The sequence below is a fragment of the Ranitomeya variabilis genome, chromosome 5 (genome assembly GCF_051348905.1).
Source record: "Ranitomeya variabilis isolate aRanVar5 chromosome 5, aRanVar5.hap1, whole genome shotgun sequence".
Classification (NCBI taxonomy): domain Eukaryota; kingdom Metazoa; phylum Chordata; class Amphibia; order Anura; family Dendrobatidae; genus Ranitomeya; species Ranitomeya variabilis.
The window spans coordinates 386,265,032-386,409,210 of record NC_135236.1 but is presented as its reverse complement, the minus strand read 5'-3'; the positions used below and the strand labels follow the sequence as shown (position 1 = coordinate 386,409,210).

Below are 144,179 nucleotides of genomic sequence, written 5' to 3'. Positions count from 1 at the left end.
TTTTGTCAAAAAAAGACAAAAGCATTCTAAAAATGATACCTGCATTGTCCAAGCAGAAGAATTAACAATAATTACAATTGTAAGTTCTTGTGGGCAGAGGTCTTGATGCTTCTGACCCTAAGAAAGTTTGCAGTTGCCCTTTTTAGCATACCAGCTAGCATTTCAATGGAGCTAATGTAATCCACACAATAACCCTAGAGAATTGACTGAACTACTCTCTTAAGGTATTATCTGAAGGTTTTGAGCAAAGCGTTGTTCCAACTTTGCAATGCTGAGATATATTTTATGTTGGGATTTCAATGTCATAGAAGAATCACAATCCTCACCTCGCCCCCTATCTGTCGGAGTCCCCCAAGGTTCAGTCCTTGGGCCCCTGCTCTTCTCCATTTACACCTTTGGCCTGGGACAGCTCATAGAATCTCATGGCTTTCAGTATCACCTCTATGCTGATGACACACAGATCTACATCTCTGGACCAGATATCACCTCCCTACTAACCAAAATCCCTCAATGTCTGTCCACTATTTCATCCTTCTTCTCCGCTATATTTCTCAAACTTAACATGGACAAAACAGAATTCATCATCTTTCCCCCATCTCACGCGACCCCCCCAAGAACCTATCCATTACAGTAAATGGCTGGCCACTCTCCCCAGTCCCACAAGCTCGCTGCCTCGGGGTAATCCTTGACGCTGATCTCTCCTTCAAACCACATATCCAAGCCCTTTCCACTTCCTGCCGACTTCAACTCAAAAATATTTCACGAATCCATTCAATCCTCAACCAAGAATCTGCAAAAACCCTAGTCCATGCCCTCATCATCTCTCGCCTCGACTACTGCAACCTCCTGCTCTGTGGCCTCCCCTCGAACACTCTCGCACCCCTCCAATCTATTCTAAACTCTGCTGCCCGACTAATCCTCCTGTCCCCCCGCTATTCTCCAGCCTCTCCCCTCTGTCAATCCCTTCACTGGCTCCCCATTGCCCAGAGACTCCAGTACAAAACCCTAACGATGACATACAAAGCCATCCACAACCTGTCTCCTCCATACATCTGTGACCTCGTCTCCCGGTACTTACCTACACGCAACCTCCGATCCTCACAAGATCTCCTTCTCTACTCCCCTCTTATCTCCTCTTCCCACAATCGTATACAAGATTTCTCTCGCGTATCACCCCTACTCTGGAACCTTCTACCACAACACATCAGACTCTCGCCTACCATCAGAATCTTCAAAAAGAATCTGAAGACCCACCTCTTCCGACAAGCCTACAACCTGCAGTAACCACCGATCAACCAACCGCTGCACGATCAGCTGTATCCTCACCTACTGTATTCTCACCCATCCCTTGTAGATTGTGAGCCTTCGCGGGCAGGGTCCTCACTCCTCCTGTACCAGTTATGACTTGTATTGTTTAAGATTATTGTACTTGTTTTTATCATGTATACCCCTCCTCACTTGTAAAGCGCCATGGAATAAATGGCGCTATAACAATAAATAATAATAATAATAATAATGTAATGGTTTTCGGATCAATTCCCTAGTCATATCATTACTTATATTTACCTTTGCAATACACCTTAATGCGTAGCTGTAGTTATAATTGCATAAATTGGTAGGACATATGTACTGTATTTATTATGTATTTAAGTCTAGTTTCTCTAGTTTTCCCAACATGAAAGCACACATTAACTGTTTAGAAGCCTAATTATCATGAAAACTTATAAACTCCAAGCATTTGTTAGTGCTTGGAGATTTAGTTGTTGTTGACTCAGCTGCATGATTTACGGCTGCTAGCCAGCCTGAGTACATGTGGGGGTTGCCTGGTTGCTAGGGAATCCCCACATGTATTCAAGCTGTCCAGCAGCCGCAAATCATGCAGCTGAGGAGACGAAAACTAAATGTGCTTAGGAGAGAAAGATAGGAATAGCATGCAGAATCCTGGACTCGATCTTCCTGCAAGCAGGAAGTGCCTGACTAACACATGAAAGTCTGACTACATTTTTGGCAGAAGTTTCAACTATCACGAATGCCAGACCATTGACTGCACTTTCTGGTGACTTTGAAGATTAGACTATTCTCACTCCTGCCATGTTCCTAACTCAGAAAACCAAAGCTCCAAGGGCTTCTCTTTGAGAAATCAGTGACAAAGACATCTACAGACAGCAATGGAGGCAGGTGCAGAGTGTCTCTAATAATTTCTGGGACAGATAGAGAAAGCAGTATCTCTCTACCTTACAACCAAGAAATAAGTGGTAGACTGACAAACCAAACATCAAACCAGGTCATGTTGTACTCATGAAATACAGCCAGTCACACCAGAATGAGTGGCCACTAGGCCTCGTTACCAAAACATTTTCATGTGCAGTCTTGTTTTCACATGTACAATCTCCATTTTGCTGTGTACTTTCACTGCAGTATTAATTGTAAATGTCATAGTTCAATACTTATCCCTTTTATTTGTATTCTTGTAGTTTTACCAAACATATACATTTTGATTCATATCTATCAACCTGTTGACCAACAAATAAGTTAGACTACAGAATGGTCTGCTTATTTTGAAAGACAGAGAAGGTTTAAGCTATATCTCAGATTGCACAATGTAAGAACGTATAAGAAGACAGAACATTCTGTGTAAGCAAGGCAGGCCACAGGATCCTTTCATCCAGAGGCCTGCTTGGAGGATGGCACCATGCAGGTGATGTTGTTTTAACAATTAAGTATGATGGATCCTCCCATATAGTATGATGGTCCCCCCACAGCTCTCCACATAGTATGAGTGTCCCCACAGCTCAAATATAGTATGATGGCCCCCACACATTGATAGTCATCACTGCCCCCCCAAGCATGATTGTCTCCTCAGCCCTCCACAAGGTATGATGGTTCTCCCACCCAGAATAATGGTCCCACCTCTGTGCCCCACAAAGTATAATGGTCTCCACAGCCCCCCTCCGCACAGTATGATTGTTCCCCACACAGGATGATGGTCCCAACATAGTCCCCCACACAGTATGATGTTCTCTTGGTCTCCACAGCCCCCTCACACAGTATTATGGTTCCCCTAAACAGTATGATGGTCCCCGTTGCCCTGATATTATTAGTATTATTATTTATTATTATAGCACCATTTATTAAATGGCGCTTTACATGTGAAAAGTTGTATGCATAATAAAATACAAGTGCAATAATCCTGAACAATGCAAGGCACTGACTGGTGCAATAAGAGAGGACCCAGCCCGTGAGTGCTCAAAGTCTTCATGGGAAGGGTGAGGATACAGTTGGTAAGGGAAGAGCTGGCCATGCAGCGGTATAATACAATGAGGGTTACTGTAGGTTGTAGGCTTGATGGAAAAAGTAGGCTGTGATGTCCAACTGTGCAGTGAAGAAGCAAATGATGGAGGAATCCATCCTGGATCAGCTCAGTAGCCACACAGTGGCCATGGCTGACAATGGGGACTTCAATGGATATCTGTGATGTCTGTAACTTTTTGGAATAAATTATATCATCCAGCGCATAAAAAGTGTTTTTACCTTTGCAGTTGATAGATGGATGTATGCTGTAAATTTGATGATCAATTGGGATCCCACCTGATAGATGGAAGCATCTCTGGAATTTCTGTTCTGTTTGCTTCTACTTGGATTTGTGGTTACGCCAGGATAAGCACATCTCCATGCATCTCGGATGAGTGGCATACAGTAGTGGAGGATCCCCTCCATCTCTGCAAAACCCAGTCTAGTGTTGTGCCTATCTTACATAACTATCTCAGGTGAGTGTTCACACATGTATTACCAACATCTTTACTATTTATACTGCGCTTAGGTAGCACTCTTTTGTATTCCCTTCAATAAGTCTCCTGCACAAGAAGGAGGCACAGTGGAGGGGGATTTTTACAAGGAGGCACAATGAGGAATAATTATCATTATAAGGAGAGCACAGAGGGCATTATCATTATTATTATAAACCACCTTGGAGTTTGTATTGTTATAAAGAGATATATGGTCATATATTAAGGGGAAAGAGTCGAAAGTCTACACTGGGTAACTGCTTCATTCTAATTCTACAGGCCTATTGTGATTTCATTAGGCGAATATGGAGTTATTGTACATCCTAGCTGTATACCGGTCACATTTTTGAGATCTCAGGAAAGGGCTGAATGTCTGCCAGGGTCTTGATCCGTTCTAGCACCCCAGGGTGGGGAATTATGCAGAATGACTTTCAAAAGCAAGTTAGGAAAACCGATGGTGCTAAAACCGCCGCTGTATGACCTTCTGTGGGAAAGTGTTGATTCATCATGGGTTTTGGAGCTTCAGCTACAAAATCCCAGGGGAGGGGGGTTTAGGAACATCCCAGAGGACCATGTTCAGCTGCCTCTCAACAAATTAGAATATCATCAAAAAGTTAATTAATTTGGGTGCTTCAAAACAAAAAGAGAAATTCAAATACTGTATTATATAGAGTCATTACAAACAGAGTGATCTATTTCAAGAGTTTATTTCTGTTAATGTTGATGATTATGGCTTACAGCCAATGAAAACCCAAAAGTCATTATCTCAATAAATTAGAATAATTAACAAAAAACACCTGCAAAGGTTTCTTGAGTGTTTAAAAAGGTCCTTTTCAGTAGGCTCCATAATCATGGGGAAGACTGCTGACTTGAGAGGTGTCCAGAAGGCAGTCATTGACACACTCCACAAGGAGGGTAAGCCACAAAAGGTAATTGCTGAATATGCTTAGATACAATATGTTGTATCTAAGCATATTAATAGAAAGTTGAGTGGAAGGAAAAAGTGTGGTATAAAAAGGTGCACAAGCAACCGGGAAAACCGCAGCCTTGAAAGATTGTTAAGAAAAGGCTATTAAAAAATATGGTGGAAATTCACAAGGAATGAACTGCTGCTGGAGTCATTGCTTCAAGAGCCACCACATACAGACGTATCCATGGCATGGGTTACAAATGTTGCATTCCTTTTGTCTAGTTCCTCATTATTATAGACAATTCTAGAAGTGTCTTATCTGGGCCAAGAAGAAAAAGAATTGGACAATTGCTTAGTGGTCCAAGGTGTTGTTTTCAGATGAAAGTTAATTTTGCATTTCATTTGAAAATCAAGGTCCTACAGTCTGGAGGAAGAGTGGAGAGGCACACAATCCAAGCTCCTCGAGGTCTAGTGTGAGGTATCCACTATCCGTGATGGTTTGGGGAGCCATGTCATCTGCTGGTGTAGGTCCACTGTGTTTTATCAAGACCAAAGTTAATGCCTCTGCCAAGCTTTTTAGAGATGAAAATGTCATCCTCCAGCAAGACTTTGCACTTGTCCACACTACCAAAAGTACCAATACCTGGTTTAAAACAACTGTATCACTGTGTTTGATTGACCAGCAAACTTGCCTGACCTTAACCTCATAGAGAATCTATAAGGTATTGTCAAGAGGAAGGTGAGAGACACCAGACCCGACAATGCAGACAAGCTGAAGGCTGCTATCAAAGCAACCTTGGCTTCCATAACACCTCAGCAGTGCCACAGGCTGATTGCCTCCATGCCACGCCACATTGATGCAGTAATTGATGCAAAAGGAGCCCCAACCAAGTATTGAGTGCATTTACTGAACATACATTTTAGTAGGCCAACATTTCGGATTTAAAAATTATTTTTCAAGCTGATGTTATAAACCCTTGAAATAGATCACTCTGTTTGTAATGACTCTATGTAATATTTTTGTATTGAAGAACTGAAATAAATTAACTTTTTGATGATATTCTAATTTTGTGAGAAGCACCTGAATATGCATTGTGTATATAGTGTTTTGTCTAGTGTGCCCTTAAGGCGATACAGTATCTACATTACCCTTGGGCTGCTCTTTTATCTTGAAGACAAAAAGAGAAATTATCCAGCTGGAGGTGGAGGCAGTTCAGACTTTGTGAGACTTTATTAGACAACTAAAGTGATAAATAGTTCTTCAAAAAGAAAAATCTTTACATAGCAAATACCTGGCACACCAGTGAGGAGGATCAACGTGTTCCAACTATGAAGTCTTACTTTTTTATCTTGATCCACAAATCCACACATCCATGTTCATAGTTTAACATCAAAAGTTCCTAACTGTCGTCGCACAGGCGGGTGCCATGGGAGGATGGATTAGAGTGATCAAGGGGGGCTCATGGAACCAGACAAACTGTTAGTGAAAGTGTAGGAGCCAAGGGACAAACGGAGGAGGACGAGGAGTAAGAGGTGATGGACATGCAAGAGTTAGAAGATAAAGGGGAGGATGATCACTTCTCTGTTGTTGTCTGTTGTTGGCGGAAGTGGACAGAGGAAGAAATCTTGAATGTTACCTCACCACCAACCCACAATGGTCTTGAACTCATGGAAGCGCCAAACATATAAGCGCCTTCTTGTTGCACTATCTTCAACATTATTACCATATTCTTAGGGTTACAAATACTGCTGACTACTAGGTTGCCACTCTGTTAGATCCACGGGACAAGAGTAAATTTTGCCAGGTGCTTTCCCCCTGGAAATGATTTCCCCCTGACATGCTGAACTATCAAAACATGCTTGTAGACAATCTTAAGAGAGCTTTTTCTCAATACTGCAGCGAGGGACACAGTGTGCATCACAGTTCTAGACTTCCAACACCAGGAATGTCAAGGCGTCACGGCAAAAACATTATCATCAGCATTGGCCCGCAGATGATGCCTTGGTCAAATGGGTATGAGTGTTTGGGGTGGAGTCTAATGTATAAAAGACCCCCAGCGGTGCACGCAGGCACGCTGGTGTCATTTTATGCGTGGCTATGTGAGTGGAAACTCTTCCACTCTGTCTGCATGTGTGTATGTCTGTCTAGCTTTTGCACTGTACACGTAGGCAGGCAGCTAGCATCAGTGGGGCAATTAGCCGTTGGGCTTAGCATCTGTTACCTACATGTGTGCGGTTAGCACAGTAGAGTTTCAGAGTAAGCTCAGCCCTCATCTGTTTCGTTCCTGTGTGTGATTGTCATGGGTCAGTTGCAGTGCGAGTTCAGTTCATGTGCTTGTCCTGTGACGTTTAACAGGACATTGCACTTAGTACTCATTTGTACTGTTCCTTCATGTGGAGTAACAGAGCTTGGAACTTAGCGTTCTGTTCACACTGAGCGGCATAAACTCAGTGTGTACAAGTTATCGATCACCATGTGTTCCGTCATTGCTCACTAGCAGCTGCTTTACATCTCTGCACAGTGGACCTCGGGTTGCGATTGCACTTTATTATTTATTTTATTTAGTGCAATCCACCAACCTTAACAGTGTGACAATAGTATTTTGAAATGTGGAGACTCCAAGTTTAGTCTCCATCTATTGGGTTGCCTATTGTGGAAGAGATGTTGGAAGCCCATTATACTATTTCTACTCAGCGGACATTGATAGCGGACATTGATGTCACTTTAGTGGTATGTGACAATAATTTTTTGAAATGTGGAGACTCCAAGTTGGGTTTCCATCTGGTGGGTTGCCTGATGTGTCAGGGGTGTCAGAGGCCCATTATGCTGTTTCTGTTCTGTGGAAATTTATATCACTTTAGTGTTGTATGACAACATTTTTTTGAAGTGTGGAAACTCCAAGTTGCGTCTCCATCTGATGGGTTGCCTATAGTGGAAGGTGTCAGAGGACCATTGTTCTGTTTCTTACATAGTTACATAGTTAGTTACATAGTTATTAAGGTTGAAGGAAGACTGTAAGTCCATCTAGTTCAACCCATAGCCTAACCTTACATGCCCTAACATGTTGATCCAGGGGAAGGCAAAAAAACCCCATGTGGCAAAGAGTAACTCCACCATGGGGAAAAAAATTCCTTCCCGACTCCACATACGGCAATCAGACTAGTTCCCTGGATCAACGCCTTATCAAGGAATCTAATATATATACCCTGTAATATTATACTTTTCCAGAAAGGTATCCAGTCCCCTCTTAAATTGAAGCAATGAGTCACTCATTACAACATCATACGGCAGAGAGTTCCATAGTCTCACTGCTCTTACAGTAAAGAATCCGCGTCTGTTATTATGCTTAAACCTTCTTTCCTCCAGACGTAGAGGATGCCCCCTTGTCCCTGTCTCAGGTCTATGATTAAAAAGATCATCAGAAAGGTCTTTGTACTGTCCCCTCATATATTTATACATTAAAATAAGATCACCCCTTAGTCTTCGTTTTTCCAAACTAAATAGCCCCAAGTGTAATAACCTATCTTGGTATGGCAGACCCCCCAGTCCTCTAATAACCTTGGTCGCTCTTCTCTGCACCCGCTCCAGTTCAGCTATGTCTTTCTTATACACCGGAGACCAGAACTGTGCACAGTATTCTAAGTGTGGTCGAACTAGTGACTTGTATAGAGGTAAAATTATGTTCTCCTCATGAGCATCTATGCCTCTTTTAATACATCCCATTATTTTATTTGCCTTTGTAGCAGCTGCCTGACTTCTACTCTGTGGAAATGCATGTCACTTTAGTGGTGTGTGATAATAATTTTTTGAAATGTGGAGACTCCAAGTTGGGTTTCCATCTGGTGGGTTGCTTGTTGTGGAAGAGGTGTGAGAGGCCCATTAGGGTATGTGCAGACGATCCGGAAGTGTCAGTGCTTTGGACACAATGCATGTTCACTGTGACCAAATTGCTGCCGTCTATTGAACACAGGTCAATCTGCATGTGTTCACTGAACCATGCGGATTCACTGAGTCCAATACATTCTATTTGTGAAATTGACATGCTGCCGTTTGGAGAGACATTTCTTGAAATCCCATCCACTATGCTGTAACATCTGACAGCTGTGGGTTGGACAGTGCACAAGTACGCAGCATCCAACCCACAGTGTTTACTGATCATGTGCATATACCTTTATACTGAGTCTACTCTGTGGAAATTGATGTCACTTTAGTGGTGTGTGACAATAATTTTTTGAAATGTGGAGACTCCAAGTTAAGTCTCCATCTTTTTGATTGGTTGTAGAGGATGTGTGTCAAGGACCCATTTCACTGTTTCTACTCTGTGGAAATTCATGCCACTTTAGCGGTGTGTGACAATCATTTTTTTGAAATATGGAGAATTCAAGTTGGGATTCCTTCATATGTGTTGCTTGCAGCAGTAGTGTTCCCAGACTGGCAGGCCTGCACTTACTTTCAGTCAAGTACCCGTATAACTATCCTTACATTTGTCTAATATTATTGCTCTATCAAGCTACCTGAGTGTGGCTGGGAAAAAAATTTAGCTGTTGCATGAGGTATCAGGGCTGCCTATAAACAAGACTTAGACGGCTCCCTTACCCACCTTGTCTTAATTGAAATTTTAATTTAAAGCTTTAATTGTTATCCCAGACCCTGATACCTCATGCATGGCAAATGGCTAACTGCTTCTGTGCCATTATAATATATTCTAATAAGCTAAGTTACACGGCACTCCATGTAAAAGCAGAAAGGATACGACTCCTTAATCATAGAAACTTCAAAATTCCGGCACTCTTTATAACGTAGATTATTTTTATTATGGCAGAGAAATCCCAACAGATTCATAATGTTTCAGTGTCACATAGACCTTCTTCAGACTGGGACACAAAATAAAAAAATAGATTCAATCTCTTTTTATAACAAAAGGAACAAAAACACTAATATAGATATGTACAGCAAGAAAATAAGCACCATAGATATCCATGAGAGATACATATATACATATTTATATGTATATACAGATACATATGTAGCGCCCCCACTGCCGCAGGGCCGAGGGGTACCCGGTACCGGGCCTCTGAGTCTCTGCTCTGGGGTTGTCACGGTGGCTAGGCCCCGGTCCGTGACCCTGCCGAGGGGCGCACAGTATCTGATGATAATGATAGAAGGATGGTGGTAGTGCGGTGTTGTGGCGCAGCGCCGGTCGTAGTAAATAACGAGGACACCAGGTTGCAGTCTCTTTACCTCTTTACTGAAGATCTCTGGGTCCTCAGTCCGGAATACGGTTCACCAGGCTGTGCAAGTCCGGCCGGTCCAATGGCACCTCCAGAGTTCTCTTTGCAGGTGGAAATCTGTGCCTTCCTGCTAGCGCTATGTGTTGTGGTCCTTCCCTGCTGTGCTTACGGAAAGTCCCCACAACTGTTGTGTCTGTTTCTTAAGTTCCCTCACAACTCGATTAGATGATGTTCTGCTAATCCTCCGTCCCTCCCTGATGTTACGGTTAGGACGGCACCCATTTGACGGGTAGGCTCGGAGCTCTTCCGGGACCCTAGAGTCGCCCCTCTCCACAAGTTGCCCCCCAAGACTGCATAGGTGATTTAGGTGAGACAGCCCGCCTGAGACTGACTGTCCTGCCGTAGGTTTGAAGTATTGCCTGAAGCTGTATATAGAAATACTTCCTCGGCGTTCCGGCCACCAGTGGTTTGCGCCTCAGTAGGATGTTGCCTCGGTCTTACAGCACGACTCCTACTGGTATTCTCCTTGTTGCTTTGATCTCGTTTCTCACTCAGCACAATCTATCTCGCTTCAAATCCTTCCTTGGGCACCGCCGCTATACTGAGCAGGCATGGTCCCGTTACGTTCTTTCCTGTAGCCAGGCCTCTGTCAGGATCCCACCCCTGACAGGGACCCTACCGAATCTTCTCCCACAACACCCTCTGCCACAAGGTGTTGCCTGGTTCCAACCCAGTCAGCTTTCTCTCTAACTTCCTGCCTGACCCCCAGTTTTACCAGTATGTGAGGAGTGGCCTAATGAATAGAACCCTTAGCTCCCCCTGGAGGCCCGGCTGTGAAATGTATTGGTGTCTGTGATACCTGGTCAGATGAACTCCTTCAGTGCCATCAGATGTACCATGGCTCCCCTTAGTGGCGGAGCCACAGTACTGCAACGACCAGGACTCTGGGGCGCTGCACATATACATATAAATACATAGTTCAATTCAAGTAGAAGTAATCAAGGACATCTTACTTGTATACCGGCAATGATTATCACATCATGTAATTGGACCAAGCAGGAGTCAAAAGACATTATAATGGTATACAGACAATGATTGTCACATCATGTAACTGGACCGAGCAGGTCTTATGGGCAAGAGAGGTATGGAGGTTACGTGAAAAAAATATATGCTTTTCTAATGGCCTCATAAAGAGTAATCATAGTGCACAATAAAGAAAAATCAACCAGCTTATCGGATTGCTGTATGGTCAGTGATTCAAGAAAGAATGCAGCGCAGAGTGAGCTGTGGTGAGGGTGTTCCCTGTCGAAAGCATTGGTGTACACTGGTCTAGGGGGATTTAAATACATTGTGATAGCACCTGAATGGTATGAGGCTGCAGACAAGCGTGACTGGAAAAAGGCACTGATGCAATGGTGGAATGCAAGCGGTGGAACGCACCAGAAATAAGTCACGGTAAATGGCCGGAACCGGACGTGCCAACAGTGAATGAGGTGAAACCAAGCCATGGAAGAGATCTGAGGTAACATAAGATGAATGTAATGAGAACGATTCCGAAAGTGCCGTGAAGTTGAATGAAGACTTAAAATAATGAGTAGCCCAAATTCATTTATAGAAGACAATGTCTCAAAAGTCATAGATAGGCTGTGGGAAAATCCAAAGGGCAACTGTGAATGAAAATACTGGCATTAGTAAAAGAAAAACATGGATGTAAAGAGGTAACATATTGCAAAATAAAGATTGGAAAAAATTACAAAAATGAAAACAATCCTTTGGAAAAATAAGAAAAATTAACAGAAAATAAGCAAAATAAGAAAAAGTAAATTAAAAATAGTAAACTTAGAAAACTAGATTGTATAATATCTGATGATGAGAATAAACACATTATCTAAATTGCAGATAAATGATAATATTGATAAAGTAATAAACAAATAATAAAGACTCTATACCCCTCTTGTACATACAATCATTGAAGGGACTATAGAAACTGAAAGAACAAAAAGGGAAGAAGATGTCAACATTATGCGTGCATACATAGAGAAATATGCATAATTTTAAGTAAATCAATAAAAACTCATGACATCGTATTCCTTATTTAGCACTTTAGGTTCCATACTTTGTAGGTGATGGATCCAAAATGATTCAATTTGATGTGCCAACCTGGTTCCCCCCCCCTTCTATTAGCATGTACTTGTTCTAATACTAGGTACCTAAGCTGTGCAATTGTGTGTACCACAGAGTGGAGATGGTAAGGAAATGGACAAATTATGTTGTCCACAACGTATGTCAGATTTATGTTGAGAAATATGATCTTTAACAGCTTGTGTGGTTTCTCCAATAGAAATCTTGCCACAAGGGCATTTAATAGCATATACTACAAATATGGAATCACATGTGAAGAAATCCTGTATAGGGATATCAACATCTGTGTAAGGATGAGAAATTTTGTGACCTTTCAACATAGCGCATTGAGCTCATTGAAGGCATGGAAAAGTACCCCTTTTCTGTGTTTGTAGAAATGATTGTCTTGAATTTTTTAGGGCTGATGCAATGTTCATTCTAACCAATTTGTTCTTAAGATTACTAGGCCTTCTGAAATATGGTAAAAAAAAAAGTTATTCGGAATTCAGGAATCTCTGGCTAACTATTTCTTAACAAGGGCCAATGTTTACAAATTTTTGGGTGTAATCTGTAAGTGAAAGGATGAATATATGAACAAATGGAATTTTTGGTATTGTATTCTGGTTTTTAGTGGAACTTGGTGTAGTACGACAATGTTGAAGTAGTTTAAGGGGATAGCCCCTCTGTAGAAATTTCATATCCATTTCATCTAAGCACTGTGAGCATTTTTCAGAATCACTAACAATTCTCCTTACCCTCTGGAATTGAGATAAAGGAATACATTTTCTGACTGCAGTTGGATGGCAGCTCTGGTATAGAAGTGGATTATTACTGTCTGTAGTTTTAGTGAACATATCTGCTGTCAAAGTACCATGAATATCCTTAATAATCTTGGTATGGAGAAAGTTAATTTAATCAAAATTACTTACTGTGAATGTGAGCCATACATTATTAATCTGATTAAAGAAACAGTCTAAGGTTTCAGGGGTCCCATTCCATAAACAAAAAAATATTATCAATATACCTACGCCATAATAGGCAGTGGGGTTGATATAGAGAGTTAGAATAAACATATTCAGATTCAAAATCTAATATACGTATAAAGCTGAATGTGTGTGTGTATGTCCAGGATTGGCATACAGGTATATACTATATACAGGGGAGATGACATACAGGTATATACTATATAGAGGGGAGATGACAAACAGGTATATATTATATACAGGATAAGATGACACTGTGGTATATACTATATACAGGGGAGATGACATACAGGTACATACTACTGTATATACAGGGGAGATGACACACAGGTATATACTATATACAGGAGGAGATGACACACAGGTATATACTATATACAGGAGGAGATGACATACAGGTACATACTATATACAGAAGGAGATGACATACAGGTACATACTATATACAGGAGGAGATGACATACAGGTACATACTATATACAAGGGAGATGACACAAATATATATACTATATACAGGAGGAGATGGCACACAGGTATATACTATATACAGGAGGAGATGACACACAGGTATATACTATATACAGGGGAGATGACACACACATATATACTATATAGAGGGGAGATGACAAACAGGTATATATTATATACAGGAGGAGATGACACTGTGGTATATACTATATACAGGGGAGATGACATACAGGTACATACTACTGTATATACAGGGGAGATGACACACAGGTATATACTATATACAGGAGGAGATGACACACAGGTATATACTATATACAGGAGGAGATGACATACAGGTACATACTATATACAGGAGGAGATGACATACAGGTACATACTATATACAGGAGGAGATGACATACAGGTACATACTATATACAAGGGAGATGACACAAATACATATACTATATACAGGAGGAGATGGCACACAGGTATATACTATATACAGGAGTAGATGACACACAGGTATATACTATATACAGGGGAGATGACACACGTATATACTATATACAGGAGGAGATGACACACAGGTATATACTATATACAAGAGGAGATGACACACAGGTGTATACTATATACAGGAGGAGATGACATACAGCTACATACTATATACAGGAGGAGAAGACAGGTATATACTATATACAGGAGCAGATGACACACAGGTATATACTATATACAGGAGGAGATGACTTACAGGTATATATTATATACAGGAGGAGATGACATACAGGTATATACTATATAAAAGAGGAGATGACACATAGGTATATAGAGGAGGAGATGACATACAGCAGGTATATACTATATACAGGGGAGATGACATACAGGTATATACTATAAAAAAGAACAAAGCCAGCTCACCGCATATCCACTGCCGGTGCACGGAACTCCACGTAGAGGGACGCAGTCATCTTGAATAGGAAACGAAAAAAACTTGTTCCAGCACCAATTGAATAAAATCCAGGCTTGTAGCTTTATTGTTGCCAATATAAAAACAGTGGTAACACGCTCCTCAAAACACACCAGGGCACAAACAGGCGACGCGTTTCGATCTACTGATCTTTATCACAGCTGTGATAAAGATCAGTAGATCGAAACGCGTCGCCTGTTTGTGCCCTGGTGTGTTTTGAGGAGCGTGTTACCACTGTTTTTATATTGGCAACAATAAAGCTACAAGCCTGGATTTTATTCAATTGGTGCTGGAACAAGTTTTTTTCGTTTCCTATTCAAGGTATATACTATATACAGGAGATGACATACAGGTATATACTATATATAGGAGGAGATGACATACAGGTATATAGTATATACAGAAGAGATATAATATAAATTTATGCTGTGGACAAAGAGCACCATGCATGCTCGAAACGCATTATTGCTTCTTTTCTGGAATAGTTGTGCAGTTACTTGCAAGCAGCTTTTTCCAAATTTTAAATATGTGGAAATAAAATTGATGACTTTTACTCCGGAGCTGGATTTTTTTTTCTTTCTTACTTAATTCCCAGGGACAGGATAGTACGTCATAGGCGATCGGACGCGCTTACGGGGGGAGCACGGCCGATCGCCGCCGGGTGTCAGCTGATTTTTACAGCTGACATATGGCACTATGTGCTAGAAGCGGTCACGGACCGTTCCCGGCACAAACATGATCGCAGCGTGCCGGCGGCATAGGGAAGCATCGCGCAAGGAGGGGGTGTTGTTCATAGGGTCTCCTACCTCCTCTTTCCTGCAGGTCCCGGATCCAAAATGGTCGGGTCCTGCAGGGAGGTGGCTTGCAAGCGCCTGCTCAGAGCAGGCACCAGCAAGCCTCCCTTCAGTGCCTGTCAGATTGCTGATCTGACACAGTGCACTGCAAAGTGTAAGATAAGCGATCTGACACTATACTGTGATGTCCCCCCCTGGGGCAATGTTATAATGTAAAAAATATATATTTACATGTGTAAAAAAAAAAAACTAAATAAAGAAAAAAAATATTGCTCCAATAAATACATTAAAAGAAAACAATAAAAGTACACATATTTAGTATCATCACATCCGTAATGACCCGACCTATAAAACTGTCCCACTAGTTAACCTCTTCAGTGAACACAGTAAAAAAAAAAACAGGCAAAGAACAACGCTTTATCATCACACTGCCAAACAAAAAGTGTAATAACACACGATCAAAAAGACAGATATAAATAACCATGCTACCGCTGAAAACGTCATCTTGTCCTGCAAAAAATGAGCCGCCACACAGCATCATCAGCAAAAAAAAAAGTTATAGTCCTCAGAATGCGATGCCAAAATAATTATTTTTTATATAAAATAGTTTTTATCGTATAAAAGCGCCAAAACATAAAAAAAGATATAAATGACGTATCGCTGTAATCATACTGACCCAAAGAATAAAACTGCTTTATCAATTTTACCAAACGTGGACCGGTATAAACGCCCCCCCAAAAGAAATTCATGAATAGCTGGTTTTTAGTAATTCTGCCTCACAAAAATCGGAATAAATAGTGATCAAAAAATGTCACGTGCCCGAAAATGGTACCAATAAAAATGTCAACTCGTCCTGCAAAAAACAAGACCTCACATGACTCTGTGGACCAAAATATGTAAATATTATAGCTCTCAAAATGTGGAGACGCAAAAACAATTTTTTTGCAATAAAAAGCGTCTTTTAGTGTATGACAGCTGCCAATCATAAAAATACACTAAAAAACCCGCTATAAAAGTAAATCAAACCCCCTTTCATCACCCCCTTAGATAGGGAAAAATAATAAAATAAAAAAAAGTATTTATTTCCATTTTCCCATTAGGGTTAGGGTTGGGGCTTGTTAGGGGTTGAGTTCCCGCCTCTGCACAGGGGGAATCTCGGGCCATCTCCGCTGCGGTCTCCCATTCTTCTCCTGCCGCAGTGGAGTCTACTCAGCGGAGACGTCGGTCCCAGCGTCTCGCTCAGTCTGACTCTGTGCAAAGGGCTACTGCTGCTTTTCCAGCTTCTGCCATTGAAGCCAGTGCTGGACAGCGGCAAGCAGACGCTTTTGGGACTAAGTCCTGCTTTTCTCCTTCTGAGCATGCCCAGGGTAAGATCTCTCATTGGAGATCCAGGGTCACATGCTTGGATACTGCAGATCCAGGGTCACATGCTTGGATACTGCAGCAAAGCCCATTGGCTCTCCAGGAAGGTCCTGAAGGTGCTCAGGCTCTGTGGCAGCCTCTCATTGGTCCTTCTAGGAAGGTCTTGTACTTGCTGCAGCTATAAAAGGCTTGCATGGCCGTGCGGCCATGCGCTAGTATCAATCCAAATATGTGCTTTGGGCCAGTGTGGTTATGTATGAATGTATTCAGGGACTCGGCTGAAATAAGCCCCTAGAATACTGCCACCTCCGGTGAGGAGATTGCGTGTGAGCATAACCACTGACTGCTATCAGTTCGGCAGCAAGCTTGTGCTCCTGTTAGGCTAACAGGGTGCAGTGCTTTGCTCTCACAGCTACTCTGTGAAGTAACAGAGCTAGTCTATTCTGCCAAACAGTGCCACCATTCACTAGTAGCTAGTGTTGAGCGATACCGTCCGATACTTGAAAGTATCGGTATCGGAAAGTATCGGCCGATACCGGCAAAGTATCGGATCCAATCCGATACCGATACCCGATACCAATACAAGTCAATGGGACTCAAGTATCGGACGGTATCCCTGATGGTTCCCAGGGTCTGAAGTAGAGGAAACTCTCCTTCAGGCCCTGGGAACCATATAAATGTGTAAAAGAAAGAATTAAAATAAAAAATATCGCTATACTTTACCTCTCCGACGCAGCCGGGACCTCAGCGCAGGAACCGGCAGCGTTGTTTGTTTAAAATTCCCGCTTTTACATGGTTACGCGAACTCCCGGCTTGTGATTGGTCAGGGCGCCCATGTTGCCGGGCCGCGGACCAATCACAGCAAGCCGTGACGAAAATACGTCACGGCTTGCTGTGATTGGTCCGCGTCCCGGCAACATGGCCGCCATTAACCAATCACAAGCCGTGACGTCACGGGAGGCTGGACTTGCGCGCTTTTGAAAAAGCGCGCGTGTCCAGCCTCCAGTGACGTCCCGGCTTATGATTGGTCACGGCGCCATGTTGCCGGGACGCGGACCAATCACAGCAAGCCGTGACGAAAATACGTCACGGCTTGCTGTGATTGGTCCGCGGCCCGGCAACATGGCCGCCATTAACCAATCACAAGCCGTGACGCCACGGGAGGCAGGACAAGCGCAAATTTTAAAATTGCGCGCGTGTCCAGCCTCCCGGCTTGTGATTGGTTGATCGCGGCGCAACCAATCATAAGCCGGGACGTCACTGGAGGCTGGACACGCGCGCTTTTTCAAAAGCGCGCAAGTCCAGCCTCCCGTGACGTCACGGCTTGTGATTGGTTAATGGCGGCCATGTTGCCGGGACGCGGACCAATCACAGCAAGCCGTGACGTATTTTCGTCACGGCTTGCTGTGATTGGTCCGCGGCCCGGCAACATGGGCGCCCTGACCAATCACAAGCCGGGAGTTCGCGTAACCATGTAAAAGCGGGAATTTTAAACAAACAACGCTGCCGGTTCCTGCGCTGAGGTCCCGGCTGCGTCGGACAGGTGAGTATAGCGATATTTTTTATTTTAATTCTCTCTTTTACACATTTTAACAATGTTAAAATGTGTAAAAGAGAGAATTAAAATAAAATGTTGTTCCGATACCCGATACCCGATACCACAAGAGTATCGGAATCCCGGTATCGGAATTCCGATACAGCAAGTATCGGCCGATACCCGATACTTGCAGCATCGGAATGCTCAACACTACTAGTAGCAGGTTCCTCCTGCGCGGTGGACCCCGGGCTGCGAACGCACCATTTCTAATAAACATCTATATTTATCGATGCGTTCTGCTAGCCATAACAGGACTACAGTTAGGGTTGGGGCTAAAGTTAGGGTTAGGGTTGGGACGAAAGTTAGGGTTAGGGTTGGGGCTAAAGTTAGGGTTAGGGCTACAGTTAGGATTAGGGCTATAGTTAGGGTTGAGCTAAAGTTAGGGTTAGGGTTGGGGCTAAAGTTAGGGTTAGGATTGGGGCTAAAGTTAGGTTTGGGGCTAAAGTTAGGGTTGGGGTTAAAGTTAGGGTTAGGGTTGGGGCTAAAGTTAGGGTTTGGATTACATTTACAGTTGTGATTAGGGTAGGGATTAGGGTTAGGGGTGTGGTTAGGGTTATGATTGGGATTAGGGTTAGGGGTGTACAGGGGTTAGGGGTGTGGTTGGGATTAGTGTTAGGGGTATGTTCGGAATAGGGGTGTGGTTGGGGTTATGTTGGGATTAGGGTTAGAGGTGTGTTTGAGTTAGGGTTTCAGTTAGAATTGGGGGGTTTCCACTGTTTAGGCACATCAGGGGCTCTCCAAACATGACATGGCATCCGATCTCAATTCCAGCCAATTCTGCGTTGAAAAAGTAAAACAGGGCTCCTTCACTTCCGAGCTCTTTCGTGCATCCAAACAGGGGTTTACCCCAACATATGGGGTATCAGCGTACTTAGGACAAATTGGACAACAACTTTTGGAGTCCAGTTTCTCCTGTTACTCTTGGGAAAATAGAAAACCAGGGGCAAAAAATATTTTTTCTGGAAAAAAAAGATTTTTTATTTTCACAGCTCTGTGTTATAAACTGTAGTGAAACACTAGGGGGTTCAAAGTTCTCACAACACATCTAGATAAGTTCCTTGAGGGGTCTAGTTTCCAATATGGGGTCAATTGTGGGGGTTTCTACTGTTTAGCTACATCAGGGGCTCTGCAAATGCAACGTGATGCCTGCTGTGCAATTTGTCCTGAGTACGCTGATATCCCATATGTGGGGGTAAACCACTTTTTGGGCACATGGCAGAGCTCAGAAGGGAAGGAGCGCCGTTTGACTTTTCAATGCAATGGACCAATCCATCTATGTGTGCATTCCCAAAGGAGCTCCTTCCCTTCCAAGCTCTGCCATGTGCCCAAACTGTGGCCCCCCCCTCATATGGGGTATCAGCATACTCAGGACAAATTGGACAACAACTTTTGGAAAAAAAATATATATATTTTCACTGCTCTGCGTTATAAACTGTAGTGAAACAATTGGAGGTTGAAAGTTCTCACAACGCATCTGGGTATGTTCCTTAGGGGGTCTTCTTTCCAACATGGTGTCACTTGTGGGGTTTCAATGTTTAGGCACATCAGGGGCTCTCCAAACATGACATGGTGTCCTATCTCAATTCCAGTCAATTTTGCATTGAAAAGTCAAACGGCGCTCCTTCCCTTCTGAGCTCTCCCATGTGCACAAAAAGTGGTTTACCCCCACATATGGGATATCAGCGTACTCAGGACAAATTGCACAGCAACTTTTGTGGTCCAATTTCTCCTGTTACCTTTGGTAAAATAAAACAAATTGGAGCTGAATTAAATTTTTTGTGAAAAAAAGTTAAATGTTAATTTTTTTAAACATTCCAAAAATTCCTGTGAAACACCTGAAGGGTTAATAAACTTCTTGAATGTGGTCTTCAGCACCTTGAAGGGTGCAGTTTTTAGAATGGTGTCACAAAGTGACTTCAAATATGATGTGGTCCCTAAAAATTTTTTTAACCCTTATAACTCCCTAACAAAAAAAAAGTTTGGTTCCAAAATTGTGCTGATGTAAAGTAGACATGTGGGAAATGTTACTTATTCAATATTTTGTGTGACATACAGTATCTCTGTGATTAAAGGGCATAAAAATTCAAAGTTGGAGAATTGCAAAATTTTCAAAATTTTTGCCAAATTTCCATTTTTTTCACAAATAAACGCAGGTAATATCAAAGAAATTTTAGCACTATCATGAAGTATCATATGTCTCGAGAAAACAGAGTCAGAATCATCAGGACCCGTTGAAGCGTTCCAGAGTTATAACCTCATAAAAGAACAGTGGTCAGAATTGTAAAAATTGGCCCGGTCATTAACGTGCAAACCACCCTTGGGGGTTAAGGGGTTAAAATTTTATTATTTATAATTAATATGTTAATACTAATATAGGGCAGAATTAATTTCAGCCTATTTGTTTGGCCCTCCTCAATAGTCATAGTCTTTCATATGGGCACTCTTAAAAATTAATTGACCACTCCTGCCATATAGCTATCTAAGGAGAAAATGGGCCCCTCTTCAACCTTTCAAAATTGCTGTATATCTAAGCTATACAGCGCCTTGCGAACGTATTCAGCCCCATGGAACTTTTCAACCTTTTCCCACATATCATGCTTCAAACATAAAGATACCACATGGACATTTTTGGTGAAGAAACAACAACTAGTGGAACGCAATTGTGAAGTTGAGTGAAATGTATTGGTTATTTTAAAGTTTTGTGGAAATTAAAAAACTGAAAAGTGGGGCGTGCAATATTATTAGGCCCCTTTAACTTAATACTTTGTTGCACCACCTTTTGCTGTGATTACAGCTGCAAGTCGCTTGGGGTATGTCTCTATCAGTTTTGTACATTGAGAGACTGAAATTCTTGCCCAATCTTCCTTGGCAAACAGCTCAAGCTCAGTGATGTTTGATGGAGATTGTTTGTGAACAACAGTTTTCAGCTCTTTCCACAGATTCTCAATTGGATTGAGGTCTGGACTTTGACTTGGCCATTCTAATAGCTGATACGTTTATTTGTGAACCATTCCATTGTAGATTTTGATTTATGTTTGGGATCATTGTCTTGTTGGAAGACAAATCTCCGTCCCAGTCTCAGGTCTTTTGGAGACTCCAACAGGTTTTCTTCAAGAATTGTCCTGTATTTGGCTCCATCCATCTTCCCATCAATTTTGACTATCTTCCCTGTCCCTGCTGAAGAAAAGCAGACTAAACCATGATGCTGCCTCCACCACGTTTGACAGTGGGGATATTGTTTTCAGGTTGATGAGCTGTGTTGCCTTTACGCCAAACATATTGTTTGGCATTGATGCCAAAAAGTTCGATTTTGGTTTAATCTGACCAGAGGACCTTCTTCCACATGTTTGTGGTGTCTCCCAGGTGGCTTGTTGCAAACTTTAAACAACACTTTTTATGGATATATTTGAGAAATGGCTTTCTTCTTGCCACTCTTCCATAAAGGCCAGATTTGTGCAGGGTACGACTGATTGCTGTCCTATGGACAGACTGTCCCACCTCAGCTGTAGATTTCTGCAGTTCATCCAGAGTGATCATGGGCCTCTTAGCTGCATCTCTGATCAGTTTTTTCCTTGATTGAGATGAAAGTTTAGAGGGATGGCTGGGTCTTGGTAGATTTGCAATGGTATGATACTCCTTCCATTTCAATATGATCGCTTGCACAGTGCTCCTTGGGATGTTTAAAGTTTTGGGAATCATTTTGTATCCAAATCCAGCTTTAAACTTCTCCACAACAGTATCATGGACCTGCCTGTTATGTTCCTTGAGCTTCATGATGCTCTCTGTGTTTCAAACAGAACCCTAAGACTATCACAGAGCTGGTGCATTTATACGGAGACTTGATTACACACAGGTGGATTATAGTTATCATCATTAGGCATTTAGGACAACATTGGATCATTCAGATGTCCACAATGAACTTCTGGAGTGAGTTTGCTGCACTGAAAGTAAGGGGCTGAATAATATTGCACACCCCACTTTTCAGTTTTGGAATTTCCACAAAAATGTAAAATAACCAATACATTTCATTCAGCTTCACAATTGTGTTCCACTTGTTGTTGATTCTTCACCAAAATTTCCATTTGTTATCTTTATGTTTGAAGTATGACATGTGGGAAAAGGTTGAAAAGTTCCAGGGGGCCGAATAATTTCACAAGGCATTGTATGTCCTGGATTGCTTGTTCTGTTTACTCTTTGCTGTCATGCAACTTATTAGTTCAGGAAAATAATTTTCCTAAAACCTCACATTTAAAGAGTGATTAGCCCAAATACTCTAACGTCTCACAGTCTTCATGATTTGAAGGCACCCAAATCTACCACTGCAGACATAAAACATGTCTCAAATTGACATCCTCAGTACATCGGAAGCAAAACAGAACTAATATGAAAAACAACAGCTACAGTATAGTAAAATATCCTTTCTGGCGATCCATTCATAATTATGGTTCTACAGGGTGAGCCATGTATATGGATACACCTAAATAAAATGGGAATGGTTGAGGATATCAACTTCGTGTTTGTGGCACATTAGTATTTGGGAGAGTGAAAACTTTTTAAGATGGGTGGTGACCATGGCGGCCATTTTGAAGTCAGCCATTTTGAATCCAACTTTATTTTTTCCAATGGGAAGGGGGTCATTACATCAAACTCATTGAGAATTTCACAGTAAAAACAATGGTGTGCTTGGTTTTAATGTAACTATTCTTTCATGAGTTATATACAAGTTTCTCTTTGTTTACAGCCATTGACATGTCGCAGAGTTTAACACATGAGGAACGGATGGAAATTGTGTTGATTGTCTGGTGAATGCAGACCCGGGTCATTGCAGCAGATTTCAATGCAACACAAGAAAGCTGTCATCATTCCTATTTTATTTAGGTGTATCCATATAAATGGCCCACCCAAAAAAGTTTGCCTCATCACTGAACATAATGTTCTGTATAGATTCAGAGCGCCGATCTGGGTCATCCTCGTTGAGAAGCTGCAGCAGCTGGATATTGTAAGGGTGCCATTTGTGAGTAGCTAATATCCGCCGAAGGGATGTTTGACTGATGCCAGATTAGCACTCAGAATTTGCAGAATGGGCAAAGCAAAAATTGGAATAGGACCCTCAGATTACACAGAACATGTTCAGTGATGACGAGGCAAACTTTTTTGGGTGGGCCATTTATATGGATACACCTAAATAAAATGAGATCGATGACAGTTTTCTTGCATAGGGTGTCTTGCATTGAAATCTGCTGCAATGACCCGGGTATTGCTTTCACCAGTCAGCAGCACAATTGATATCCGCTCCTCACGTTTTAACGTCTGCGACATGTCAATGGCTGCAAACAAAGAGAAACTTGAAAATAACTCATAAAAGAATAAAGTTACATTAAAATCCAGCTTAACATTGTTTTTCTTGTGAGATTCTAAATAAGGTAGATGTGTCACATGACCCTCATCCCATAGGAAAATATAAAGTTGGATCCAAAATGGCCTACTTAAAAATGGCTGCCATGGTCACCACCCATCTTGAAAAGTTTTCCCCCTCCTATAGACTAATGCCACAAACAGGAAGTTGATATAAAAAACCAATCCCATTTTATTTTGGTGCATCCATATACATGGCCCACCCTGTAGAGTGGTGATGTTTAAAATATCTTTCATTCAGGTAGACTGGTTTAGAAATGGTGAGAAATACTTATCTTTGTTATTTATCTACTGGGCTTTTATGCATTTATTATGGCTTTATCATTTGTACAATCTGGAGACTTTGATAGTGAGTTTTAGGTAAATTTTCCAGTTATCATAAAACCAAATTGTATAACTTGTGTTGAAAACGTCATAGATTGTTTTGTGGTTGATCTTGTACTTTTATATCAAACTTCTTGCCAAGAATTATCCAGTTTAATTGTCCTTTACTGTCGGTAATAGCTTGAGATAATTAGGCATAAGAAGAGAGAAACACAACTCCAATTGTCATTATTAAATCATTAACTTAACAATAAACTTTTATTTTAAAAAAAGTCTTTTAATACCAGTATTGATGAATATATGGTCATCTTTTTACAAACACATGTAGTATAAAACTGTCCTAGATTTATAAAATGAAATATCTGTAAAGTCAGTAGAAAATGTAAGCATAATAATACTCTAAAGATATAAAAAAATCACTAAAAAAATATTTGAAATGATCCCAGAGAGACTTTTGCCGAATGTCTCTGCCTGTCCTGTTGATTGCAATGCTTGTTTCTCAACATTTACATTTTGTTGTACACATATTATATAATAAAATCCAAACCATAATGCCACTTACACAAAATTATACAAAGAACAAAATAATAAAGTCAAATGTACATTAGCATTTAAAATAGCATTTAGGACAGAAATGCTAATATTGCTTAAATATAAATATTTTATAAACTGATTAAAAAGAGATACTCTTAGTTGATGCCAGCTTCTATTCTTGCAATTATCTGTTAACAAATTTAAGGCCCTGTTTTTTCAATCTGACATTTTTTTTCAATATCCAATAAGGGGGTAAACACAGATTGATATCTCCATTCATCTATTTCTCCTTTGCTCCTATTTAATTGTAAAAGGTCTACACATTATTGGGCTGTAATGGAATCATTCCATCACATTGAGATCAAAACACAGTTTAAAGAAAACATACATTTGCCGCTTTTCTTTAATATTTTCATTTATAATTTTTTCCTCAAAAACAAGATTAGGAATTGTCTAAAAGTGTAATTAAAATTATATTAGAACCCACTTATGATATGTCTACAAAAATAGTCCAGCTGCTCAAGATGAATATTAGGAAAACATATTTCCATGTTTAATGCCTTTATATCAAGTTTGTTTTTTGGTAAAATACTAATTATATGTTTTGGACAAATTGGTTTTAAACAAAAAGAAAATGTTGCACAAAATAATAACTGCAATTAAAAATACATACTGTGGATACATATGACATTATGCACCAGTGCATTAAACACATACATTGATTTTTTTACTTATTCTTTCGATTTTTCATATTTATATGTTATTAAAATACACAGCATAAAGGTAGCTTTTCTTGTCTGCAATGAGATTTAATAAAATTAACTTTGGACTATATAAACAAATTCTAGAAACGCTTGAAATTTTCCTAAAAACAATTACAAAACTGTGAGGAGCTAAAAGTCCTTACGGAATAATTATTGCTTAAATACATAAAGTTAGAGAGAATTTTAGCTGCTAAATTGTTCCTGCCATAAGGTACCTAGAAGCCCTGGCACACTCCTAAGGGCATGTGAAATGAATAGGCTGGAGGCTTTTTTGCTTTTGGAAAGATCTCTATGGCTTTAAACTGCATAATAAATATGGACCATGCTATAAATTAAATTTGGAAAATAAATGTTTAAGACACGTTTGCTTAAATATAGCCTTTGGTATATAAAGATTTTCGCAGGAAAACGTATCACAATCTGTTTGAGTCAATTTATTCAGTTATTTCTATTGTTTTACTGAGGTTTTGGGATACTGAAGTGTTACAGTGCTTCTGTAAATCGCTGAGAAACTCTACATAGTTTATGAAATCAAGAAACAGATTTATTCTTATAGATATATTTGCATTTATTTAGAATCTCCTATTCATGAATCCATTATGTCTGCTTCCTTTTTAGCATTGGCATGAAAATGAAAGATATGATATGGAATAATGTAACAATGGCTAGCATGAAAATTTGTAAGAAAAAATGGTAATTGCTCATTTTGGGATAATGTCATAATTAAAAATTCATGATTATAACATTATACCTATCATTTGCTCAAAACCCATTTCACGCTTCAAATGACAACAAAGCACCTCGAGCAGTTTTTTTCTGAATAACGTATACAATCATTATATCTTTATATTTCTCTACATAATGCATTTGCATATACAAAATGATAGCTTTTGTTACAATTTTTGCTTGGTAAGGGTACGTGATGTATACTAACTTAGCCTCATGTCTCATGTACACAACTGTACTAATACTTGACTTAATGTATATTTCCATGTGAGGTGTTATATCTCTGATTAGTTTTTCACTAGAAGAATTAAAAATAATGCTTCTTAGGGAAAAATTATGTGATATATAATACCTAATTACACATTTGCAGTTTTGTTTATGTAGGCCCTAATAAAAAAAAATCTTTGCAAACATATAGCGATTTGCATTGCCAAACTGAAATGCATGACCAGTGTTTTCAGGGTCATGATTGTGTACGTAAGGATTAAAGCAAAGTTTATGTTAATACAGTGTATGCTATATTTCTCATACTTAAATTACTTTTTTTGTGTATTACGTATTACGGCTAGTGTTGAGCATTCCGATACTGCAAGTATCGGGTATCGGCCGATACTTGCTGTATCGGAATTTCCGATACCGAGATCCGATACTTTTGTGGTATCGGGTATCGGGTATCGCAACAACATTAATGTAATAATGTGTAAAAAAGAGAATTAAAATAAAAAATATCGCTATACTCACCTGTCCGACGCAGCCGGGACCTCAGCGAGGGAACCGGCAGCGTTGTTTGTTTAAATTTCGCGCTTTTACTTGGTTACGTGAAGTCCCGGCTTGTGATTGGTCAGGGCGGCCATGTTGCCGGGACGCGGACCAATCACAGCAAGCCGTGACGAAATTACGTCACGGCTTGCTGTGATTGGTCCGCGTCCCGGCAACATGGCCGCCATTAACAAATCACAAGCCGTGACGTCACGGGAGGCTGGACATGCGCGTATTTTGAAAAGCGCGCGTGTCCAGCCTCCAGTGACGTCCCGGCAACATGGCCGCCATTAACCAATCACAAGCCGGGACGTCACGGGAGGCTGGACATGCGCGTATTTTGAAAAGCGCGCGTGTCCAGCCTCCCGTGACGTCACGGCTTGTGATTGGTCAGGGCGGCCATGTTGCCGGGACGCGGACCAATCACAGCAAGCCGTGACGAAATTACGTCACGGCTTGCTGTGATTGGTCCGCGTCCCGGCAACATGGCCGCCATTAACCAATCACAAGCCGTGACGTCACGGGAGGCTGGACATGCGCGTATTTTGAAAAGCGCGCGTGTCCAGCCTCCAGTGACGTCCCGGCAACATGGCCGCCATTAACCAATCACAAGCCGGGACGTCACTGGAGGCTGGACACGCGCGCTTTTCAAAATACGCGCATGTCCAGCCTCCCGTGACGTCACGGCTTGTGATTGGTTAATGGCGGCCATGTTGCCGGGACGCGGACCAATCACAGCAAGCCGTGACGTAATTTCGTCACGGCTTGCTGTGATTGGTCCGCGTCCCGGCAACATGGCCGCCCTGACCAATCACAAGCCGGGACCTCACGTAACCAAGTAAAAGCGCGAATTTTAAACAAACAACGCTGCCGGTTCCCTCGCTGAGGTCCCGGCTGCGTCGGACAGGTGAGTATAGCGATATTTTTTATTTTAATTCTTTCTTTTACACATTTATATGGATCCCAGGGCCTGAAGGAGAGTTTCCTCTCCTTCAGACCCTGGGAACCATCAGGAATACCGTCCGATACCTGAGTCCCATTGACTTGTATTGGTATCGGGTATCGGTATCGGATTGGATCCGATACTTTGCCGGTATCGGCCGATACTTTCCGATACCGATACTTTCAAGTATCGGACGGTATCGCTCAACACTAATTACGGCTACTAAGGTCTGATTCTTTATGCAATAAATCAAAAAATTTGCTTAACTTTTAAGATTAGTTTTTTTTCTTGCAATGCTCTTATCTTATTTATTGTGAGTAATTGAAGTTTGTGATAATAAAACAACTTTGTATACAGAGACAAAAAGTTTTCCATCCAATACATATTTCATAAAGGCACTGATCAGCATTTGGTTGCCTTGTAACATCCAAAAAATATGTATTTAGCATTTTTAGATCACCTCTTGTTTGAATACGGTCTACATAGAATACATAGATTTAAAATATAGCTACGGTATTTTTCGGACTATAAGACGCACCGGGCTATAAGGCGCACCCAGGTTTTAGAGGTGGAAAATAGGGGAAAAAAATATTTGAAGCAAAAAAATGTGGTAAAATATTTAATAACATAAATAACATACTATTATATGTGGTGTTATTAGATATAATAGTATGTTATTATGTTGGAAGCTGCGGGACCAGTGTGGTGTCTGTAGAGTACTATATGAAGATGCTGGAGGGTGAGTATAAGAATGGGGGCACAGGGCTGATATTGAAAGCACCACTCCAGCACTGCAAAATAGCACTGGAGTGCTGCTTTAAAATCCCATGGGAGAACTATAACTCCCAGCATGTCCTGCAGATCCTATGACATGCTGGGAGTTATAGTTCACCACAGGAGTGGCAGAGTGCTTTATTGTGTATTGTAAAGACTAACCTCTTAATTGTGGCAGCCTGCCAGCCTGTGGTGAGGTAAAAGCATCCCATGACTGCACACAGAGCCCTCCCTCTTGTTGCCTCTCCACAGCACAGGTTATGAGGAAGCTGCAGATTCTGGTGGAGAGCCTGAAGGACCTGTGATGATGTCAAGAAGAGGGAGGGTTCTGAGCTGCCATGTGATGCTCCAGCCCGCCCACTCCTGACATCACACAGGTCCTGTTTGTGCACAGCAGTCGGCATCCAGGCATGGCAGGCAGGTATACAGCGATCTCCTCTCTGCTCTGGCCCCTGCTGCTGGTGCTGCCTCCTCCCCAGGACACACAAATCTCCCTAGCTGCTGCAGCAATCAGCGCTGGGGAAGCCATGCATGTCCCTGCTTAAGTGCAATATTCATTTGCTGCTCCTGGCTCACCACTCAGCTGATCGGTGGGCGGGGAGCCGCTAATGAATATTCACTGCACTTAATCATCGGGACCACATGGTTTTCCCAGCGCTGATTCCAGGCAGCGGGGACATCCTGAAGTGGGATAACAGTGCGATCCCACTCACTGCTGCCCCCCTCCCCACATGCTACATCCGTACCATAAGACGCACCCACACTTTCCTCCCAAATTTGGAGGAAAAAAAGTGCGTCTTATGGTCGGAAAAATATGGTATTTAAAAGGAATGTTTCAGTACAAAATGACCAAGCAAAGGTGCACACCTGCAGTTTACCTTCTCACATATTTCTTTTCATCTATCTCTTCCTTTTTCTGACTTCTGTAACGCCAAAGTTGTCAGTGTGGAGATGCAAAGTATGTAGGTGGGAAAGTGCTCTGAACTGTTTGGCCCCACCAAGAGTACACCGAACACTTGTGCTTGATTGTAGCAGTGATTTTGCACTGACAGGTGCCATTTAATCAAATATTGGGAAACATTTGGTCTGACAGTATAAATGTAATGGAATATCTACTAATACAGAAATTACTGCTTACATTGGGTAGTATGGGAGAGCCAACTGTTGGAATAAAACAACATGTGATAATAAACAGGGCACTTCTGGAGAAAAAGGTGCTGAAGTAGGATCCAAAGCCATTTGTTAAGATGCAAAAAGTATTGGCTCTCGTATTGATGTATTCCATGAAAATAGTATTGGTTTATTGTAGAATATTCCAGAGAAAATACGACTGAAAAGTATTTTCGCATTGGAATAAAGCATCTTCATCCAAAAATCACTTATGCCCACTCATCAGTGCAATTACAAGCTTATAGCTTATTGATAGTATTGATTTAGTGTTGGTAAAAATGGCCTACTGCCATGAATGAATTCAAAGTATTGCAGCCAAAAATATGTTTAAAAAAGCACTCCAGCATTTTTTGTTTTTGCACATATAATACTTACCATCAGTGAATTCAATGTATAATATATTTCATCACAATTCAGTTACAGCTATACATCCTTCATTATAAAAGTTGGGTCATGCGATCTCTGGTTTGATAACTAGTCCAGAGCATGAGTTAATGTGTAGACAGTAAGTCAGGTTCTCACTTTCGATGCACTTCCTTACCTATCAAATCTCCCTGGCAGTTCTCAGATTCATCTTCACCCAGCTGGGATGTACTTATACCGTCTATATGTCATCCAATAACACTAAAGATATGGGTGAAGACTTATGTCTGTCTGAAAGAAAAACTATCTTTGCTGTCAATAGCAACCAATCATAGAGCAGCTTTCATTTAACAGAAGTGCTGTGATTGATTGTAATAGGCAGCAAAGTCAGTTTTCTTTTAAACAGTTTAATAAATATACCATACTAGCTGAAGTGCCCGGCATTGCCTGGGCATAGTAAATATCTGTGGTTAGTTATAGCACCTCACTTCTCTTATTTTCCCATCAGGCCTCTCATTTAGCACCTCACTTCTCTCATTTTCCCATCACGCCTCTCATTTCCCCCCTCACATATTTCATTTTCCCCCTCACATCTCTCATTTTCTCCCTCACACCTCTATTTTTCCCCCTCACTCCTCTTATTTTCCCCCTCACTCCTTTCATTCCCCCCAACACTTGTCATTTCGACCTCACATCTGTCATTTTCCGATCATTCCACTATTTTCCCTCACTCCTCTCATTTTGCACTCACACCTTTTCATTTTCACCTCAAACCTCTCATTTTCACCTCACACCTCTCATTTTCACCTCACACCTCTAATTTTCACCTCACACCTCTCATTTTCCCCTCAGTATATACATGTTTGTCATCTCCCTTATATAGTATAAACCTGTATGTCATCTCCTGTATATAGTATATACCTGTATGTCATCTCCCCTGTATATAGTATATACCTGTATTTCATCTCCCCTGTAAATAGTAAATACCTGTTGTATGTCATCTCCTCCTGTATATTGTATATACCTATGTGTCATCTCCTCCTGTATATAGTATATACCTGTATTTCATCTTTTCTGTATATAGTGTATACCTGTATGCCACCTCCCATATATAGTATACTAGATTGTGGCCCGATTCTAAAGCATTGGGTATTCTAGAATATGCATGTCCCCGTAGTATATGGACAATGATGATTCCAGAATTCGCGGCAGACTGTGCCCGTCGCTGATTGGTTGAGGCAACCTTTATGACATCATCATCGCCATGGCAACCATTATGACATCTACATCGATACTGTGCCTGTCGCTGATTGGTCGAGGCCCAGGCGGCCTCGACCAATCAGAGACGCGGGATTTCCAGGACAGACAGACAGACAGAAAAACTCTTAGACAATTATATATATAGATACCTGTATGTCATCTCCTGTATATAGTATATGTCTTTATGTCATCTCCCCTGTATCTATATATATAATTGTCTAAGGGTTTTTCTCTCTGTCTGTCTGTCTGTCCTGGAAATCCCGCGTCTCTGATTGGTCGAGGCCGCCAGGCCTCGACCAATCAGCGACGGGCACAGCATGGCGACGATGATGTCATAAAGGTTGCCTTGACCAATCAGCGACGGGCACAGTCTGCCGCGAATTCGCCTCGACCAATCAGCGACGGGCACAGTATCGACGTAGATGTCATAATGGTTGCCATGGCGACGATGATGTCATAAAGGTTGCCTCGACCAATCAGCGACGGGCACAGTCTGCCGCGAATTCTGGAATCATCATTGTCCATATACTACGGGGACATTCATATTCTAGAATACCCGATGCGTTAGAATCGGGCCACAATCTAATATAGTATATACCTGCTGTATGTCATCTCCTCCTGAATACACTTATGCGTCATCTCCTCTTTTATATAGTATATACCTGTGTCATCTCCTCCTGTATGTAGCATATACGTGTGTCATCTCCCCTGTATATAGTATATACCTGTGTGTCATCTACTCCTGTATATAGTATATACGTGTGTCATCTCCCCTGTATATAGTATATACCTGTGTGTCATCTACTCCTGTATATAGTATATACCTGTGTGTCATCTCCCCTGTATATAGTATGTATCTGTATGTTATATCCTCCTGTATATAGTATATACCTATGTGTCATCCGCTCCTGTATATAGTATATACCTGTGTGTCATCTCCCCTGTATATAGTATGTATCTGTATGTCATCTCCTCCTGTATATAGTATATATCTGTGTGTCATCTCCTCCTGTATTATACCTCGTTCACACGTTATTTGGTCAGTATTTTTACCTCAGTATTTGTAAGCTAAATTGGCAGCCTGATAAATCCCCAGCCAACAGGAAGCCCTCCCCCTGGCAGTATATATTAGTTCACATATACACATAATAGACAGGTCATGTGACTGACAGCTGCCGTATTTCCTATATGGTACATTTGTTGCTCTTGTAGTTTGTCTGCTTATTAATCAGATTTTTATTTTTGAAGGATAATACCAGACTTGTGTGTGTTTTAGGGTGAGTTTCATGTGTCAAGTTGTGTGTGTTGAGTTGCGTATGGCGACATGCATGTAGCAACATTTGTGAGATGAGTTTTGTGTGGCGACATGCGTGTAGCAACTTTTTGTGTGTCGAGTTGCATGTGACAGGTTAGTGTAGCAAGTTGTGTGCAGCAAGTGTGGCACATGGCGAGTTATGCACGTGGTGAGTTTCATGTGTGGTGCGTTTTGAGTATGTGCAAGTTTTGTGTGAGGCAACTTTTGCATGTGTTGCAACTTTTGTGCATGTGGCAATTTTTCCACGTGTGCAAGTTTTGCCTGTGGTGGCGAGTTTTCCATGAGGTGAGTTTTGCACCTGTGGTGAGTTTTGCATGAGCCTAGTTTTGCATGTGGCGAGTTTTGCATGTGGCGAATTTTGCCCATGGTGAGTTTTGAGCGGCAACTTTTGTGTTTTGACTTTTATGTGGCGAGGTTGGTGTATGTGTGGTGAAATGTGTGCTGAGGGTGGTATATGTGTTCAAGCACGTGGTAGTGTGTGGCACATTTTGTGTGTGTGTTCATATCCCGGTGTGTGGTGAGTATCCCATGTCAAGGCCCCACCTTAGCAACTGTACGGTATATACTCTTTGGCGCCATGGCTCTCACTCTTTACGTCCCCCTTCTTCACATCTGGCAGCTGTCAATTCCCCTTCAACACTTTTCCTTTCACTTTTTCCCCATTATGTAGATAGGGGCAAAATTGTTTGGTGAATTGGAACGTGCGGGATTAAAATTTTGCCTCACAACATAGCCTATGACGCTCTCGGGGTCCAGACGTGTGACTGTGCAAAATTTTGTGGCTGTAGCTGCGATGGTGCAGATGCCAATCCCGGACATACACACATACATACATACACACACACACACACACACACACACACACACACGCACATTCAGCTTTATATATTAGATTGCCCTATTATTTCTGTTTTATATTAGAGAACAGTGATATAGTAAATGATGCATATTGAAGTTGTATATACATTACTGAATACACTGTGTGACTGTTAAAAACATCACAAGGAGCCACTGAGTCTCTAATATATACATCATAAAGGATACACTGAGACTGCTGTATAGGTATTACATGCGGTGTACACATCACATAGCATACACCGAGTCTGTGCTGCATACATCACATGGTATGCACTGAGAGTGCTATATATACATCACATAGGATACACCAAGACTATGCTATATACATCACATAGGATAGACTGAGACTGCTGTGTTTAAATTACACAGGATACAGTAATACTCTGCTGTATGTAAACCACATGTGATGCACAGAAACATTACTGTATATGTCATATAGGATACACTAAAACACTGCTCTATACCTCACTTAGAATACACTGAAACTTTTACATATAAATCACACACAGATAACTGAGACTTCTGTATACATCACATAGGATACACTGAGACTTTGCTGAAAATATTGCATTGAATACATTGAAAGTCTGCTGTATTCATGACAGAATGCAATGCAACACTGCGGTAAATATTGTGTAGGAGAAACTGAGACTCTGCTATATGCGTCACATTGGTTGCACTGAGTCACTACTGTTTACATCACATAAGTAACACTGAGACTGCTGTATACATCACATAGGATATACTGAGACAGCTGTAAACACATCACACATGATACACTGAGAATGCAGTATATATATCACATGGAACATATGGAGATTGTGCTTTATACATTAAATAGGATACACAGAATACACTAAGGCTCTGCTGTATATACAGTATATATCACATAGAAAACATAGAGGCTCTGCTGTATATGTCACTTAGGATACACTGAGACTCTTCTATATGCATCCCTTAGTATACACAAAGACTGCTGCATATAAATCACACGATACACTGAGATTTTTGTATAGGATGCACTGAGACTGTGCTGAAAATTTCACACATATTACATTGAAAGCCTGTTGTGCTATCTACATAGAATGCACCGTGACTCTGTTGAAACATCATATAGAAGATACCGAGACTCTGCTATATACATCACATTGGATGCACTGAGACACTACTATTTACATCACTTAAAGGGAACCTGTCAGCAGGATTGTGCTGAGTAGCCTACAGACACTGTCAGGTTGGCGCTGTTATGCTGATTAAAATGATACTTGTGGTTGTTTTTTAATCTTTATTTGTAGTTTTCAGTTAATGAGATTCTCGTGCTTCGGTGCGGCCTGTGATGGGGTCTTTATGTGGAGCTCTGCATACATATTCATCTGTGTGGATTCTGACAGTTCACTGATCGCTCAGTGATCTGCACCCTGTTTTATATAGTGAATATAATAATGTATTGAAAATAAAATCACATTCAGCAGGCATGGGCCAGTGCTGCAGCATGATCGCATCTATAATATGCATTAAAGTATTTTATTTAGTGATATACATTTATTCTGAAAAACAAAATTGTCTCAAAATGGTGCTGGCCATGCCTGCACAGTATCATCTATTGGCGATCCGATAGATGTTACTGCGCAAGCTCAACCGGCACCATTTTGATAGAGAGAAAAAAATTGTCTCCACCAAGATGGTGCCAGCGACGAATCACTGATAGATGTTATTGTGCAGGTGCCACCGACACCATCTTAGTGAAGACAATTTTTTTTTTCCTCTAGCAAAGTTGCACCAGCTTATTATAGATGTGATCATGCTGCAGTGCAGGCGCCACCGCCGATATCTGACTGCTGAATGTGATTTATTTTTTTCTTCAATACATATTATATGCAGTATGTAAAATAGGAGGCATGTTGCTAAGGGATCAGTGACCTGTCATAAGCCATACAAAATGCATATGAAAGCAGAGCATCACATAAAGACCACTCTGGAGCACGAGAATCTCATTAAGTAAAAACTACAAATAAAGATTAAACAACAACCACAAGATGAATTTCATCAACTAAGGTTTCACATTAATCAGTATAATGGTGCCAACCTGACACTGTCTGTAGGTAATTCAGCACAATCCTATTGACAGGTTCCCTTTAAGCAACCCTGGACTGTTCTGTATACATCACATAGGATACACTAAGTGTGCTGTTTAGAAAATAACACAGAACACACTAAGACTCTGCTGTATATATATCCCATAGGATATGCTAAGACTATGCTGTATATATCACATAAACTGTGCAGGAGGTGTGGGTTAAATCTGCGCTGCCTTAATGATGAAGTTCCAAGGATAATAAAATTAAAAGGTGGTTTATTCAACGCGTTTCAAGGGCAATGCGACCTCTTCTTCAGGAAATTCCACATACAACATACGATGTTGTATGTGGAATTTCCTGAAGAAGAGGTCGCACTGACCTTGAAACGCGTTGAATAAACCACCTTTTAAATTTATTATCCTTGGAACTTCATCATTAACCCTTATCCGGCTGAATAGGTACAATTGTAACTATTCCGTTTTAAAATTGCAATAACTTTTTTTTGAAAAGACGTAGAGGGCTGAAATTTCGTGACATCTCTACATTTTTGGTCCAGAATATATTGGCCAAATTTCAATAAAATATCTCCACCCGCTTCCGAGATAAGGGGTCGAGATCTTTTTGCATCCATAACAAGCTGCATAGGTACAAATGTACCTCATATATTTTGAATGAAGATAATGCAAGGGAAAAAGCATAAATTTTTTTTTAATGATAATGCTATTTAACTATTATAAACAAGTAAAAAACTGTTCATTTACATTATAAAAGAAAATGTAAGAAACTTTTTTTTATTGATTTTCTTTGCAAGTAATGCATGTTGGCTTTGCTACAGAGTGTTCATCGCAAATGGGTTTCACACAAACCACACAAGACTTTCTAGTCTTGCGTTGTTTTCGCCTCAGGTCTCTGCCGACATAGCAACTACCAACAACAGGGGAGGGTCCACGACTACCATGAGGTATGTTGGGGCCAGCTGCTGGCTGCGATGCTACCACAATGCATCGTCCAAGCACCATTTCTACTGCACCTCGAAGAAAATGGTTTCTCCTTATCATTTTGTTTGTACTACGATCTTCAATTGCAATCATACACAGCTGATTTGCGAGATCTTTCAGGAACTTTCTTCGTTGATCCTTTGCCCTGAAGCTTGGATTGTGTTCTCTGTAGATGATGTAGGATGCTAACCCACTGACATCAATCATATTGTAGAAAAATGCCAAAGTCCAACGTGATGTTCGTCGTTTCACAGTGTACTCTCCCAATATTTTATCCATAACATCAACGCCACCTTTTGTTATGTTGTAGTATTTTATTATCTCTGGCTTGGCTGCTAGTGTTTCTTCAACTTCTCCCGTCATGTGCATAGATGATAGAAGCACGACTGATTTGTTCTTCTTTGGTACATATGAACAGACTGTTGCATCATGATTGTAGGCAAAATTTGTCGAGTTTACAGGCCTTTCTTTGGCAGGCTGCATGTTCCTAGGTAGGAACCTTTTGTTTTTTCTTACTGTACCAACTAGTGTCATGTTCCAGGAGTTCAATACCTTAGCTAGTTCCATGGTTGTAAAGAAGTTATCGGTGGTGACATTTCTTCCAGAGCCTTTATACGAGCTCACTAGGTCCAATACTGTTCGTTCTCCAATGTTTACTTGTCGAGGACCATCAGTTGGTTTCCCAGTGTAGAGCTGACCTTGTAAAGGGTAGGCATTTGATGAGTCACAAGCCCAGAAAATCTTTATGCCATATTTAGCTGGTTTTGAAGGTATATACTGGGTAAATTTAGTATGACCTCTAAATGGAAATAATTGCTCGTCGACGGTGATACAATGATATGGCTTGTAGGCTCTCTCCAGATTACTGTTCAGCATTGTCCAGATGTCCCGTATTGGTGCAGCTTTATCTGTTTGCACACGTTCTGCACGTGTATTTTCGTTGTCAAACCTGATAAATCTGAGTATCATCTTGAAGCGGTCACGAGACATGGCTGCACGTATAAGAGGCAGAGCAGCAACATTCCACATTTCCTCCAGATTCTCTTTGTTGGCTCTGTGCACACCAGCAGCAATCAGTATGCCCAAAAATGCATGAAGTTCAGTTTCAGTAAATTGCTTGAATGTTTTTTGTGGTGGCCGTTTGGAAGAATCAGGAAAACGTTGTACCAGTTCGTTGTTGTAAGCATCACAAACTCTCTTGGCCTTTCGATTCGTTTCCCGTAATATGATGTCACACATCTCGGGAGTCATGATGGACTTGAATAGCTCTTTTGCTGTATATAGGTTGCTGATTGCTGCAGGGCCACCTCTTTGTCGTAGGACATTACGAGATTTTGTTTGTGCATTTGGCAGTGGATTACTGCACCATTGAGTTTCATCCTTAGCAGTCCAAATGTCGCCTGCACTTTGAGGCACAGAATCATCCTCAACACTTTCGTCTGATTCGTATTCATTTTCATGCTCTATGACCATTTCTTGTTCAATGTCTGAATCTTCTTCAGTAACATCCACTTGTGGTACATAGTTTTCATCATCAGATGCAACATATGGTTCATCCTCATGCTCAGAATCAGATTCTTCTAGCATTCGCATTATTTCGTCAGACGTAAATCTGTAAATATGAAAAAATGTAAAATAAATAATTTTCCGAAATACTACATTATTGGCTTTTCACAAAATTATACTAACCTGCAAACACGTTTTCTTGGATTATGGCGGAAACTAGATCCAGCATTACTATCACTCATGATGACTTGCTAGATGAATTTTGGCTTCGTATTTTGTGCTGAATATAAATAAAACATCGTAAAACAATATGTAGATACTAATTATTATCCATTTTTCGTATAAAAATTATACCTATAGTGATAAGTTTCATACAAAATATATGTAAGCCAAGTCCAGGCTGAAAGACAATTTGACTGTTCTGTCCCCACATAATGAGAATAAAGGTATAACTGGCTGTTAGATGCTGTGAGACTTTCCTACCTTCGTTTCCAAGAAATTGAAGACTTCACAAGCCTAGAAATGTGTGCTCACAGCAATGAGATGAACAGCAAAATGGCTAATGAGAGGAGGGAGGCAGGAAGACAAGTAGAAGCCACTCCCAGATTGAATTAACTTAATTGACAGCAACATAAGTGACCAGTAACAACACTGAACAATAGATATCAGCATAACATTTGTAGCTGAATGAACGTTAGTTTCTGAAACCAAGTAAAGTCTTCCCACAGTGGAGGTATATGTGAAGGTACAATTGTACCTATGCAGCCTGTTAAGGTTGTAAAATTATGCAGCCTGACAAGGGTTAAGGCAGCGCGGATTTAACCCACACCTCCTGCACAGTTTATATTTTCATACGGCCGTTGATCGGCTTGTGGATCTGCAGCAGCCGAAATCGCTACATGCTCTTCATTCAACAAAATCAGGTGAGCAATTCTAAGAAAGCTCTCTTGGTTATCTAAAGGATAAGACCCTATTTTGCGCTTTGTGTCTCCATTTTTTTCCTATAGCTGTATACATTACATAGCATACACTGAGACTGCTGTATACATCATATAGGGACACTGAGACTCAACTATATTCATCACATAGGATACACTGTTTACATCCCATAGGCTACACTGAGACAGCTGTGTACATCACATAGTACACACTGAGACACTGTTGTATATATCACATAGGATACAGTTCAGGAGGAAGGCGGAAAAAGATGGGGAGGATATGCTCTGGGCTCTACTGTATACATCACATAGGATACATTGACACTCCTGTATATATATCACATATTATATACTGAGATTGTACTGTATATTCATCACATAGGATACACTGAGACAGCCGTATATATTACATAGGATACACTAAAACTGCGATATGATGCTGACATTCTGCAGTATTCAGCACATAGGGCACACTGAGACTAAACTGTTTATCAAGGACAATAGAAATAAATAACTATATATTTATCTCTCAGATAAATTGTGTATCAACGGAAAGTGCTCAGATGAAAAATCTCGGTTGGACAGGGAATAACATACTTGGAAAAAAACACTGACAGAATACCTCACTTAATTTCCAAAAATAAATAAAAGCATTAATATTTATTGAAACATCCAGATATAAAAAATGTCATCTCTCCAAAACAGAACATCCTGGAAAAATGTAACAATGGTCTACGCATTTCAAATTAGCACATCTGTGCAGTGATCACTCATGGCATCAGGGGCTAAAAGTTTTATCTCACTGATCTATCACTGAATGCCATTAGATAGAAGAAAATTCATTATGATAAGGCTCTGGCATCACAATATATACGAGAACCATCTTAGAGGAGAAGAGGGAATCAAGACTGCAGACAACCAAGATATGGCACATTAACTAAAACTAGTATACACAAGAGATAAGAAACAACAAGCTCTATATTATCCAGTAATAATAGTCTATGCTGCACTATTTCAGGAAAAATGTTGGAGTGCTGATTTAATGTTCTCATGTTTGCTAAAGAAGTGCCATTTGTATCATTTGGCTGCAGTAATTTTCATGCATTAAACTCATTGCTTATTATCCAGTATAACAATATTGGGGACAGCAACAACACAATGGTCCCCAGATGACAATGTGCATGGAGTATAAACTAAAATGTTAATGCTGTAATGAGTTAGTCAAAACTGATTGTTCAAAACTTGTAAAATTATGTTATAGAACAGTGAAGCAGAAATATAAAATACCAATTTCTTGGTGAAAATCCGAGTCAACTATGAAATTAGAAAAATGGAAATAAGTTCTTCACATTTGAAAGGCCACAACATTTTCATTATACTGGAGTGTAAGAATAGATACTTTTTACAGTAAATATCTGTTGCGATGGTCCTTCAAAGACCCTTAATTAAATTTGCTAACAGGATGATCCATTTACTAAAGTAGCAAAATGGCAACTTAATTACGAGGGGGAAATGTTATATTATACTTTATATGCACGCAATCATTAAGGCTTTTTCATCCCATCACTAGGTGATTTTAGCCCCAAGGTAAACAACATGTTGAGCAGTATTTACTAATTGGAGCTGTAATAGTGGAAAATTACTTAGGCCCATGTAATTTAACAGGTGTAAAATATAATATATAAACATGTCACTTTGACATTTCTGTTTTAGAGAATGGAGCTGTTCATTCTGCATTTATTCCCTGCACTGAAAATTGCATTTCCTTTTAGTCTCTTTGTAAGGTATAAAACAAAAGTCGTGATACTGGATTGCTGGTTACGTGCTACTGTCTTTAGGGTCCGTACATTGAGCTCATAGTTCATCGCCATCATCTGAGCTGAAACTGCTTCTTCTGCTGCTTCCTTTGGAAAGGTCAGGTGACGTAGCAGAAAGGAAGGGGTCTGTGCCATATGGAGACATCTCTTCTAACATCTGTTCCTTTAAAGCAGCACTAAAGGATAGATCTGTAAAGTGCGAAAGAGGATCGGAAAATCCTGTTGATGCATCACATAAATCAGTTGCTTGTCCAATAGGCATTGGAAGTTGATGACCATAATCTTCTGACATATTATCTCCATATGTTTGCTGTTTGATGACTTGTGAAGCTAATTCTACAGTAGACAATGCCGGCATTGGCAAACCATGGGCTCGAGCTTGTATTTCAAGTTCCTACAATGAGAACATTATAGTACGGATTTGTTTATTTTCCTTATAACAACAACAGAATTAAGTGGTGCTAGAAACAAACTGCATCTTTTAACAAGGGTAATACATCAAAGTTTATGAACCTTCCTGTCATATCTGTTAGATATTTACCATGTCGCTAAAATGACAGTGCTGGAGAATCTTTTCCTAGAACTCCATATTGTGCCGTTCTGCTGTTAGTCCATCTGGATATTGTCAATCAATGCTGACAGTATCAGACTGGGAGTATGTTGTGCAAGATGATTATCTACAAGTAAAGGTACCTTCACACGAAACGACTTTGTAACGATATCGCTAGCGATCCGTGACGTTGCAGCGTCCTGGCTAGCGATATCGTTTAGTTTGACACGCAGCAGCGATCAGGATCCTGCTGTGATGTCGCTGGTCGCTGAATAAAGTTCAGAACTTTATTTGGTCGTCCGATCGCCGTGTATCGTTGTGTTTGACAGCAAAAGCAACGATACCAGCGATATTTTACACTGGTAACCAGGGTAAACATCGGGTTACTAAGCGCAGGGCCGCGCTTAGTAACCCGATGTTTACCCTGGTTACCAGTGTAAAATGTAAAAAAACCAAACAGTACATACTTACATTCGCATCCCCCGCCATCTGCTTCCCACACTGACTGAGCGCCGCAAAGTGAAAGTGAAAGCACAGCACAGCGGTGACGTCACCGCTGTGCCCTGTTACTGCCTGCGTTCAGTCAGTCAGTCAGTGCAGGAAGCGGACGCCGGGGGATGCGAATGTAAGTATGTACTGTTTGTTTTTTTTACATTTTACGCTGGTAACCAGGGTAAACATCGGGTTACTAAGCACGGCCCTGCGCTTAGCAACCCGATGTTTACCCTGGTTACCCGGGGACCTCGGCATCGTTGGTCGCTGGAGAGCGGTCTGTGTGACCGCTCTCCAGCGATCAAACAGCGACGCTGCAGCGATCGGCATCGTCGCTATCGCTGCAGCGTCGTTTCGTGTGAAGGTACCTTAAGGCTGTACAGTCTCACCATATTGACAAGAGGAATACTAAGGGCAGGTGCAGACAAGCTTATTTTTGGTCCAAGTGGGATCCAACAAAACATCGGATCGCAACCAAACCAAAGTTATGCATTGTCTGTCCAAGGAAAAAATTGCCGCAACCTAATATTTGATCAGATACTGCACTCGGCCATGCAAGTTAATGAGTGCATTGAAACAGATGTCATCTTGAGGGCAGTTTGATTTCCACGGCCCCACAGAATGGAGAAGATACATATTTTTTTTCCATTATATCCTCATAATAGAGAATCGGAGCACACTATGCTGACACTCTTAGCAAACTCTGATCAGAGTTTGATCATAGTGTGATTAGCATAATTTTTTTTATTTTGAATGGGGCAAAGGGGGTGAATTTGAACTTTTATGCATTTAATTTGTTCACCTTTTTTTACTTTTTATTTTTAGGAGACTTGAAGCTATCATTCAATCGCTTGTTCTACACATAGCAGGGCTTCAGCCCTGCTATGAGTGACAGAAAATATCATCGGTGGCCGCGTTCATAGGGTATCTTGTTGTGGATAATGTTTGTGGGCTCCCTCTGGTGGTTACTGCTGGTACTGGGTGACTTTGGTGGGTTGCGGCCTTTGGTTTCCACCTGTCCATCAGAGGCTGGGTGTTTCCTATTTTACCTGGCCTTTCTGTCATTCCCTTGCCGGCTATCAATGTATTCAGATGTGCTCTGTTTGGTTCCTGCCTACCTGCTCCCAGATCTTTCAGGATAAGCTAAGTGCTGATTTTCAGTTGTTTGGTTTTTTGTCCAGCTTGCTTATTATGTCTCTATGCTAGCTGGTAGCTCTAGTGGACTGAGGTTCTCCCCATGTGCCATGAGTTGGCACATGGGTTCTTGTAATCTCAGGATGGTTTTTTTGATTAGGGTTTTTTGCTGACCGCTCAGTCCCCTTTTGTATCGTTCTGCTTTCTAGTTTACAGCGGGCCTCAATTTGCTAAAGCTATATATATCATCTCTATGTGTGTGCCTTCCTCTCATTTCACCGTCAATACATGTGGGGGGCAACTATATCTTTTGGGGTCCATTCCTCTGGAGGCAAGTGAGGTCTTATTTTCTCTGCAGTGCTAGTTAGCTCTTAGGCTGGTGCGTGGCATCTAGAACCAACGTAGGCACGCTCCCTGGCTATCTCTAGTTGCGTTTGTCAGGCGTAGGGCAGCGGTCAGCCCAGGTTCCATCACCCTAGAGCTCGTCCGTTTTTTATTTGTACTTTGCTTGTCCTGTGCTATCCCTAGCCATTGGGGATTCATGACAGTATAGCCGGACCACAAAGTGTTAATTGTTTGGGCTGAAGCAGGAGAAAAAGAAGTGTTTAAGGGAAATTTTTTTTTTTTTTTTTTCTCTTCAGAGTTTTGCTGCCTAGCCCTTAATTGCTGTCTAGCTGCTTCTTACCTCCTCTTAACCCTTGAATGGCTCTGATCTTAGCTGTTTAACATGGATGTCCAGAGTTTGGCTTCCAGCCTGAGTAATCTCGCGGCAAAAGTTCAAAACATACAGGATTTTGTTGTTCACACTCCCATGTCTGAACCTAGAATTCCTATTCCAGAGTTCTTTTCTGGAGATAGATCTACCTTCCTGAATTTCAGGAACAATTGTAAATTGTTTCTTTCTTTAAAATCTCGCTCCTCTGGAGACCCTGCTCAACAGGTCAAGATTGTAATATCTTTCCTGCGGGGCGACCCTCAGAATTGGGCATTTGCATTGGCACCAGGGGATCCTGCATTACTCAGTGTGGATGCGTTTTTTCTGGCATTGGGATTGCTCTATGAGGAACCTAACCTGGAGATTCAGGCTGAAAAGGCTTTATTAGCCCTCTCTCAGGGGCATGATGAAGCGGAAATATATTGTCAAAAATTTCGGAAATGGTCGGTGCTTACTCAGTGGAATGAGTGCGCCCTGGCTGCAAACTTCAGAAATGGTCTTTCTGAGGCCATTAAGGATATTATGGTGGGGTTCCCCACGCCTACAGGTCTGAATGAGTCTATGGCTATGGCCATTCAGATTGATCGGCGTTTACGGGAGCGCAAACCCGTGCACCAGTTGGCGGTGTCTTCTGAACAGGCACCTGAGACTATGCAATGTGATAGAATTCAGTCCAGAAGTGAACGGCAAAATTATAGGCGGAAAAATGGATTGTGTTTTTATTGTGGTGATTCAGCTCATGTTATATCAGCATGCTCTAAACGCACAAAAAGGGTTGATAAATCTTTTGCCATTGGTACTCTGCAGCCTAAGTTCATTTTGTCTGTGACTCTGATTTTTTCACTGTCTTCCATTTCCGTCGATGCCTATGTGGATTCGGGCGCTGCCCTGAGTCTTATGGATTGGTCATTTGCTAAACGCTGCGGTTTTAGTCTGGAGCCTCTGGAAGTTCCTATTCCTCTGAAGGGAATTGACTCTACACCATTGGCTATGAATAAACCACAGTATTGGACACAAGTGACCATGCGCATGACTCCCGTTCATCAGGAGGTGATTCGCTTCCTTGTACTGTATAATTTACATGATGTACTAGTGCTTGGTCTGCCATGGTTACAAACTCATAATCCTGTCCTGGACTGGAAAACAATGTCTGTGTTAAGCTGGGGATGTCAGGGGGTTCATGATGATGCACCTCCGATTTCAATCGCTTCATCTACTCCTTCTGAGATCCCTGCGTTTTTGTCTGACTATAGGGATGTTTTTGAGGAGCCTAAGCTCAATTCGCTCCCTCCTCATAGAGAGTGTGACTGTGCTATAGAATTGATTCCTGGCAGTAAGTTCCCTAAGGGTCGTTTATTTAATCTGTCACTGCCAGAGCATACTGCTATGCGGAATTATATTAAGGAGTCCTTGGAAAAGGGACATATTCGTCCATCTTCGTCCCCTCTGGGAGCAGGTTTTTTTTTCGTGGCAAAAAAAGATGGTTCCCTGAGGCCTTGTATAGATTATCGCCTTCTGAATAAGATTACAGTCAAATACCAGTATCCATTGCCATTATTAACTGATTTGTTTGCTCGCATTAAGGGGGCTAGGTGGTTCACTAAGATAGATCTTCGCGGTGCGTATAATCTGGTGCGGATAAAACAGGGTGATGAGTGGAAAACCGCATTTAATACGCCTGAGGGCCATTTTGAGTATTTGGTAATGCCTTTTGGACTCTCCAATGCTCCGTCAGTCTTTCAGTCCTTTATGCACAATATTTTCCGTGAATATCTGGATAAGTTTATGATTGTGTATTTGGATGATATTTTGGTGTTTTCTGATGACTGGGAGTCTCATGTTCTACAGGTCAGGAAGGTGTTTCAGGTTCTGCGGACCAATTCTCTGTTTGTGAAGGGCTCAAAGTGTCTCTTCGGAGTCCAGAAGATTTCTTTTTTGGGGTACATTTTTTCTCCTTCTACTATTGAGATGGATCCCGTCAAGGTTCAGGCTATTTGTGACTGGACACAACCTACATCTGTTAAGAGCCTTCAGAAGTTCTTGGGGTTTGCTAATTTTTATCGTCGGTTCATTGCTAATTTTTCCAGTATTGTTAAACCTTTGACTGATTTGACTAAAAAGGGTGCTGATGTTGCTGATTGGTCTCCTGCGGCCGTGGAAGCCTTTCAGGAACTTAAGCGCCGGTTTTCTTCTGCTCCTGTGTTGTGTCAACCAGATGTTTCACTTCCTTTTCAGGTTGAGGTTGATGCTTCCGAGATTGGAGCGGGGGCGGTTTTGTCACAGAGAAGTTCTAATGGCTCGGTGATGAAGCCATGTGCATTCTTCTCTAGAAAATTCTCGCCCGCCGAGCGCAATTATGATGTGGGTAATCGGGAGCTTTTGGCCATGAAGTGGGCGTTTGAGGAGTGGCATCATTGGCTTGAGGGTGCTAAACATCGTGTGGTGGTCTTGACTGATCACAAGAATCTCATTTACCTTGAGTCTGCCAGGCGTTTGAATCCTAGACAGGCTCGTTGGTCGTTGTTTTTTTCTCGTTTCAATTTCGTGGTTTCATACCTGCCAGGTTCAAAGAATGTGAAGGCAGATGCTCTTTCCAGGAGTTTTGTGCCTGACTCTCCTGGAGACTCTGGGCCTACTGGTATCCTTAGGGATGGGGTAATATTGTCCGCCGTATCCCCAGACTTGCGACGTGCATTGCAGGAGTTTCAGGTGGATAAACCGGATCGTTGTCCACCAGAAAGACTGTTTGTTCCGGATGATTGGACCAGTAGAGTCATCTCCGAGGTCCATTCTTCTGTGTTGGCTGGTCATCCTGGAATATTTGGTACTAGAGACTTGGTGGCCAGGTCTTTTTGGTGGCCTTCCTTGTCTAGGGATGTGCGTACCTTTGTGCAGTCTTGTGAAGTGTGTGCTCGAGCTAAGCCTTGCTGTTCTCGGGCCAGTGGGTTGTTGTTATCCTTGCCCATTCCGAAGAGGCCTTGGACGCACATTTCCATGGATTTTATTTCTGATCTCCTGGTTTCACAGAAAATGTCCGTTATCTGGGTTGTGTGTGACCGCTTTTCTAAGATGGTTCATTTGGTGCCCTTGCCTAAGTTGCCCTCCTCCTCTGAGTTGGTCCCTTTATTTTTTCAGAACGTGGTTCGTTTGCATGGGATTCCGGAGAATATCGTTTCTGACAGGGGATCCCAGTTTGTGTCTAGATTTTGGCGGACGTTTTGTGCCAAGATGGGCATTGATTTGTCTTTCTCGTCTGCATTCCATCCTCAGACGAATGGCCAGATGGAGCGAACTAATCAGACCTTGGAAACTTATTTGAGGTGTTTTGTTTCTGCTGATCAAGATGACTGGGTTGCTTTTTTGCCACTGGCCGAATTTGCTCTTAATAATCGGGCTAGTTCTGCCACGTTGGTCTCTCCTTTTTTTTGTAATTCGGGGTTTCATCCTCGTTTTTCCTCTGGTCAGGTGGAGTCTTCGGATTGTCCTGGAGTGGACGTGGTGGTGGACAGGCTACATCAGATTTGGAATCAGGTGGTGGACAATTTGAAGTTATCTCAGGAGAAGACTCAGCAGTTTGCTAATCGCCGTCGCCGCGTGGGTCCCCGACTTCTTGTTGGGGATTTGGTGTGGTTGTCTTCTCGTTTTGTCCCTATGAAGGTCTCTTCTCCTAAGTTCAAGCCTCGGTTCATCGGTCCTTATAGGATCTCGGAGATTCTTAACCCTGTATCTTTTCGTTTGGATCTCCCAGCATCGATTGCTATTCATAATGTGTTCCATCGGTCGTTGTTGCGGAGGTATGAGGTGCCCGTTGTTCCTTCGGTTGAGCCTCCTGCTCCGGTGCTGGTGGAGGGAGAATTGGAGTATGTTGTTGAGAAGATCTTGGATTCTCGTGTTTCCAGACGCAAACTCCAGTATTTGGTTAAGTGGAAGGGTTATGGTCAGGAGGATAATTCCTGGGTGGTCGCCTCCGATGTTCATGCGACTGATTTGGTCCGCGCCTTCCAGAGAGCTCACCCTGATCGCCCTGGGGGTTCTCGTGAGGGTTCGGTGACCCCTCCTCAAGGGGGGGTACTGTTGTGGATTCTGTTTGTGGGCTCCCTCTGGTGGTTACTGCTGGTACTGGGTGACTTTGGTGGGTTGCGGCCTTTGGTTTCCACCTGTCCATCAGAGGCTGGGTGTTTCCTATTTTACCTGGCCTTTCTGTCATTCCCTTGCCGGCTATCAATGTATTCAGATGTGCTCTGTTTGGTTCCTGCCTACCTGCTCCCAGATCTTTCAGGATAAGCTAAGTGCTGATTTTCAGTTGTTTGGTTTTTTGTCCAGCTTGCTTATTATGTCTCTATGCTAGCTGGTAGCTCTAGTGGACTGAGGTTCTCCCCATGTGCCATGAGTTGGCACATGGGTTCTTGTAATCTCAGGATGGTTTTTTTGATTAGGGTTTTTTGCTGACCGCTCAGTCCCCTTTTGTATCGTTCTGCTTTCTAGTTTACAGCGGGCCTCAATTTGCTAAAGCTATATATATCATCTCTATGTGTGTGCCTTCCTCTCATTTCACCGTCAATACATGTGGGGGGCAACTATATCTTTTGGGGTCCATTCCTCTGGAGGCAAGTGAGGTCTTATTTTCACTGCAGTGCTAGTTAGCTCTTAGGCTGGTGCGTGGCGTCTAGAACCAACGTAGGCACGCTCCCTGGCTATCTCTAGTTGCGTTTGTCAGGCGTAGGGCAGCGGTCAGCCCAGGTTCCATCACCCTAGAGCTCGTCCGTTTTTTATTTGTACTTTGCTTGTCCTGTGCTATCCCTAGCCATTGGGGATTCATGACAGTATCTGCAATGACAAGCACAGACCCCTAGCTGTCATGACAGCCCATCAGAATCACATGAGACGAGCACCAATGGAGGGGTCTTATTATGCGCTTCTGGCACTCTCGAGTTAAAGACTGCTGTCAGTGATTGTCAGTGGCATTTAACAAGTTAACAACAGCGGGTGGATTGCGATCCCACCCGCAGCTGTTAGGGGGCACATGTCAGCTGATTAAATCAGCTTTCATGTGCCAAAAGCTGCAATAAAAGGGGGTAGATGACCTTGGATGTACCTCTACTTCCAAGGTGGTAAAGGGGTTAAACAGGCCTACCATATTTCCCATGTGCAAAGAAGGATCGGCAGTAAATTATTTGGTGTGCATGGACTGTCAATGTTCTCGGCAATAAGTAATCTTTGCACAGGACAACATGCTGCTGAGAACAATGATTTTCATGGAAACTTAAAAATCATTTCATCCAACCAATGAGCATTGGAAGACTTTATACATGGCGTATAATTGAGAAACTAGCATTCCTAGGATCACTTGTAAAATAAATTCAGCTAGTGTAAATGCATCTTAAAGGGAATATGTCCCTAATATTTTGTTGCTCCATCTGATAGGACATGTTAGAGCATGTTAGGTTAGGCTATGGGTTGAACTAGATGGACTTAAAGTCTTCTTTCAACCTTAATAACTATGTTACTATGTTACTATGATAGAAGCAAGTTGTGGGGGCAGAAACCTTTATTCCAGTGGAGTATGACTTACTGAGTTGCTTGCTGTCATTTTGATAAAATCACTATTTTATCTGTTGGAGATCTAGCAGTTATCTGAAAATTGAGCTCAGTATAACCTCACCCACACCAATGATTGGCAACCTTCTGCCCACGTACAGTGCAGACAGAAAGCTGACAATAAGTAGTGGGGGTGGTGTTATACAGAGCTCATGAAAACACTTCACTACTTGACAGATAGCCAACTAGTCCTCTAATGCTAATCTCCTGCTGATAAAATAGTGAACCAGCCCCATAAGTGGAATCAGGGAATCTGTCTCTATATTATGCAGCTCACAGATTAGATGGCAAGGGCTGATGACAGATTCCTTTTAAGTCTTTTGGCCCAGTTTCAATAAGATTGGCATTGTGCACCCCAACCTTAATCACCAGGGACTTGAGTAAGATGCACCTAATTCATTAGGAAGCGCACATGACTTAATGAATTAGATACATCAGACAAGTTCAATGTGTCTTCAACAGAAATGTAGTCCTGTCAAGCCTGGAGTATATTTCTCGAGTACATTTTTATGAGTGTCATAACTTGTCATAATATTTAAATGGGAGTAGCCATGCCCTTTCCCAGCCATGCTCTGCCCATACTGGCATAGCTAACCAGGAATAACGTGAAAACTCCAAGAGAGGCAATATTTTTTTGAGTTGCGCAAAACTATTGCAATTTATTAAATTTAATTTTATGCCAGAAATATTGCATAGACACCTTAATAAAAAAGCTCCTCTATCTTTTTTACATTTTTTTAGTATACTTATATAAATGAAGCTTAGATAACTCATCATTAGATATACTGTATAAACTTTCACATTCTTTAAAAATATAAATTACAAACTAGGTAATCAGTTAAATGACAATGTTTATGTAAACCAAAGAACCTCTGTAAGGAACTGCTGATATTCCTCTTCAATGAAAACATTTTTTCTGTATCTCATTTTATACTGTGAACAGACATAAATTGATGTCCTTGATTTTTAGCACCTAACAGGTTTCAAATTACACATCTGCTCATTCAGCAGTGTCAGAATACAATACAGCCATTTAAGCAATCTGTGTAAAAGTTTAAACATATTCTACCACTATAAATGGCTCCAGCCGGTAATTGTTCTAATAAATAAATATCTAAAAGCGGAATAGATGGGGATAATTTCCAGAACTTTAGAACTTTCTTGTACTTAACCAACCTGAATACGCAGCAGCAATCTTCTGTTGGCTTGTTCTAATTTTTTCTGTCTATGTTCTAATTCTCTGCCCCTTTGTTGTTCTTTTTGTAGCCATTTGATGTATTCAACTGAAGCTTTTAAAATAGTTCCTTTGTTCCAGCGCATATCACTGCAAAATGGCGAAATAACCTTTTCACAATTGTGCACATCAGCAGAATTCATAAGAACTTACAAAATCTTTTACATTAACCTGAAATAATGATTTACATGACTATTATTCACTGTTAGATATTATTGCTTCTGAATGGAAATTTTAATAGAATAGTTAAGAACTCCTTATATAGTAAAATTGATCCTGGAACGAAAATATGTGTCAAAAGAAACTAATAGAGAGACTTTTTGTGAGAGAGCTAAATGTATTATGATTCCACCATTACAGTTTTTATAATTTAAGTGAAAATTGCTTTTATTATTAACTTTGAGATTAAAATCTATGTGCAGTACTTATACATTAATGGAGAAGAAAATGTACATTGCCAAGGACTTCAGATTACATTTTAAAAGATCATTTTTAGTATAATATTCTTTACATTTGACTCTTTTCAGGAAAGGGAAAGTGTTTCATTGTTAAAGTAAAATAAACTGTATTCTCAGTGGTGATTCTTATTTAAAAGTGTGCAAAATATCAAAGTAGAACATCAAATAAAACTTCTATTCTGCTATTTATTTTAGCTATGTATTAAGACCATCAAATCTACCAGCTTGAATCTAATCTTATACAAACGTAATTTTCTGTACAATGAAGTGAATGCCAGGATGCAATGTGGAACCTTTATTTATAAAAATATATTGGTACTAAAAGTGTATTGTAGCATCACCAGAGCTGGAGCAAAGAGAATGCAGCTGGTGTGCAAAGGGCAGGCAGGACTGTGTAGAAGACAGAAAGTAAAATGGAAAAAATGAATATACATATATGTAACATGTATAAATAATATAAAATATACAATTATACAGTATACCGTATATACTCGAGTATAAGCCAACCCGAGTATAAGCCGAGACCCCTAATTTTGCCACAAAAAACTGAGAAAACTTAATGACTCGAGTATAAGCCTAGGGTGGAAAATGCAGCAGCTACCGGTAAATGTCAAAAATAAAAATAAATTCCAATAAAAGTAAAATTAATTGAGACATCAGTAGGTTAAGTGTTTTTGAATATCCATATTGAATCAGGAGCCACATATAATGCTCCATACAGTTTATGATGGCCCCATAAGAAGCTCCACATTAAAATATGCCCCATATAATGCTCCATAAAGTTTATGATGAGCCCATAAGATGCTCCATATTAAAATATGCCCCATATAATGCTACACAAATGTTTATTATGACCCCATAAGATGCTCCATACAGACCTTTGCCCCATACAATGCTGCACAAATGTTGATTATGGCCCCATAAGATGCTCCATAGAGATATCTGCCCAGTATAATGCTCCACAAATGCTGATTATGGCCCCATAAGATGCTCCATAGACTATTATGCCCCATATGCTGGGGCTGAAAATCTTGGCTTATTCTCGAGTATATAAGGTATATACTGTATATTTGGAATACTTTCTCAACAATGCAAATGTCAAAACTATCATATAGGTTTAAAAATACAAGCAAAAATGAATATATATCGAACAGAAAGTTGTAGGTATTAGTGCTGTTTTTTTTAAAGGGAACCTGTCAGCAGGATTGTGCATAGTAATCTACAGACATTATACTGATTAAAATGGTACCTGGGCGATGAAATCCTTAAAAAAATATCAATTTAAAAATGGCGCCAGCATGCACAATAGCAGCTATCGGATCACTTCTATGTACACCGAGAGCTGCTACTGCACAGGTGCAGCAGGCGCCATTTTAAAATTGATTTTTTCTTTCTATCTGAATAACATCAACCACATTTATCATTGGGATATTAAACATGCGATTATGCTGCAGTACAGGGGCCATGGCTGGCACCTGCCTGCAGAAGGGCTTTTTTTTCCACAGTATGTACAGATATTCATTATGTAAACTAGGGGGTAGGTCACTGAGGGATCAGTGTCAGCAGTCTGCAATAATGAATACCTAATCAGATCACCACATGAAGAACCCCACAGGCCTGTCTTGGGGCACGAGCATGTCATTAACTCAAAGCTGAAAATAAAGATTAAACAACAACCACAAGACAGATTTCATGAACCAAGAAATCATTTTAATTAGTATAATGACGCCGACCTGACACTGTCTGTAGGTTACTGAGCACAACCCTGCTGACAGGAACCCAGGAACCCGTAGAGACAAAATAGAAAAGCTACATCTAGAGCATCATTGGTTTTGTTAAAGAAGCACTCCCATCAAAGTTTTATCCTCTTATTATATTCCAATCATCATATTATATAGCACTGTGTATTTACAATTTGTAATTTTGCCTTTCTACCCAGTAAATTATTTTCTTTTCTCTTCGCTACAGTGGCATGTAAATGTGTTGACATCCCTGGTGAAAATTACTATTATTGTGAACAATTAAGCAATTATCTCTAAAAGGCCTAAAGCTAAACATGACACATTTCTTTGCATTTTAGGCTAAATATTTATATTTTTTCAGCTTTTACATTTTTAAAATTACAAAAAGGAAAATGGGTCGACAAAAGGAAATTCTCCATGTTGAAAATGGTGTCTGATCTGCAGGCAGGATGTTATAGAGCAGACGAGCTGATCAGATCGACAATCTTTTTGTGGGAAAATTTTCAGTAAAACGTGCATTTTATTCGTTGAAAGCCCTGGCATATCTATAAATAAGTTCAGTGTACAGTCATACTGTAGCTTGCCAAAGTATTCACCCCCTGTTTCAGTCTTACAGTGATTTTAGACTGGGACGGAGGTTCACGTTCTACAATGACACAAAGCATAGTGCTAAAGCAACACTCGAGTGATTTAAGGAGGAACGTGTAAATGTTCTGGAGGGGCCTAGTCAAAGTTCAGAACTTAGTCAAATTGAGATTCTAGTAGTAGTCAGACTTGAAGATTGCTTCTCACCAGAGGAAGCCATCTGACTTGACGGAGCTAAAGCAGTTTTGCATTGAGGAATGGGCAAAAATCCCAGCGGCAAGATGTGGAATCCTCATAGAGACTTATCCAAAGCAACTTTTAGCTGTAATTGCCACAAAAGGAGTATCTACAAAGTACTGATTTTAGGGGGTGAATAGTTATGCACACTGAAGTTTTTAGTTATTTTTGTCCTATTTGTTGTTTGCTTAAAAAAAAACCAAGAAAAACAAATGTTCACAGATGTAGGCATGTTCTTTACATGAACTGATGCAAACCCTCAAAAGACAGTGACATTCTAGATTGCAAGGTAGCAAAACATGAAAAATATCAAAGAGGGTGAATCCTTTCGAAAGCCACTGTATTCAGTGACTGTAGTCTTTGTTATATGACTGTTCATGTAGAGATAGCTGTCAATCACTAGTAAGGCCGCCGACTGGACTCATATACAGTGCATACAAACACCAGTGATTTCAATGAATAAAGAAGAAGTTTTACTGAATCTTTTCCAATAAACCTATATATCGTTCTGCTCAGCTTCTCCTTCTCTATACCAGGCTGTCCAAAGATCGAACTGCATGTACAATGTGACAGGTTCCATTTAAATTTATTGTGCAGATAGATGAGGTTCTTCTATGACCTGCCATCTTAGCATAAACAGAATTGAAGCAGTTTTCTCTTGGCGTAATAATAAATCTAATACTGAAACGTCAAGTATATATTAAAAATGTTCAAAATAAAGTAAGGGAATTTACTGTAAACTCACGGATCATTTGACTTTGGGATCAGTGTTCCAAGTTCTTTAATCCTGTAGTTAATATTATAACGTCTCCTCCGTTCAACTGAAAAACAATGAATATTTCATGAAGGCTTATTTCAGCCTAGATTTCCTAGATCCCTGGATATTTATCTGTAACTCAGTTAAAAATTAAAGGCAACAATTTAATAGGACATTTTAAGATGTTATAGGTTATTAACCAAAATTACATGGAAATGAAACAAACTAAATAGTGCATAAAAGTTCTGCTAAAGTTTTTGCAGAAAATCTAACAAATAAATTCCAACAAAGTGTTAATGCTGACACATTATACGCTTTGATATCTCAACAATTTAAAAGGGACAATATCCAATTTATGTATATCCTTACTAAGATTATGATTATCCTTCTTCTGTCGCTCTTTAGCCATGGCTCTTGTATTATCTAAAAAAAAAACACACACACATTAAAGGGGCATTCCTACTACGTTTAAAGGTACTAATGTAGAGCAGATATTATGCTGGAAATATTCTGAATGTAATGTCAAATGCCACTCTCCCGAATTGTAAAATCTGTGGTCACGTACTCCAAAACTGGACTGTAATGTCAAACCACAGGTCCCTTTCTGAAAGTGGTGCTTGCGCAGAGGCTCAAGTAATTGGGATAATGACAAAGTTAAAATGTCATTGAGCATGTATTACCACTAGGATCAATTATTTCACATGTATGTTACCATTGACAATGAAATGTCAAAACAGAAGAGGTGCATGAAGAACAAGCTAGGCTGTGTGCCCACTATGAGCTTTTGTCATTTTTTTTAACACTGCGTATTATTTCTGTGTCAAAAATGCCACGTTTTACAGTACCAACAAAGTGGATGAAATTTATAGAAATCTCATGCCCATTGTGCTACTTTTTATGCTGCGGAAACTGACCTCTGCAGCGTTTTTCCAATCTACAGCATGGCAATTTCTCTTGCAGGTACACTGAGTTTTCTATGTGGAATTTCCCCATAGACTAGCATTAGATGCAGAAAATGTGCAGGAAAAACGCACATGCGGTGGAAACTAATCAAAAACCCTTGTGTTCCACACCTGAGAATGTCAAATGCCAGGAAGTTTAAAAAATAAAGCAGCTTTATTTAACGCATGACACACCAAACAGAGAAAAATAACTCGGCGTCAAAAATTAGATAAAAATGCACATTAAAAACACAATGGAAAAACGGAATGAAAACACAAAAGAAGCCTAATTTACATAATTGGTGCAGAAATGGTGCAGAAATTCTGCAAAAACTCATCAAATACTAATTATGGGAATGTAACCTAAGGGTCTCATTTACAAAGGCAATATTATAGATAAAATTGTATTGCAAAGATGCTTCTGTTTACATCCTCCATTCCTTTACCACTAGTATAATGGCAAATCCCTTTTTCCTATAACCAATGCAATAGAATTGAATTATTTTATACAATGCAACCAAGAGTTCATTGTAAGATATATTGTTGTAATTGTTGTCTTTTTATATATTTAATTACTGTATTTTATAAGTACTCAGCCAGTATGTAGAATATCTAATTTATAAATTCTGTAAAGATGATTAAATTCAAAACCAAATTACATGAAAACACCTACACAGTAACTGAATCAAATTGGCACTAGCATATTGTATTAGTTATATCATCACATGATATGAAAAAAAGCAAAAACAATTGCTTGATGGGTCTTTCTATTAGCAACCCAAATGTTGTAATGCTCAAAACTGCTAATCCAACAGGGCAAAGCATTGGGTTTATAGGCAGCGCTAGCTCCTCCTAACCATGCCACTGAGAATTCACCCCTTTTAATCTCAGCTCCAATATACCAATCACGACAAAGATATCTCATATAGTGGTCTCATAATTCAACTGGCTTGACAATGGAGATGAGATTATGAGCTAAGAAAGTAACTGATAGTGAGCTTTTTTCTTGGACTGGGCATGCAAGTCACATGCTCAGTAAAAAAAAAAGCATGGTATGGCAGTGGGAGCATACTGAGACTGGCAAGGCATTACTAGTAGTAAAGAGGGCATAGTGGGTGAATGAGTAGGAAGGAATGAACAATGAGCAAGTACTGAATTAGACAACCGCGAATGCTCATTACCAGAGACAATGAGACCAGCCCATAGAGTGGACGTCATTGATAACATTTCAAATAAGACTCCTCTGCATGCTCGGGATCCAAATGGAACATCACAGTAAGGCCGGCCTCACACTTGGCGTAAGACAATACGCCACGTATTATACGTCCGTACTACGGCCGTAATACAGAGAAATGTTCCCAAAATATTGATCCGTAGTCAGGGTGTTTCAGCGTATTTTGCGCATGGCATCCTCCGTATGTAATCCGTATGGCATCCGTACTGCGAGATTTTCGCGCAGGCTTGCAAAACCGACATCTAATGGATTTATGTGCTCAAATGTTCGGGAAAACATATATACAGTATATATATATATATATATATATATATATATATATGTCATTGAGACACATATATATATTCTGTATTTAGATTTTATTCAGCGCGATATCTGTGAACAGCCGGTAATTCAATTGCCGGCTTTTAATTTCTCCTTCCCAAACCCGACAGGATATGAGACATGGTTTACATACAGTAAACCATCTCATATCCCCATTTTTTTTGCATATTCCACACTACTAATGATAGTAGTGTGTATGTGCAAAATTTCAGCGCTGTAGCTGCTGAAATAAAGGGTTAAATGGCGGAAAAAATTGGCGTGGGCTCCCGCGCAATTTTCTCCGCCAGAATGGTAAAGCCAGTGACTGAGGGCAGATATTAATAGCCAGGAGAGGGTCCATGGTTATTGGCCCCCCCGTGGCTAAAAGCATCTGCCCCCAGCCACCCCAGAAAAGGCACATCTGTAAGATGCGCCTATTCTGGCACTTGGCCACTCTCTTCCCACTCCCTGTAGCGGTGGGATATGGGGTAATGAAGGGTTAATGCCACCTTGCTATTGTAAGGTGACATTAAGCCAGATTAATAATGGAGAGGCGTCAATTATGACACCTATCCATTATTAATCCAATTGTTGGAAAGGGTTAAAAAACACACACACACATGATTTAAAAGTATTTTAATGCAATAAACACAGCGGTTGTTGTAATAATTTATTGTTCTCTCAATCCATCAGGAACACCCTCGCTTGGAAAAATAATAAACGCACAAGATACATACCTTCTGGTGAACCGTCTCGTCCCACGAAGTAATCCATCTGAAGGGGTTAACTAATATTACAGGCACGAGCCCTGCTAAATGCAGCTGTGCTCCGTGCCTGTAATCCCCGGCGAATGAATGAAATGTAGGTCATTGACCTACATTTCCTTCAGTCGCGGTGATGCGCCCCCTGGTGGATGTCCTCATATGACCTGGAGCGTGGGAAAAAGTTCCCAGGCTGCAGTTCATGAGAACATCCACCAGAGGGCGCCTCACCGCGACTGAAGGAAATGTAGGTCAATGACCTACATTTCATTCATTCGCCGGGGATTACAGGCACGGAGCACAGCTGCATTTAGCAGGGCTCGTGCCTGTAATATTAGTTAACCCCTTCAGATGGATTACTTCGTGGGACGAGACGGTTCACCAGAAGGTATGTATCTTGTGCGTTTATTATTTTTCCAAGCGAGGGTGTTCCTGATGGATTGAGAGAACAATAAATTATTACAACAACCGCTGTGTTTATTGCATTAAAATACTTTTAAATCATGTGTGTGTGTTTTTTTTAACCCTTTCCAACAATTGGATTAATAATGGATAGGTGTCATAATTGACGCCTCTCCATTATTAATCTGGCTTAATGTCACCTTACAATAGCAAGGTGGCATTAACCCTTCATTACCCCATATCCCACCGCTACAGGGAGTGGGAAGAGAGTGGCCAAGTGCCAGAATAGGCGCATCTTCCAGATGTGCCTTTTCTGGGGTGGCTGGGGGCAGATGTTTTTAGCCACGGGGGGGCCAATAACCATGGACCCTCTCCTGGCTATTAATATCTGCCCTCAGTCACTGGCTTTACCATTCTGGCGGAGAAAATTGCGCGGGAGCCCACGCCAATTTTTTCCGCCATTTAACCCTTTATTTCAGCAGCTACAGCGCTGACATTTTGCACATACACACTACTATCATTAGTAGTGTGGAATATGCAAAAAAAAAGGGGATATGAGATGGTTTACTGTATGTAAACCATGTCTCATATCCTGTCGGGTTTGTGCAGGAGAAATGAAAAGCCGGCAATTGAATTCCTGACTTTTCACTAACACCGCTGCGTATTTCTCGCAAGTCACACTGCAGGTCCGTGTGGAATCCGTATTGTTCTCGCCCCCATAGACTTTCATTAGCGATTTTTTTGCGCAATACGCTGACAAACGCAGCATGCTGCGATTTTGTACGGCCGTAGAAAGCCGTATAATACTGAACCGTAATATACGGCTAATAGGAGCAGCCCCATTGAGAATAATTGTGCCGTTTATTTTGCGAGTTTTACGGACGTAATTTCTGCGCTCTTACGTCCGTAAAACTCGCTAGTGTGAGGCCGGCCTAAGCTAAAAGCATTATGAAATTTGAAATAGATGTAAATTAAAAATATTCTTTGTTTTAAGAGGTAGAAATACAGTATTAGGTGTCAGAAAACAGTTATTATAGTAAGATATGCTTACAATGAGCCTCCAAATATTTAGCATACTTAAAATTGAAAAAAAAAGCAACATGTTTATACAGTACAACAAATTTATATCTACTTTATATATTATGAAATATGATTTATCTCAAACACTTAACCTACTGATGATACAAATATAGTAAATTAGGACAGTAAGCGGCAAAAAACATATAAAAAAGTAATACATTCTATTTATCCCATTAACCTCTAGAGCTTTTTTCGGTTTTGCATTTTTTTTTTCGCTCCCCTCCTTCCCAGAGCCATTACTTTTTTATTTTTCTGTCAATATGGCCATGTGAGGGCATGTTTCTTGCAGGATGACTTGTACTTTTGAACGACACCATATGGTTTACCATGACTTGTACTAGAAAACGGGAAATAAATTCCAAGTGCGGTGAAATTGCAAAAAAAGTGCAATGCCACACTTGTTTTTTGTTTGGCTTTTTTTACTAGGTTCATTAAATGCTAAAACTGACCTGCCATTATGATTCTCCCGGTCATTACAAGTTCATAGATACTAAACATGTCTAGGTTCTTTTTTATCTAAATGGTGAAAAAAATTCCAAACTGTTAAAAAAAAGAAATTGCGCCATTTTCCGATACTCAAAGTGTCTCTGTTTTTTGTGATCTCGGGTTGGGTTAGGGCTTATTTTTTGCATGCCGAGCTGGCGTATTTAATGATACCATATTCGTGCAGACCCTGATTTCAATGATGTATCACTTAGTGTTGTGGGTTAGGGTTGAGCGAAACGGGTTGGCAATTTTCAGAAGTCGCCGACTTTTGGCAAAGTCGGGTTTCATGAAACCCGACTCGACCCCTGTGTGGGGTCGGCCATGAAGTCGGCGATCTTCTGAATCTGGAATCGGAATTCCGATACCGATTCCCGATATGTTTAAGATATCGGGAATTGGTATCGGAATTCAGATTTAAGTGTAAAATAAAGAATTAAAATAAAAAATATCGCTATACTTACCATCTGATGCGCCCTGGTACTAACCGGGAACCTTCCTTCCTTAGAATCAGCCTTCCAGGACCTTGCGGTGACGTCGCGGCTTGTGATTGGTCGCGCGGCTGCCCATGTGACCGCTCGCGCGACCAATCACAATCACAGTCACCCTCGGTGACGTCACGGTGACGTCGCGGCTTGTGATTGGTCGCGCGAGCGGTCACATGGGCGGCCGCGCGACCAATCACAAGCCGCGACGTCACCGCGACGTCACCGCAAGGTCCTGGAAGGCTGATTCTAAGGAAGGAAGGTTCCCGCTTAGTACCAGGGCGCATCAGATGGTAAGTATAGCGATATTTTTTATTTTAATTCTTTATTTTACACTTAAATATGGATCGCAGGGCCTGAAGTAGAGTTTCCGCTCCTTCAGACCCTGGGAACCATTGGAAACCCAATGCACTGCATTGGGTTTCGAGTTTCGGCCGACCCCGACCCCGACTTTTTTATAGGATCGGCCGATTTCACTCGACCCGACTTTTGAAAAAGTCGCGTTTCGTGAAACCCGACCCGATCCTATAAATGTTAAGGTCGCTCAACCCTATTGTGGGTGCAGCAGATATGACAAAATCAGAAATCTTAGATGCATCATGAAGCAGAGCTCATAAAACTGACCACACCCACACCAGGCTCTGTATGTACATAGTCTATAGAGACTAAGCTGCTTATCACAGGAGGGGGCTGAGTGAGACCAGGAGGCATGGGACTAGCTAGTCACAAGAAATGATAATGTCCTTGTGATACAACCTTCATTGTGACTAAAAAATAGCACACAGATTGAGAAGTGACACATTAGTAAGTTCTCTGTTTTAATCCCTACCTTATGCTGTCCTCAGATTACATAGCAAAAACCCACTGCCATATTCCCTTTATATGGCAGCTAGCTTTTTTTTATTTTACATAACTTTACTAAATAAAATGAAAAAGTTATGGAACCTCATTATGCCATTACTATTGAAAATGATATACTGCCAAGTCAATGCAAAAGAGAAAAACAATTTCTATAGTTACAGATATGACCAAAACACTATGCAGTAAAACAATATCATTCAGCTTTATTCCTTGCACCCACCAAATTTATGTACACCCGCCTACAAAGGATAACATTTCCCTGCCAATTGTGAAAATAATTATACATGTAAAAAAAACATTATTTTTCCTGGGAGCTAATCAGGATGTCAAGATTTATAGTACTTTCCCATACAAAAAGTGTATTTAACCATCATCCAGTAGTGAGGGTTTTCTGCATTCCCAAGTTCAGTTGTAATCAGATTTCTTGAATATTTCCACTGAAAGAATCCTGTGTTTCCTTTTCATGACATTAATAAACAGTAAAAGGTTCATAATGTTGAGTACTAATTGAATGTAACTTTTCAAGCTGTTAATCCGTTAATATAGATACTTATTGAATGGATTTTCTGTAAGCTCTTAAAAGCCAATTGTTCTATCATGAAACACATTTAATAGGAGATAATTAATTTATGCAGTTGATCAGCAGCCAACATTTGAAAGGATCTTGTGTTTCCCAAAATAATTTGATTATGGAAATGCATGATGTTCATATTGATCACAAGGTCATCATTGTTTTTGAGCTTCTAAACTAAGAGGACAGAATAAACATGCTTGGTGATCTTTGCCCTATCTTTACCAAAATAGTAAGTGTTGTAAAACACTTGTGCCATTGTGATTGTACAATTATAAGCATTTTTTGCTGTGTAAAAATCAATATTTTGGCCGATAATGATCATTTTTGTGGATTAATTATTCGCCACACATTGTCTTTTCTAGAATTCCATCGTCTTTATTTACCACTTAAAGGGAATTCTTCATATGGCTGAGCACAAAATTAGAGTTAATAAGCATCAATTCAAATAATGGAGCCAATTAGAGATAGGAGAATCGATTCAAAGAACTCCAATCTATCCGCCAGGTCATTAAAGGGAATCTGTGACCAGTTATTTAATGTCTGAACTAAAACTAGCACCTTAATCAGCACCTATGCTGCATTCAATAAAGAGATATAATCCCCTAACTCCCCCTGTATACCCTGAAAAACCTTTTGAAATTCTCCCACGCTCTATGTTAATCCTTAAGGTCTGGTCTGAAAAGTATCCTAGCTGAGACGTCTATAACTCCTCCTGGCTGCGGATCATAGGCTTCTGACCTGATTGGTTGACCGGAGTCATGCCAATCGATCCACCCATCTCTAGAGCCAATATGTTTTACAACACTGACCTAGTCTCCCAGTATTTACCTACACGTAATCTCTGACCCTCACAAGATCTCCTTCTCTACTCCCCTCTTGTCTCCCCTTTCCACAACTGTATACAAGATTTCTCCAGTGCATCCTCCCTACTTTGGAACTCTCTAGCCCAACATGTCATACTCTCACCTACCGTGGAAACCTTCAAAAGGAACCTGAAGACCTACCTCTTCCGGCAAGCCTACAACCTGCAGTAAACATTGTGCCACTATACAGCTGCACAACCAGCTCTGCCCTCATCTACTGTATTCTCACCCATCCCTTGTAGACTGTAAGCCCTCAGGGGAAAGGTCCTCTCTCCTTCTGTACCAGTCGGTAACTTGTGTTGTTTCATGAACCTGTATTGCTTCATTATTATTGTACTTGTTTTTTATTATTTATACCCCTTTTCACATGTAAAGTGCCATGAATAAATTGCACTATAATAATAATAATAATAATAATAATAATAAAAGCATAACTCCCTTTTTTCTGATTATGTAATTCAAACTTGTCTAACAACGAATGGGTGAACTCTGAATATTGGTACTAAATTTTAAATTAATGGTGTTCAGGATTCCATTTAAAAAAGGTTATACATTGATAATCACTCTAATACATATGTGAAAAAATCTATTTAATCTATTTACAGTTAGAGCATAGCCTATTTTTATCCGTCGAAATGTAAGTATAATGGAGATAATGGGAAATATATAGCAGGAAGTTTGGGGAACATTTACTAGTATTTCTTACCAAATTCTATTATGTGCTGCAACTCACTTTGCTTATAAGCCGCTGCCCTATTATTCAGTGCACCTGATTTTTTGCTTTACTGTAAAGTGATAATTTTGGCATTTCAACTTTTTTGATTTTTTTTCAAAGGGGATAAGAATAAAAATACAATAATTTGCATATTGTTCAGATTTCTTTCCAAGGACTTTATGTGTTTGAGTTCAACATAACAAAACATCCTAATTTTTAGACAAACATTCAGTGATTATTAAAATAATTTTTAAAACCCAAATAGGACAATTTGACAAAATATACTTAATAACTAGAAATGAATTAATATATTCTAACCAAATTGAATTCTACTCGAATTTGACAAAAATCTGCAGTTTGCATCAGTCAGATTCAGCAAAATGGTGATCAGTGGCCCCCATTTTTCTGAACCATAAATGACCGGTTAGAAAGAAAATAAAATACTTATATTCATCTTATTGCTGACTTCTACTGGACCCTCGGGTCACTCTGTCAGACATCATTATAGCCAGAAATCCCTTGCTTCAAAGGCCTGGGGATTTAAGCTCTAGTGGCGGTGATCAGACAAAGACGGTAAGGAGCGGAGGGGCCAGAAAGGTGAGCAGTATATCCCATATTTTTTATTTTTATTCTTTTTTTTACATGAATATGGATCCCAGGGTCTGAAGGAGAGTCTCCTCTCCTCCAGACCCTGGGAACCATCCAGACCGCACATGCCATATAAGATGACTGGGCGTATAAGATGACCCCCATCTTATAAGGCGAGTATATCCCAAACTCCATATTTTATATGGAAAAGTTGGGGGTCGTCTTATATGCCCAGTCGTCTTATACACCAGAAAATAAGGTGTATATATATATATATATATATATATACTAGATTGTGGCCCGATTCTAACGCATCGGGTATTCTAGAATATGCATGTCCCCGTAGTATATGAACAATGATGATTTCAGAATTCGTGGCAGACTGTGCCCGTCGCTGATTGGTCGAGGCAACCTTTATGACATCATCGTCGCCATGGCAACCATTATGACATCTACGTCGATACTGTGCCCGTCGCTGATTGGTCGATTGATTTCCATTATGACATCATCGTCGCCATGCTGTGCCCGTCTCTGATTGGTCGAGGCCTGGCGGCCTCGACCAATCAGAGACGCGGGATTTCCAGGACAGACAGACAGACAGACAGACAGACAGAAAGACAGACAGACAGACAGACAGACAGACAGAAAGACAGACAGACAGACAGACAGACGGAAAAACCCTTAGACAATTATATAATTATATTAATGTATCCCATTCATCAGTACAGGCTTCAATAAATTGGGGAAATTATTGAAAAGTGTTGACCAAACCAAGGGGGGTCTGGTTCATCAAAGCAATTTTGCAAAAATTCTGGTGTGAAATACTTTGACATTTTTTGAGCAACTTAGATTTTTCACAAAAATGTCTCCCAGCTCCACCAACGTGGACTGAAATTTAGCAGGACAGGGCATTGTGAGCTGTTGCATTCTTTACATCAAAAATTGTACTCCAGTCACTGGTGAGGACACCTCTTAATGAATCTGGAGCATCTGGCTTCTTCATCACAGTGAAAATTGCTGATTTTAAGGAATCGAGGTCTAAATGCCCACACTGTTACAGATGCTTTAAAGCAGATGAAAATAACCATATCAAACAACCCCCATTTGCTTCAGAGCCCATGAAATAATTTAATAGTGCTAAATTCCATTTTCGGTAATATTATTACTGTTTGTACAATAAGCCCCATAAAAAGCTATTTTTCCATTAGCATATGCTTTTCTATGTATAACATACTTGAGTCACATGACCATATTATGGAACTATAATAAAAATAAAATTGTGACATGTATCGTGTCATGCAATTTCTAAAAATGAGCTACCCTAGTGTTAGGTGTCGAGTTTCCGCTGCTGCACAGGGGGAATCTCGAACCCTCCCCTCCCTCCCATTCTCCTCCAGCCACAGTGGAGCCTGCTGAGCAGAGATGCCGATCCCAGCGTCTGGCTCAATGCAGATACTGTGCGTTTGGTTACAGCTGCCTTTCCAGGCTCAGCCTTTGTAACCAGCATTGATCAGCGGCGAACAGATATTCCAGGGACTAAGTCCTGTTTTCTTCTACTGAGCATGCCCACGGGATGACCTCTCATTGGAGGTTGGGAGTCACATGCTCAGGTCCTGTAGCTGCTCCGACTGGATCACTTAATCATTCCCATCCCTAGTGTTGTTTAAAGTTCTTGGCTGATTGAGCTACCTAGCGCCACCAGTGCGTGTCGTGCACAACCAGTGTGCTTTCCTAGCCCTAGTTAGGGTGGCTAGTGGCGTCCGCCAGAGCGGCACTGTATGCACTCTGTGCCATAAATACTTAGTTAGTTCTGACAACCGGTCAGTGTAGGGTGGGAACTGTCGCTTGGACTCAGCATCTGACTCAGGGCGTCCTCAGGCACGGGCTCAAACGCCACCGAGGGTCCGAGTGAGTCCAATCACCAGCATAGAGGGGGTGAATCATACGGATTTCACCAGCATCCAAGGGATCCCACCAGCATCCACCAGCTGCACCCTGTGACTACTCACAGGGCACAGCATTCATTTAAGCGACTCTGTGAAGCAACAGAGTTGGCTTCCATCCACACTGGGTGAAGTCTACCCCACGTGTGAGCAAGTGTTCATCCGCCATTACTCAGCAGCAGGTTCCATCTCTGCATGGTGGACCCAGGGCTGCGAACGCACTTCATATTTCCCTTTATATTATTTGGTGCATTCCGCTAGCCCTAACACCTAGAAGCATTTATTCAATAGTAAAACATAGAGCCTTCTGGAGGTACCAGCACAAAGATTACCAAACAGGTCAGTAATCGAGGCCATAGGATCTACATGTAATGCCCTATGGACTTGTTATATGAATTTTAAAGTTTATTATATACTATACATATTCAATACAATTGTTTCACAACAGAAAGCAACCATAAGTGAATTGCCATATATAAATATATTTGCTTTAAAATATTTTGATTAATTATTCTGAAAATAATAATCAATACTGTAATATAACAATCATAAAATGAATTTTTTTTTTGTCTTTATGACCATGTATTAAAGCATGTATATTGTGAATGAGGCATTTTTTATATAAACTCATTCATTTACCTGTAACTTCACTCTTTACACCGTTACTCGCTGTACAAGATGTGTTGGACAGTCCCATCGCAGATGTGCAAATGCTTTGGTCAGTGTTATAAACATCAAAATTACCACTGGATAATGGAAGCTGAAAAAGAAAGATCCTAACTCTTAAACACTGTGATATAAACAAATTTTTATAATATTGCAACATAACATGTAAATTTTCTACAGAATAAAGATCTCATATTAATACTAACCCATTTACTATTTCTATCCTTGCTTACACAGCACAAATATATTCTGCAGTGCTTTTCAGACTTTGTAATTATTGTCTCCATTGGGATCACAATCTAATTACCCCCTATGTCTTTGGAGTGTGGGAGAAAACTGGAGAACCCGGACGAACTGACGTAAACATGGGGAGAACTTACAAAGTTCATTCAGAAAGTAAAATTTTCAAGCAAATCCTAAAGGGAAAAATAATTAACGTACATGTATTTTATTAATTCTTTTCTTTCCACTATGTTTGAAAACTATTTTAATATTTTAAAGGTTGAAGCTTTGTATCACTTAATAAGCAGGTATTTAATTATTTTTATTACTTTTTGATATTCTATATTTGATATGTAGGCAGAACCAGGACAAAGAGGCCACAGACCATGTTTTTGCTCCAACACACCAACATAAGTGGCACCAGTTCAGCACTGACACAGTCAGGGTATGTGCACACGTTTAATATTTCCAGTGTTTTTGTCATGTTTTTTCCTCGTAGATTTGTCACAAACACTGAAACATTTCCTAGTGCAAGTCAAGAGAATGGCATTCCTGAAAGCATTTCAGTTCTGCCGCATGTCAATTTTTTCAACATTTTTGCACGCTTTTCACCCTTTACAATGCACGGGAAAGAAGCACACGTGTTAAGACCTCAATGGCAGAGGGTCTCAGAAATAAATACCAAGTCTGCAAACACAAAAAACCAGCTCATAGGGCAGTGGTAACTGGGCTGACCGTATATCTAATCCTAGCACCACAAATAGCAGCAGCCGGGGAACGTGCCTACGTTGGTTCTAGACGTCTCGCGCCAGCCGGAGAACTAACTAACCCTAGAAGGGAAAAGATAGATCTTTCTTGCCTCCAGAGAAAAGACCCCAAAAGTTGGATACAAGCCCCCAACAAATAATAACGGTGAGGTAAGAAGAAAAGACAAACGTAAGAATGAACTAGGTATTTAGCAAAGAGAGGCCCACTGACTAATAGCAGAATATAGTAAGATGACTTATACGGTCAGCAAAAACCCTATCAAAATATCCATGCTGGATATTCAAGAACCCCCGAACCGTCTAACGGCCCGGGGGGAGAATACCAGCCCCCTAGAGCTTCCAGCAAAATCAGGAATCACATTTAGTACAAGCTGGACAAAAAATAAGAGCTATGCAAATAACCAAAAAGCAAGGAAGCAAGACTTAGCTTAATTAAGAACCAGGATCAGCAGACAGGAGCAAACAGAAAGGACTGATTACAACGATGCCAAGCACCAGACTGAGAATTCAGGAAGTTAATATAGCAACACCCCTGGACTAACGACCCAGGTGGGTGCCAAACTGAGGAAAGACAATCCCAGAGTCATATCACTAGTGACCACAAGAGGGAGCCAAAAAAGTCTAATTCACAACAGTACCCCCCCTTTAAGGAGGGGTCACTGAACCCTCACCAAGACCACCAGGGGGATCAGGATGAGCAGCGTGAAAGGCCCGAACTAAATCGGCCGCATGCACATCAGAGGCAACCACCCAGGAATTATCCTCCTGACCATAGCCCTTCCACTTGACCAGATACTGAAGCCTCCGCCTGGAGAGACGAGAATCCAAGATCTTCTCCACCACGTACTCCAACTCGCCCTCAACCAACACCGGAGCAGGAGGCTCAACAGAAGGAACCACAGGTACAACGTACCGCCGCAACAAAGACCTATGGAACACGTTGTGAATGGCAAACGACACCGGAAGATCCAAGCGAAAGGACACAGGATTAAGGATTTCCAATATCTTGTAAGGACCGATGAAGCGAGGCTTAAATTTAGGAGAGGAGACCTTCATAGGAACAAATCGAGAAGACAGCCATACCAAATCCCCAACACGAAGTCGGGGACCCACACCGCGGCGGCGGTTGGCAAAACGCTGAGCCTTCTCCTGTGACAACTTTAAGTTGTCCACCACATGATTCCAAATCTGCTGCAACCTATCCACCACAGAATCTACCCCAGGACAGTCAGAAGGCTCCACATGTCCCGAGGAAAAACGAGGATGGAAACCAGAGTTGCAGAAAAATGGCGAAACCAAAGTAGCGGAACTAGCCCGATTATTAAGGGCAAACTCAGCCAACGGCAAGAAGGTCACCCAATCATCCTGATCTGCAGAAACAAAACACCTCAAATAAGCCTCCAGAGTCTGATTAGTTCGTTCCGTTTGTCCATTAGTCTGAGGATGAAAGGCAGACGAAAACGACAAATCAATGCCCATCTTAGCACAAAAGGATCGCCAGAACCTGGAAACAAACTGGGATCCTCTGTCAGACACGATATTCTCAGGAATGCCGTGTAAACGAACCACATTCTGAAAGAACAAAGGAACCAGATCGGAAGAGGAAGGCAGCTTAGGCAAAGATACCAAATGGACCATCTTGGAAAAGCGATCACATACCACCCAGATGACAGACATGCCCTGAGACACCGGAAGATCTGAAATGAAATCCATGGAAATGTGTGTCCAAGGCCTCTTCTGGACAGGCAAGGGCAAGAGCAACCCGCTGGCACGAGAACAGCAAGGCTTAGCTCGAGCACAAGTCCCACAGGACTGCACAAATGACCGCACATCCCGTGACAAGGAAGGCCACCAAAAGGACCTAGCCACCAAATCTCTGGTGCCAAAAATTCCCGGATGCCCTGCCAACACCGAGGAATGAACCTCGGAAATGACTCTGCTGGTCCACTTATCAGGAACAAACAGTCTGTCAGGTGGACAAGAGTCAGGTCTACCAGCCTGAAATCTCTGCAACACACGTCGCAAATCCGGAGAAATGGCTGACAAGATTACTCCCTCTTTAAGAATACCAACTGGTTCTGCTACTCCAGGAGAGTCAGGCACAAAGCTCCTTGAAAGAGCATCAGCCTTCACATTCTTTGAACCTGGTAAATACGAGACCACAAAGTCAAAACGGGAGAAAAACAATGACCAACGGGCCTGTCTAGGATTCAGGCGTTTAGCAGACTCGAGATACATCAGATTTTTGTGATCAGTCAAGACCACCACACGATGCTTAGCACCCTCGAGCCAATGACGCCACTCCTCAAATGCCCACTTCATGGCCAGCAACTCCCGATTGCCAACATCATAATTCCGCTCAGCAGGCGAAAACTTCCTAGAGAAAAAAGCACATGGTCTCATTACAGAGCAACCAGGGCCTCTCTGCGACAAAACGGTCCCTGCCCCAATCTCAGAAGCATCCACTTCAACCTGAAAGGGAAGTGAGACATCAGGCTGGCACAAAACAGGCGCTGAAGTAAACCGGCGCTTCAACTCTTGGAAAGCTTCCACTGCTGCAGGAACCCAGTTAGCAACATCAGAACCTTTCTTGGTCATATCCGTCAAAGGTTTAACAACGCTAGAAAAATTAGCGATAAAACGACGGTAGAAGTTAGCAAAACCCAAGAACTTCTGAAGACTCTTAACTGACGTGGGTTGAGTCCAATCATGAATAGCTCGGACCTTGACTGGGTCCATCTCCACCGCAGAAGGGGAAAAAATAAAACCCAAAAAGGGAACCTTCTGTACTCCAAAGAGACACTTTGAGCCCTTAACAAACAAAGCATTCTCACGCAAGACCTGAAACACCATCCTGACCTGCTCTACATGCGAGTCCCAATCATCAGAAAAAAACAGAATATCATCCAGATAAACAATCATAAATTTATCCAGATACTTCCGGAAAATATCATGCATAAAGGACTGAAACACTGAAGGAGCATTAGAGAGCCCAAAAGGCATCACCAAGTAGTCAATATGACCTTCGGGCGTATTAAATGCAGTTTTCCATTCATCTCCCTGCTTAATGCGCACAAGGTTGTACGCACCACGAAGATCTATCTTGGTGAACCACTTGGCACCTTTAATCCGGGCAAACAAGTCTGACAACAGAGGCAAAGGATACTGAAATTTAACAGTGATTTTATTCAGAAGCCGATAGTCAATACAAGGTCTCAAAGATCCGTCCTTCTTGGCCACAAAAAAGAATCCCGCACCAAGAGGGGAAGAGGATGGACGGATATGCCCCTTCTCCAGAGATTCCTTGATATATGAACGCATTGCGGTATACTCAGGTACCGACAGATTAAATAGTCTTCCCTTAGGAAATTTACTACCTGGAATCAAATCTATAGCGCAGTCACAGTCCCTATGAGGAGGCAGAGCACTGGACCTGGACTCGCTGAATACATCCTGAAAATCAGACAAATACTCAGGAACTTCCGAAGGAGTAGAGGAAGCAATAGACACCAGCGGGGAATCACCATGAATTCCCTGACAGCCCCAACTTGACACAGACATTGCCTTCCAATCCAAGACTGGATTATGAGTCTGTAACCATGGTAGACCCAAAACGACCAAATCATGCATTTTATGCAGAACAAGAAAACGAATCACCTCCCGATGTTCAGGAGTCATACACAAGGTTACCTGTGTCCAAAATTGCGGTTTATTTTCCGCCAATGGCGTAGCATCAATACCTCTAAGAGGGATAGGATTTACCAATGGCTCTAGAACAAAACCACAGCGCCTGGCAAATGACAGATCCATAAGACTCAGGGCAGCACCTGAATCCACAAACGCCATAACAGTGTAGGAAGACAATGAGCAAATTAAAGTCACAGACAAAATAAATTTAGGTTGCAAATTACCAATGGCGACAGGGCTAACAACCCTTGTTAGGCGTTTAGAGCATGCTGATATAACATGTGTAGAATCACCACAGTAAAAACACAACCCATTCTGACGTCTATGATTTTTCCGTTCATTTCTAGTCTGAATTCTATCACATTGCATTAAATCAGGTGTCTGTTCAGACAACACCACCAGAGGATTAGCAGTTTTGCGCTCCCGCAAACGCCGATCAATTTGAATAGCCAGCGCCATGGAATCATTCAGACTTGTAGGAATGGAGAAACCCACCATCACATTCTTAATGGCTTCAGAAAGGCCATTTCTGAAATTTGCGGCCAGAGCACACTCACTCCACTGAGTAAGCATGGACCATTTCCGAAATTTTTGGCAATACACTTCAGCTTCATCCTGGCCCTGAGAAATAGCAAGCAAGGCTTTTTCTGCCTGAATTTCAAGATTGGGTTCCTCGTAAAGCAATCCGAGCGCCAGAAAAAACGCATCAATATTCGCCAATGCCGGATCTCCTGGCGCTAGCGAGAAAGCCCAATCCTGAGGGTCGCCCCGCAAGAAAGAGATAACAATTTTAACTTGCTGAGCTGAGTCTCCAGACGAACGGGGTCTCAGAGATAGAAACAATTTACAATTATTCCTGAAATTCCCAAACTTAAATCGGTCTCCAGAGAACAGTTCAGGAATAGGTATTTTAGGTTCAGACATTGGACTACTGGTAACAAAATCTTGTATGCTCTGCACACGAGCAGCAAGCTGATCCACACTTGTAATCAAGGTCTGGACATTCATGTCTGCAGCAAGCATAAGCCACTCAGAGGTAAAGGGGAGGAAGAGAGGAAAAAAAAAAAAAAAAAAAAAAAACTCAGAATTTCCTTTCTTATTATCCCACTTCTGCAATGCATTAAACATTCAATGTTGGCTTGGCATACTGTTATGACCCCAATGGCAGAGGGTCTCAGAAATAAATACCAAGTCTGCAAACACAAAAAACCAGCTCATAGGGCAGTGGTAACTGGGCTGACCGTATATCTAATCCTAGCACCACAAGTAGCAGCAGCCGGGGAACGTGCCTACGTTGGTTCTAGACATCTCGCGCCAGCCGGAGAACTAACTAACCCTAGAAGGGAAAAGATAGACCTTTCTTGCCTCCAGAGAAAAGACCCCAAAAGTTGGATACAAGCCCCCAACAAATAATAACGGTGAGGTAAGAAGAAAAGACAAACGTAAGAATGAACTAGGTATTTAGCAAAGAGAGGCCCACTGACTAATAGCAGAATATAGTAAGATGACTAGTGTTGAGCATTCCGATACTGCAAGTATCTGGTATCGGCCGATACTTGCTGTATCGGAATTCCGATACCGAGATCCGATATTTTTGTGGTATCGGGTATCGGTATCGAAACAACATTAATGTAAAAATGTGTAAAAGAAAGAATTAAAATAAAAAATATTGCTATACTCACCTCTCCGACGCAGCCTGCACCTTACCGAGGGAAGCGGCAGCGTTCTTTGTTTAAAATTCGCGCTTTTCTTTCCTTTACTGAAGTCCCGGCTTTGTGATTGGTCGCGTGCCGACCATGTGGCCGGGACGCAACCAATCACAGCAAGCCGTGACGTAATTTCAGGTCCTTCAGGATTTTAAAATTACGTTCCGGCGTTGTGATTGGTTGCGTCGCAGTCACATGGGCAACGCAACCAATCACAGCAAGCCGTGACGTAATTTCAGGTCCTTAAGGATTTTAAAATTACGTCCCGGCTTTGTGATTGGTTGCGTCGCAGTCAGTAAAATTTTAAAATGCGCGCGTGTCCAGCCTCCCGGCTTGTGATTGGTTGCGTCGCGGTCAGTAAAATTTTAAAATGCGCGCGTGTCCAGCCTCCCGTGACGTCACGGCTTGTGATTGGTTGCGTCTCCCATGTGACTGCGACGCAACCAATCACAAAGCCGGGACGTAATTTTAAAATCCTTAAGGACCTGAAATTACGTCACGGCTTGCTGTGATTGGTTGCGTTGCCCATGTGACTGCGACGCAACCAATCACAACGCCGGAACGTAATTTTAAAATCCTGAAGGACCTGAAATTACGTCACGGCTTGCTGTGATTGGTTGCGTCCCGGCCACATGGTCGGCACGCGACCAATCACAAAGCCGGGACTTCGGTAAAGGAAAGAAAAGCGCGAATTTTAAACAAAGAACGCTGCCGCTTCCCTCGGTAAGGTGCAGGCTGCGTCGGAGAGGTGAGTATAGCAATATTTTTTATTTTAATTATTTCTTTTACACATTAATATGGTTCCCAGGGCCTGAAGGAGAGTTTCCTCTCCTTCAGACCCTGGGAACCATCAGGAATACCGTCCGATACATGAGTCCCATTGACTTGTATTGGTATCGGGTATCGGTATCGGATTGGATCCGATACTTTGCCGGTATCGGCCGATACTTTCCGATACCGATACTTTCAAGTATCGGACGGTATCGCTCAACACTAAAGATGACTTATACGGTCAGCAAAAACCCTATCAAAATTTCCACGCTGGATATTCAAGAACCCCCGAACCGTCTAACGGCCCGGGGGGAGAATACCAGCCCCCTAGAGCTTCCAGCAAAATCAGGAATCACATTTAGTACAAGCTGGACAAAAAATAAGAGCTATGCAAATAACCAAAAAGCAAGGAAGCAAGACTTAGCTTAATTTTGCAAGAACCAGGATCAGCAGACAGGAGCAAACAGAAAGGACTGATTACAACGATGCCAAGCACCAGACTGAGAATTCAGGAAGTTAATATAGCAACACCCCTGGACTAACGACCCAGGTGGGTGCCAAACTGAGGAAAGACAATCCCAGAGTCATATCACTAGTGACCACAAGAGGGAGCCAAAAAAGTCTAATTCACAACACACACGCAAAAAATATCAAAAACACAAGTAAAAAACGTGACAAAACATTTGTATTTTACTAAGCGTTTTGCTGCCAACACAATAGTATTGAAAAATCTGCTGCAATTATACTGAAATTCTATTACTCATGAAGGTATATGGAATTTTACCTAACCAGGAGCTGTGCCATGGCCCATAATTTCAGGCATTTACTCCTGCATTTACTATAATTTATATGTTATTTAATCCTAACTCCTTGATGTCATTCATGGCAGAGGTGTATCTAGGGTTTCTGGCACCCGGGGCAAGAATTCATTTTGGCGCCCCCCCAGGACATATGCCCCCCGTCAGCCCCATCATTGCTCTCTCCCCATCAGCCCCATCATTGCCCTCTCCTCCTCCACCATCCCCATCATTGCTCTCTCCCTGTCAGCCCCATCATTGCCCTCTCCTCCTCCACCATCCCCATCATTGCTCTCTCCCCGTCAGCCCCATCATTGCCCTCTCCTCCTCCACCATCCCCATCATTGCTCTCTACCCGTCAGCCCCATCATTGCCCTCTCCTTCTCCCACACAGACACACGCCATTCACTTCTCTGCACATTCCCCTGCAGCGTGATACACACATACACACCCAATACTGATCAACACACACACATACACATTCACATACACACACACACATACACACACACACACACACACATTCACATATACACACACATGCACACATTCACACACCTCTCACCTCTCCTCGCACTCTGCTGCAGCATCTCATCACCTTCCTCTGACACAGCCGGCCGCTGAATGATGACATCATCCAGTGGCGCGTCTGTGTGAGAGGAAGCAGGAAGACAGATCGCTGGGCAGCGGAGCTGCGGGGATTTCTCCCTGCCCACCGCAGCCACTCTGCAGGGGCCCCCCTCCACCTCTGCACACATTGGGAGCCGTGTTATGATCCTTAGTGGTTGAGGATCACAAAATACTCCAGCTAAGTAACAAAACATAGGACAAGCTCTAGGGAGGTGGTAAACTGGACTGACCGCAAATCTGAACCTATCCAACACACTAGAGGTAGCCGGTGAACGTGACTAAAATCTTAGACGTCTCGAGCCAGCCTGAGGAACTAACTACCCCTAGAGAGAAAGAAAGACCTCACTTGCCTCCAGAGAAATAATCCCCAAAGATATAGAAGCCCCCAACAAATAATAACGGTGAGGTAAGAGGAAGGCACATACACAGGGGTGAAAGCAGATTCAGCAAATGAGGCCCACTAATACTAGATAGCAGAAAATAGAAAAGGGGTCTGTGTGGTCAGTAAAAAACCCTTACAAAATATCCACACTGAGATTTCAAGAACCCCCGCACCAACTAACGGTGTGGGGGGAGAAACTCAGTCCCCTAGAACAACCAGCAAGCGAGGAAATCACATTTTAGCAAGCTGGACAAGAAACATGATGAATGCTGATAATCAAAAAATAAACAAACAAAAACTTAGCTTGTCTTGGAGAGACTGGGAGCAAGGTAGACACAAGGAATCTGAAGAGCACTGAATACATTGAGAGCAGGCAAGGAACTGAGTATCCAGGTGAGCTAAATAGGAAACCAACCAAGGATAACGAACCAGCTGATGCTGCCAACCTGCAGAAAGACAACACTACACAGTACCGCTTGTGACCACTAGAGGGAGCACAAAAATAGAGTTCACAACAGAGGCGGCGCTCTGCAGCTTCTCTGTGCCGGCTGTCAGCTTGACAGTCAGCACAGAGAACAGCTGACTCCCAGACCAGGGGCGGCAGAATGCAGCCGCCGGGGGAGACACTGCGGACCGCCGAATTAGGCAGCCCGACTGCGCCCCCCTGCCGGCTGGGCCCGGGGCACATGCCCCGGCTGCCCCCCTAGATACGCCACTGATTCATGGTGTATGTTAGAAGGTGCCAGGAAGTATATGTTGCACGCTAAGGTGCCGAGCTTGTGCCATGTGCAGCATGTGGCTGCTGTAGTAAACAGCCTGGCTCTTCTAGCACAGCCATGGTTTATAGATCTTTCTCTTATACAATATCTAAAACTTTGTATGTAACCCCTTCTCATGTACAGCACCATGGAATTAATGGTGCTATATAAATAAATAATAATAATAATTATACTATCGCTGCACTTTTCAATGCAACTGCAGAGTGCCAAAGGTTTATCATGGCATCCATGTGTCTAATAAGGAACCCTAGATCTACCATCATATCAAATATTATTATTCCACCTCATCAAAAAAAATTAATACAACACAATAAAAAAATTGTATGTGTTCCAAAATTGTAATAATTAATGCTACAGCTCATCTTGTGAAAAAAATAATAAAAAAAAAGCCTTCACAACTTCAATGAAGAAAAAGTGTCATGAGTCTGAGAATATTAAGGCACAAAACATTTTTGGCAAAAAAAAGTTTTTAATTTTGTGAAAATAGTTGTTAGGGCTAGCGGAACGCACCAAATAATTAGAAAGATAGAGTAAGGTGCGTTCGCAGCCTGGGGTCCAGCGTGCAGAGATGGAACCTGCTGCTAAGTAATGACGGACTATATGGCGGCACAGGGCCACGGTACCGCACAAAGAGCAAAAGCAAGGAGTCACAGAACTCTACCCCTAGACCTCTTGCACTCGACATGGCAACTGGGGTGTCAGCGTAACAAAAATAATAATTTAATTGCACGGGAGTGCATGCGGTGCTGCTCTGGCAGATGCCACTAACCACCCAGGCTTGGGCAAGGAAAGCACTGTGAAAGCGCACGGTGCCTCACTGGCGGTCACAGCAATTTGACGCTGTTTTGTGTGTCACGTGCTGATAGCAAGTCGGGCGCTAGATGGCAATCATACACCTTACATGAGCAGTCATACACAAGGGAGGGGATAATTAATGAGCGACTTTCACACGTCAACACACACACGTTTACAAGTGTACACTAGCGCATGGCCGAGCGGCCATGCAAACCTTCTATAGCGGCAGTGCTACAAGACCTTCCAGATGGTCCAATAGGAGCCACAACAGGACCTGAGCATGTGACCCCCGACCTCCAATAGGAGGTCATCCAGTGGGCATGCTCAGTAAGGGAAAAGCAGGACTTAGTCCCAGAAAGACCTGCTCGCTGCTGAACATTGCTGGCTACAAGAACAGAGCCTGGAAGGGCAGTAGTAACCAGTTGTCCAATATCAGCCTGAGCTAGACGCTGGGACCAACATCTCTGCTGAGCAGACTCCACTGCGGCAGGAGAAGAATGGGAGACCGGAGCAGAGATGGTTCGAGATTCCCCCTGTGCAGAGGCGGGAACTTGACACCTAACATTACCCCCCCTCCTTGGACCTCACTATGCTCGAAGGCAGCAATGAGCTGTTGTGCTCAGCAGGCTCCCAGGACCTGTGCTCTGGGCCATAACCCTTCCAATACACCAAATAGAATTTTTTACCACCTTGTACCCCAAAATAGCGTTCGCTTCATAATCATCTGTAGGCGAACCCGATGTCCCAGCAGATGACTCGGAAATCAGGCACATCTATACGGGCTTCAAGAGGGACACATGAAAGGTGTCGGTGATACCACAGGGTTAACCTGTTCGAGGACCTTGAAGGGACCCAAGTAGTGAGGTGCAAACTTAGTGGACTCAACTCGCAGCCTGATGTTATGGGCGGAGAGCCACATCAAGTCGCCAGGAGCAAAGGTCGGAGCGGGGCACCGATGTGCATTGGCGGAGGTCCCCATTCTTTCCTTGGAGGCCCAAATGTCATCCTGAGTGTGGTTCCAAATGTCCCGTGCCTCCACAGCCCAGTCTGCCACCCTGGAGTCGGCGGAAGACACGGGCATGGGCACAGGGACACGCGGATGCTGGCTGTAATTCAGGAGGAATGGAGTCTGACCGGTGGAGTCAGCTATGTCATTGTTACGCGCAAACTCCGCCCATAGTAGCAAGGATGCCCAGTCATCCTGCCTGGCAGAAACAAAATGTCATAAATATGTGACCATGGTCTGGTTGGCCCTCTCAACCAACCCATTCGTCTCAGGATGATATGCTGAGCAGAGATTCAACTCAATACTGAGTGGATGACAAAGCTCTCTCCAGAATCGAGACACAAACTGGGGACCCCGGTCACTGACAATTTTGTCCGGCATACCATGTAGACGAAAGATATGCTTGATGAACAATGCTGCCAGAGCCCTTGCAGAAGGTAGCCGTGGAAGAGGCACCAAGTGCACCATTTTGGGAAAATGGTCGGTGATTACCCAGATAATGGTGCAGCTACGAGACTTGGGTAAGCCCACCACAAAATACATCCTGACCATCTCCCAGGGCCTGTCCGCCACCGGCAGGGGGTAAAGCAACCCAGCTGGCCATTGCCAAGGAGACTTGTTCTTGGCGCAAGAGACACACACCCGAACCTAGTCTGCGACATCACGAGCCATATGCGGCCACCAGTATGTCCTCGCCAGTAGCTCAGATGTCCTTTTGGACCCAAAATGTCCACCCACCCTGCATGAGTGAGCCCAAGAAAGAACCTCCGGATGCAGGCTGGATGGTACAAAATTCTTGCCCTGAGGCACAGACTGTAGCGAAACCGGGGCCAAAGTTCTCAGTCTCTCGGTGGGGACAATAAGTCGAGGCTCCTCTTCCTCCTCCTCAGATGATACAATGGAGAAAGAGAGAGCATCAGCATGAATGTTCTTCTCCCTGGAAAGAAAATGGAGGGTGAAATGAAACCGGGAGAAGAACAAGGACCATCTGGCCTGGCGAGAATTTAACCGCTGGGCTGTTTGCAAGTACACCAAATTCTTGAGGTCTGTGAAGACTTGGAAGAGAAAACAAGCCCCCTCCAAGAGATGTCTCCACTCTGAGAAGGCCAACTTCATGGCTAGCAACTCCCTGTCCCCGATGGAATAACTCCTCTCTGCTGGTGAGAAGGTCTTAGAAAAGAAGAAGCAAGGATGCTTCCGACCTTGAGCATCCTCTTTGAAAAGGATGGCTACAGCACAAATGGATGAGGCATCCACCTCCATTATTAATGGCTTATCTACATCAGGGCGATGTAGGATGGGAGCGCTAGCGAAGTGTGACTTAATGGAGTGAAAGGCCTTGGAGACCTCCTCAGACCACAATTTGGGATTTTCTCCCTTCTTGGTGAGGGCAACCAAGGGAGCTACCAAAGTTGAGAAGTGTGGAATGAACTGGCGATAGTAATTAATGAACCCCATAAAGTGCTGCACTGCTTTAAGAGAATGGGTTCTTGCCAGTCCATCACAGCCTGTAGTTTGGCAGGATCCATAGCCAATCCCTGGGCGGAGATAATATAGCCAAGGAAAGGTAAGGACTCCTGCTCAAACACACATTTCTCCAACTTTGCGTAGAGGGAATTTGCCCGTAAGAGGTCGAAGACTCTGCAAACATCTCTCCAGTGGGAGTCAATATCTGGAGAGTAGATGAGAATATCATCCAGATAGACTACGACCGAGGTGGAGAGCATATCCCAGAAGATGTCGTTCACAAAGTCTTGGAAAATGGCTGGGGCATTACAGAGCCCGAAGGGCATCACCAGATATTCATTGTGCCCATCCCTGGTGTTAAAAGCTGTCTTCCATTCGTCCCCCTCACGGATGCGAATCAGGTTGTAAGCACCCCGCAGATCTAATTTTGTAAATACCCTTGCTCCCCGAAGCCTATCAAAGAGCTCAGATATCAGGGGCAGAGGATACTTATTCTTAACGGTGATAGCGCTAAGACCCCTGTAATCTATGCATGGACGTAGTTCCCCGTTGTTCTTCTGCACGAAGAAGAACCCCGCCCCTGCAGGTGACACTGACTTCCTAATGAATTCTCTTGCCAGATTTTCCTGGATGTACTGTGACATTGCCTCCATCTCCGGGAGAGATAACGGATAGACTCGACCCCGAGGAGGCTCAGCACCAGACAAGAGGTCAATAGGACAGTTATAGGGGTGGTGAGGCAGAAGGGTCTCCGCAGCTCTCTTGGAGAACACGCCCGCATAGGGACAATATTGCTTGGGGAGAGAGGATAGATCTGCGGGTACCTCAGTAGTAGCAACCTGAACACATTCTGTCATGTTCTCAATGGCGAGAGAACATAGCATAAGCATATATAGGAACTAGCTCTTGGAAGATGGGAACTGAGCTGACCATGAACTAAACCTAACACACAACTAGCAGTGGCCGGGTAGCATGCCTACGTTGATTCTAGATGCCCAGCACCAGCCGGAGGACTAAATAATGCTAGCAGAGGGAAATATTAGTCCTAGCTCACCTCTAGAGAAATACCCCGAAAGGAGACAGAGGCCCCCCACATATATTGGCGGTGAATCAAGATGAAATAACAAACGTAGTATGAAAATAGGTTTAGCAAATTTGAGGTCCACTTACTACATAGCAGAAGACAGAAAGGGCACTTTCATGGTCAGCTGAAAACCCTATCAAAACACCATCCAGAAATTACTTTAAAACTCTGGCATTAACTCATAACACCAGAGTGGCAATTCCTGTTCACAAGAGCTTTCCAGACACAGTAACGAAACTACAGCTGTGAACTGGAACAAAAATGCAAAAACAAACATGGACAAGAGTCCAACTTATCTAGTAGTTGTCTAGGAGCAGGAACAAGCACAGAGAGGCTTCTGATAACATTGTTGACCGGCAAGAAACTAACAGAGCAGCAAGGTTATATAGCGACTCCCACATCTTGATGGGAACAGGTGAACAGAGAAGATGACAACACCAGTTCAATTCCACCAGTAGCCACCGGGGGAGCCCAGAATCCAAATTCACAACAGTACCCCCCCCTCAAGGAGGGGGCACCGAACCCTCACCAGAACCACCAGGGCGATCAGGATGGGCCCTATGAAAGGCACGAACCAGATCAGAGGCATGAACATCAGATGCATTTACCCAAGAATTATCCTCCTGGCCGTATCCCTTCCACTTGACCAGATACTGGAGTCTCCGTCTGGAAACACGAGAGTCTAAGATTTTCTCCACAACGTACTCCAACTCACCCTCAACCAACACCGGAGCAGGAGGCTCAACGGAAGGCACAACCGGTACCTCATACCTGCGCAATAACGACCGATGAAAAACGTTATGAATAGAAAAGGATGCAGGGAGGTCCAAACGGAAGGAAACAGGGTTAAGAATCTCCAATATCTTATACGGGCCGATGAACCGAGGCTTAAACTTAGGAGAAGAGACCCTCATAGGGACAAAACGAGAAGACAACCACACCAAATCCCCAACACAAAGCCGAGGACCAACACGACGGTGGCGGTTGGCAAAAAGCTGAGTCTTCTCCTGGGACAACCTCAAATTGTCCACCACCTGCCCCCAGATCTGATGCAATCTCTCCACCACAGCATCCACTCCAGGACAATCCGAAGTTTCCACCTGACCAGAGGAAAATCGAGGATGAAACCCCGAATTACAGAAAAACGGGGACACCAAAGTGGCAGAGCTGGCCCGATTATTGAGAGCGAACTCCGCCAATGGCAAAAAAGCAACCCAATCATCCTGGTCAGCAGACACAAAACACCTCAGATATGTCTCCAGGGTCTGATTAGTCCGCTCGGTCTGGCCATTCGTCTGAGGATGGAAAGCGGACGAAAAAGATAAATCTATGCCCATCCTAGCACAGAATGCCCGCCAAAATCTAGACACGAATTGGGTCCCTCTGTCAGAAATGATATTCTCAGGAATACCATGCAAACGAACAACATTTTGAAAAAACAGAGGAACCAACTCGGAAGAAGAAGGCAACTTGGGCAGAGGAACCAAATGGACCATCTTAGAGAAACGGTCACACACCACCCAGATGACAGACATCTTCTGAGAAACAGGCAGATCTGAAATAAAATCCATCGAGATGTGCATCCAAGGCCTCTTAGGAATAGGCAAGGGCAACAATAATCCACTAGCCCGAGAGCAACAAGGCTTGGCCCGAGCACAAACGTCACAAGACTGCACAAAGCCTCGCACATCTCGTGACAGAGAAGGCCACCAGAAGGACCTTGCCACCAAATCCCTGGTACCAAAAATGCCAGGATGACCTGCCAACGCAGAAGAATGAACCTCAGAGATGACTCTACTGGTCCAATCATCAGGAACAAACAGTTTATCAGGTGGGCAACGATCCGGTCTATCCGCCTGAAACTCCTGCAAGGCCCGCCGCAGGTCTGGAGAAACGGCTGACAATACCACTCCATCCTTAAGGATACCTGTGGGCTCAGAGTTACCAGGCGAGTCAGGCTCAAAACTCCTAGAAAGGGCATCCGCCTTAACATTCTTAGAACCCGGTAGGTATGACACCACAAAATTAAACCGAGAGAAAAATAATGACCAGCGCGCCTGTCTAGGATTCAGGCGCCTGGCGGTCTCAAGATAAATCAAGTTTTTGTGGTCAGTCAATACCACCACCTGATGTCTGGCCCCCTCAAGCCAATGGCGCCACTCCTCAAAAGCCCACTTCATGGCCAAAAGCTCCCGATTCCCAACATCATAATTCCGCTCAGCGGGCGAAAATTTACGGGAAAAGAAGGCACAAGGCCTCATCACGGAGCAGTCAGAACTTTTCTGCGACAACACTGCCCCAGCTCCGATCTCAGAAGCGTCGACCTCAACCTGAAAAGGTTGAGCAACATCAGGCTGACGCAACACAGGGGCAGAGGAAAAACGGCGCTTAAGCTCCCGAAAGGCCTCCACAGCATCAGGGGACCAATCAGCAACATCAGCACCCTTCTTAGTCAAATCGGTCAATGGCTTAGCAATATCCGAAAAACCAGCAATAAATCGACGATAAAAGTTAGCAAAGCCCAAAAATTTCTGAAGACTCTTAAGAGAAGAGGGCTGCGTCCAATCACCAATAGCTTGAACCTTGACAGGATCCATTTCAATGGAAGAGGGAGAAAAAATATATCCCAAAAAGGAAATCCTCTGTACCCCAAAAACACACTTAGAACCCTTCACACACAAAGAATTAGACCGCAAAACCTGGAAAACCCTCCTGACTTGCTGGACATGAGAGTCCCAGTCCTCCGAAAAAATCAGAATATCATCCAGATACACAATCATAAATTTATCCAAATAATCACGAAAAATATCATGCATAAAGGACTGGAAAACTGACGGAGCATTTGAAAGACCAAAAGGCATCACTAAATACTCAAAGTGGCCCTCGGGCGTATTAAATGCGGTTTTCCACTCATCCCCCTGCCTGATTCGCACCAAATTATACGCCCCACGAAGGTCAATCTTAGAGAACCACTTGGCCCCCTTTATGCGAGCAAACAAATCAGTCAGCAACGGCAATGGGTATTGATATTTTACAGTGATTTTATTCAAAAGCCGATAATCGATACATGGTCTCAAAGAGCCGTCTTTTTTTGACACAAAGAAAAAACCGGCTCCTAAGGGAGATGACGATGGACGAATATGTCCCTTTTCCAAGGACTCCTTTATATATTCTCGCATAGCAGCATGTTCAGGCACAGACAGATTAAATAAACGACCCTTTGGGTATTTACTACCCGGGATTAAATCTATGGCACAATCGCACTCTCGGTGCGGAGGTAATGAACCAAGCTTGGATTCTTCAAAGACGTCACGATAGTCAGACAGGAACTCAGGAATTTCAGAGGGAATAGATGATGAAATGGAAACCACAGGTACATCCCCATGAGCCCCCTTACATCCCCAGCTCAACACAGACATAGCTTTCCAGTCGAGGACTGGGTTGTGAGATTGCAGCCAAGGCAATCCTAGCACCAAATCATCATGTAGATTATGCAGCACCAGAAAGCGAATAATCTCCTGGTGATCCGGATTAATACGCATAGTTACTTGTGTCCAGTATTGTGGTTTATTATTAGCCAATGGGGTGGAGTCAATCCCCTTCAGAGGAATAAGAGTCTCCAAAGGCTCTAAATCATACCCACAGCGTTTGGCAAAGGACCAATCCATAAGACTCAAAGCGGCGCCAGAGTCGACATAGGCGTCCGTGGTAATAGATGACAAAGAGCAAATCAGGGTCACAGATAGAATAAACTTAGACGGTAAGGTGCAAATGGAAACAGATTTATCAAGCTTTTTAGTGCGCTTAGAGCATGCTGATATAACATGAGTAGAATCACCACAATAGAAACACAACCCATTTTTCCGTCTAAAATTCTGCCGCTCGCTTCGGGACAGAATTCTATCACACTGCATACTCTCTGGCGACTTCTCAGTGGACACCGCCAGATGGTGCACTGGTTTGCGCTCCCGCAAACGCCTATCGATCTGAATAGCCATTGTCATGGACTCATTCAGACCCGCAGGCACAGGGAACCCCACCATAACATCCTTAATGGCATCAGAGAGACCCTCTCTGAAAGTCGCCGCCAGGGTGCACTCATTCCACTGAGTAAGCACAGACCATTTACGGAATCTTTGACAGTAAATTTCCGCTTCATCTTGCCCCTGAGATAGGGACATCAAAGTCTTTTCTGCCTGAAGCTCCAAATGAGGTTCGTCATAAAGCAACCCCAAGGCCAGAAAAAACGCATCCACATTGAGCAACGCAGGATCCCCTGGTGTCAATGAAAAAGCCCAGTCTTGAGGGTCGCCCCGGAGCAAGGAAATCACAATCCTGACCTGCTGAGCAGGGTCTCCGGCAGAGCGAAATTTCAGGGACAAAAATAATTTGCAATTATTTCGAAAATTCTGAAACCCAGATCTATTCCCCGAGAAAAATTCCGGCAAAGGAATTCTCGGCTCAGATACAGGTGCATGACAAACAAAGTCTTGCAAATTTTGTACCTTCGTGGCGAGATTATTCAAACCTGCAGTTACACTCTGAAGATCCATTACAAACAGGTGGACACAGAGCCATTCAAAGATTAGAAGGAGAAAAAAAAAAAAAAAAAAATATTCTCAGCAGACTTCTTATTTCTCTCCTTTCTCAGCCAAGGATTTTAACCCTTTAGTGGGCCGGTCAAACTGTCATGTTCTCAATGGCGAGAGAACATAGCATAAGCATATATAGGAACTAGCTCTTGGAAGATGGGAACTGAGCTGACCATGAACTAAACCTAACACACAACTAGCAGTGGCCGGGTAGCATGCCTACGTTGATTCTAGATGCCCAGCACCAGCCGGAGGACTAAATAATGCTAGCAGAGGGAAATATTAGTCCTAGCTCACCTCTAGAGAAATACCCCGAAAGGAGACAGAGGCCCCCCACATATATTGGCGGTGAATCAAGATGAAATAACAAACGTAGTATGAAAATAGGTTTAGCAAATTTGAGGTCCACTTACTACATAGCAGAAGACAGAAAGGGCACTTTCATGGTCAGCTGAAAACCCTATCAAAACACCATCCAGAAATTACTTTAAAACTCTGGCATTAACTCATAACACCAGAGTGGCAATTCCTGTTCACAAGAGCTTTCCAGACACAGTAACGAAACTACAGCTGTGAACTGGAACAAAAATGCAAAAACAAACATGGACAAGAGTCCAACTTATCTAGTAGTTGTCTAGGAGCAGGAACAAGCACAGAGAGGCTTCTGATAACATTGTTGACCGGCAAGAAACTAACAGAGCAGCAAGGTTATATAGCGACTCCCACATCTTGATGGGAACAGGTGAACAGAGAAGATGACAACACCAGTTCAATTCCACCAGTAGCCACCGGGGGAGCCCAGAATCCAAATTCACAACAACATTCCCTCTGAAATCTACCCCCACAAGATTCACCCCATCCCAAAATTCTGCCTGTGGACCACTCAATATGAGGAGAGTGGTACCGTAGCCAAGGTATCCCTAAATGGACCTCATCAATTCCCTCAGGAAAGACAAGCATAGATATAATTTCCTGATGAGATGGCGACATGGACAGAGAAAAAGGGATGGTCTGGTGTGTTATCTGTGAGGGTTGTGTCGACCCATTTACCACTCGTACGGTTACTGGTTGAGCTAACATTACCAGGGGAATTGCGTGACATTGGGCGAAGGCAGAAGACATAAAATTGCCCTCCGCCCCAGAATCCATGCAGAGCTCTACCGAGTGGGTAAATGAGCCAATAGTAATTGTCAACTTAAAGGACAATTTGGAGGCAAATTTCACCATGTCTAGTGTACCTCCTCCTGCTACCACTAGATGCTGAAGTTTCCTCGACCGCTGGGGACATCTGGTGGCAAGATGTCCTGACTGCTGGCAAACATGACAAACCTGGAGGGCACGAGTGGTCCGGGACTTAGATCCCGCTCGTGACACTACCATAGCCTCATGTGACTCAAGGGCCTAGACTGGAGATTCCAAAAGTTTGTCGAAGGTAGGAACCAGCCAAAGCCTCTGCCTACACTGGGCTCGCTCTAACCTCCGCTCATGAAAATGGAGGTCAATATGAGTAGAGACAGCTATTAACTCTTCCAGTGTGGCGGGAATCTCCCTAGTGGCCAGAGAGTCCTTCACGTGGTCAGCCAGCCCCCTCCAAAATATCGGAATAAGGGCTTTATCCAACCACTCCAGATCAGATTCTAGGGTGCGAAAGTGGACGGTAAAATGGCTGACCAAGGATGAGCCCTGAGTCAATGCTAACAGTTGGAGCGCCATATCATGGGTGACAAGAGGTCCTAAAAAGACCTGTTTCAGAGTGCTCAGGAACAATGGAGCACTCTATACAACATGATCGCCACGCTCCCACAGCAGCGTAGCCCACTCCAACGCCCTGTCCAACAGGAGAGACACAATAAATCCCACCTTAGCCCGCTCTGTGGGGAAATGTGCGGCCAGAAGCTCGAGATGTGAAGAGCACTGGCTCACGAAACCCCTACAAGATTTACTATCACCAGAAAATTTTTCTGGCAGCGGGAGGCGAGATAGAGTCAGAACAGGGGTGGCAGTGGACAAGGTTGCTGCAGCCACGCTAGCAGCCTGAACAGCAACTGTGGTTACATCCACAGCTGAGGTTGTGCGCTCGAGCCGCCAACCTACCCTCCAGCTGCTGGATATACCACAAGGATTGCTGTTTGTCCATCATCACTAGCCAGACCCTGGTGCTAGTGTAATGTTAGGGCTACCGGAATGCACCAAATAATTAGAAAGATAGAGTAAGCTGCGTTCACAGCCCGGGGTCCACCGTGCAGAGATGGAACCTGCTGCTAAGTAATGACGGACTATATGGTGGTTCAATATGGATTCACACACTGGTTAACTTCACCCAGTATGAAGAAAGCGAACCCTGTTATGTCACAGGGCCGCGGTATCGCACAAAGAGCGCAAGCAAAGAGTCACAGGACTCTACCTCTAGACTCGGGATAAGAGTACAACTAGACCTCTTGCACACAACACCGCAACTGGGGTGTCAGCATAACAGAAATAATAATTTAATTGCACGGGAGTGCGTGCAGTGCCGCTCTGGCAGACGCCACTAACCACCCAGGCTTGGGCAAGGAAAGCGCTGTGAAAGCGCACGGCACCGCACTGGCGGTCACAGTAATTTGACGCTTTTTTGTGTGTCACATGCTGATAGCAAGTCGGGCGCTAGATAGCAACCATCCACCTTATATGAGCAGTCATACACAAGGGAGGGGATAATTAATGAGTGACTTTCACACGTCAACACACACATGTTTACAAGTGTACACTTGCGCATGGCCAAGCGGCCATGCAAACCTTTTATAGCAGCAGTGCGCCGCGGCAAATTTTAGGCCACGCCTCTGACCACACCCATTCATAATTAGTCACACCCATATCCACGTCCCAAGCACACCCATTTAGCACTGCTGATCACACTGTTTCATATACAATAGTTATAAACAAAAAAATATGGCCACACAGTGCTCCATACTGTATAATGACCACACATGATGCCCCATACTGTATAATGGCCACACATGACGCTCCATACTGTATAATGAACACACATGACGCTCCATACTGTATAATGACCGCATGCATACTGTATAATGGCCGCACATGATGCTCCATACTGTATAATGACCGCACATGATGCTCCATACTGTATAATGACCGCACATGATGCTCCATATTGTATAATGACCGCACATGATGCTCCATACTGTATAATGACCGCACATGATGCTCCATATTGTATAATGACCGCACATGATGCTCCATACTGTATAATGACCGCACATGATGCTCCATACTGTATACTGGCTGCACATGATGCTCCATACTGTATAATGACTGCACATGATGCTCCATATTGTATAATGACCGCACATGATGCTCCATACTGTATAATGACTGCACACACTCACACATATATACAAATACATATGATATATACACAGTAACACATATGTATATACATAGTGGACGTTAATTGAGTACTTACTGGCTGCTGTCTGCTGGTTCTGGCGGGCAGGTGTGGTGACAGTGGTGTGCAGCGGGCCAGCGGCGGTGAACCTGCCGATACGAGGGGAGATGGGGAGATCGAGATGGGCAAGTGGACGGCCGACGGCCGTGGTCTGGAGCCGGTGGCTCTGTGACTGTGACACAGACAGAGCCACCTGTGTCCTGCGAGCCGGCGGGTTCTGCGTCCGGAATTCCGCCGGGGTGCAGCAGTGGCTCGCTTCCGGGTCCAGCAAGCAACGACTGAAGGACGTTCCGCGTGGAGGGGCCGGGCAACATATGGCTGGGCGGGGCTTTCAGCGGGGACTCCGTCTCCTCCGTCCCCTCTGTCTCTGGATCGGCGAGTCGGCGGCCAGTCCCAAGTAAGAAAAAAAAAATAAAAAAAAATTGCCGTCGGATCCTGGGGGCCGGGGGGCCCCCAGAAGTCAGGGGGCCCCGGCATCTGCCCGACCCTGCCGTCCGCTGACGCCGGCCCTGAGTGCAATGGCAGGCACAGTGTAGAAGCACCAGTGTAGTAGTTGGAGAGGAAAAGGATCCTGTCTGTTGCTTTCAGGACTGACCTCGGTGAAGTGAGTTTAGTAACACGGAGACTGATTAGTAGAGCGTTGCAGTAATCCAGACGAAAATGAATAAGAGCTACTTTAAGAGTTTTTGCAGAGTTAAATGTAAGGAAAGGTAGAATTCTAGAGATGTTTTTGAGGTGTAGATAATATGAGAGAGCTAGTGGTTGGATGTTGGGAGTGAAGGAAAGATCTCTGTCAAATATAATGCCAAGACAGCTGGCATGAAGCAGGGGAGCAATGGTAGAACCACACACGGAAATAGCAATATTGGGTTTGGGAAGGTTAGCAGAGGGAGGAAATACAAGGAGTACTGTACATCTTATTGGCAAAAGATGCTGACAATACCACTCAAAGACTATACCTCAACATTTTAGATCCTTCCACAATAGTGATCCCTCATTGCTGAAGTTGAGTGGTATAAATAAGATCTGGATTAGCAAAAGAGGGGGCAAATGGATGAAACAACTGGCCCAAAAGGGAGTTAGTTGGGTCATGATCCTCAATACATTATCCCCAAATGTCTTATATGAATCAGTTTCTCTCCATTTCTATAAGTCTTCTGATCTATTTCTAATTAATAATTTCATAATTTTTAATTATGCATTTTATTACCATATTTTCCGGTGTATAAGACTACTGGGCGTATAAGACGACCCCCAACTTTTCCATATAAAATATAGAGTTTGGGATATACTCGCCGTATAAGATGGGGGTCATCTTATACGCCGGGTGTTGTCTTATACGGCGTGTGCGGTCCTGATGGTTCCCAGGGCCTGGAGGAGAGGAGACTCTCCTTCGGACCCTGGGATCCATATTCATGTAAAAAAAAGAATAAAAATAAATAATAGGGATACACTTACCTTCTGAGGGCTCCGGAGTTCTCCCGGCTCTCTGCGGTGCATGCGGCGGCTTCCGTTCCCAAGGATGCACAGCACGAAGAAACGGAGATGACGTCGCGGTCGCGTGACCGCAACGTCATGTCCGGTCCTTCGCACAATGCATTCTTGGGAACGGAAGCCGCCGCATGCACCGCTGAGAGTCGGGGGCCGTCGGAAGGTAAGTATATCCTTATTTCTTTTTTTTATTCTTTTTTCTTTACATGAATCTGGATCCCAGAGCCTGAAGGAGAGTCTCCTCTCCTCCACACCCTGGGAACCATCCAGGACCGCTCCTTGCAAACGCTGTACCCGGCGTATAAGACGACCCCCGACTTTTGAGAAGATTTTCAGGGGTTAAAAAGTCCTCTTATACGCCAGAAAATACGGTGTTTTCAATTTAATTTTATTTTGCCTTTTTTTTAGTTATTTTGCAATATATCAGAACCCTTATGTAATTCTCACCAATCAAGATAGACTCAAAGTTTACTATAGAGAAAACAGATTCTGACACAACTGGATATTGGCCACCTATCCAGGCAGATATGATTGCCGTTTATTATTTATTTATGTATTTCTTATATTATTTATCTATTATATTTTTTCATATTTATTTTTATTCTATTTTTATTACTATTTTTTACAGCTTTTCTTTATTTTTCCTTGCTGAATAATGTTTGGATATTATCCTTTGTACTTTCCCTATCTTTTGTGGTTATGATACATAATAATATTGTGATTCACACATTTATTATTCATTTGTTTGCAGCTTTTATCATTTGCACCCACACTTTTATTATTTTCACATGCACTTTCTCTTTACACTTATTTAACCAATACCGATTGTATATTTATTTATATTTACATATATATTTTTATATTTTCATTTTCACTATACACATTTGTATAATGAATTTCGCACTTTCATTTTTATTCCCTCGCCCCTTTTTCTCCCCACCCCTTTTGTTCTGGCATTTTCATTTGGTTCATAATATAAGCGCGATGCATGCGCTGTGAAGCACAGAATTGTCGTTTTGTGCCCGAAATCACATTGTCTCCGCAGTGGGGTCAAGCATAGAGCTGCACGTGGATTGACCTCCTTCTTGAGCGGCGTGCTCCTATGAGATGCGCTACTCTGGGCGGATGTAACGTCGGCTCCCCCCTTCCATGCATGGAAACACATGCTACATACCAGATATAAAAATCTCTGTTTTAATTCAAAACTGTACATGATTGGCTTATCACAGTTTAAATATCCTCACATTTCATTTCTTCCTTGTTTCCTTGTTGAAGATGTATGGCACAATGCCTGTGGTCGGCGCTCACAGCACACCTGCAATTCTGCTACATAGCAGCGAACATCAGATCGCTGCTATGTAGCAGAGCCGATCGAGTGGTGCCTGCTTCTAGCCTCCTATGGAGGCTATTGAAGCATGGCAAAAGTAAAAAAAAAGTAAAAAAAAAGTGAAAAAAATAAAAAATATATAAAAGTTTAAATCACCCCCCTTTCGCCCCAATCAAAATAAATCAATTAAAAAAAATCAAGCCTACACATATTTGGTATCGCCGCATTCAGAATCGCCCGATCTATCAATAAAAAAAAAGCATTAACCTGATTGCTAAACGGCGTAGCGGGAAAAAAATTAGAAACGCCAGAATCACGTTTTTTTGGTCGCCGTGACATTGCATTAAAATGCAATAACAGGCGATCAAAAGGATTTATCTGCACCAAAATTCTATAATCAAAAACGCCAGCTCAGCATGCAAAAAATAAGCCCTCAACCGATCCCAGATCATGGAAAATGGCGCAATTTTTTTTTTTTTTTAGCAAAGTTTGGAATTTTTTTTCACCACTTAGATAAAAAATCACCTAGTCATGTTAGGTGTCTTTGAACTCATACTGACCTGAAGAATCATAATGGCAGGTCAGTTTTAGCATTTAGTGAACCTAGCAAAAAAGCCAAGCAAAAAACGAGTGTGGGATTGCACTTTTTTTGCAATTTCACCGCACTTGGAATTTTCTTCCTGTTTTCTAGTACACGACATGGTAAAACCAATGATGTATTTCAAAAGTAAAACTCGTCCCGCAAAAAATAAGCCCTAACATGTCCAAATTGATGGAAAAATAAAAATGTTATGGCTCTGGGAAGGAGAGGAGCAAAAAACGAACACGGAAAAATGGAAAATCCCAAGGTCGTGAAGGGGTTAATGGTAGATTAATTTTGACATTGAGTGAATATCAAAAATAAAATCCAGAAAATCACATTGTATAAATTATAAAAATGTATTTGCATTTTGCAGTGAGAAATAATTATTTGATCCCCTGCCAATCATTAATTCTGGCTCCTACAGACCAGTTAGATGCTCCTAATAACCTTGTTACCTGCATTAAAGACAGCTGTCTTACATATTCACCTTTATAAAAGACTCTTGTCCACAGAGTCAATTAATCAGTCAGACTCTAACCTCTACAAGTTGGGCAAGACCAAAGAGCTTTATAAGGATGTCAGGGACAAGATCATAGACCTGCCCAAAGCTGGAATGGGACACAAAACCATACGTAAGACGCTGGGTGAGAAGGAGACAACTGTTGGTGCAATAGTAAGAAAATGAAAGAAATACAAAATGACTGTCAATCGACCGATCTGGGGCACCATGCAAACTTTTACCTTGTGGGGTGTCCTTGATCATGAGGAAGGTGAGAGATCAGTCTAAAACTACACAGGGGAACTTGTTAATGATCTCAAGGCAGCTGGGACCACAGTCACCAAGAAAGCCATTGGTAACACATTACGCCGTAAAGGTTTAAAATCCTGTAGTGCCCACACGGTCTCCCTGCTCAACCAGGTACATCTGCAGGCCTGTCTGAAGATTGCCATTGAACACCTAGATGATTCTGTGAGTGATTGGGAGAAGGTGCTATGGTCAGATGAGACAAAATTTTAGGTATTTGGCATTATCTCAACTCAACGTGTTTGCAGGAAGAGAAATGCTGCCAATGTGTCACGGAGAGACTAGGCGGGCGAGAGCTTATAACCCGGGCCGCTGCAATTTCCCTAAGACTAGGGAAATACTGACTGGCCCTCTACCTGAAGTTTACACTGATGGTGTGCATGTTCAGGCCTCGAACTTCACCCTGCCTCCTGATACAACCCTGAGCTGGAAACCTCCACCCTCCACCCAGTGAATGCAATACACCAGTACCCACAGTTAGCACAGACAAGGATAAAGGAAAATATACATCATGCTGCAGTCACTCAGGAATACACTATAAATGTGCAGGGCAAAATAAACACAAATATAGGAAGGAGTAAATAAGACAAGGGAAAATACACCACCAGCAACGATACTCCAACGACCAGCTCTCCTCTCCAGACCGAGAAAACAAATGCGCAAGACATAAGCTATAATCGGCAACACCCAATGATCAGGAGAACTATTTAAAGGCAATGGACATGGCCCAGCCTCCAATCCGAGGATCAGGTAAATTAACCCCGGAACAGCTAGACAAAATCTAGCCAACGCCAATGAGCAAATAGTGGTCAAAAGCGGAACTACCGCTGTCTGTCGGATGACCTGGTCTGAACAGCGTCCGACATGACAGTACCCCGCCTTCTACGAGGGACCCCAGGGCCCTCACGGCTTATAGGACCCAGCTTGTCCGGATGACGACGATGAAAAAACCTGATCAGCCGATCCGCATGAATGTCTGAGGCTGGTACCCAGGACCTCTCCTCAGGCCCATAACCACGCCAGTGTACCAAGTACTGTAAAGTGCAGCGCACTACACGGGAGTCACCCACCTTGGAGACTTCAAATTCCAGGTTACCATCCACCAAGACTGGAGGTGGCATAGGTGCCACGTCCACAGAACCCACCACCCTCTTCAGAAGAGACCTGTGGAACACGTTGTGTATCTTATACACTGTAGGGAGCTCCAGTCGGTACGCTACTGGGTTAATGACGACGGTGACCCTAAATGGACCAATAAACCGTGGACCCAATTTAAGGGACGGAATATTGAGTCTTATGTTTTTTGTGGATAACCACACCCAGACATCCACACTCAGGTCCGGACCTGGCACACGCCTACTGTCAGCCACACGTTTGTACCTAGCACCCACACTCAACAGGCGCTGTTTAACTCTCCTCCAGACTGACGACAATTGTGCTCCTAAGCGGTCCTCCTCCGGAACGCCGGAAGAACCCCTTTGACTCAAAGTACAAAATTGAGGATGTAGCCCGTAAACACAAAAAAAGGAGACTCCCCAGATGACTCCTGGTGATGATTATTGATGGCAAACTCAGCCAAAGGAAGAAAGGTAGACCACTCCTCCTGATTATCAGAGACAAAGCAGCGTAAGTACTGTTTCAAATTTTGGTTCATACGCTCAGTCTGACCATTTGACTGAGGATGAAACGCCGAAGAATGAGACAACTTGATCCCCAGCCGTGAGCAAAATGCTTTCCAAAATTTTGCCACAAACTGAGACCCCCTATCAGACACGATGTCAGACGGAACCCCACGAAGTCTGACCACCTCCTGCACAAATACCTGCGCCAGAGTCTTAGCGTTAGGCAACGAAGGCAAAGACACAAAGTGCGACATTTTTGAGAACCGATCAACAATCACCAAGATGACCGTGTTCCCAGCTGATGAGGGCAAATCAGTGATGAAATCCATGGAGATTTCCATCCATGACTTACTAGGTACCTCAAGAGGAAGTAGTGTGCCAACAGGACGGGAGCGAGGCGTCTTAGCCCTAGCGCACGTGGTACAAGCTGACACGTATGAGACCACGTCCTGTCGGATCTTGGGCCACCAAAACCGACGTGACACCAACTCCAAGGTACCTCTAACCCCTGGGTGGCCAGCCAGGACAGCATCATGATGCTCCGCCAAAACCTTTAAGCGGAGATGAAGCGGTACAAAAGATTTGTTGATAGGAAGCTCAGATGGTACCTCCTCCTGAGCCTCGGCAATCTCAGCCTCCACCTCGGTAGTGAGAGCCGAAACCACAACACCCTTTTGGAGGATGGGTACTGGATCCTCCCGAGGTTCTCCCCCCGGAAAACACCTGGACAGAACATCTGCCATAGTGTTTTTAGACCCCGGTCTGTAGGTGACAACAAAATTGAACCGCGTGAAAAACAATGCCCAGCGAGCCTGCCTGGGAGACAGACGCTTGGCAGACTCCAAATAAAGCAAATTCTTATGGTCGGTAACAACAGTGACCTGATGAATCGACCCCTCCAAGAAGTGTTGCCATTCCTCAAAGGCCAATTTGATTGCCAACAACTCTCTGTTGCCGATATCGCAGTTACGTTCGGCGGGTGACAATTTCTTGGAAAAATAGGCGCACGGACGCAAACCGCTCAAGGATGAGCCTTGTGACAGCACCGCCCCCACACCAACCTCAGATGCATCGACTTCCACCACAAAAGGTTTCAATACATCTGGCTGCACCAGAATGGGGGCCGAAACAAACCTGTTTTTAAGAGATTCGAATGCGCACACAGCAGCCTCAGGCCAAACGGAGAAATTGGTGCCCTTTTTAGTCATGTCAGTAAGCGGTTTAGCAATGGTGGAAAAATCCTTGATAAATTTCCTATAGTAGTTAGAAAACCCAAGGAACCGCTGAAGTGCTTTCAGGTTATCAGGCCGTTCCCAATGCAACACCGCTTGCACCTTAGCGGTGTCCATTTTAAAACCAGAGGCAGACACGATATAGCCCAAGAAAGGCAACTCCTGTACCGAAAACACACATTTCTCCAGTTTTGCATACAGCTTATTCTCTCTGAGAAGCTGTAACACCTGCCTGACATGATCTAAATGAGTGTCACGGTCGCAAGAATATATGAGGATGTCATCAAGGTACACAATAACGAATTTGACCAAAACATGCGAGAACACATCATTTATGAAATGCTGAAACACTGCAAGTGCGTTTGTCAACCCAAATGGCATCACCAAATTTTCAAAATGACCCTCAGGGTTATTAAAAGCCGTCTTCCACTCATCACCTTGACGGACTCTTATGAGGTTGTACGCCCCCTGAGGTCAAGCTTGGTAAACTACTTAGCACCTGCCATCTGGCTGAACAAATCCGGTATCAATGGCATAGGTTATGGATCACGAACCGTAATCTGGTTTAACTCCCGGAAATCCAGACACGGCTGTAGTCCACCATCTTTCTTCTTAACGAAGAAGAACCCTGCTGCCACCGGAGAGGATGAAGGCCTGATGTGCCCTTTGCTCAAACTTTCAGCAATGTAATCCTTTAGCGCTTGTCTTTCCGGACCGGAGATGTTAAACATCCTTGCTTTGGGCAATTTAGCCCCTGGTTTAAACCTGATAGTACAGTCATAGGGACGATGTGGTGGCAACTCTGAACAACCCTTCTCAGAGAACACATCCACAAAATCCAGAAGTGACTCAGGGACACTTGAAGTCACAGCAGCAACACATGTGGCCAAGCAATTCTCCTGGCAGAAATCACTCCACTGAATCATGTCCTGAGTTTTCCAGTCTATCACCGGGTTGTGTGTAGACAACCATGGAAAACCCAGAACCAATGGTGCCGGAAGACTCTTGAGCACCTTACATGTAACCTGCTCAGAATGAAGAACCCCAATGTGGAGTTTAATCTCAGACACAAACTCAGTAATCTCTCCCTGTGGGAGAGGAGCAGAATTGATAGCGACCACGCAGATAGGATGAGGCAGTTTTTCGATCCTATAACCAGCAGTGCGCGCAAACCCCTCATCAATGAGATTTGTGGCAGAACCACTATCCACAAAAACAGTGATTGGCAGCTCTCTGCCAGCAACAACAACCTTGGCAGGGAGCATGCACTGAGATACCATCATGGAGGACATACACAAGCTCAGATTGGACTCCTCCACACCCTCTGAGTTAAGAAGTCTTTCCGCCGTTGCATTTTTCTTTGACAGCAGAGGACAGATATTAATAAAATGACCAGTTTTACCGCAGAAAAAGCAGGCTCCCTGCCTCCCATGTACAGAAGCCTGATGCTTAACATGTGATACCCCTGCAATTTGCATAGGTTCCTTGGGCTCCCCTGCAGCAACCTCACGTAAACCCAAACCTCCTCCCACAGATGACGTCACATGCTCTCCCAGACGCAAACGGCGATCAATACGGACAACAAGACTCATAGCGGAATCTAGTGAAGTAGGAGTCTCGTACATCAGGAGGGCTTTTTTAACCCTGTCAGATACTCCATGAATAAAATGACTCCACAGCGGGGAATCATTCCACTGAGTGTCGACCGCCCAGCGGCGGAATTCAGAACAGTAATCCTCTGCTACTCGCTCCCCCTGGCAAATAGTGCGTATCTTAGATTCTGCTAGAGCCATTCTGTCAGGCTCGTCGTAGATGTTTCCAAGTGCAGAAAAAAAACTCTCCACAGAGTCAAAAGCAGCAGAATCAGATGGCAAAGAAAACGCCAATGCTTGGGGATCCCCGCTTAATAATGACAACACCAGGCCCGCACACTGAGCCTCATTACAGGAGGAAGTCGGATGCATCCGAAAATATAGTTTGCAAGCCTCACGAAAAGTAACAAATTTACTGCGTTCCCCAGCAAATTTTTCAGGCAATGGATACTTAGGTTCAGCAACTTTATCTGTAACAACGGCTTGCACATTAGATACTGCTATTCCCTGTTGCTGCACTGCCCCCCTCAACTCAGTGACCTGTAGGAACAGCACCCTCAACTGGTGGTTTATGGAAATCATGGGATCCATGGAAATAATGTTGGCCAATTATAATGTCATGGAGAGACTAGGTGGGCGAGAGCTTATAACCCGGGCCCCTGCAATTTCCCTAAGACTAGGGAAATACTGACTGGCCCTCTACCTGAAGTTTACACTGATGGTGTGCATGTTCAGGCCTTGAACCTCACCCTGCCTCCTGATACAACCCTGAGCTGGAAACCTCCACCCTCCACCCAGTGAATGCAATACACCAGTACCCACAGTTAGCACAGACAAGGATAAAGGAAAATATACATCACGCTGCAGTCACTCAGGAATACACTATAAATGTGCAGGGCAAAATAAACACAAATATAGGAAGGAGTAAATAAGACAAGGGAAAATACACCACCAGCAACGATACTCCAATGACCAGCTCTCCACTCCAGACCGAGAAAACAAGTGCGCAAGACAGAAGCTATAATCGGCGACACCCAATGATCAGGAGAACTATTTAAAGGCAAAGGGCATGGCCCAGCCTCCAATCCGAGGATCAGGTAAATTAACCCCAGAACAGCTAGACAAAATCTAGCCGACGCCAATGAGCAAATAGTGGTCAAAAGCGGAACTACCGCTGTCTGTCGGATGACCTGGTCTGAACAGCGTCTGACATGACACAATGACCTAAAGAACACCGTCCCCACTGTCAAGCATGGAGGTGGAAACATTATGTTTTTTGGGTGTTTCTCTGCTAAGGGCACAGGACTACTTCACCGCATCAATGGGAGAAAGGATGGAGCATGTACCGTAAAATACTGAGTGACAACCTCCTTCCCTCCACCAAGACATTAAAAATGGGTTGTGGCTGGGTGTTCCTGCAAGACTATGACCCAAAACATACAGCCAAGGCAACAAAGGAGTGGCTCAAAAAGAAGCACATTAAGGTCATGGAGTGGCCTAGCCAGTCTCCAGACCTTAATCCCATAGAAAACTTATAGAGTGAGTTGAAGATTCAAGTTGGCAGTGACAGCCTCAAAATCTTAATGATTTAGAGATGATCTGCAAAAAGGAGTGGACCAAAATTCCTCCTGACGTGCGCAAACCTCATCATCGACTACATAAAATGTCTGACTGCTGTGCTTACCAACAAGGGTTTTGCCAACAAGTATTAAGTCTTGTTTGCCAGAGGGATCAAATACTTATTTCTCACTGCAAAATGCAAATAAATTTATATAATTTTTACAATATGATTTTCAGGATTTTATTTTTGATATTCTATCTCTCAATGTTAAAACTAACCTACCCTTAAAATTATAGACTGTTCATGTCTTTGTCAGTGAGCAAACTTACAAAATCACCAAGGGATCGAATACTTATTTCCCCCACTGTACATGCGTTAAGATTTGTACTGACTTGCTTTACTGATCATTACAATGCTTAATTGACCTGTGGTTATAGCTCATCTTGCCCGTGCTGTATTTATTCTATTTATTTATCTAACTTATTGTAATGCTTTGTATATTATATGACTAGTTTTCTCTGTAGCACATGCATGTAAATATATATAGTACTATTATTGATGACATTTTCATAATTACTATATATATGTAAGTGCAGCTATATGATTATAATTATATCTAAATATTTCTATCTATTTATTAATGTATTACAGCACAGAACACTTGTTATTCCTATACAGTCATATCCCATTCCCCGTAATATATTTACATGTCTTATTTAGTTTGTATACTACTTCAAGTATCCCCACAACATGTGTATTTTTTCTTGTGAAACTATTTTCTTTTTCCCTCAAACTTTTTATCACTGTTGGTTCGATTAAATTCAAGAAAGTATTGTTTGGGCATTCTTGTTAGTTGTGTATAGGCTTGATAGTTCTCTTGGATACATAACTACCAATTGCTCCGCATGTTTATATTGAACATCTACTTACATATCAGACATACTTTTCTTGAATTTTCATGTTAATTATAAGTAACTACATCTATAGGATATTCTGATATTTTCTGTATATAAATTGCGTATTATATGGATATTGTGAAAATCTGTTCTTACCTTCTCCTTGTAGGCTGCTCTATGCTGTATCTTGAATCTTACAGCTGAGAAATGATGCTAGAATGATTTTGAGCTGTGCAGCAAAGTGAACTTTGCTTTCTTTTGAAACTCTGCTTTCCTATTGTCTCTTCTTTTTTCACTTTGCTAGGCAAATTGTGGTGTTAATGTTTGTCCAGTTGAGTGTGCAGTTGTCCTTGTAGGAACTGTGTGCGTTCTGTAATGCTAATCCTATTTATTTACTTGGCACACTTAAAGTAACATTATAGCTTTTATCAGGGTTTTAATATTCTTGTCACATATAGGTTATAGTTGTGTTTTAGATAGTTAAAACAAGATAGCCAGGAGTGTATTAGAACCAGTAGGGGGCAGCAGAAAGCAGGAGCATAATAATCTTTAACTTTCAAAGTTTTCCAATAACCCTCAACAACTCACTGGCATCAAAGTGCTAAATGCACACTAAAATAAAGCGGTCAATTATCTTGTATTTGGCAAAGCTGTAAAGTAGAAATCTGATATGTGTCCATTGTTGAATGTAATGTTTGCAGGTAAAAGTAATCTTAATTACTACAATGGTTAATGTGCAACCTCCTAAGTAACATACAAAACCTCCGACTGCAGTGTCTCATCCCCTAGCACACAGACTTAATAATTTACAGCTATCATTTTAGAATTTGATTGACTTTACAATGTCCATGGACACCAAGCCAAATACATTTTGTGGCCGTGTACTAGCATTAAAAACTAAAAGATCCACTTTCAGATGCCTGTTAATCAACATAAGAATTAATAGCTACTAATCAAGTATACTAAAGATGACTTGTCATAAGATTCAAATGGCCTGTTATTTTGCTCTTAATTCATTCTCTCTGCTCCCCTGTCGCCTCTTTTTAAAAAAAAATATATCCTACAGTTTTACAGATATAGGCATTTTTATATAGTGCTAATTTTCAGTAGCTGAATCAGTACCAAGGGGTCATGGCTGATAGGATTCTCTGTGAGTGCAGCTCTTAATAACTAATCTGTGAAGAATGCCCTTTGGCAAAGAAAATAAAATTTAGCATTTAATAAAAAGGTCCACATCTATGGCGCATTTAAAGAAAAAAAAATTGACAGCAGGAATACGATAAGAGCAAAAAATGGTCACTTTTGACCTGGTGACACGTTCTATTAAACCCCTTTCTGACATCGGAAGAAATAGTACAAAGATGTTGGACTCCCCCTGACAAATGATCTGTACATTTGACATGTGTCCGCAACAATCGCGATCCACCCACGGCTGTTAACTAGTTAAATGCCGCTGTCAATTTCTGACAGCAGCATTTAACTCGCACTACCGGAAGTGTGTCATAAATCCCACCCATTAGTGACCCTGTCACATGATCACGGGTCACCGATGGGTCTGCATGATAACCAGAGGTCTGCAGCAGACCTTTATGGTTGTCATTGCCGGATTGCAATGAGCGCCGCCCCGTGGTTGGTGTTCATAATAAGTGACTATTTATGCTATACACAGGTGATCTTATCACCTGTGTGTAGCAGAGGCAATCAAAGTACTGCAGCTTATAGTCTCCTATGGAGACTATTGAAGCATGCAAAAAGTAAAAAAATGTTTTAAAAAATATTTAATAAATTTAAAAAAATGTAAAAGTTCAAATCTCCCCTCGTTTGCTCAATTTAAAATAAAACAATATAAAAATCAAATATACACATATTTGGTAATAATGCTCCCAATCTAGCTATATAAAAAAATTAACTCACTAAACGGCGTAACAAGAAAACATTCGCTACACTGCGATAAAATGGGTGATCAAAAAATTGTGTCTACACCAAAATGAAATCAATAAAAACATCAGCTCAGTGTGCAAAAAGTAAGTCCTCACCCAACCCAAGAACATCAAAAATGGAGATGCTACAGGTCTCGGAAAACGGCGACTTTTTAATTTTTCCAAACATTGGATTTTATTTTCACCACTTAAAGGGCCACTGTCACCCCCCTCCAGCCGTTATAAACTAAAAGAGCCACCTTGTGCAGCAGTAATGCTGCATTCTAACAAGGTGGCTCTTTTAGTTTTAGGTTCAAGTATACCCCCAAAAAAGCGATTTGATACTTAGCCATAATTGGTGTCTCTAGCCACGTAGGCTGGTCCTCCCTCCCCAGTTTGAAACGCTCTTCTGCCGTCACTCACATCTTCTTAGTCTTTCTGCGCCGCCCCCTCAGCGCTGTTTACGTTTTCAAACCGGCGCCTGCGCTGTGTAGTACTGTTCTACGCAGGCGCAGTGTGAAAGCCTGGCTTGGACGGCAGACGGCCAGAGCTTACTGCGCCTGCGCAGAACAGTACTACACAGCGCAGGCGCCGGTTTGAAGACGTAAACAGCGCTGAGGGGGTGGCGCAGAAAGATCAAGAAGATGTGAGTGACGGCAGAGGAGCGTTTCGAGCTGGGGAGGGAGGACCAGCCTACGTGGCTAGAGACACCAATTATGGCTAAGTATCAAATCGCTTTTTTGGGGGTATACTTGAACCTAAAACTAAAAGAGCCACCTTGTTAGAATGCAGCATTACTGCTGCACAAGGTGGCTCTTTTAGTTTATAACGGCTGGAGGGGGGTGACAGTGCCCCTTTAAATAAAAAAGAACCTATAAATGTTTGGTGTCTATGAATGCCTAATGACATGGAGAATCATAATGGCAGGTCAGTTTTAGCATTTAGTGAACATGGTAAAAGCAAAACCAAACAACAACTGTGGAATTGCACTTTCTTTGCAATTTCACAGCAGTTGGAATTTTTTTTCTGCTTTCCAGTACATGATGTGCTAAAAACAATGGTGTTGTTCAAAGCTACAACATGTCCCACAACAAACAAGCCCTCATGTGGCCATATTGACTGAAAAATAAAAAAGTTATGGCTCTGGGAAGAAGGGGAGAAAAAAACGAAAATGAAAAAAAAGAAAATACCTCTGGTCGTGAAGGGGGTTATAGAATAGCTACAGTGCCTTGCAAAAGTATTTGGCCCCCTGGAACTTTTCAACCTTTTCCCACATATCATGCTTCAAACATAAAGATACCAAATGTAAATTTTTGGTGAAGAATCAACAACAAGTGGAACACTATTGTGAAGTTGAACTAAATTTATTGGTTATTTAAAATTTTTGTGGAAATTCAAAAACTGAAAAGTGGGGCGTGCAATATTATTCGGCCCCTTTACTTTCACTACAGCAAACTCACTCCAGAAGTTCATTGTGGATCTCTGAATGATCCAATGTTGTCCTAAATGCCTAATGATGAAAAATATTATCCACCTGTGTGTAATCAAGTCTCCGTAAAGTGCACCTGCTCTGTGATAGTCTCAGGGTTCTGTTTGAAGCACAGAGAGCATCATGAAGACCAAGGAACACAACCTGCAGGTTCGTGATACTGTTGTGGAGAAGTTTAAAGCCGGATTTGGATACAAAATGATTTCCAAAACTTTAAACATCCCAAGGAGCACTGTCCAAGCGATCATATTGAAATGGAAGGAGTATCATACCACTGCAAATCTACCAAGACTTGGCCGTCCCGCTAAACTTTCATCTCAAACAAGGAGAAGACTGATCAGAGATGCAGCCAAGAGGCCCATGATCACTCTGGATGAACTGCAGAGATCTATAGCTGAGGTGGGACAGTCTGTCCATAGGACAACAATCAGTCATACACTGCACCAATCTGGCCTTTATGAAAGAGTGGCAAGAAGAAAGACATTTCTCAAAGATATCCATAAAAAGTGTTGTTTAAAGTTTGCAACAAGCCACCTGGGAGACATTCCAAACATGTGGAAGAAGGTGCTCTGGTCATATGAAACCAAAATTGACCTTTTTGGCAACAATGCCAAACGATATGTTTGGTGTAAAGGCAACACAGCTCATCACCCTGAACACTACATCCCCACTGTCAAATATGGTGGTGGCAGCATCATGGTTTGGGCCTGCTTTTTTTCAGCAGGGACAGAGAAAATGGTTAAAATTGATGGGAAGATGGATGGAGCCAAATACAGGACCATTCTTGAAGAAAACCTGTTGGAGTGTGCAAAAGACCTGAGACTGGGACGGAGACGGAGATTTGTCTTCCAACAAGACAATGATCCCAAACATAAAGCAAAATCTACAATGGAATGGTTCACAAATAAACGTATCCAGGTGTTAGAATGGCCAAGTTAAAGTCCAGACCTCAATCCAATCGAGAATCTGTGGAAAGAGCTGAAAACTGCTGTTCACAAACGATCTCAATCAAACCGCACTGAGCTCGAGCTGTTTGCCAAGGAAGAATGGGCAAGAATTTCAGTCTCTTGATGTACAAAACTGATAGACATACCCCAAGCGACTTGCAGCTTTAATCGCAGCAAAAGATGGTGCAACAAAGTATTAAGTTAAAGGGGCCGAATAATATTGCACGCCCCACTTTTCAGTTTTTGCATTTCCACAAAAATTTTAAATAACCAATAAACTTTATTCAACTTCACAATAGTGTTCCACTTGTTGTTGATTCTTCACCAAAAATGTACATTTGGTATCTTTATGTTTGAAGCATATGTGGGAAAAGGTTGAAAAGTTCCAGGGAGCCGAACACTTTAGCAAGGCACTGTATGTATGCCTTGAAATCTAGGCATGAATTTCCCAATCATGAACAAATAGAATGGATGCAAAAAACATGTTTCATGTACCAAAATTCACAGTGGACAGCATTGTGGCTCAGTGGTTATCACTGTAGATTTGCAGCGCTGGTGTCCTGGGTTCAAATGCCACCAAGGTGAACATCTGCATGGAGTTTGTGTGTTCTCCCCGTGTGTGCATGGGTTTCCTCCCACGCTACAAAAAACATACTGATTGGGAATCTAGATTGAGAGCCCTAGTGGGGACAGTGCCAATAAAGCACTGTGAAATTTATAGTGTTATATAAGTGAGTAAAGTAAATAAATTCACCAAGATCTCATTTATGCCTTCAGGAACTGCATTAGGGACTATCTGTTAATTTTTATAATATTTTTACATTTTTACAGAAAGTGAAAAACTCATTTTGAGTTCATAAATCTTATCCACAAATACTGTTCAGAACAGCACAATAAGTCATTAGAGCATCCCCTATTAAAGTAAGTGAAGTGATGCCCATTAACAATGAGCCAATTAAGTGTCATCAGAGTGTCCTTCATTCCTGACATCCCCCCTCTTTTCTCAATATTCATCTAGTCAAGTATACCAAAGCTGTGGTTTGGGAGGCATAGTCAGTGATCAACAGCCTGAACAAAACAGCTTACAAGCAGCGCAGAAGACTTGCCTCTTCCATATTTGTAATTCTCATAAGCCAGGAGTCTCAAACACGTGGCCAGAGGGTCGCATGCGGCTCCTGAGGCTGTCAGCAGTGGTCTACAAAGCATAGTTATGACAGCAAAGACAACATACAAGATAGTGCACGCCAGCGTCCCATAATTACATCACACTGGAGCAAGGTTTCAGAGAGTGGTTTATCAGAGCAGAGGCATCTCTTTCCCATCCGCTCTGCTGGATTGCTGTTGGTGGGTAAATATGGAAAGGACTTTTTTAACCTCTTCGCGACTAGTGTTATGACCCCAATGGCGAGGGTCTCAGAGGAACGTGGAAGTCTGCAGAATACAAAAATCCAGCTCATAGGGCAGTGGTAACTGGGTTGACCATATATCTACTCCTAACGCCAACACTAGAAGTAGCCGGGGATCATTCCTACGTTGATTCTAGATGACACGCGCCAGCCGGAGAATCTAGCTACCCCTAGTAGAGGAAAACAAAGACCTTTCTTGCCTCCAGAGAAGGGGACCCCAAAGCTGGATAGAAGCCCCCCACAAATAATGACGGTGAGGTAAGAGGAAATGACAAACACAGAAATGAATCAGGTTTAGCACAGAGAGGCCCGCTTACTGATAGCAGAATAAAGAAAGGTAACTTATATGGTCAACAAAAACCCTATCAAAATCCACACTGGAAATTCAAGAACCCCCGAACCGTCTAACGGTCCGGGGGAGAACACCAGCTCCCTAGAGCTTCCAGCAAAGGTCAGGATATAGATTTGGAACAAGCTGGACAAAAATACAAAACCAAAACAAATAGCAAAAAGCAAAAGGCAGACTTAGCTGATATAACTGGAACCAGGATCAGTAGACAAGAGCACAGCAGACTAGCTCTGATAACTACGTTGCCAGGCATTGAACTGAAGGTCCAGGGAGCTTATATAGCAACACCCCTAACTAACGACCCAGGTGCGGATAAAAGGAATGACAGAAAAACCAGAGTCAAAAAACTAGTAACCACTAGAGGGAGCAAAAAGCAAATTCACAACAGTACCCCCCCCTTAGTGAGGGGTCACCGAACCCTCACCACGACCACCAGGGCGATCAGGATGAGCGGCATGAAAGGCACGAACTAAATCGGCCGCATGAACATCAGAGGCGACCACCCAGGAATTATCCTCCTGACCATAGCCCTTCCACTTGACCAGGTACTGAAGCCTCCGCCTGGAGAGGCGAGAATCCAAGATCTTCTCCACCACATACTCCAACTCGCCCTCAACCAACACCGGAGCAGGAGGCTCAGCAGAAGGAACTACAGGCACAATGTACCGCCGCAACAAGGACCTATGAAATACATTGTGAATAGCAAACGACACAGGAAGATCCAGACGAAAAGATACAGGATTAAGGATTTCCAATATCTTGTAAGGCCCAATAAAACGAGGTTTAAATTTGGGAGAGGAGACCTTCATAGGAACAAAGCGGGAAGAAAGCCATACCAAATCCCCAACGCGTAGTCGGGGACCCACACCGCGGCGGCGGTTGGCAAAGCGCTGAGCCTTCTCCTGTGACAACTTCAAGTTGTCCACCACATGATTCCAGATCTGCTGCAACCTATCCACCACAGAATCCACCCCAGGACAGTCAGAAGGCTCCACATGACCCGAAGAAAAGCGAGGATGGAAACCAGAGTTGCAGAAAAAAGGCGAAACCAAGGTGGCGGAACTAGCCCGATTATTAAGGGCAAACTCAGCCAACGGCAAGAATGTCACCCAATCGTCCTGATCAGCAGAGACAAAACACCTCAAATAAGCCTCCAAAGTCTGATTGGTTCGCTCCGTCTGTCCATTAGTCTGAGGATGGAAAGCAGACGAAAACGACAAATCAATGCCCATCCTACTACAAAAGGATCGCCAGAACCTGGAAACGAACTGGGATCCTCTGTCTGACACAATATTCTCAGGGATGCCGTGCAAACGAACCACGTTCTGGAAAAACACAGGAACCAGATCGGAAGAGGAAGGCAGCTTAGGCAAAGGAACCAAATGGACCATCTTGGAGAAGCGATCACATATCACCCAGATAACGGACATGCCCTGAGATAGCGGAAGATCAGAAATGAAATCCATGGAGATATGTGTCCAAGGTCTCTTCGGGACAGGCAAGGGCAAGAGCAAACCGCTGGCACGAGAACAGCAAGGCTTAGCTCGAGCACAAGTCCCACAGGACTGCACAAATGACCGCACATCTCTTGACAAGGAAGGCCACCAAAAGGACCTGGCCACCAGATCTCTGGTGCCAAAAATTCCCGGGTGACCTGCCAACACCGAGGAATGAACCTCGGAAATGACTCTGCTGGTCCACTTATCCGGGACAAACAGTCTGTCAGGTGGACAAGACTCAGGCCTATCAGCCTGAAATCTCTGCAACACACGTCGCAGATCCGGAGAAATAGCTGACAAGATAACTCCATCTTTAAGAATACCAACAGGATCAGCGACTCCAGGAGCATCAGGCACAAAGCTCCTAGAAAGAGCATCGGCCTTCACATTCTTTGAACCTGGTAAATACGAGACAACAAAATCAAAGCGGGAGAAAAACAATGACCAGCGGGCCTGTCTCGGATTAAGGCGTTTAGCAGACTCGAGATACATCAGATTTTTGTGATCAGTCAAGACCACCACACGATGCTTAGCACCCTCGAGCCAATGACGCCACTCCTCAAATGCCTATTTCATGGCCAACAACTCCCGATTGCCCACATCATAATTTCGCTCGGCAGGCGAAAACTTCCTAGAGAAAAAGGCACAAGGTTTCATAACAGAGCAACCAGGGCCTCTCTGCGACAAAACGGCCCCTGCCCCAATCTCCGAAGCATCCACCTCAACCTGAAAGGGAAGTGAGACGTCAGGCTGGCACAAAACAGGCGCCGAAGTAAACCGGCGTTTCAACTCCTGGAAAGCCTCCACGGCAGCAGGAGCCCAGTTAGCTACATCGGAGCCCTTCTTGGTCATATCCGTCAAAGGTTTCACAATGCTAGAAAAATTAGCAATAAAACGACGGTAGAAGTTAGCGAAGCCCAAGAACTTCTGAAGACTCTTAACTGACGAGGGCTGAGTCCAATCAAGAATAGCTCGGACCTTGACTGGGTCCATCTCCACAGCAGAAGGAGAAAAAATGAACCCCAAAAAGGGAACCTTCTGTACACCAAAGAGACACTTTGAGCCCTTGACAAACAAAGAATTTTCACGCAAAATTTTAAAGACCAATCTGACCTGCTCCACATGCGAATCCCAATTATCAGAAAAAACCAAAATATCATCCAGATAAACAATCAAAAATTTATCCAGATACTTCCGGAAAATGTCATGCATAAAGGACTGAAAAACTGAAGGCGCATTGGAGAGCCCAAAAGGCATCACCAAGTACTCAAAATGACCTTCGGGCGTATTGAATGCGGTTTTCCATTCATCACCTTGCTTAATGCGCACAAGGTTGTACGCACCACGAAGGTCTATCTTGGTGAACCACTTGGCACCCTTAATCCGGGCAAATAAGTCAGACAACAGCGGTAAAGGATACTGAAATTTGACAGTGATCTTATTTAAAAGCCGATAATCAATACAAGGTCTCAAAGATCCGTCCTTTTTTGCCACAAAAAAGAATCCCGCACCAAGAGGGGAAGAAGACGGACGAATATGTCCTTTCTCCAGAGACTCCTTGATATATGAACGCATAGCGGTATGTTCAGGTACCGACAGATTAAACAGTCTTCCCTTAGGAAACTTACTGCCTGGGATCAAATCTATAGCACAGTCACAGTCCCTATGAGGAGGCAGTGCACTGGACTCAGACTCACTGAAGACATCCTGATAATCAGACAAATACTCCGGAACTTCCGAAGGCGTAGAAGAAGCAATAGACACAGGCAGGGAATCCCCATGAATACCACAACAGCCCCAACTTGAGACTGACATAGCCTTCCAGTCCAGGACTGGATTATGGGTCTGTAACCATGGCAGCCCTAAAACAACCAAATCATGCATTTTATGTAAAACCAGGAAACGTATCACCTCGCGGTGTTCAGGAGTCATGCACATGGTAACCTGTGTCCAATACTGCGGTTTATTTGCTGCCAATGGTGTAGCATCAATACCCCTAAGAGGAATAGGATTTTCTAATGGTTCAAGAGTAAAACCACAGCGCTTAGCAAATGAGAGATCCATGAGACTCAGGGCAGCACCTGAATCTACAAACGCCATGACAGGATAAGATGACAGTGAGCAAATCAAAGTTACAGACAGAATAAATTTAGGTTGCAAATTACCAACGGTGACAGGACTAACAACCTTAGCTATACGTTTAGAGCATGCTGAGATAACATGTGTAGAATCACCACAGTAGTAGCACAAGCCATTCCGGCGTCTATGAATTTTCCGCTCATTTCTAGTCAGGATTCTATCACATTGCATTAAATCAGGTGTCTGTTCAGACAACACCATGAGGGAATTTGCGGTTTTTCTATCACATTGCACCGAATTAGGTGTCTGTTCAGACAACACCATGAGGGATTTTGCGGTTTTGCGCTCCCGCAACCGCCGGTCAATTTGAATAGCCAGTGCCATAGTATCATTCAGACCTGTGGGAATGGGAAAACCCACCATAACATTCTTAATGGCTTCAGAAAGGCCATTTCTAAAATTAGCGGCCAGTGCACACTCGTTCCAATGTGTCAGCACGGACCATTTCCGAAATTTTTGGCAATACACTTCAGCCTCGTCCTGCCCCTGAGACATAGCCAGCAAGGCCTTTTCTGCCTGAATCTCAAGATTGGGTTCCTCATAAAGTAAACCGAGCGCCAGAAAAAACGCATCAAGATCAGCCAATGCCGGATCTCCTGGCGCCAGCGAAAAAGCCCAATCCTGAGGGTCGCCCCGTAAGAACGAAATAACAATTTTTACTTGCTGAGCAGAATCTCCAGATGAACAGGGTCTCAGGGACAAAAACAATTTACAATTATTCACGAAATTCCTAAACTTAAACCTGTCTCCGGAAAATAGTTCAGGAATCGGTATTTTAGGTTCTGACCTAGGATTTCTGATAACATAGTCTTGTATGCCCTGCACACGAGTAGCCAGCTGGTCCACACTTGTAATCAAGGTCTGGACATTCATGTCTGCAGCAAGCATAGCCACTCTGAGGTAAAGGGGAAGAAGAAAAAAAAAAAAAAAAAAAAAACTCAGAATCTTCTTTCTTATAATCCCTCTTCTGCAATGCATTAAACATTTAATACTGGCCTGGCAAACTGTTATGACCCCAATGGCGAGGGTCTCAGAGGAACGTGGAAGTCTGCAGAATACAAAAATCCAGCTCATAGGGCAGTGGTAACTGGGTTGACCATATATCTACTCCTAACGCCAACACTAGAAGTAGCCGGGGATCATTCCTACGTTGATTCTAGATGACACGCGCCAGCCGGAGAATCTAGCTACCCCTAGTAGAGGAAAACAAAGACCTTTCTTGCCTCCAGAGAAGGGGACCCCAAAGCTGGATAGAAGCCCCCCACAAATAATGACGGTGAGGTAAGAGGAAATGACAAACACAGAAATGAATCAGGTTTAGCACAGAGAGGCCCGCTTACTGATAGCAGAATAAAGAAAGGTAACTTATATGGTCAACAAAAACCCTATCAAAATCCACACTGGAAATTCAAGAACCCCCGAACCGTCTAACGGTCCGGGGGGAGAACACCAGCTCCCTAGAGCTTCCAGCAAAGGTCAGGATATAGATTTGGAACAAGCTGGACAAAAATACAAAACCAAAACAAATAGCAAAAAGCAAAAGGCAGACTTAGCTGATATAACTGGAACCAGGATCAGTAGACAAGAGCACAGCAGACTAGCTCTGATAACTACGTTGCCAGGCATTGAACTGAAGGTCCAGGGAGCTTATATAGCAACACCCCTAACTAACGACCCAGGTGCGGATAAAAGGAATGACAGAAAAACCAGAGTCAAAAAACTAGTAACCACTAGAGGGAGCAAAAAGCAAATTCACAACAGACTAGCATGTAAGGTGCAGTAGGAGGTATCTATCCACAAACCGATGTACAGATACACGCGCACACAAACACAGGTGTCTGCTGTATATCATGGCTGGCAATAGTGACAGTGGTAGTTAGATGGTCATTCGAAGGAGAGGATCCCTCATTAAGGCTGCTTTCACACATCAGTTTTTTGCCATCAGTCACAATCCGGCGAATTTTGAAAAAAATGGATCTGGCAAAAGTTGCTGCCGGATCAGTTTTTTTTCCATAGACTTGTATTAGCGACGGATTGCAACGGATGGCCTCACGTTTCATCTATTTTTCACTGGATCGGTTGAATATTGTTTTTTGTGTCGGTCAAAAAAACGGACAGCAACGGATCCATCACCGTCCGTCGTTTGCCAGAATGGAACCCTATGGGGCTGGAAATGACAGAATCCGGCAACAGATTACATTTTTTTAAACTGAGCATGCTTCAATATTTGTAGGATCCAATTAGCTGGATCAGCTAACCGGATCTGTCAAAAAAATGGATCCATCGCATCAGTTTTTCATAATTTGTCACAACGCAGTAGATGCCATGGCAACCTGAGGCCAATTAATGGCTTGCATGTTAGCCTGTAAGGCCCTGTAATAAGCTGGGTCCAACAGGCAAAGTGTCAGTATAAAACTGACAGATCTAATACTTGCAGTGCAGAAGTATTACAGGATATTAGATCGGCAAGCAAGCAAAAAAAAGCCCCATAAAGGGACTATAGAAAAGAACGGCAAAAATGTAAATTATTTTGAAAATAAAGTATGAAAAAATAACAGAAAAATATTTTCACACTTAAAAATTGTCATGTAACACAAAGGCAAAGAAAAAAAGGACACCTTAGGTATCGCCACATCTGCAATGACCCTAGCTATGAAATATCACTCATACAATTAAGAACTTAAAAAAATAAATACAAAGCATGCAAAAAAATGTAGCTTTTTCATTATACTGACATACAAAAAAATGGAAAAAAAAGTAATCAAAACGTAATTTTTCTAAAAAAAAATGGTATCATCATCTCATCCCGCAACTAGTGCGGCACGTAAACTTAATTTTTTTTTCTTTGTTTAGCCATTCATCATGCTGACTTTGAGACTCCTGGAAGTGTTGAAGAATAGGCTAAGACTGCTTTACCTATATTAGAGTATATACATACATTAACAATTTGGTGCAGAATTTTCTGTACGAATTCTGATTCTCTTGGCTGGAAAAATGCAGCGTAGCATATGCACCTTTTTGCTACATTTTTATTGTATTTTTGACACATTTTTTACATGCGTTTTTGTTGCAGATTTTTGCTCACACATGAGTATGAGTGAAATCTGCAGCAAAAACTCTGAAAGAATTGACATGCTGTGGAATTAAATCTGCTCCAAATCTGCAAGTCAAAAAATAAGCAAAGTGTGCATGACACTTTAAGATTCTCTTTTACTTTGCTTAATCTTAATCTGGGCAAAAAAATAGCGACAAAAACACAATGTGCACATCCTTACAAAGTAAAGTATTGGCATTTACACTGCTTATTTCAATACATGAAATTTAAAAGTGTCCTGGAAATTAAACTATTATGAAAAGAATGTAAGTAGAGGATTATGTTAGTTTTCTTGATATAAAGTTTTCTGCGGAAGATCCTCTCTTCTTAACTCTTTATCAATGACTAGGAAAGGCTCTGCGCAACAAAGCACGGTATACAATAAATTCTAGTTTTACTTCTGTAAAGCCATTTGTTCTCTAAAGTTTAGATTATTCATGTAGAAATTGTATTAAGTTTGAAGTTTTCTAGTGGCATTAACACCTAAAGACTTTTCCAAATTTATATGATTAGATTTGACAATATGTATTAAAATGAAATGCCACTGTAGACAAAAAGTATATAATATCTTTTTTTCCAGTGTGAAAATGTCTCTGTACACTTGAGTGCACTGGTATTTGGTTTTACCTTTTTTTTGTAGCAGAATTTACTTTGAAAAAGTAAAAGTAACAGATGAGGTCCAGCATACTATATGCTGGTATATACTATATTTTCAAGGTGACTAATACATCTTCTCAGCATAATTGAAATCAACTCTATCTAAGATGACCTGTTAATTAATAATGTAAAAAAGAGGACAGAGCCACAACGGTCAGTGATAAGAAAAAACTTACAGCTTTAATCTGCCAACTGCGGCGACGTTTCGGTATAAACCTTTATCAAGCACAGTTTGACACATGTTCCAACCACCATTATATATCCCAAGCACCACCCCTCATTAGAACAAAACACCAATAGGAGTATAGTACTACAATGACACAATACATCAGTACATCAAAATACATATAAATATACAAAAAATACTTGTACAAATACATAAGCATTGACAATACAGCATCAGAAAAAGGCATACTAGTCCTGATCTCTAAAATTCAACGAACTCACCCACAAAAGTGCAAAGAAGATCGCCCTCAAACAGATGTAAACAAACGACATTCCTCCAATAGAACTATAGCATTCCCCGTAGTCAAGATACAAACCACCCCCCCAGGATGATGCCATAACGGCCGTAGTCCAATCAGATACTCCTCCACAAATCATGTGATCATGGTGATAGAAAAAATTGCTGCACAGATCCAGTCCATACATGGGAGAAGTCTCCATTGCACATAACAGGATTAGTATCCAGGATATCGATCAGCTCCCAAACAGAATAACAGTAGTCCAATGCAAAATAACAGTAGTCCAATGCAAAATAACAGTAGTCCAATGGGATCTTTGTTTACATCAGTGTGGTCACAGGGGTAAGATGAATCCCTGCGCATGTTCAGTTAGTTCACAGCAAGCATACCCACTATATATGCCACAGGCAGCGTCCATAGCGATCCAGATAAGTAGCGATATCCTGCAGACTCATCATATTCCGATAGCGTTCACCTATGCAGGCAAATGGGGACAGCAGTCCATATGTGGCAGTTGTAGGTATGCTGCAGCTTGTCCATAGTGCACACTATCCCAGCCATATATAAATATATCAAATTCAGAACTAACAGTCTATAAAAATAAAAGCAAAACATCTCTACATTATTAGGCTCAAATAATGTCACCCAGGCCTGATTCAGAACACACCCTCAATGACAATATATCAAAGACCGCCCACAAGTGTACCTCCCCCATTGGAATCTACTTCAAAACATCGACATCATATATAGAAAACAACCTTAAACTGATAACCTTTAATAGTGCAACAAACATGAAGGACCGAAGAGATCTATCATAATAGCCACACCGATATGTGCAAATAGCCCTCCTGGGGAGGAAATAAAAAGTCAGTAAACAAAAAATGCTTGACATTAAGGGAATCATTCATCATTAATATCCCCACACATAAAAATAGCTAGTTCAATGGGACAAACCCTCAATATTCTACCAGGGATTCCCAGCTAGTCTCCCATGCTGGTACTTGCCTAGCCTCAAGCTGCTTAGCATTTACAATCTGGCGAGGGCAGGCACATTCAGCCTAGAGTGGCCATATATACCATAAAAAAAAATAAAGAAAGAAGAAAGAAAAATAGGAAAACAATAATGGTTAAAAACATTATACCAGAAGATTACTGTCAGAAATATTTAGCAGATACTAAAGGCAACAGCTCTGTTGGTACTCCAAATTTAACCCCCTAGGTGACAGGGTGTCGAGCTCAAAAATCCATCTTAATTCCCTCTTTTTTAAAAGGACAACACGATCTCCCCCACGTCGCATCACTGGTACATCATCAATCACCCTGTACCTTAGTTGATTGACCGAATGTCCCTTATCGTGAAAGTGTCTTGGTACGGGCAGATCCAGTAATTTGGTCCTAATCGTACTTTTGTGTTTGCTGATTCTTGCCTTGACCTCCATTGTGGTCTCCCCCACATAGAAGAGACCACACGGACAGGTCAAGACATACACCACAAAACTGCTCTTGCATGTATACCGCCTCCTAATGTCGTATTTTTTACCAGTATAGGGGTGACAAAATGAAGCCCCCTTGAGCATGTTACCACAGCAAGCACATCCCAAACATGGAAAATTGCCAAGGCTCGGCTGACTCAATGTCATTTGTAAATCCCTTTTAGAACTTCCAATATCCGAAAGGACCAATTCATCCCTTAAATTTTTGTTCCTTCTGTATGAGAATAAGGGAGGTGCCTGAAACTCAACAACATTGGAGTGACCCTTATTCAGCAAAGACCAATATTTACGTATGATACCCGAGACCTTCGAACTCATACCATTATATGTACTCACAAATGGAATTCTTTTGTTAGTCTCTACCCTATCCTTTGGGACCAAAAGATCCTCGCGTCTGGTATCCAAGGCCCGCTGTTTATATTTAACAAGGTCACCCCTGGGATAACCCCTTGTTAGAAATTTATGGCACATATCTTCCAGTCTATCATCAACAGAAGTTTCACAGGAAACAATCCTCCTCACTCTCAACAGCTGACTCCAAGGCAGGGACTCAACCATCCTGCGTGGATGTTCACTGGAAAAGTAAAGAAGATTGTTTCTATCCGTTTCTTTCACATACAAATCAGTATGTAAGCAACCACCAAGTTTGTAGACACAGGTATCCAGAAACTGGATCCTATCCTGAGAACATTCCATCGTAAAACCAAGACCAGGATGGATGTTATTCAGATAGAAAAGAAAGGATTCCAACTCAACTCTATCCCCATCCCATACCAGGAAAATATCGTCGATGTAACGCCGCCAGCCCCTGACACAGCTCCAAAAATGCTTGCTGTGAACTAACTGAACATGCGCAGGGATTCATCTTACCCCTGTGACCACACTGATGTAAACAAAGATCCCATTGGACTACTGTTATTTTGCATTGGACTACTGTTATTTTGCATTGGACTACTGTTATTCTGTTTGGGAGCTGATCGATATCCTGGATACTAATCCTGTTATGTGCAATGGAGACTTCTCCCATGTATGGACTGGATCTGTGCAGCAATTTTTTCTATCACCATGATCACATGATTTGTGGAGGAGTATCTGATTGGACTACGGCCGTTATGGCATCATCCTGGGGGGGTGGTTTGTATCTTGACTACGGGGAATGCTATAGTTCTATTGGAGGAATGTCGTTTGTTTACATCTGTTTGAGGGCGATCTTCTTTGCACTTTTGTGGGTGAGTTCGTTGAATTTTAGAGATCAGGACTAGTATGCCTTTTTCTGATGCTGTATTGTCAATGCTTATGTATTTGTACAAGTATTTTTTGTATATTTATATGTATTTTGATGTACTGATGTATTGTGTCATTGTAGTACTATACTCCTATTGGTGTTTTGTTCTAATGAGGGGTGGTGCTTGGGATATATAATGGTGGTTGGAACATGTGTCAAACTGTGCTTGATAAAGGTTTATACCGAAACGTCGCCGCAGTTGGCAGATTAAAGCTGTAAGTTTTTTCTTATCACTGACCGTTGTGGCGCTGTCCTCTTTTTTACATTATGGATTGGACTTTTTAGCTGGGCTGACCCCCTGGCAAGGACTTGCGTCCACAGGCCTAGGAAGGCTATAAGGGACATAGGGTGCGGTTTAACCTATTTTTTGGATTTGTTGACCTGTTAATTAAGTCCTTGCGCTAACTAAAATATCTGTTCAAATGTAGTATACAAGACCAGAATGAGAAAACCAAGGGCCATAGCATTGCTTCAAGCACCATTATTAATAAGAGCTTGATCTGAGGGGCCTCAATTCTGACTCCAAAGACTCATGATTGGCTGCAGTGGTCAGATGACTACAATGTGATGTAACCATACACTCACCGGCCACTTTATTAGGTACACCTGTCCAACTTCTTGTTAACACTTAATTTCTAATCAGCCAATCACATGGCGGCAACTCAGTGCATTTAGGCATGTAGACATGGTCAAGACAATCTCCTGCAGTTCAAACCGAGCATCAGTATGGGGAAGAAAGGTGATTTGAGTGCCTTTGAACATGGCATGGTTGTTGGTGCCAGAAGGGCTGGTCTGAGTATTTCAGAAACTGCTGATCTACTGGGATTTTCACGCACAACCATCTCTAGGGTTTACAGAGAATGGTCCGAAAAAGAAAAAAAATCCAGTGAGCGGCAGTTCTGTGGGCGGAAATGCCTTGTTGATGCCAGAGGTCAGAGGAGAATGGGCAGACTGGTTCGAGCTGATAGAAAGGCAACAGTGACTCAAATCGCCACCCGTTACAACCAAGGTAGGCCTAAGAGCATCTCTGAACGCACAGTGCGTCGAACTTTGAGGCAGATGGGCTACAGCAGCAGAAGACCACACCGGGTACCACTCCTTTCAGCTAAGAACAGGAAACTGAGGCTACAATTTGTACAAGCTCATCGAAATTGGACAGTAGAAGATTGGAAAAACGTTGCTTGGTCTGATGAGTCTCGATTTCTGCTGCGACATTCGGATGGTAGGGTCAGAATTTGGCGTAAACAACATGAAAGCATGGATCCATCCTGCCTTGTATGGAGCATCTTTGGGATGTGCAGCCGACAAATCTGCGGCAACTGTGTGATGCCATCATGTCAATATGGACCAAAATCTCTGAGGAATGCTTCCAGCACCTTGTTGAATCTATGCCACGAAGAATTGAGGCAGTTCTGAAGGCAAAAGGGGGTCCAACCCGTTACTAGCATGGTGTACCTAATAAAGTGGCCGGTGAGTGTATATTCCCTGCATGATGACCCTTTTCAATTTTTTAAACACTATATTCAATTACAAGTCAAGTGAGCAAAGCAAGGGCGGACATACTATTAGTGCAGCTGCACAGAGGCCCAAGAAAATAATGAGGGCAACTTCCACCTCCAAAGCAGCTGACGTATAAATGGGGTCATTATGATGAACTATTGGACTACAAAAGGCCCGTTTACTAAATAAGAGAATAGCATCCCCATACAGGTGACAATCCAGCAGCTGTCGGCTGTACACTATAACTGACAACTTGGTGCATCAGCTACGATCAGTGTTGGCACTGTCCAAATCTGTTTAACCCCTTAGATGCTGCTGTCAATAGTGACTAAATCATATAAATGATTAACAGAGTGTGGGGGGCTTCTTCTTTAACCCCATTGGCACTCTGAGATCATGATTGCGTCATCCTGATGTTTGCCATGGTAATTCAGGGCCAAATAACGACCTTAGAGTCTGCCCGCTATAGCAGCCTGTTCAGAAGTTAGCGACATTTAGGTGGTAAAAATACACTTTTTATTTCTGTCAAGTCACTTTGTATTCATTACCGAACAGTACCGGAAAGGTTATAAACTACCTGACAACAGTTTTCAATATGTCAAGGGGTGTTGCTTTTAAAATGGTATCAGTTTTGGAGGTTTTCCAATATATAGGACCTCCAAAGTCACTTCAAACCTGGATAGGTCCTTTAGAAATATAAATTTTGTAAATTTCCTTGAAGAAATGAAAAATTGCTGCTACAATTTTAAACGCTAACAAAATAAAATAACATTTTACAATTGGTGCTGATGTAAATCAGACATGTGTGAAATTTTCAAAGTTTGAAAATTGTTTTTTTTTTAACATTTTTGTCAAATTTCTGATATTTTTTATAAATAAACACAAAACATATCGACCTAAATTTACCATTATCATAAATTACAATGTGCCACAAAAAAAGTCTCAAAATCATTGGGATTTGTTAAAGAGTTATTATCACATAAAGGGACTGGTGAGATTTAAAAAAATTGGTCCTGTCACTAAGGAGTTAAACAGCTTAACTAGAATAACAGTAAAAGAATAAGAAGACAACTTAGTCCCTCAAGGACGTGCTCTTTTTAGTTTTTTAGATAGCAACCATTGACATTTTTGCTTTAAAAAATGCGTTATTAAATGGGTGTGTTATTAGAGATGAGCAGATCAGGCAAAATTTAAATTCATGGATAAATGGTGTAGCGGCGCTAATGAAAAAAGAAGAAAGAAGATGAAGTGCATTAATAGCAGCTGGTAATTGGTAAAATTTAAATTCACCTGTTAGAGTGGATATTTCCTGGAAATTCCTTTTGTAGAGAATGACTGTCCCTTATTATGCTCTTAGGTCTTCACAGACCCCAGAGCAGAATGAGCATAAGATGTGAAAAAGAAAAAACATCCACATACTCACCTTAAGGCTCTCCTTTTTGGCCCCTTTGCCCTTCACTGACACATGTCCCATCCTCGCTGAATCTTCTTTTGATGGTTGCAAGTGCTGAAATCCCCAGGACTCTCATGCTAGGCCAGGACAGTTGGCTCAGAAGAGACCTAGGAAGGTTCTGCACAAGTGAGTAAAAGGTCACAAGGTGATGATGTCAGAACTTGTGCTGTAATCTTACACACTGTGACCTTGAGCGCACCTACACAGATATTAGCACTTGAAATCTGTAGATGTGACCAGGACCAAACAGGCTGGAGAGGTGATTGGTAAGATGAATGTGAGGTGTATTTTAACATTTTGATGGCCTTTACAGTACAGAAAAATGGCATCCAGTGGCTGACATTTTGCTAAATCCACGTGCAAAAGCAAATTAAAAAAATTACAAAAGCGAATTACCAAAATTCAGCATTTTGGCAAATGCGGAGCTTTGTAAAATTCTAATAGAATTCAATTCCACACAAATACATTTGCTCATTTCTAGTTATTATAGCACAATAAGACAAGACTTTACATTTTACCACTTATCTTGGTAATGAGTATAACTCTTACATTATTTGGCATTAGCAGCGTAGGTTCTGTGCAGTTCAAGCCGTCGTCATTGAAACTTGATTCCAGACTTATTATGTCATCAATAACGTCATCCATCTATTAAAAAATAATTATATGGTGTGACTTAAAGGATATGTATTTCTTCACATATCTGACATGATCAATGCACTTTCATAATCAGTCAGTCATGACTAAAGGTAGATGATTTTAAAGAATATGGTAGGTCTCAGAGTACACAATTCTAGAAAGAATTTCTAAAATCAATCCGTGCATCAGATGAAGGTGAGGGATCTGACTGAATCTTTATGCAATAAACTATATATTGGCACATGTAAATAAAACAAATTTGCAACTTTCTGCAAGTGCCAAGTTCTTCAATGCTATCCTTAGTATAGAACATCAATATTTGATTGATGGGTGTGCAACACTGATCAACTGATACCAATGCCAATGGCGGACGGAAGTTCTCGGAAACTGCAGAAACACATTTCTATATTGGCCCCGACCAGGGACTGCAGATTAACACTCGGCCATGGCCACTATAGTTTTAACAGTTTTGACAGAGCTGCTGTGTTTTGGCGGCATCCAATAACCTCCGTCAGTTGATGGCACCAGTAACAGCTGATCGATAGACATGTTCAGTTTCTCACCAGTACCATCATGAAGAAAAATAAGTAGTGGCCAACTCCTGTAATCACTGCCACTAATGGGGTTGTTCGACCACAAAATCCAGATTTTTTTAAGCTAATCTGTGCTGTATTGTAATATTCAACACCCTATAAATTTAGTTTTTTGTTTCTGCCTTTCTTTCCTCCTGAATTTCACTTTATTGCCTGCACCAACTTTGCTTACCTGCGGCTCTACAAAATGTGAAAGTTCCCTGTGCTTTATTATCTAACCTCACAGCCAGAGCATGCACTGCCCGACCTCTGTGTCCAGCACCGCCCTCTGCATACTCACCGGCTGTCAGTAATCTGCCAATGTGTTGACCTCTGTCATCACTCCAGTATTGCAAATGATAGAGCAGTATCCTGTGTCTGTGGAAAGCAGCACAATCACTGCACCCCACACCCCATCCACAGTGGTGATGAAGTGAAATCTATTGTCATGCATGTTTGCAAGAGTGGAAGTAAAAGTAAGTGTATGTATAGAGTGGGTGAAATAAGTATTTGATCCCTTGGCGATTTTGTAAGTTTGCCCACTGACAAAGACATGAACAGTCTATAATTTTAAGGGTAGGTTGATTTTAACATTGATAGAATATCAAAAATAAAATCCAGAAAATCACATTGTATAAATTATATAAATTTATTTGCTTTTTGCAGTGAGAAATAAGTATTTGATCCCTCTGACAAAAGCAAACAAAATCAGCAAGGAATCAAATACTTATTTCCCCCACTGTATATACATATAAACCACATAATACACCTCAGTTGCTGCAGAACCTAAGTCCATAGTGATGTATCTACATATATACAGCATAATACACCTCAGCTGCAACAGTACCTCAGTCTATAGTGATGTGTGTGTGGATGGAGGGATGGATGGGAGAGGGATGGATGGATGCACACATCACATTATACTCACCTATGTAGGAGCTTTTTCCTTCATGCTTTGTCCAATCAGCTGAGTCATTCCCCTGCTGCCTCATACTGTATGCTGCATGGGAGGCTGGAGCAGGAAAGGGAGGGTCTGGCAGAGACTGGGGGTGGTATCTTTGTGACATCACCAACTAGTTTCTGCCAGACAGGAAGACTCTAGTTGGTGAGTGAGCAGCTCCTCCAGAATTAGGAGACAGCTGCTCATATGACTGTGTGACATCTAGGACACCATACAGAATGATGAAAGAGAGTAAATTACAAACTGTCAGCACTCTGTGTTAGGGCTAGTGGAACACACAAAATAATATAAAGGGAGATAAGATGTGCATTCGCAGCCCGGGTCCACCGTGCAGAGATGGAACCTGCTGCTGAGTAATGGCGGATGGACGCTTGCTCACATGTGGGTTTAGACCACACGCAGTGTGAATGGAAGCGAACTCTGTTGCTTCACAGAGTCGCCAAATATACGCTGCACCCTGTTAGCAGTCACAGGGTGCAGCTGAAAGACGCTAGTGGGATCCCTATGAATCACTCCCACTAAACTGGTGATTGGACTTGCTCTGACCCTCATTTGCTTTTGAGCCCATAGCCTGAGGATGCCCTGAGTCAGATGCTGAGTTCAAGCGGGAATTCCCACCCTACACTGATCGGTTATCAGGACAGGACTAACTAAAACATTTACCGCACTGAGTGCGTACCGCGCCGCTCTGGCGGATGCCACTAACCACCCTAACTAGGGTCAGGAAAGCGCACTGGCGGTCGCTGCTAATAGATGCTGTAGCTTGTGCCTTGTGCTGGATGGCACAGTCTGGCGATAGGTAGCTCAATCACCCAAGTACTTTCAACAACACTAGGGATGGGAATGATTAAGGAGCTTTCACCAGATTCAGTCATACATCCACACACACACACAATTTCAGTTTTATACTAGCGCATGGCTGAGCGGCCATGTGAACCTTTTATAGCTGTAGCCTTCCAGGACCTTCCTAGTGATCCAATCAGAGATGCTACAGGACCTGAGCATATGACCCCTGACCTCCAATGAGAGGTCATCCTGTGGGCATGCTTAGTAGCAGAAAAGCAGGACTTAGTCCCTGGAAAGTCTGCTCATCGCTGATCAATGCTGGTTACAAAGGCTGAACCTGGAAAGGCAGCAGTAACCAAACGCACAGTATCTACTTGAGCCAGACGCTGGGATCGACGTCTGGAGGAGAATGGGAGACTGCAGTGGACATGGTTCGAGATTCCCCTTGTGCAGCGGTGGGAACTCAACACCTAACATTACCCCCTTCCTAGGGCCCCACTCCTTGGGCCCCGCTACGCTTGAATGCAGCGAAGAGCTGAGGAGCCTGAATGCTCTCAATAGGCTCCCAGGACCTGTCCTCTGGGCCATGACCCTTCCAAGCCACCAGATAGAATTTTCTGCCTTACCACCTGACACCCAATGATAGCATTCACCCAATGTTCCAGCAGATGACTCAGAAAACTGGGACATTTGAACAGGTTTTAGGAGGGACACATGAAAGGTGTCAGTGATATCTAGGCGTGGAGGAAGAGCCAACCGGTAGACCACAGGATTAACTTGTTCCAGGACCTTGAAGGGGCCTATGTAGTGAGGCACAAACTTAGTGGACTCAACTCGCAGCCTGATGTTATGGGTGGAGAGCCACACTAAGTTGCCAGGAGCAAAGGTTGGAGCGGGGCACCGTTGTGCATTGGCAGAAACCCTCATTCTCTCCTTGGAGGCCTGGATGGCATCCTGTGTGCGGTCCCAAATGTCATGTGCCTCCAACGTCCAGTCTCCCACCATAGAATTGGTGGATGACATGGGCATGGGCACAGGGACACGCGGATCTTGGCCGTAGTTAAGGAGGAATGGGGTCTGCTCAGTGGAGTCGGCTACAGCATTGTTCAATGCTAATTCCACCCAAGATAGCAAGGATGACCAGTCATCCTGCATAGCAGAGACAAAATGTCGCAGGTATGTGAGTCTGTTTGGCCCTGTCTACCAACCCATTCATCTCAGGATGATATGCTGAAGAGAGATTCAGCTCAATCTCCAGAACCGAGATGCAAACTGGGGACCCCGGTCACGGACAATTTTGTCAGGCACACCGTGTAGGTGAAAAACATGCTTAATGAACAACTCCACCAAGGCCCGTGAAGAAGATAACTGTGGAAGAGGCACCAAGTGCACCATTTTGGAAAAATGGTCTATGACTACCCAGATAATGGTGCATGTTATGATCCGGTGACCTTGGAGCCGCATGGGACTTTCTCAGGAGTAGGTGGAACCTGTACTGACCGCAAACCCTAAACTGACACAGCAACTAGAAGTAGCCATGGGGTGTACCTAACACATCCTAGACACCTCGACACAGCCGGAGGACTAAATACCCCTATAAATGGAAATGGGAATTCTATTCAGAACCCCAAAGGATAGGCAGCCCCCCACAAATATTGACTGTGAGTATTAGAGGAAAAGACACACGCAGGCAGAAATCAGGATTTAGCAAAAGAGGCCACGCTAGCTAAATAGGAAAGGATAGGACAGAATACTAAGCGGTCAGTATTAAAACCCTAAAAATATCCACAGCAATATAATAAAAAAATTCCACATCTAACTAAAGACATGGAATGTATATCTGCATCTCCTGAGAATCCAACTTGACTGAAAATATCCAAACACAGTCTAAGCTGGACAAGAAAAAAACATGAATAGCACTGAATTGTTAAGCACACAGCATGTGTGCTGTAGAAACAAAAACCAGACACTTATCTTTGCTGATTTGGCAGCAGGGCAGGAGGAACCAGACAGAGATGCAAAACCTCCAAGAACAATGGAAAACTGGCAGGGGCTAATGAATCCTGCACACCTAAATATCCCAGTCAGAGCTGCAATCAGCAGGGACACCTGCCCAGGATTGCAACCCAGGGACAACTGCATTACTATCAACAACCACCGGAGGGAACCCAAGAGCAGAATTCACAACAGGTGCAGCTACGAGACTTGGGTAAGCCCACCACAAAGTCTATCCCAACCATTTTTCAGGGCCTTTCCACCACCGGCAGGGGGTAAAGTAGCCCAGCAGGCCATTGCCGAGGAGACCGATTCTTGGCGCAGGAGACACACGCCCGAATATAGTCTCCAACGTCACGGGTCATATGCGGCCACCAGTATGTCCTCGCCAGGAGCTCAGATGTCCTCTTGGTCCCAAAATGTCCACCCACCCTTTTACGAGTGAGCCCAAGAGAGAACCTCCCGTTGCAAATTAGGTGGAACAAAAGTCTTGCCCGGAGGCACAGACTCTAAGGAGACCGGGGCCAGAGTTCTCAGGCTCTCTGAGGGAAAATTTAGTTGAGGCTCCTCCTCCTCCACTGATGACACTACGGAGTGGGAAAGAGCATAGGCATGGATGTTCTTCTCCCCAGATAGATAATGGAGGGTGAAGTGGAAGCTGGAGAAGAACAAGGACCATCTAGCCTGGTGAGAGTTTAGCCACTGAGCTGTCTGTAAATAAACCAAATTTTTGTGGTCAGTGTACACTTGGAAGGGAAAACCAGCCCCCTCCAGGAGGTGTCTCCACTCTGAAAATGCTAACTTCATAGCTAGCAACTCCCTGTCTCCGATGGAATAATTCCTCTGCGCTGGTGTGAAGGTCTTAGAGAAAAAGAAGCAAGGATGCTTCCGACCTTGAGCATCCTTTTGGAATAGGACTGCTCCAGCACCGACTGATGAGGAATCCACTTCCATTATAAAAGGTTTATCTACATCAGGGTGATGTAGAATGGGAGTGCTAGCAAAGTGGAACTTGATAGAGAGGAAGGCCTTGGAGACCTCCTCAGACCACAATTTGGGATTTGCTCCATTCTTGGTGAGGGCTACCAAGGGAGCTACCAAAGTTGAGAAGTGGGAATGAACTGGTGATAATAGTTAATGAACCCCATAAAGAGCTGCACCACTTTGAGAGAATGAAGTTCCTGCAAGTCCATCACAGCATGTAGCTTGGCATTATCCATAGCCAATCCCTGGGTGGAGATGATATAGACCAGGAAAGGCAAGGACTCCTGCTCAAACACACACTTCTCCAACTTGGCATAGAGGGAGTTTGCCCATAGGAGGTCGAAGACTTTGCAAACAACTCTCTGGTGGGAGTCTATATCTGGAGAGTAGATGAGAATATCATCCAGATAGACTACAACTGAGGTGGTGAACATATCGCGGAAGATGTCATTCATGTCATTCACAAAGTCTTGGAAAACAGCAGGAGCATTACAGAGCCCCAAGGGCATCACCAGATATTCATAGTGCGCGTCCCTGGTGTTAAGTGCAATCTTCCATTAGTCCCCCACACCGATGCAAATCAGGTTGTATGCACCCCGCAAATCTAACTTAGTAAATACCCTCATCCCTCGTAGTCTATCGAAGAGCTCAGATATTAGAGGCAGAGGGTATTTGTTCTGAACGGTGATGGTGTTAAGACCCCAGTTGTCAATACATGGACGTAGTTCTCCGTTCTTCTTTTGCACAAAGAAGAACCCTGCCCCCGCAGGTGACACTGACTTCCTAATGAATCCTCTTGCTAGATTTTCCTGGATGCATAGTGACATTGCCTCCATCTCCGGGAGAGACAGGGGATAGATTAGTCCCCGGGGAGGCTCTGACCCAGGCAAGAGATCAATAGGACAGTCATAGGGGTGGTGAGGCAGAAGAGTCTCTGCAGCTCTCTTGGAGAACATGTCTGCATGGGGTCAATAGTGCTTGGGGAGAGAGGAAAGATCTGCGGGTACTTCAGTAGTTGCAACCTGAACGCACTCCCTCAGACATCTACCCTTACAAGATTCACTCCATTCCAGAATTCTCCCAGAGGACCACGCTATATGAGAAGAGTGGTAGCGTAGCCATGGTATCCCTAACAGGACCTCATCAATTCCCTTGGGAATAACTAGCAGGGAGATAATCACCTGATGAGTTGGAGAAATGGATAAAGAAAATGGAATGGTCTGGTGTGTTATCTATGAGGGCAGTGTCGACCCATTTACCTCTCGTACGGTCACAGGTTTGGCGAGCATCACTCGGGGTATTGCCGTTGGGCGAAGGCAGATGACATAAAATTGCCCTCCATCCTGGAATCCATGCAAAGCTCTACCGTAAGAGTGGTTGGGCCGTTTGGTAATTATCCCCTTGGAGGACAGTTTGGAGGAAAACGTCACCGTGTCTATTATACCTCCTTCTACAACGACTAGACGCTGACATTTTCCCGACCGCTGGGAACATCTGGAGGCAAGATGTCCTGACTGCTGGCAGACATGACAGACCTTGAGTGCACGAGTGGTCCGGGACTTAGATCTGCTTGTGACACCTCCATGGCCTCATGTGGCCCGGATGCCTTGACCGGAGATTCCAGAGGTCTGGCGAAGGTGGGAGCCAGCGGAAACCTCTGCCTACACTGGGATCGCTCCAACCTTCGCTCGTTAAAACGAAGGTCGATGCGAGTGGAGACCACTTTTAGCTCCTCCAGTGTGGCAGGAATCTCCCTGGTGGCCAAAGCGTCCTTCACATGTTTAGCCAGCCCCCTCTAAAATACAGGATGAGGGCTTTATCTGGCCACTCCAGCTCTGATGCTAAAGTCCGGGAGTGGATGGCAAAATGACTGACCATGGATGAGCTTATCTAATATAAAAGGAGATAAGAGGTGGGTTCGCAGCCCAGGGTCCACCGTGCAGAGATGGAACCTGCTGCTGAGTAATGGCGGATGGACGCTTGCTCACACGTGGGTTTAGACACAGAGTCACCAAATATACGCTGCACCCTGTTAGCAGTCACAGGGTGCAGCTGAAAGAAGCTAGTGGGATCATTATGAATCACCCACCACTAAACTGGTGATTGGACTCACTCTGACCCTTGGTGGCTTTTGAGCCCGCTCCTGAGGACGCCCTGAGTCAGATGCGGAGTCCAAGCAGGAATTCCCACCCTACACTGACCGGTTGTCAAGACAGGACTAACTAAAACATTTACTGCACTGAGTGCGTACAGTGCCGCTCTGGCGGACGCCACTAACCAAACGAAACTAGGGTCAGGAAACCACACTCATTGTGCACGGTGCCACACTGGCGGTCACGGCTAATAGACGCTGTAGCTTGTGCCTTGTGCTGGATGGCACAGTCTGGCGATAGGTAGCTCAATCACCCAAGTACTTTCAACAACACTAGGGATGGGAATGATTAAGGAGATTTCACCAGATTCAGTCATACATCCACACACACAATTTCAGTTTTATACTAGCGCATGGCCGAGCGGCCATGTGAACCTTTTATAGCTGTGGCCTTCCGGGACCTTTCTAGTGATCCAATCAGAGACGCTACAGGACCTGAGCATGTGACCCCCGACCTCCAATGAGAGGTCATCCCGTGGGCATGCTCAGTAGAAGAAAAGCAGGACTTAGTTCCTGGAACTTCTGCTTGCTGCTGATCAATGCTGGTTACAAAGGCTGAGCTTGGAAAAGCAGCTGTAACCAAATGCACAGTATCTGCTTGAGCCAGACACTGCGATCGACGTCTCTGCTGAGCAGGCTCCACTGTGGCTGGAGGAGAATGGGAGACCGCAGCAGATATGGTTCAAGATTCCCCCTGTGCAGCAATGGGAACTTGACACCTAACACTCTGTATCCTAATTACACACACTAATTATACGGAAAGCCCAGACAACCCCTTTAAGAAAGAACTGTCATTTCATGCTTAGTAATATTAGACCCCATACTTTTATTATTGAACATGTAGGGAAAAACAAGCTGACTGACATAAACACTAATCAAACCTCTTCCACACATCCTGTCAAAAATAATTTAATATGTAAAAATGATCACAACATAAAACTTAGATTTTGGGGCTTCTTTGATATCCTGAGCCACCTTTGATTTGGTAAGCTAGCTAAGCTATTAAAATTGCTTGTACATTAAGCACGATTTGTTTCAGTGTCTCAGTTTAATTAATATTCAAATATCTTACACTTATTTATGAATAATTTTTGGTAGATACCATTAAAAATGTAACATGATTCACTGAATACATAATGAGGTGCAAAAATCCACTGGTTTAAACTAAAAGCCAAATGATGACCAGTAACCCTTTTATTTGCGTTCTAAAATTTTATCCACTAAAAGTTTTTTTTAAGCAAGTTTCCCTTTCAGTTCAAAGTATAATAAAATCAGTGGAAATGTTATATTAATAATTAATATGACTTTATTCACAATTAGAAAAGAGGGGATATTCAAAATACTGTTTACAAATCATCAGCTCAGCAAATCGTATCTACTATCATTAATAGCCAAACTAGTACAAACTAAATATGTAAATTGAAGAACTTTCCAGCTATTGCTCAGCAGTTACTAGAGAACCACTTAATGAAAGGAATAATGTAAATGTTTTGGTTGGTGATGGGCCAAACATTTTCAGTCTATCAATCTAATGAGGACTAGGCAAATTATTTATAAATGTCAACATAATGCTATAAGATGGTTCCAATCGCCCCGGCCACAAAAGACCAATGACATGCGCTGGTGAACCTTATTAAAACCATAGTTTTGCCAAGTAAGTGTTAAAAAGCAACGTGTGAACTGCAATACAGCATTTAAACATTAAATAATAGACTTTCTATACATTTTGACCCAATGAAGATGTAAATCAATTTTACCTTTTCTAAATTAAAAAATAAATTATACTGAGTCCAAAAATTATCTTAAATATTGGAAACACAATGATCGAAATGTACTTATCAGGGTATTGAGAGTTGATCCTTGTTACCTCATTTTCATGATTGTTCCCCACAGTTAGTATTTTCGACACAGTGCCATTTGGGGTACAGCTTTCGGCTACAGGAGACATATGTCCATTACGTAAAGGTGGAGTTATTCCTGGAGGTTGGGCATGTGAATAGGAAAGAGCCTGTGATGAAAATTTAGTTCCGATTGTTAAATATTGTTTTATTTGGTGTTTTTGCGAATGTTGCAAGTGATACTTTGTTGAGTTGTCCAGGTGCGTTTGAACCTAAAATAGAAAATAATAATGTATCTTTAATACCAGCTAGGATAAAAGTTTGTAAAAGTTATGTGATATAATAACAGCTCTGATGTGTACACATGTTAAATATTTAGATGAGAGAAGCTGCATGTAGACTTTTTACTTTATTGACCAAAAATACTCGCTAGGGGAGATTGTGAAGCTGAATGCAATAGAACCTTAATATAAATTGTCTTAAAAATTAGCATGTATGGCTTACTGTGAAGTTATTACTGTTTTGTTTAACACACTTCACGTACACCTCAAAAGTAAAAAAAAATAGAGAAAGAGGCATAGTTTAGATGCATTGTAAAAGGAATCAAATTTAATCAAGAGATACGGGACACTCTTTTTTGTAGCAGAGTTTTGGTGACCATGTATGCCAAGTAGGTGTATAACTTTCTAAATAACTTAAATGTAATAATAATCTTTATTTATATAGCGCTAACATATTCCGCAGCACCTTATAAATCAACAGTTCATACACAAAAGTCATAGGTAGCAAAGCTAAAGATAATGCAAAAACTAAAGCAAAATGACAGCGACCCTGCTCATAAGAGTTTACAATCTACAATCCTCATATGTTATGAGCTATATGTCATTCTGATAAGTTTGCAGCATCCGAGGGGACTATTGATAAATCGCGTTTAAACTCATGTGATAAGATTTTCAGAAGTATTGCATATATATAATATGCAATATTAAGAAATATATATATATATATATATATATATATATATATATATATATATGTATAGTAAAGCATCATTAAAGCTTAAAATATAAATAATTATTTTGATACCACATACAAATATTGTGATTTCTATAGTAATGCATGTCAGGCAATAAAAGTGCATGAGTTCCCAAAATATTGTTGTTGTTATTATTATTATTATTACTAATAATAATAAAATTATAATAATATTACTATTATTACTATTATTATTGTTATTATTTCAATAATACCAATTAAAAAAGCAAGCATTTGGACTGATAAATAAAATACCTGAAGTATTGTGAACACATTTCCAGAAAAATTTCATTAAGAATATTAGCTCCATTATCTCATGTATTTCTTAATCAAAATTAAAAATAGTAAACTCTAAGTTAAAATGTCTTAGAAAGTGTAACAACTCTAATCTCTCCTCCTTACCTCATAGTATGAACAGTCAGCTAAATGAGGCATTTTCAGCAGATATCACAGTTCAGTGCTAGCGACAGAGGTACCAACCACACAGTCCTCTGGAGGTTGCAGATCAATAGGGACAATGTTTGAACTCAGTAGGACTTTATAATCTTACTGAGCATGATAAAGGATCTAATTGGCTACGAGGAAGCCATCCTTTGATTGCAAAGATTGACAGATACTTCAAATAGCTCTGCTTCTTGTAGATGTCACATTCCTTTAATTTAACCACGACAGGAATACTAGATGCAGCATAAACTGTATTGTCAATTGAGTCTTGCATCTTTAGTCCAGTGGGGCTTTCTCAGTGGTTAATTACAAACTTGTAGTAATAAATTCCTCTCAAGTGCCCCATGTGTGAGTATTTTTAATATGCTCTTAATTATCATCAGTAGTAATGCTTGATTTACAACACATATTTATCTCTCTGCTGTGCTCTAATTATACAATCCATTTAGAATTCCCCTAACATACATTAACATGCAGCAGTAATCCACATGAAGTATTTGCATATAAATTAAGCATATTTTGTCATCACTTTGTGCTAGTTATTTGGCCTTTTACATCTTAGTTATCTGACATTTTTACTATTACTTAATTATCCCTATAAAAATGAAGCAAAATATGAACAAATATATGAAGGCTGCTCTCTCCTATTAGAAATGCAATGCATGTGTAATGGTATAATTATTTAACAGTCAAACATGCACTTTTTACTTAATATAATAATATGAATGACAGTAAAAAATGTTTTCTAATTTAAGGATAACTTTATTCAATAAAACAAGTTAATTAAAACACAGAAGAATGTAAAAATCTAATATATTAAATATTTTGCGGGTTTGTTTTGCTTTTTATACAATATATTTATTTGTGACATCTACTATATAATTGTCTAAGGGTCTCATACGTTTTTCTGTCTGTCAGTCTGTCTGTCTTTCTGTCTGTCTGTAACAGAAATCCGAAGTCGCTGATTGGTCGCGGCAAAACAGCCACGACCAATCAGCGATGGGCACAGTCCGGCGGCAAAATGGCCGCTCCTTCCTCCCCTCAGTCAGTGCCTGCTCCATAATCCCCTTCAGTCAGCCCTCACACAGGGTTAATGGCAGCGTTAACAGACCGCGTTATGCCGTGGTGTAACGCACTCCGTTAACGCAGCTATTAACCCTGTGTGACCAACTATTTACTATTGATGCTGCGCATACAGCATCAATAGTAAACAGATCTAATGTTACAAATAATAAAAAAAAGAAATGTTATTTTCACCTTCCGACGTCACGCGCTGTCCTCTGCAGTGCAAGCGGCAGGTTCCGGTGCCAAGGATGCTATGCGAGAAGGACCTGCCATGACGTCACGGTCATGTGACCGCGACGTCATCACAGGTCCTGCGCTCATACCAACCCTGGGACCAGAAGCTGCCACGTGCACAGCACACAGGCACCAGGACTTCAAGGGGCCTTCGGAAGGTGAGTATATGTTTATTTTTTATTTTAAGTCTTTTTTAACCACGTATATAGTGCCCACATTGCTATATACTATGTGAGCTGTGTTACATACTGTATGGGCTCTGTTATATACTACATCTCTGTGCTATATACTATGTAGCTGGGCAATATACAAAGTGACAGTGCAATATGCAACGTGACTGTCCAATATACTACGTGGCTGTGCAATATACTACATGCTCTGTGTTATATACTACTTATCTGTGCAATATACTATGTGGCTGTGTCGGTTCTGTTATATACTACGTCGACTGTGCAATATACTATGTGGCTCTGTTATATACTACGTGGCTGTGCAATATGCTACATAGCTATGCGATATACTACGTGCCTCTACAATATACTACATGGCTATGTTATATACTACGTGGCTCTGCTATATACTACGTGGCTAGGCAATATACTACATAGCTGTGCAATACACTATGTAGCTGTGCAATACACTACGTGACTGTTATATACTATGTGGCTGTGCAATAAACTATGTGCCTGTGCAATATACTACATGGCTCTACAATATACTACGTGGCTATGTTATATACTATGTGGCTCTGCTATATACTACGTGGCGGATCAATATACTACGAGCCTGTGCAATACACTACGTAGCTGTGCAATATACTACGTGGCTATGTTATATACTACATGGCTGTGTTATATACTACGTAGCTCTGCTATATACTACGTACGCTGTGTTACATACTACGTAGCTCTGTTATATACTACGTCGGTTGTGTTATATACTACGTCACTGTGCAATATAGTACGTAGCCTGTGCTATATGCTACCTATATATTCTAGAATACCCGATACGTTAGAATCGGGCCACCATCTAGTATTATATAATAGGTTTTTTTTAAGCAAAAATTCCAAATTTATTGTAGTCTTTATTTTTTTCTAGAAAACAAAACATCTAACGCATTCTGACTAATTAGATGATAGTGTAGATGGCCACAAAGAAAATATTCCTAAGAGAAGATTTTCTATAAGGTCAGGTTATCACGGCAATATCAGAAAGCAAGCACTTTCGGACTCTGATTGACTCCATGTGCAGAATTGCGTGCTAGCAGACAGATGCAAGAGCCATTCACCTAGTGGAAGGATGCAGGAGCTGCCTATTTACATGCATAAGTCTAATCTACAGAATGGACACATTAGATGTCCTTTTTAGTTTTTATACAGACTATCAGTCTTTATGGTAAATCTCTGGGGGGCCCTGGCACATAGTACAATTTTGGGTCAGTGTGATGTCCATTCTGCACATAGAATGTACTTGAAATGACAATATGACCATCTAAACCCAGCCTAAAGTTGCAAATTAAAGTTAGATTCTATTAGGTGCACCCTGACAATATTGGTATGGTCCACTGGAAAGTAAAGATCTACAAAAGATATTAAAACTTTCCTGTCAAGTGATGCTATTATTAAAAAGTGTAGAATCTTCTTCTCCTTTTTAATTGCTGCAGGTTTAGTAAAAATTGGCCTATTTATTTAAATGTAACCAGTGATTCACAGACTATTGACCACTCGAGCCACTTGAGTAAGAGAAGAAAAAAAAACTTAAATTGTCCTTTAAATGTCAATAACTTAGTACAGACTGATAGGGAATTTAGATTGTGAGCCACAATGGGGCAGTGATGATCATGTCTGTAAAGCACGGTGGAATATGATGGTGCTATATAAGCAACACATAGTAATAATAATAATAATAGTAATAATAATATTATACAGCTCTGGCAAAAATTAAGAGACCACTGCAAAATGTTGTTGTCTGATTTTTCTCTTTATAGGCATATTTTTGAGTAAAATGTAAATTTTTAATTTATTCTATAAACTGCTGACAGCATGTCTCCGAATTTCCATGTGTGAACTTGTTTGGAAAACGTTCAGCAATCTCAAATTTGGCACGATCCTTGCACATTTTCCTCCAAATCGGCAAAATTCAGCTAGTTAGGTAAGTTAGGTAAAAGATTGAGTTTCCACTAATGCTTTTGATAGGACTTTAGCTCGGATAGTGGTGCTGTATGATGAACGGGAGGACATGTTTGATGAGGTAAGAGAGTGGGGAGAGATCAGAAAAGCGGTGGACTGTTATTTCTTTTTTTATTAACTTTATGTGTGGAGATTCTGGCAGCCAATCAGGGTGCAGAAACCATCCAGGATGTCCAGACTCAAGGGCTTGTGACATTGGCTGCCGAAGTCACAAGTATAAAAAAGTGGACATGTGGCTTCGGCAACATTTGTTGAGTGTAACAGCATCGTGAAGCTGCTGCTGCTGCAAGTAGTCAGTTACATAGGCTTATTATCAGCTAGTTCAGACAGATAGGATCCTGTGTCAAATTGACCATCCAGCATATAAATCTGTAGTGCTAATGCTGTGGTGAAGCCACAAGTTGCCACTTCAGAATCCATAGTGCTGCTGATTCTGTGGTACAGCGACCAGTCGCCACTTAAGCATATAAATCCATAGTGCTGCTGATAATGTGGTACAGCGACCAGTCGCCATTTCAGCATATAAATCCACAGTGCTGCTGATTCTGTGGTACAGCAACCAGTTGCCACTTCAGCATATAAATCCATAGTGCTGCTGATTCTGTGGTACAGCGACCAGTCGCCATTTCAGCATATAAATCCACAGTGCTGCTGATTCTGTAGTACAGCGACCAGTCACCACTTCAGAATATAAATCCATTGTGCTGTGGATTCTTTGGTTGAGTGACCAGTCACCACTTCAGAATATAAATCCATACTTCCGCTGATTCTGTGGTACATGTCAGCGACCAGTTGCCATTTCAGCATATAAATCCATAGTGCTGCTGATTCTGGGGTACAGCGATCAGTCGCAACTTCTAATATATAATTGCCTAGAATACTACTTCCGGCAATTTGTGCCAACTTCCGTGGCTTTGTCCGGAGATAATGTCCGGAGATAAGTGACGTCACCAGCGTCCTACACCCGCTCAGGGTGGACAAAGATATATGCCTTCGTGGTGCGCGGCACTTTTCTGATTAGTTGCCGCCTGCCGCGAGCGACCAATCAGAAATGTGCCGTACTGTCAAGAATTGTCAAGAGCTGGTGAGTGCAGCCATTTTTTGTTCTTTCTTACTATTATTTATTAATTGTATTATTCTTACATTTGAATAAATAAAGTATATATGGATTCTAGACTCACGATTCTTTAGAATCGGGCTGCCATCTAGTTAGCATATAAACCGATAGTGCTATTGATTCTGTGGTACAGCGACCAGTCACCACTTCAGCATATAAATCCATAGTGCTGCTGATTCTGTGGTACAGCAACCAGTCACCACTTCAGCATATAAATCCATAGTGCTATTGATTCTGTGGTACAGCGACCAGTCACCACTTCAGCATATAAATCCATAGTGCTGTTGATTCTGTGGTACAGCAACCAGTCACCACTTCAGCATATACATCCATAGTGCTGTTGATTCTGTGGTACAGCAACCAGTCGCCACTTCAGCAGATAAATCCATAGTGCTGTTGATTCTGTGGTACAGCAACCAGGCACCACTTCAGCATATAAATCCATAGTGCTGTTGATTCTGTGGTACAGCAACCAGTCACCACTTCAGCATATAAATCCATAGTGCTATTGATTCTGTGGTACAGCGACCAGTCACCACTTCAGCATATAAATCCGTAGTGCTGCTGATTCTGTGGTACAGCGACCAGTCGCTACTTCAGCATATAAATCCGTAGTGCTGCTGATTCTGTGGTACAGAGACCAGTCACCACTTCAGCATATAAATCCGTAGTGCTGCTGATTCTGTGGTACAGCGACCAGTCGCCACTTCAGCATATAAATCCATAGTGCTGTTGTGTCTGTGGTACAGCAACCAGTCGAAATTTCATCATATAAATCCACAGTGCTGCTGATTCTTTGGTACAGCAACCAGTCACCACTTCAGCATATAAATCCATAGTGCTGCTGATTCTGTGAAACAGTGACCAGTCGCCACTTCAGAATATAAATCCATACTGCCGCTGATTCTGTGGTACAGCGACAAGTTGCCACTTCAGCATATAAATCCACAGTGCTGCAGATTCTGTGGTACAGCGACCAGTCACCACTTCAGCATATAAATCCACAGTGCTATTGATTCTCTGGTTCAGCGACCAGTCGCCACTTCAGAATATATTATAAATCCACAGTGCTGCTGATTCATTGGTTCAGCGACCAGTCGCCACTTCAGCATATAAATCCATAGTGCTGCTGATTCTGTGGTACAGTGACCAATCGCCACTTCAGAATATATTATAAATCCATAGTGCTGCTGATTCTGTGGTACAGTGACCAGTCGCCAATTCAGAATATATTATAAATCCATAGTGCTGCTGATTCTGTGGTACAGTGACCAATCGCCACTTCAGCAGATAAATCCATAGTGCTGCTGATTCTGTGGTACAGTGACCAGTCACCACTTCAGCAGATAAATCCTTTCTGCTAATTGTGTGGTCAAGCCATCAGTTCCCATTTTCAGGATATACTGTATTTTTTGCTTGATAAGACGCACCACAAATTGGAGCAGAAAAATAAGATTTTTTTAATATAAAATGGTGGTGCTTCTTATAATCCATGCATCTTATTGCTTATCAGGGGTGGAGGCTGCGGTGAAGCAGGGACCCAGGGCCACTGCTGGAGGAGGCAGGAGTGGGGTTATGCTGCAGACCACAGGCTGGGATGAAGGGGTGTTCGGCAGTGCTGCTGGTGCCTGGCACCGCTGCCATTTTGTGAAAGGCCAGAGTCCAGCAGTCCCATGATTTCCTGTAAGGTGGACTCTGGGAAAATGGCCGCCGGGGGAGCGGTGCATGCGCAGATGGAGATCTAGGCACCGAGATCTCAGTAAATGAGATTTCAGCTCTGAAATCTCATCTCCCAAGATCTCGGTGCCAAGATCTCCATCTGCTCATGCGCCTCCCCGCCCAGTGGCCATTTTCCAGGAGTCCAGCACTGGAGACTGCAGCAGCAGCATCGGGCAGCACCAGCCGCACACCCACAGCACTGGAGACACCAGCAGAGCACAGGGCAGCAGGACCGGACACTCACAGCACTCCCGGACACCCCTTCATCCCAGACAGTGGCCTGCAGCAACGGTACCGGTAAGGTACCTTTGCATTATAAGACGCACCCCCATTTTCTCCCAAAATTTTGGGGAAAAAAGTGCATCTTATAATCCAAAAAATACTGTAAATCCTTTGTGCTAATTGTGTGGTCCAGCCACCAGTCCACATTTCAGCATCTAAATCCTTATGCTAATTGTGTGGTCCAGCCATCAGTCCGCGTTTCAGCATCTAATATACAGAAACTGTGGTAAAACCAATAGTGGTAAGTGTGGTTCTGTATAGCATTATTAAATATATAACAAACAAGAAAAAAGGAAAATTGCCTGGACTAGTTTTAGATCATAGAGTAAAATTAATATGCTTTATTAAATCAATACTAAAATTCCAAAAAATAGACACAGAAGAAAATGGTGAGTGAGACAATACATACATGAGAATTAATAACAGATGAATAAAATCAATCGTGAATAGATCATGTATTTATTCACATAAAGAGTGCTCCAATAAGATTAAGCAATTGTGAATATATTGTCATGTGCATATATCCCTTACAATGATTCTTAAGTATATTACTCAGTAAATTATGCCAAAAAATCCTACTTAATCCTGACTCCTAATATCAGATTCAACAAACGTAAAAACAAAGCATCCATTTATTCATTTAAGAGGAATTATTAGGCTGCCGTCACACTAGCAGTATTTGGTCAGTATTTTACCTCAGTATTTGTAAGCCAAAACCAGGAGTGGAACAATTAGAGGAAAAGTATAATAGAAACATATGCACCACTTCTGCATTTATCACCCACTCCTGGTTTTGGCTCACAAATACTGATGTAAAATGCTGACCAAATACTGCTAGTGTGACGGCAGCCTTAAGGTTAGAGGAGGTATAACGAATCATTGCATGCACATGGATAAATATTCCTCAGAAAAATAGATAACAAATCACATAAAGAGCATGTAAAAGAAGTGACTAAGGCCTCTTTCACAGTTCCGTCACTGCGGGTGAGTCGCAATGCAGTGAAGCGACGTACTGACGGATGTTGTGAAAATAGCTGAAAATGTGTGCAACGCATCCAGTGTCATGATGGATGCATCGAAGGAGTTCCTGCCTGGATTTTAAGGTATAAGATTCTGGAGAGAGAGAGAGAGAACGAGAACTTCTTCCCGGACTTGAAAATCCTTCCAGGCATGCTCAGAGTGGAAAAACAGGATACATCGCAGGATTCCTGTGTTTGACGGTCAGCGACGTCGCTGAGTGATTTACCGACGTGCAGAAAAAAAGTTCCTCTGAATGTTTTCTCTGCACGACGGACCGCTATTTTCCAATGGATCCAGTGCACGATGGATGAAACGGATGGCCATCCGTCACAATACGTCGCTAATACAAGTCTATGGGAAAAAACAGGATCCTGCAGAAAAATTTGCAGGATCCTGTTTTTTCAAAACTCAACGGATTTCGACGGGAGAGAAAAGACGGAAGTGTGAAAGAGGCCTTACTCACCCAACAAGCACCCAATGCACATTTCTCAAATTCTTAATCAGGAGTAGTTGGTGGGGGGTGCATCCTCTATTTAAGGCACATTTGACCAATCCCATAAAGAAGGGCACGTGTGGAACACTAATTACAGATGAGGAAATGTTTATCATGTGGATAAAGACGTCAGCGCAGGCGCAGTAGGTACACAGAGTCCAAAGCCAGCATGAATATCTGCGCATGCGCATTAAAGGGACTCTGTCACCTGAATTTGGAGGGAACAATTTTCAGTGATATGGGCGGGGTTTTCGGGTGTTTGATTCACCCTTTCCTTACCCGCTGGCTGCATGCTGGCTGCAATATTGGATTGAAGTTCATTCTCTGTCCTCCATAGTACACGCCTGCGTAAGGCAAGATTGCCTTGTGCAGGCATGTACTACGGAGGACAGAGAATGAACTTCAATCCAATATTGCAGCCAGCATGCAGCCAGCGGGTAAGGAAAGGGTGAATCAAACACCCGAAAACCCCGCCCATATCACTGAAAATTGTTCCCTCCAAATTCAGGTGACAGAGTCCCTTTAAGTACAGTGTTCCACAATGCGCGTACGCATCATGGACTGAAGACTGACAATCAGCTGACCAGTGTTTATTCACATCATAGACATAAGTTTCGCGATCCGCTGATCGGCGCGTCGCCCGGAGGATACAATCTGTGCAGGTAGACACATATAAGAGTACTTAATCATTTGACATGTCAGTCACATATAGGAGAAAAAGGGGGCCATATAGGTACTAATAAATCCATGAAGGTGATAATATAAATAAATAGGACAAAAAATTATAAAGAAAATAACATACGGTTTTAACCAATTCAGGAAAGAAAGTAAATATACTATCTTTTAAAAATGTTAAATAATTATTGGTAAAATTCACATTTAATTGGTATAATACAATAAGATAATACATTTCCCAAATGTGACTTGTGTGTGATAACAAACGCAATAGTTTTTCTTCTTTTGGTCTGTCTTTTGACTCTTTAACAGTGTCATAGGTAATGAAATATCCCCTATATTTATGCTGTATTTCAATTTGCAGGCTTACAATGATATAAAAGTGACTTTTTGAAGCCAGAATTCTACTGTAATTAATTAATGAACTATTAAATATCTCAGAAATTAGAGCCAATCTGGTAAAACAAAAGTCATTCTTAATCAGCACCATAAACTGAATATAAAACTCTTTAGACAACGTTGGCACCAAAATTACTGTATACTAATGTAATCGTTAAGATGTCATAGGTGAAGATCATTATGAGGAGGGCATAGCGGCAACAGAAAATAATGTTTGCCTGACCACTGATGCTTCAGCAGTGTGGGAAATTGTGCCTAGCAAGGTTTTTTTTTGCGAACAGCTAATCAAATCTCAAAATGTTCGAATTCACATGAAATCTTGAATTTCAAGAAATTTGACTCAATCTTCCACAATGTGAATCACTCATCTCAACTTGGTATGGCTAGCACTAATGTTAACTATGTTAATGCTCTATTTTATAACCAAAGTTCAAAGATATATGAATTAGAGTAATATTGCAAAACATTGTCAAAGTCTCTTCCATTATTTCAGCAATTTATATAGAAAGCACATAAGTACAATTTTACTATTCTTGCAAAAACATTCCAATAATATTACTACAGTGTATAATATTCTATTATATCCATTAGTTTTTATGAATATTTTGACTGTCATGTTAACTGAAAGTGTAGTTACAGACTTAGGACAACTAGTTTTATCCATAGAGGTACAGAGAAAGCTGACTCTGCAAGACAATGGTGTGATAAATATAATGAGACCTGTCTTGCTTAGTCAGGTTCTCAGGACTCTGCAATACGGACTGCTGACAGCTCAGATTAGTTCCACATAATCTTACTCGGTTGTCAGTGTGTGAGTTTCTAGACATCTGCTCTGCTACTGACAGTAGATTCAACGTAAAACAGAACATTTATAAACTTTATTTTAATATCTTGCATTAGTTCGAGAGAATCAAGATATTAAGATTGTGTTTTAATTATGAATGAAAGTCCTACCCAATAAATCCATTGCAGTATTAGAGTACAAAAAGTAAAGATCCTCAGGGTCATTATCGAAATAATGGTGTCACTATTGGTTGAAAACCGTCACCAGACTTGCCACCCCTGATACCTATCTACTCTGCTTTATTTAAAAAAAACACCAGACTTCAAGGTAGCCAAGACGTTAACCTGTAAGCCAAACTTGTAAAGGGAGAAGCAGGGCTTGTGAAAATATGTCGGAATTTACATTTTTGTCATTCTTTTGTTTTAGGTTAGGCAACAAATTAATTGTTTTAGGCTGTTCGGTCAAGCCACAGCATTTAAATCCGTGTCACTGGCATTTCACATCTAAAAGAATGTCTTTTATCTACCAGGCAGATCGGTTGTTGACACAGTGTCCTAACTAGAAAATGATTTTAAGCTGATTTTCATTCTTATATTAACATAGTTTGCAGAAAATGCTTCTAGGTGCAAGTTTTAAAATAACTCAGCCCGTTGACTTCATGATAAGGAATATTTATAGGGAGAATTGAAAATAAAATAAAAGACGATTCTTTAATGTTGTGCACTTAATTGTTAGCAACTCTAATTATATCTCAATTATAAATAAATCATGTATTTGCCGAAAAAGATAGCACAAAAGTATTCTACCTGCACAAAGCAAACTAAACCCACAAGAAAATAATTAGAATAACTTATTTTTGAACAGTTTAAAAAATACATGTTATTATATATATGAAAAAATTCCAGGGAAGTAATGGGCACAAATAAGTGGGTAAGGGGGAATGTGCACCCAATGATAATAGATTTACCCGGATATGTTAATGAATAAATGTGAAAATAGGTCTAAATAAATGATGAATCATACAGTGAAGAAAAAAGTATTTAGTCAGCGACCAATTGTGCCAGTTCTCTCACTTAAAACTCTCACTTAAAAAGATGAGAGAGGCCTCTAATCGACATCATACGTAGACCACAACTATGAGAGTCAAAATGAGAAAACAAATCCAGAAAATCACCTTGTCTCATTTGGCAAGATTTATTTTGCAAAACATGGTGGAAAATAAGTATTTGGTCACCTAAAAACATGCAAGATTTCTGGCTTTCACAGACCTGTAAATTCTTCTTTAAGAGGCTCCTCTGTCCTACACTCATTACCTGTAGTAATGGCACCTGTTTGAACTTATCAGTATAAAAAAACACCTGATCACAACCACAAACAGTCACACTCCAATCTCCACTATGGTGAAGACCAAAGAGCTGTTGAAGGACACCAGAAACAAAATTGTAGTCCTGCACCAGGCTGGGAAGACTGAATCTGCAATAGGCAAGCAGCTTGGTGTGATGAACTCAACTGTGGGAGCAACAATAAGAAAATGGAAGACATACAAGACCATTGGTAATCTCCCTCAATCTGGGGCTCCACGCAAGATCTCACCCCATGGGGTCAAAATGATCACAAAAACAGTGAACAAAAATCCCAGAACCACATGTGGGGACCTAGTGAATGACCTGCATAGAGCTGGGACCACCGTAACAAAGGCTACCATCAGTAACACACTACGCCGCCAGGGACCTACTGTGATGGGGTGGAAACATCATGCTTTGGGCTGTTTCTGTGCCATATTGACAATGGACAGATTATTACATCATTATGATTGTGCACATGATATACAAGTGATCAGCCTGCAAAAATGATAGTCCCATTGTGGGACAAAGTAAAAAAGTTAAAATAAAAGTAAAAAAATAATAATAATTGTAAAAAAATTTAAAAATAATTAAAAAATAAACAGATACTGTACCCATCAATAAATAATTGTATGAAAAAATATAAACTATAATTGCCTAGAATACTACTTCCTGCAATTTGTGCCAACTTCCGTGGCTTTGTCCGGAGCTAATGTCCAGAGATAATGTCCGGAGCTAATGTCCGGAGCTAATGTCCGGAGCTAATGTCCGGAGATAAGTGACGTCACCAGTGTCCTACACCCAGGCAGAGCACAGGGGCCCCAGGCAGCATATGGGGCCCCAGGCAGAGCACAGTGGCCCCAGGCAGAGCACAGGGGCCCCAGGCAGAACACAGGGGCCCCAGGCAGCCTATGGGGCCCCAGGCAGAGCACAGTGGCCCCAGGCAGAGCACAGGGGCCCCAGGCAGCATATGGGGCCCCAGGCAGAGCACAGGGGCCCCAGGCAGCATATGGGGCCCCAGGCAGAGCACAGTGGCCCCAGGCAGAGCACAGGGGCCCCAGGCAGAACATGGGGCCCCAGGCAGAGCACAGGGGCCCCAGGCAGAGCACAGGGGCCCCAGGCAGAGCACAAGGGCCCCAGGCAGCATATGGGGCCCAAGGCAGAGCACAGGGGCCCCAGGCAGCATATGGGGCCCCAGGCAAAGCACAGTGGCCCCAGGCAGAGCACAGGGGCCCCAGGCAGAACATGGGGCCCCAGGCAGAGCACAGGGGCCCCAGGCAGAGCACAGGGGCCCCAGGCAGCATATGGGGCCCCAGGCAGAGCACAGGGGCCCCAGGCAGAGCACAGGGGCCCCAGGCAGCATATGGGGCCCCAGGCAGAGCACAGGGGCCCCAGGCAGAGCACAGGGGCCCCAGGCAGAACATGGGGCCCCAGGCAGAGCACAGGGGCCCCAGGCAGAGCACAGCGGCCCCAGGCAGCATATGGGGCCCCAGGCAGAGCACAGGGGCCCCAGGCAGCATATGGGGCCCCAGGCAGAGCACAGTGGCCCCAGGCAGCATATGGGGCCCCAGGCAGAGCACAGTGGCCCCAGGCAGAGCACAGGGGCCCCAGGCAGCCTATGGGGCACCAGGCAGAGCACAGTGGTCCCAGGCAGAGCACAGGGGCCCCAGGCAGCTTATGGGGCCCCAGGCAGAGCACAGTGGCCCCAGGCAGAACATGGGGCCCCAGGCAGAGCACAGTGGCCCCAGGCAGAGCACAGGGGCCCCAGGCAGAACATGGGGCCCCAGGCAGAGCACAGGGGCCCCAGGCAGAGCACAGGGGCCCCAGGCAGCATATGGGGCCCCAGGCAGAGCACAGGGGCCCCAGGCAGCATATGGGGCCCCAGGCAGAGCACAGTGGCCCCAGGCAGAGCACACACCAAATCGGAGGCCGAGGGGCCCCGCCAACCAAATCGGAGGCCGAGGAGCCCCGCCCACCAAATCGAAGGCCGAGCGGCCCCGCCCACCAAAGCGGAGGCCGAGGGGCCCGGCCCCACCCACCAAAGTGGAGGCCGAGGGGCCCTGACCACCACATCGGAGGCCGAGGGGCCCCGCCCACCAAATCAGAGGCCGAGGGTCCCCACCCACCAAATCGGAGGCCGAGGGTCCCCGCCCACCAAATCGGAGGCCGAGGGTCCCCGCCCACCAAATGGGAGGCCAAGGGTCCCCGCCCACCAAATCGTAGGCCGAGGGTCCCCGCCCACCAAATCGGAGGCCGAGGGGCCCCACCAACCAAATCGGAGGCCGAGTGGCCCTGCCCACCAAATCGGAGGCCGAGGGTCCCTGCCCACCAAATCGGAGGCCGAGGGGCCCCGCCAACCAAATCGGAGGCCGAGGG

General features: G+C 42.6%; 1 protein-coding gene across 2 annotated transcripts; it reads right to left on the bottom strand.

Moving 5' to 3' along the window:
• Nucleotides 1-39,092: 39,092 nt before the first annotated feature.
• On the bottom strand, nucleotides 39,093-130,543 carry TFEC (transcription factor EC). 2 transcript variants are annotated; one of them, XM_077265024.1, is made up of 8 exons: nucleotides 130,442-130,543; nucleotides 129,034-129,276; nucleotides 119,630-119,725; nucleotides 66,121-66,241; nucleotides 54,618-54,671; nucleotides 54,237-54,312; nucleotides 50,412-50,559; nucleotides 39,093-41,140 (listed from the first exon to the last, which is right to left on the bottom strand). In XM_077265024.1, the coding sequence occupies exons 1-8, from the start codon at nucleotides 130,472-130,474 to the stop codon at nucleotides 40,784-40,786; spliced, it is 1,128 nt and encodes a 375-aa protein (XP_077121139.1). In that variant the 5' UTR covers nucleotides 130,475-130,543; the 3' UTR covers nucleotides 39,093-40,783. The 2 variants fall into 2 exon arrangements, with proteins under 2 accessions (XP_077121139.1, XP_077121140.1); XM_077265025.1 differs by lacking the exon at nucleotides 119,630-119,725.
• Between the last annotated feature and the right edge of the window lie 13,636 nt (nucleotides 130,544-144,179).

Excerpts from the sequence above, each read along its gene's own strand:
- TFEC (XM_077265024.1), bottom strand. The coding sequence starts at position 130,474 with ATGCCTCATTTAGCTGACTGTTCATACTATGAG. Across the intron at positions 119,726-129,033 it reads GGAACAATCATGAAAATGAG|ATGGATGACGTTATTGATGA; the intron begins GTAACAAGGATC and ends ATTTTTTAATAG. Across the intron at positions 50,560-54,236 it reads ATCCCAAAGTCAAATGATCC|TGATATGCGCTGGAACAAAG; the intron begins GTGAGTTTACAG and ends GCCATTTTGCAG.